Raw genomic sequence first — 140128 nt, forward strand, 5'->3', positions numbered from 1 at the left:
TATTCACTGGGAAATATATTGTTTTCCAGGTGTTGTGGAGAACACATAATTTTTGTTATCAAAAGTTCACTGTATAATTACATGAAGGCCAATGGAGAAATTAATCTTAATTCTATCAGGCTTTCCTTGAAGAATGGACATTTTCTCCCCATCCAAATACAGTGTAAGCAAATGAGCACCTCACATCACCTGAATGGTCACTTTGCATCTCTACCTGAATAACCATATGGCGTACCGCAATTTGTCATGATATTGATCTTCTAGGCAACTTCTCCTTTCTCTAATGCTGATTTGTATTGTTTTCAGTTTTCTATTTTATCATATCTTGTAAGCTGCCTTGAGTCACTTTTGAAACATAATAGTTAAAATAAAGTAGGTGACTATTGTCCAGGATGGCAGCCAGAAAAAATATCTTCTTATTTTTTATTGTGATCCTAGTTTTCCGTTTCTGTGGAGTTACAGGTCCTTCAGGATTGAAATGAAAGACTATAGGCAGATATGAAGATGATATCTATTAGCATTTATTGAGCACTTATTATGTCAGGCACTGTTTTCATCACTTTATGTGAATAAACCCACCTACTCCTTAAAACAGGCTCATGAAGTGGAAAGCTAAGAGGCCAACATCCTAGGAGCTCTGAAGGAGAGCCAGTCCCAAGGCTTAATGTACATAATTAAAGATCAAACAAAAATGACCAAAAGATTCATGAGGTTATCTCACCATTCAAAAGATTAAAGCAAATGCACCATTAAACTAAACCCTATCAATTTAAGTTAAAACTAGAATCCATTAGTTGGGTAGATGGGGCTTCTAAGAGATTTAAGACAATTTCTAACTTCAAAAAGTTCATGGATTAAAAGCACTTGACAGAACCAGAGAACAGAATAAGAAAGTATGTAATACAGCAGAATGATGCAAACCATCACTGTAAAAGACTTCTAAGAAGGTAGGCAATTGAAAGTATCACAGTGAAGGCAGGAGGTGAGCAGATCTTTTATAAAAGATTTCTGGAGATGTTAATACAAGGAAGAAAATAGGACATGTAAAAGAATGCCATGGAATAATCTGAAAGGAAGCCAAGTGTGAAGAGAAAGGGTGTGGCAGAGACAAAGGGTAGGGCTGCCAGTTGTACTGGGGAGTAATGGAAAATAAATAAATAGATCCAACTGTGGACGGTCTTCAAGTTAAAGCAGTTTGAACTTTTTCCTGGGGACAATGGGAAACTAGATTCTTTCTGAGCTAAGTGATAGTTTAGTAAGACAGCTAGATAAAGACACAGAGATAAGAGTGGCAACAGTGTGTTCACTCTGGTAATCTAGGTCCAAACTACCAAGGAGTTGGCAGCAGCAGTAGGAACACAGAGAAAGAAATCAACTATTAGGCCATTTCAAGTAAACCCTAGCAGGCTGATTACCCATGATAGAGAGGAATCGGTAAGCAATAATTATGGGGCATTTAGTGACCACTCAGCACTGCGGGATATTTTGAAGGGAACTAAAATAAGATTTCTGTCTTTAAGAAGCTTACAATCTAATTGAATAACCATAAGTATTATAAGCCAATAAAATGAAATTATTTTGGTTCAACTCTTGCCCCAAAGTCACAGAGCTAATCATTGTTAACCAGAGAAGTGCTGGGAGGTAGAAAAATTCGTGGATCAGCACAGAATCATGGGTCCCAGAGGTTCACATTTTAAGGCATAAGAGTAGCCAAAAGTGCCAATTCTGCAAATATCAAGTAGGAAAAGAACTGAGAGGTAGGCACTGCATTTGTCCTCGATAGATCAGCTTTACAAGATTGGTGAGAGTCAGAACCAGAGAGTATACATACATTTCATGAAGTCTGTAAACAAAAAATGTTTTTAATATAGGGCAGCATTAAAAAAAAAAGATAATGTAGGAACTAAATATAAGATTTTTTGATCAGGATAAGATAAAATAATACTAGGATTAATTAGGCACGTTAGTAGAAATATGGGTTATACTTTGAGGAAAATATGGTGTAGCCAAAAAGGTGAGGGATGAAGGAAGAGAAAAACTGTCCTTTAAGTCCAGAGACTGAATTTGCGTTATTTTTGTTATCCCCAAACTAATGGGTAGATTTTTGTTCTGAAGCCAACTTCTCTTCTGCTACTAGAGCCAGCAAGCCTGAAAACATCCACACACAGGATTTCCTCTTTTAAGTAAAGGGGCTGATGTGGTTGGGAAGGAAAAGGGTTCACTGTTTGTTCAGGGACCAAAGCTCCATGGAAGAGATAACGTAAAGGACTGAAAGGTGTAAGGTAGTAAGGTATATTCTAAGACTGGAGCCCTCCAAAATATTAGATTGAATATCTTAAGGTTTTTAAAGTTCATCCCCCCTTGTTGAAATGATCACTTATCTGACCACTTAGTTTCCATAAAGGAAGAAAGGTTAACTTGAAACTGGCTTATAGCTAGTGGGAAAGGAAAATTCAAACAAGTATGTTTCTCTTCAGCTATAGGAGGTTATGCTATGTGCTCTTATGCCAAGATTAGTGAAAGCTCAGATATTACTCTTTAGTGTGAAGTTGCTGGTGTCTAATAAGAGTTGAACTCTGACTGAAGGCTTTCTCACAGCTATTACACTTGAAAGGCTTCTCTCCGGTATGAGTTCTCTGGTGAATTATAAGGGAGGAGCTCCGAGTAAAGCCCTTGCCACACACTCTACACTCATGGGGCTTTTCTCCAGTGTGGATTCTCTGATGTTCAGCAAGGGATGAGCTTCGACTGAATACTTTTCCACAGTCATTGCATTCATAGGGGTTCTCTCCAGTGTGTGTTCTCTGATGTTCAATAAGAGATGAGATCCAACTATAAGCTTTTCCACATTCGCTGCATTCATAGGGATTCTCTCCAGTGTGTATTCGTTGATGCTGAATTATAGTTGAACGGTCACTGAAGGCTTTCCCACATTCATTACACTTGTAAGGTTTTTCTTGAGTATGAGTTCGCTGATGTTGACTAAGGTTAGTGCTTCGGCTAAAGGCTTTTCCACATTCACTACATTCATATGGTTTTTCTCCAGTATGGATCCTCTGATGTAGACTAAGGTGTGTACTCCGGCTAAAAGCTTTTCCACATTCAGGGCATTCGTAAGGTTTCTCTCCAGTGTGAGTTCTTTGATGTTCAATAAGGTGTGTACTTCGGCTAAAAGTTTTCCCACATTCATTGCATTCAAAAGGCTTTTCTCTGCCATGAATTCTCCTGTGGACAATGAGGTCTGATTCATAAGTAAAGGCTTTACCACATTCATTGCATTTACAAGGCTTCCTTTGTAGAAAGAATTTTTGGTGTCTAATTAAGTCTGAATTATCTTTGGAGTTTTTCCTAGATTTGGGGGACCTAGCTCCCTTTGGAATTCTCTGCTGTGTGTTAAATTTTGAGCTTAGATTAAATTTACTGGATTCAGGGCCTCTCTCCTCAGTGAAAATCTCCTTGAGAGACACTGACACTTTTCTGATTGCTGTTTTCTCAAAAGAAGATTTCTTTTGTACAGGACATTTTGTCTGCTTTGATAATTGGCCCTCATTTTTACAGGCTTCTTCATCCATAGGATGCTGGGCAGTATTCCCTCGAAGACTTTCCATTGTTGACCCTGAAAACTAGTTCTTCCAAGACAGCCTGATTGGTAGTGATGCTTCGGTTCAGTTCAAATCTTCCCTATCTGAAAGACATTTAAAGTGCAAATGTCACCTGTCTCTAGTGTGGAGAACAAGGAAAATAAACCACCAGAAATAAGAGACAACTAATTAATGTACACTAGCAACTTTATATAGGGAGAAAGTTAAAACAGATAATGAAAGAGAAGTGAACGAGGCCAGAAGAGATAACAGAGTTCTCATAGTGGATGCAAGGAGACATCAAGAAATACAAGTAGAGGACTGGGTAATATGTTCAGTCACCCAAAATGAAAATGAGCAGACATACCAATTGATGAGTAGAGAATAAGGGATTAGAAATTAAAATGAGCTATTAGCTATTTAGCCAGTTACTTATGGTAAATGAAAGAAAGGAAAGGGATGAGAAGAGTAAAGACTCTCAAATGTAGAAAGATAACCACCCTCCTAAAAGCAAAAAGTGAGAAGACTGTCAAGGTTGGAAGCAACCATTTCCTTGGCAATGGGAGAGAACAAAATTTCAGAAAATCTAATGATTACACCACTATCCCCTCTGAATCCACCAACCCTTCTTCCAACTAGTTTAGGTACTCTTCTAAACAAGTCTACGACCCCAGATTTCAGAGGTTTAACAAAACTTGCCAAGGATCTCATCTTAACAGATCTTAACTTAGAGTTCATTGAGGCCAACTTGCTCATTGGACAGGAAACAGATTCAGTAACTTAAGTCACCCAGCAAATTATAAGAGCTTAGACTAGAACTCATGTCTCCTAAATGTCAAATTGGTGGTCTTTTCGTAACACTACTCACCTAAACAGATATTTTTGGTCAGTCCCCTTTTCAGTTCCCTGAAGATCCAGTAGTATAGTTGTTCTTCTTCCAACTGGGTGATCATTTCCAGTTCACATGCTGGGATTCTGCTGATTAGAAGTGATTTAACACAAGGCTATTGGTGCTGGAAACACAGGGCTATTGAGAGCTCAACATTAATGCTTTGATTTATAGAAAAGATAGTGTGAAATTTCACAAGGCTGTGGCAGGAAGCACTAGAGAAAATGGGTATCTGAAAATTCTGGGCTAAAATTGGTTCCCAAAGAAAGGCTATACACACACCCATCAGAATCACTTATGGAACTTGTTATTCTAGATACTGGGTATTACCTCAGACCTAGGGAGTATGATGAGGCCCAGGCATTTGTATTTAGTAAGTTCACATGACTTGACAAGTTGTATTATCCAACATGAACCTTAAACACTCTAGGTTACCTGAAAAATGTGCTCACTGGGACCAGGCTTCCTACAAACGTTCTTCTCAGAGCTAGAGGATCTAAAACATAAACTCAGTCTCCCGTAAGACAGGTGGTTTCTTTCTTCTGCTGGAAGGTCCAACACATGCCAAGGATCTTGTTTCCAATTATTAGGTAACTGCCTTAGGTAACTGTATTAGGTAACTCACAACTCCTTTAAAAAGCTGGCACCCCACATTCAGACGGTACCAAGCAGTCTGTTTATCTTCCCACTTCCAAGGTTGTTCTTACACTTTCCTTATAAGAAGGAAGAACTGCAAAGCCTTCTCCGAGAATACTGACCTACACTGAATATCTGGCAGAGCATCCTGGCTCTAGCAGTAAAATGGGGAAGATATGGGAATCTGTGCCTATTCTTCTGAAAGCCCTTCTCTGAATTCTTGAGTTTCCCCCATTGAAGATTTTTCCTTAACTCGTTCTCTTGTAAATTTACCAGAGCCCTTGGATATGACAGTAGGCAACAAACTGCATAATAGTTGCCCTAATGGTTCTGCTCACAGCACAATTTGAGATCCACTAGGTTAGAAGCATATCTAGTTTCACAAGTCTTGCCTTTCTCAGAGGCCGAGAACCTTCTAGATGTCTAGGTGAACCTTGGAAAATGTTCATCAAGAAGCCATCCATGGAGAACCTCAAGAGCAACATGATGCTGCTGCTGTCTGTGTCCAGCTTTGCCAAGAACATTCCTTTCCTCTGGAAACAGGGAATGCAAGACCCTACCATTGAGTTGATTGGTAAATCAGAATTTCTAATTTATTTAGAACCTTGGAATAAAATCCAGTTGCATACTTTATGGTGCTAATGTTTCTTAGTAGGAATTTGCCTAACTGCTTAGGTTGGCTGGCCTACATTCTTGCAGCCCAGATCCGTAAGCTACTCTGCCATTATTCTGTTGGCAGTTTTGAGAATTTGTGAGGGTTTTTTGTTTGTTTTTGTCGGAACGTTGATTTCATGGTGTTATTAGAATTTAGAGGGGGCCAATGATGATGGCTATTTCTGCAAAAACAAAGAATGTTCCTTATCCTGCCAGACTTAAAAAAAAATTTGTTAATGGTTACGTGAGGCTGGAATGCACCACTACTTTTCATGTAAATACAAAGTATTTTGTAGAAATTTGCTATGTAGTGCAAAATCAAGGAAATACACTTCTTTCTCTTTGAATGATACTAGGAATTGTTCACCATTTTAGGAAAATGAAACTACTTATGGTATTAGATTCATAACTACGACATTCACATATCAGCCTGCATTCATAGCTGCTGATCCTATGTATAGGTACAATAGTCTGTTTTATCCAATCATTTACATGCTGAAATAGATATTACTCTAAATTACTTTCCTTTTTTCTCCTTTTTATTACAATTAAGGTAATATAGTGATATTATATCTGTAGATAGTTAATATTACCTATGAATTTTATTTCAAGATAGTACAAGGGATGGTAGGTCTTAAAGGTAGAGAATTACTTCTCCAGTACAGTGGAACTAAAGTATTAACAGTTACACGGTTAATAAATAGTGAATCTCTCAGGTGGTAAAGTGCAAAGTCTCTAAATCCTCTAAAGCAAAGTCCTCATCCCCAACAGAAGTCCTTGAAGATCTGAGAACATTCACACTCCATAAAGGTGACATAGGTACAATGGGAATTTTGTATATAGTGGGATATTATTATATTTTCACGTGTTACAGTCCACCTTGGAGAAGGGTTATTTTTGATAAAATGTTCAGGTTTTTGGAGACAAAGGGAAACCAGGAAGATCTGAAATTTGAAGACAGTTATAAACTGACTCACTGGAACTCTTAAAACGTAGAATATCTAAAAATAGGCAGAATCTCCTGAACAGGGAAAGAACTAGAACAGAGTTCAAAGGAGAGAGCCAATTTTGAGGGTTTACTTTCATGCTTATTAATACTTGATGACTGGTAAAATATGCCAGTTTGATATAACATTATCTCTAATTTAACTAATGTGTATATAGTGTGCAGTACAAGAGTCTCCCCCCACCCCGCCCGCCATACAGTTGTTTTGGCATTTCAAATAAGCTCATGACATGTATAACTGTTATTATATATTGTTTGTGTATGTGACACCTATGACAGACACATAGAAACCACACTGAAGAAAATTTCTACATTAAAAAAAAATTTTTTTTTTTAATAGCTCTTCTCATGGTGCTTAGCTTTCTGGTACGGGGTTGACTACTTCCTCGAGCCTTTGCCAATGCACCGAAGAGTTAACTTCAGCAGCCTCCATTCAACTCAGAGATGGTCAAGTCTCCAGGCCTATCAAAAGATGCTCTTCAGACAACAGTGTCCATAAATATTGGCTCAAAGTCACAACAGATTCACAGAATTTTATATACAGAATTTGTCAGTACTTCTAACAAATAACACCTGTTATGTTCAAGCATCAACCCTCATCATCGGAATCATTGAAAAATACTACTGCTCTCAAGTTCGGTAATTTCAAGTAAGGTACTTCGTCTCTATGTGCCTCGATTTTCTTGTCTGTAACTGAGGATAATAATAGTACATCTCAAGGGGTTAAAGTGAGGATTAAATGAGTTAATTCTGCTAAAAACTCTTAGTGCCTAGCACTCGCTAAACATCTGGGCAACACCCCCAATACAGAAGCCCTTCCTCGCCCAGCTAGAACGGAGCAGAACGCAACTCTGATCTTTTCCATCTCCCAGGGGCTCACCCGGAGAACATCACCCGCTGTCACTGCAGCCGAAGGACTAGGCTGTGCCCACCCAGGAGGCGAAAAACCATGCCGGGTCCCAACCGCGGAGGCACCTCTCGGCCGGATCTGCGGACAGGCCACCTCCAGCCCACTCGCTGGTGTTCCCCGCGAGGCCTGTTTCGGCACGATCACTTCACAGAATCTCCAGGCCCACCCGTCCAGGCCCCAGGACCCTGCGTGCCCCACTCACCGGCCGTCTCTGGCCGAGCGCCGGGACACACCCTGGCCCGGACCCTGGCTTGGACGGAACCTGAGTGCGCGGAGCTAGAGGAAGCCGGAAGGATTAATGGGAAACCCTTGAGTCGAACTCCGGGTCTCACCAAGTTTCCCGAGGTCACTGATGCTCTTCCACTCAGACTCGTGTGCTGCTCAGTACGGAGAGCTAGTCATTGCCTGATTAACCGCCCAGCCCTAGTTCTCCTGGAGCAGATGACCTGTTAGAGGACAGAGACGCCAAGGAGAATAGGAAGCATACCAACGGCCGTGGCTCCGCGCCTGCGCCGCAAGGTCCTCGACCGCTAAACTATGCTCAGACTTTGTTGGAGATTATTGCAGAGCACCTTCCCTAGTGTGACACTGAGATTGAGAACTTGACACTAAAGGCCTGGAAAGCGGGTCTTCGAAAGATCCTGAAGGTCTTAATTCATTCTACAAAGTATAACCTGGTTTATATTTTTAAACAACATACCTGCAGAACTGATTAAAATACAGATTCACATGCTTCCCACTCGTTGGCTTGAGGAAAGTCTGAGAAACACTGCATGTTCAGCAGGCATCCCAGATAATTCTAATACAGATCCGTCTCTGTGAGAAACAGGCTCCCCACCCACCCACCCTCCACACACACACATTCTAGATGCTTAAATGCAATTAAAGGCAGGACAGGTCCCCAAAATTCCACCAAGAGATGTAAAGGTTAAAAAAATTAGGAAGCCACTCTGGTCATGAAGATTTTTTACGTCTGTTTTATTCTAAGAGTTTGATAGTCTTGCTCATAAAGTTAGATCTTTGAAGCATGCTAAATTATTTTTTATATTTTAGATTTAAGGGACTAGATTTGACAGAGTGCCTGATCAACTAAGGATGGAGGTTCGTGACATTAGACAGGAATTAAGACCATTCCCAAGAAAAAGAAATGCAAAAAAGCAAAATGGCTGTCTGAGGAGGCCATATAAATAGCTGTGAAAAGAAGGGAAGCGAAAAGCAAAGGAGAAAAGGAAAGATATACCCATTTCTTTTTTTTTTTTTGAAATGCAACTTTATTCTGAATCTAAACGAAAAGGAATGGGAATGACAGTAACAAACAAGATTCCACCTCTCATATTGTCATGTGACTATAGCAGTCTTATATTTGAAACTCAAGGAGGAAACAACTGTGTTCCAAAACACCTAAATATGCAGGTCCAAAAAATGAAGGTTTTGTTTTAAACTGCTACATTGACTCTAAAGCCCATCCATCTCCTTCAGCATCCAAAGATTAAGCACATAATCTGCTTAGCTATATAATAAAGTGGCAAACACGCTGCACCACTGACATCACAGGACAGTTGCCTATAAAACTAGACTTCTGACGCTGGGCCCCAGCTTCACTTTCTCACAGGTCATCATCTTCATCCGGGAGAGCAGTTGTCTGAGCAACCTCTAAATCATGCTGGTACTGTGCTGCCAAGGCTGGGTCCATGACCACCTCTGGCGGGGCAAGAGCAGGCATGGCAACAAACTCCAAGTTAGGGTCTCCAATCAGTTTTCTAGCAAGCCAGAGGAAGGGCTTTTCAAAGTTGTAGTTACTTTTGGCAGAAATGTCATAGTACTGAAGATTCTTCTTTCGGTGGAAGACAATTGACTTTGCCTTAACCTTTCTGTCCTTAATATCCACTTGTTGCCACACAACACAATTGGGATGTTCTCACACACTGGTACCAGATCTCTATGCCAGTTAGGCACATTCTTGTAAGTAACTCTTGATGTTATGTCAAACATTATAATGGCACACTGAGCTTGTATATAATAACCATCTCTCAGTCCACCAAATTTCTCCTGACCAGCTGTATCCCATACATTGAACTTAATAGGTCCTCTGTTGGTATGGAACACAAGAAGATGGACCTCAACACCCAAGGTAGCTACATACTTCTTCTCAAATTCACCAGTCAGATGACACTTCACAAACGTAGTTTTTCCAGTACCACCATCACCAACCAAAACAAGTTTGAACTGAACTTGGGGTTCTCCTTGGGCAGCCATCGCGATGTTACTTCCAGAAGTGTCTCCGTGCCCGTCTGACTCAGATATACCCATTTCAATGCAGAGTACCAAAGAATAGCAAGGAGAGAAAAGAAAGCCTTCCTCAGTGATCAGTGCAAAGAAATAGAGGAAAACAATAGAATGGGAAAGACTAGAGATCTCTTCAAGAAAATTAAAGATACCAAGGGAATATTTCATGCAAAGATGGGCTCAATAAAGGACAGAAACGGTATGGACCTAACAGAAGCAGAAGATATTAAGAAGAGGTGGCAAGAATACACAGAAGAACTGTACAAAAAAGATCTTCAGGATCCAGATAATCACCATGGTGTGATCACTCACCTAGAGCCAGACATCCTGGAATGTGAAGTCAAGTGGGCCTTAGGAAGCATCACTATGAACAAAACTAGTGGAGGTGATGGAATTCTAATTGAGCTGGAATATTTGAAATATCAAATCCTGAAAGATGATGCTGTGAAAGTGCTGCACTCAATATGTCAGCAAATTTGGAACACTCAGCGGTGGCCACCAGACTGAACTGAAAAGGTCAGTTTTCATTCCAATCCCAAAGAAAGGCAATGTCAAAGAATGCTCAAACTACCACACAATTGCACTCATCTCACACATCAGTAAAGTAATGCTTAAAATTCTCCAAGCCAGCCTTCAGCAATACGTGAATCGTGAACTTCCAGATGTTCAAGCTGGTTTTAGAAAAGGCAGAGGAATCAGATATCAAATTGCCAATATCTGCTGGATCATTGAAAAAGCAAGAGAGTTCCATAAAAATATCTATTTCTGCTTTATTGACTATGCCAAAGCATTTGACTGTGTGGATCACAATAAACTGTGGGAAATTCTTAAAGAGATGGGGATACCAGACCACCTGACCTGCCTCTTGAGAAAAACCTGTCTGCAGGTCAGGAAGCAACAGTTAGAACTGGACATGGAACAACAGACTGGTTCCAAATAGGAAAAGGAGTACGTCAAGGCTGTATATTGTCACCCTGCTTATTTAACTTATATGCAGAATACATCATGAGAAACGCTGGGCTGGAAAAAGCACAAGCTGGAATCAGGATTGCCAGGAGAAATATCAATAACCTCAGATATGCAGATGACACCACCCTTATGGCAGAAAGTGAAGAAGAACTGAAGAGCCTCTTGATGAAAGTGAAAGGAGAGTGAAAAAGTTGACTTAAAGCTCAACATTCAGAAAACTAAGATCATGGCATCTGGTCCCATCACTTCATGGCAAATGGATGGGGAAACAGTAGAAATAGTGGCTGACTTCATTTTCTGGGCTCCAAAATCACTGCAGATGGTGATTGCAGCCACGAAATTAAAAGACTCTTGCTCCTGGGAAGGAAAGTTATGACCAACCTAGACAGCATATTAAAAAGCAGAGACATTACTTTGCCAACAGAGGTCTGTCTAGTCAAGGCTATGGTTTTTCCAGTGGTCATGTATGGATGTGAGAGTTGGACTATAAAGAAAGCTGAGCGCAGAAGAATTGATACTTTTGAACTGTGGTGTTGAAGAAGACTCTTGAGAGTCTCTTGGACTGCAAGGAGATCCAACCAGTCCATCCTAAAGGACATCAGTCCTGGGTGTTCATTGGAAGGACTGATGTTGAAGCTGAAACTCCAGTAATTTGGCTACCTGATGAGAAGAGCTGACTCATTTGAAAAGACCCTAATGCTGGGAAAGATTGAGGGCAGGAGGAGAAGGGGACGACAAAGGATGAGATGGTTGGATGGCATCACCGACTAGATGGACATGGGTTTGGGTGGATTCTGGGAGTTGGTGATGGACAGGGAGGCCTAGCGTGCTGTGATTCATGAGATCGCAAAGAGTCGGACACGACTGAGTGACTGAACTGAACTGAACTGAACTGAAAGCGCCTGCCTACAATGCAGGAGACCTGGGTTCGACCCCTGGGTCGGGAGGATCCCCTGGAGAAGGAAATGGCAACCCACTCCAGTCCTCTTGCCTGGAAAATCCCATGGATGGAGGATCCTGGTAGGCTACAGACCATGGGGTTGCAAAGAGTCGGACACAACTGAGCAACTTCACTTTCTTTCAAGGGTACAACTTCATTATTCTGTATGTAGATACCCAGTTTCTCCAGTACCATTTGTTGAAAAAAGACTGTCCTCTCCCAATTATATAGTGTTAACACTGGTTGAAAATTCAACTGATATATATATGAGAAGGTTTTTTGGTTTTTCCTGGGCCTTCTTTTGAGATTACACTGTGTAACTCTGTGGTAAAATTTGAAATTAGGAAGTATGATTCTTCCAATATGTTCTTTTTCAAGAACTGTTTTGGTTTGGAGGGTCCCTTGAGATTCAGTATGTATTTTAGGAAGGTTTTTTCTATTTCTGTAGAAAAACATTGTTGGTATTTTGACAGGGACTACATTGAACCTGCTTTGAGTAGTGTTGCCAACTTAACAATCAGTTCAGTTCAGTTGCTCAGTCGTGTCCGACTCTGCAACCCGATGGACCACAGCACGCCAGGCCTCCCTGTCCATCACCAACTCCTGGAGTTTACTCAAACTCATGTCCATTGAGTTGGTGATGCCATCCAACCATCTCATCATCTGTTGTCACCTTCTCCTCTTGCCTTCGATCTTTCCCAGTGTCAGGGTCTTTTCCAATGAGCCAGTTCTTTGCATCAGGTGGCCAAAGCATTGGAGTTTCAGTTTCAGCATCAGTCCTTCCAATGAACACCCAGGACTGATCTCCTTCAGGATGGACTGGTTGGGTCTCCTTGCAGTCCAAGGGATTCTCAAGAGTCTTCTCCAACACCACAGTTCAAAAGCATCAATTCTTCTGTGCTCAGCTTTCTTTATAGTCCAACTCTCACATCCATACATGACTACTGGAAAAACCATAGCCTTGACTAGACGGACCTTTGTTGGCAAAGTAATGTCTCTGCTTTTTAATACTGTCTTCTAATCTATAAAGATGGTATGTCTTTTCATTTACTTAGATCTTCTTTCATTGCTTTCAGCAAGGTTTTATAGTTTTTGATGTATAAATCTTTTTCTTCCTTGGCTAAATTGATTCTTATGTATTTTATTATTTTTGATGCTATTGCAAATCGAATTCTTTAATGAATAAAGTAATCAGATAGAAAATTAGTTTTTTAAAAATGGAGAATTTGAGCAACAATATGAACCAATTAGACCTAACAATATATATATAGAACATTTCACTCAACAGCAGAATACACGTTTTTCTGAAGTGAACAAGCAACATTCTCCAGGATAGAACATATGTTCTGTTCAGTTCAGTTCAGTCACTCAGTCGTGTCTGACTCTCTGCGACCCCATGAATCACAGCACACCAGGCCTCCCTGTCCATCACCAACTCCCGGAGTTCACTCAAACTCATGTCCATAGAGTTGGTGATGCCATCCAGCCATCTCATTCTCTGTCGCCCCCTTCTCCTTCTGCCCCCAACCTTTCCCAGCATCAGAGTCTTTTCCAGTGAGTCAATTCGTTGCATGAGGTTAGACCACAGTAAAAATGTTAATAATTTTTAAGAGAGTAATATCATACACAGTATCTTTTCTATAATAAAACTAAAATCAAAAGCAGAAGGAAAGCTAGAAAATTCACAACTATGTGGAAAGTAAATAGAACAAGGAAAAGTGGAAGCAGTGGCAGACTTTATTTTCATGGCCTGCAAAATCACTGTGGATGGTGGCTACAGCCATGAAATTAAAAGACTCTTTCTCCTTGGAAGGAAAGCTATGGCAAACCTAGACAGCATATTAACAAGCAGAGACATCACTCTGCCAACAAAAGTCTGTATAGTCAAAACTATGGTTTTTCCAGAATTTATGTGTGTATGTGACAGTTGGACCATAAAGAAGGCTGAAGAATTGATGCTTTTGAATTACGGTGCTGGAGAAGACTCTTGTGAGCCCTGTGGACAGCAAGGAGATCAAGCCAGTCAATCCTAAAGGAATTCAACCTTGAATATTCATTGGAAGGACTCATGCTGAAGCTGAAGCTCCAATGCTTTGGCCACCTGATGCGAAGATCAGACTCACTGGAATAGACCCTGAGACCAGGAAAGATTGAAGGCAAAATGAGAAAGGGGCAGCAGAGGATGAGTTGGTTGGATGGCATCACCAACTCAGTGGACGTGAATTTGGGTAAATTCTGGGAAACAGCGGATGACGGAGAAGCCTGGCATGCTGCAGTCCAGGGGGTTGCAAAGAGTTGGACATGACTTAGCAACTGAACAACAAGAACAAAAATGGAAACGAACATAGTCTTAAACAACCAATGGATCATTAAAGAAATCACAAAGGAAATTAGAAAATAACTTGAGAAGAATGAGAATGAAACACAATACTTCTGGAGTGATGTATTATTTTCCCAGATCCCCTAGGGGTTGAGAAGCCCTTTCAGCCCTTTGGAGTTAAAACTGTGACTGACTTCTGTGCTGGCTCCTCAGCAATCAAAAACAGTGATCAGCAATCAAAACATAAAATCTCAAGTTTCAGAGAGCAAGATCTTTATTGCCCACCACTGCACCAGCAACCTGCACCAGGCGCAAGGCCCATAGTTCCCACTGGCTGCCTGCCATATTGCTAGGAATGTGGGATGGTAGCTGCTACATGGGGAGAAGGCAATGGCAAGCCACTCCAGTACTCTTGCCTAGAAAATCCCATGGACGGAGGAACCTGGTAGGCTGCAGTCAGTGGGGTCGCTAAGGGTCGGACACAACTGAGCGACTTCACTTTCACTTTTCACTTTCCACTTTCACACATTGGAGAAGGAAATGGCAACCCACTCCAGTGTTCTTGCCTGGAGAATCCCAGGGATGGGGGAGCCTGGTGGGCTTCCGTCTATGGGATCACACAGAGTCGGACACGACTGAAGTGACTTAGCAGCAGCAGCAGCAGCTGCTACATGAAGCAGTGATCATCGTCAAAATTTAACAATCTTTTCATCAGTTTCTCCTCTGGACTTTGCAAGTGTTTGACTAGACTCCAGAATTCCAAAAGAGTTATTTCACAGGGTCATGAGAGCTCAGTGGTTATTTCTATGGATGGATGATTCCTGGGTATTCCTATTCATCCCTGTTTCATGACATAGCTATCATTTCCTTTTACAAAGGATAGAAGGAAGATGGAATGACACAGAAACAGTATTAGAATGAAATCTTATGTTCTTTAAGGGGGAAAAAGCCTCTTGTACAGCGGAGAGATTTTAAAACATTGTCCTCTCTGGGTGTTAAACTTGCCTTTGTGAGGGTATGAAGGTTATGTTCCTAAGCAACATAAATGGAACCTGAGACTCTTCAGTCTTATACAGGCATTATTCTCTGTGGAGAAGTTAAAGGCATGGGAGGATAAACAAGACCTGATCCACTGCAGAAAAACAGGTGGACACAGAGCACCAAACTTGACCTTTTATCCCTCAGTTCAGTTCAGTTCAGTTGCTCAGTCGTGTCCAACTCTTTGTGACCCCATCGACTGCCACTCACCAGGCCTCCCTGTCCATCACCAACTCCCAGAGTTTACACAAACTCAGGTCCATTGAATCAGTGATGCCATCCAACCATCTCATCTTCTGTTGGTCCCCTTCTCCTCCTGCCTTCAATCTTTCCCAGCTTCAGGGTCTTTTCCAATGAGTCAGTTCTTCGGATCAGGTGGCTAAATAATTGGAGTTTCAGCTTGAGCATCAGTCCTTCCAATGAATATTCAGGACTGATTTCCTTTAGGATGGACTTGTTGGATCTCCTTACAGTCCAAGGAACCCTCAAGTGTCTTCTCCAACACCACCGTTCAAAAACATCCATTCTTCGGCGTTGGTTCCTAGGTTCAGATCAAAAGCTACTGCCTGGAGCGCAGGGACCAATCTGGCCGTTGTCTTGGAGACAGCGAGAGAGATGAGTTGCCCAGGATTCTCAGCGCCTCTGTTGCGTCATTTCCCGTCGCCAGTCCTTGGCTCGGTCGCGTTAGCCCGTGTTTTTTGGTAGGGTGCCTAGTTCCATACGTAGAAGCATTTATGCTATTGCATCAGGAGAAAAAGGAGTCAGAGGACTGCCACCTTATCGTGCAGAGGTCTGAGAGAAAACCCAACGGGGTACTTAGACAAAAGAGCTTAAACAAAATTCGAGAGATAAAACAAAAGCCAACTGAGGATCCATCACAGTTTCTGGAAAGGATTTATCAAGTTTGCAGATGTTACACAGATACAGACCCCGAGGCCCCTGAGAATGTAAGGATGATAAACATGACCTTCATCAGGCAAAGTGCTCCAGAGATTAAAAAATTATAGAAATTAGATAGTGTGTTTGAAATGAACCCTTCTCAGTTAGTAGATGTTGTTCTTGAAAGTGTTCAACAGCAGGGAACAACGACAGAAGCAAGGAGATGCGACACGGAATACAGGTTTTCTGGTAGCAGCACTAAAAATGAGTAACCCAAGGAGGGCTCCCCGGAGAAGGCGATGGCAGCCCACTCCAGTACTCTTGCCTGGAAAAGCCCATGGACAGAAGAGTCTGGTGGGCTGCAGTCCATGGGGTCGCTAAGAGTCGGACTGGACTGAGCGACTTCACTTTCACTTTTCACTTTCATGCATTGGAGCAGGAAATGGCAACCCACTCCAGTGTTCTTGCTGGAGAATCCCAGGGACGGGGGAGCCTGGTGGGCTGCCGTCTATGGGGCCACACAGAGTCGGACACGACTGAAGCGACTTAGCTGCAGCAGCAGCAGCAGCAGTGACAGTCTGAATAGTGTTTTGTAGGTTACTGGTTGACAGTACGCCTTGCTGTTTCAAAAAGCCTTCTATGGAGAGGACCCACTCTCAGTTGCGAGATTGCAACACAGCAATGCTCCGGATGGACTCGTGGGAGTGTCTGGATAGGTCTCTAGGTATCCTGGCAACCGCCTGGCCTCCAAGTGAAGTTTCAGGTCCTGTCGCCAATGTTGGGGATGATCCCAGGCAGGTGGGCACGTCAAGCACTTGTCTGCCTTTTCCATTTACCTAGGTTTCCCAATTGTGAAATCTGTGTTGTCCCCTGTTCAAAAGATCGTTTGAGACGCGCTCAAGATAACTGGTTTGTTCCAGAGTGGTTTTGGTGATAGATGCTTTTTCTTTTTTAATGGTTCCACTAGGTATTACAATTTTTTTTTAAAGATAAATTAAGATTTTTAGTTGGAGTTTTAATGTCAAACTCTCAAAAATTAACAAAATAGCTATACAGAGAAGTAGAAGGATATGGACTTGAAAAGCTCTGTGAACTAATTTTCAGACAACAGTAGGATACAAATTCTATTTATTATTTACTTGGGGCACGTGTGAGCTTTGATCTTCATTAGGTATGCAGGATCTCTTCGTTGTGGCATGAGAACTTAGTTGCAGTATGTGGGATCTAGTTCCCTGATACTGGAAGCGTGAGTCTTAGCCATTGGACCACCAGGCAAGTCCTGAGTTGCTTTCTTATTGCTGAGTTCTCAGTTCTTTGTATATTTTGGTGAACAATCTTTTGTCAGATGTACCTTTTGCAGTTATTTTCTTCCAGTCTATGACTTGTCTTCTACTTCTCTTGATAATTATTCTTTGCAGAGCAACAGTTTTTAATTTTAATGAAGTCCAGCTTATCCATTATTTCTTTCATGGATCACTTTGAATCTAAAAAGGTATCATCATATCCAATGTTATCTAGGTTTTCTCCGATATTATTTTTTGACAGCTTTATAGTTTTCTATTTTACATTTGTCTATGATCTATTCTGAGTTTTTGTGAAGGATGTAAGGTCCGTCTAGGTTGGGTTTTTTGTCTCTCTCTTTTTTTTTTTTTTTTTTTGCATGTGGCTATTCAGTTGTTCCTGTGCCTTTGTTGAGAGTACTATCTCTGCTCCATTGTGTTGGCCCAGGTTCAATCCCTGGTTGGGGACCTAAGATTCCAAAAGACACCCAGTGCAAAAAGACTTTATGCTCAAAGAAAGTAAGACAAAACATTTTTTTTAGGATTATAATTGTTCAAGTTTACTTTTTAAAATATCTGATGCATTCATATGATTCAAAAATAAGTTAAAAAGATATGCAGTGAAAGACTTACCTTAGATTTTTTTTCTACATCTGCCCAGTTCCTGCTTCCGACTCTCTTTACATAACCCCTATACTTATCTGACCAGAGTTTATAACAAATACAGATTCATATCTCTCCTTTTTGTTAAAAAAATTATGTACACTAGTTAGCCTCTTGCTTTCTTCACTGTATCTTGGGGAATCTTTCCATATCGGTATGTAGATCCGTTAGGGGAAATACAGTGCCTGAAACTGCCTACCCTTGCCAGGCACCATAGTAATCATTTGCATGATTATTTTACAACAGAAGGTTCTACGAAGGAACACAGAACTAATAAGCCACCACCAACCTGAAGAGTTTGGGAAAGGTCAAAAAGTGACACCACATGTCTGGTCATCTCCTAGAATCCATCTCGCTGACATCCTGAGCTGCACAATGCGTGTGCCACCAGGAAGAACTCTGAGTTAGAATGATTGTCCAAAGAGTTTGGGAAAGGTCAAAAAGTGACACCACATATCTGATCATCTCTCAGAATCCATCTCGCTGACATCCTGAGCTGAGCAATGCGTGTGCCACCAGGAAGAACTCTGAGTTAGAATGATTGTCCAAAGACAACCCAGAAACTAATTCCATCACCCTAAAACCTGAGGCTGTGAGCCACATGACAGAGCAGTTCTCCTGGGTTCCCTTACCCTGCTGCTCTCTGCCCAGGTCCCTTTCCCAAAGAAGTCTCTTGCTTTGTCAGCACATGTGTTTCCTCAGACAATTCATTTCTGAGTGTTAGACAAGAGTCCACTCTTGGGCCTTGGAATGGTTCCCCATTCCTACAACAGTTTTAAGCTTGATAAAGTATTAGTCACTCAGTTGTGTCCAACTCTGTGACCCCATGGACTGGGGCCCACTAGGGTCCTCTGTCCATGGAATTCTCCAGGGAAGAATACCAGAGTGGGTTGCCATTCCCTTCCCCAGGAGATCTTTCAAACCCAAGGATCGAACCTGGGTCTTCTGCATTAACAGGCAGATTCTTTGCAGTCTGAGCCACCAGGGAAGCCCACTTCAGGTTGGTGGTGGTTCAGTCACTAAGCTGTGTCTGACTCTTGTGATCCCATGGACTGTAGCATTATAAACACTCATTAAATGTTAGCTATTATCATTTTTAAGAATAATTGTTTTATTATTATAGAGAATATGAGAATACAGATAAGGAGCCGAGAACAGGTAATGTTAGAATTGAATCCTGAAGAATTAACAGGATTAGCAATTAGTTTAGCAAATAGTAGGTGGTGGGAAGGAAGTTCTAAATTAAAGATCAGCATGAGGAGGGAGACATGAGAAATGTGATGAACTCTAGGAAGTAAAAAGAGTATGGTTAGAATATAAGGCATATTAAAGTGACAAATAATGATGCTGGATTTGTAGGTGGGTCAAAACATTAAGGACTTTTATCTCAAAAGTATAGGAGAAATTTAAGTGTTTGTTTAGAATTTTTATATTTGAAAGGTCATGGTATCAGTGGAATTAAGGATTAGAAAGGGGACAGATGAGAAGGCCTTACCTGATACCGCACAAGTAGTCTGTAGAAAGCTGGGATTAAAACTAAGTCTTTAGCCTTTATCATCTATATTACATCATACTGCTTCCTAGGGCAGTAGAGATAAAGAGCTTGGACTCTGGAATTCTGGCTTAATGTGTGACTTTAAGCAAATGACTCAGTACTCTGAACCTCCCTTAAAGTAGAGATTCTATTATTCACTTCATAGGCTCTTTAGGAGAATTAGCTGTGTTATATTATGAATCAGCTTGGCATAAACTCAATGAATATTATCTATAAAACCAAAAAAGTAATGAGTTTCCTTTCTTCCAAAACATGAAACAATAACTCAAGAGACAGCATATGTAAAAATAAGATAATAGATAAACACTAGGCTTATCTATCATCTATACCATTTTTCTGAATTCCATTTATATGCATTAATGTGTGATAGTTGTTTTTCTCTTTCTGATTTACTTCACTCTGCATGACAGTCTCCCCCAAAAAGAGGGATATATCTATATGTATAGCCGATTCATTTTGCTGTACAGCAGAAAATAGCACAACATTGAAAAGCACTATACTCCAATAGAATTTTTTTAATAGATAAATATAAGGCACTGCTTTTCAGTGCTAAAATTAGAAGTTAAAACAGTACAGTAAATACTGTGGGAGATTAGGAAAACTAGGGAGTTAGGAATGTCATGAGACTAGTATAATTTGAGTGAGACTCTAAAGTATGGTCAAGAATTAGGTAAAACAAACAAAGAAGGACTTTTTGGACAGAAGGAGCAATAATAAACTAGTTACAATGAATAATGTTGAATATTAGGAATACAGTTAATGAAATCATTAATTTCTCATGTTTAATGCTTGTTTTTTATATTCCTGGATCTAGGGGTCACATTGAAAATAGACACTTCAGTGAAAATCTACATACTGAATAGGGAGACCCTCACTCCACAAATTCTTCTTTTCACTTGATTCAGAACATGGGCCATCAGACTTCTACCTCCCACCCCCTTATAACCTAGCAGGATGCTATGGGGTCTTCCCCAAACAGACCCTTCCCACTTCATATCCTTTGTCTGACTCTTGTTTGTAGAAAAACTTTATTTTCTTAGCCTTCTCCATGTTCTAGAAAGTAAATTTCATCAAAATGAATAAGTAGAAAGAAAGGAAAACAGTCAAGCAAGATAAAATAATAATAGTTTAGCCACTAAAAAAAAAGTCAAGGACCTTTACTTTCTCCTCAAGGGCTGTAGATAATATTCTGAAATGTGTCCTTTGAGCTGTTTTGTAGAAACTGAAACTCCCCAGGTGGAAGAAGTTAACTGTATTCTGCCCACAAGCACATAGACCCCAGACCATTTGGAACCAGAAGGTTGATGATGTTAACCTCCCGGTTACCTCACCACCAACAAATCAGAAGCGTGTCCAAGCTGATCATGAAGAGGGAATTCATAAGGCCTGGACTCCATCTTAGGCCTATTCATGCTGATCATGCTCGGCCACCTCTCCAATGGACCCTGAACTCTGTGCTTAGTGCCTATGGAAACGACAACAGAAGGATAAGACCCCCTCCAGACAGGGGAACCTTGAAGATTGTATCCAGGTTACTCATTGCCTAAGAGAAAACATACACTGATCACCCCTGCCTCTGGACAGGTCATAAATTTTTCTTTACTTATCGGAATGTAACCTCGGGCTTATTGATTATTGGCCAATTGTTTAACTGTTTGAGCACATAACACATGAATGATGGGGTTATTGGGATTCTATTTACCCTTCCTTTGTTTATATAAGTCTCAAGGAATTTGGAGTGGTGGGTTTGGACATGTACACATGGGGTATAAAATATTTTCACAAATGCTGGTCGGAGTCCTTGGCTAAGATGAGACTCTGCCTTGGGCCCGCCGGTGTAATAAACTGCCCTCCACTATCTGCATTGTCCTTCTGAGTGAGTTTGTTTCCCGGAACGCCTGGCTACAACAATCACACACCCCACAACCCTCCTCCCTCACCTTCTCACCTTGTCTTTATTTTTTTATGTTTTTTTTTAATTGGAGGCTAATTATTTTACAATATTATATTGGTTGGTTTTGCCATACATTGACATGAATCGGCCCTGAGTGTACATGAGTTCCCCCTCCTGAACCCCCCTCCCACCTTCCTCCTCCCTTTATCCTCCCTCTGGGTCATCCCCTCACACCAGCCCCGAGCATCCTGTAACATGCATCGACCCTGAACTGGTGATTCGTTTCACATATGACAACATACATGTTTCAATGCCATTCTCCCAAATCATCCCACCTTCACCCTCTCCCACAGAGTCCCAAAGACTGTTCTATACATCTGTGTCTCTTTTGCTGTCTCGTATACAGGGTTATCATTCGCATCTTTCTAAATTCCATATATATGCGTTAGTATCACCTTGTCTTTAAAAACCTTCCCTGAAAGCCAAGTCATCTGGAAATCCAGACCTTTTGAGCACTAGCTACTTGTATTCCTTGCTTGGAACCCTTCAATAAATGCACTTTCCCTTCACTACAGCCCGATGTCAGTAAATTGGCTTTACTGAGCACAGGCAGGTAGACTCAAGTTTGGTTGATAACACCTTATCCAAGTAGAAGGTTGAAGTATTTCATTATGGGGAAACTGATCAGTCCAAAATAAAAGACTATAGGTTCCAACATTTGGGGGATCCACTAAGGGAACAGCTACCCAGTCCAGTATTCTGACCTGGAGAATTCCATGGACTACAGAGTCCAGGGGGTCACAAAGAGTTTGACACAACTGAGCAACTTTCACTTCATAATAAAACAGCCAGATCCCTGCCCAGTAATCCTGCAGTGAAACCTATTATTCATCACAAAACCAGTTAGCTTTCACTCAACATATTAGTACTCACTCCGAAGTATGAACCTATAGTGAAGAACCACTAGATATCCTGATATATAACCCTCCTTTATTCTCTGAGCTTAATGTTTCTTGCTTTTCTATCCTTGACTGAGAATTTGAAAAAAACAAAACAACAACAAAAATGCAGGTTTGTCATTGGAAAACCCCAAGAATTATTTTTCGTGTCAAAGGAATAAACTTCCCCCTTTTTCAGTCTTTTTCCTTTTAGACCTAGTTTCTGCTCTTCTTACATCAAAGGTAAAGCAATATTGGCAGTCATTCATAAAGAGAGATTAGGTAAAACTCTTCCTTTGTGCAATTCAAAATTCCAAATCTGATGGGAAAGTTTATTTGAAATACATTTAAATACCTCCTAGTAGCCTTTGAAATAATAGTTTAAATGTTGCTTAAATAGTTTTGTCTTCCTTCAGGAAGAGATGGAAAGGCTACTGGTGTGAAAGAGCATCATTCAAGAATAATGTAATCAAAGAAAAAGGAGTAATCAGCCTGTCAGATGGGATGATTTGATAAAAGGCTAACCTATAGAACTTAGAGGAGAAAAATATGCAAATGAGCACAGATTAAGAAAAGAAAAACTCTTATCAAAAGAGAGATGGTCTTTCAGGAAATCTGTGACAAAACTATTTAAGCAACATTTAAACTATTATTTCAAAGGCTACTAGAAGGTCCTTATTTATATTCCATATGAAATATTCTGAGTATTTTCAGTTTCATTATCTTGTTTCCAATATAGTAGCTTTTTTTTTCCCCTCCTAGCACTGGACTCATAGTGAATTTGTATTTTTATGTCTAATATATGGGAAGCCTAGACCTAGAGCCAAGAAATCAACACTAGAGCAGCAGGACATTTTCAAAGAAGATTCCTCTGAAGGAATAAAAGTGGAAGAAATTGCAAAGAGAAAGATTATATTGGGAGAAACCTGGAGGCCAGTTTAAGAACCAGCACCTAAACAAAGAGAAATATCTGGGAAAAGATTAGTCACCTTCATGAAAATTTCTGCCAAAGAAAGTGATACAGAAGGTAATGAATTTGGGGAAAATTTCAATGAAACATCAATACTTGTTTCAGAGTGGAGTGATACTATTGAAGAGCATTGCCATGAATGTGGTACACATGGAAATATGTTCAAACAAAACTCAGATTTAATTATACAAAGTAAATGTGATTTAAAGAAAACAAATGTAGTGGGAAAACCTTCAGAGAGGTTTCATTCATTCATACTTTCATTCAACATCATACTGGAGAACGACCTTATAAACGTGATGAATATGGAAAGAGATTTAACCAGAGTTCCCATTTAACAAATCACAAGAGAATCATGCTGAAGAAGAAATGTGATGAATGTGGGAAGGTTTTCAGTTATTGTGCAGTCCTTATTCAACATCAGAGAATTTATAGAGGGGAAAGCGCTGAATGCCTTGCAAGTCTGACTACCATGGAAACCTTTCCCAGGGAACCAGGAGGACTATGAACACTATCAACGTCCTAGAATGACCACATAGTTTAGTGGAAAGAGCACATGTCTGGGTTTGGCAAGTCTTGGATGGCTCAGAGGTTAAAGCGTCTGCCCCCAATGCGAAACACCTGGGTTCGATCCCTGGGTCGGGAATCTCCCCTGGAGAAGGAAACGGTAACCCACTCCAGTATTCTTGCCTGGAGAAACCCATGGACGGAGAAGCCTGGTAGGCTACAGTCCGCAACGGGACAGATTCTAGTTTAGTTCCATTACTAACAAGGTCTGTTCGTTATTTTGGGGTAACAAGTTATTTTGCTTGACTTCTTTAGACCTTCATTTACTCACCTGAGAAACTGGAAGACCTGATTAATTGGTATTTAATATCCACATTTATTGTTTTTATTACAAATGCAGGCTTCTGTAGATGTGGTTCTTAAATTGTGACTTATTTACATCAAGTGTGATGCAATGAAAATATAGGCCACATGCCGTATGATTTTGTATACAACTTCATGGAGAAGGGAGAATGACAAAATTCCACATTTACTTCTATTACCTCCTCCATTAAAGGGTTTTTCAAATTATTATCTGTTTATCATGCCTTGGTTATGTGCAAATAGATGCAGATTATCACAATCCACAGGAAGTATTTTTAATATTCAAAAGAAATAACATCAAATTTCAATATTTATACCTGTATTTGGTACAGAGAAGCATGGTAAGAAGATCAAGAAAAGACTAGATGAAAAATGTTGTTGTTTTGGGATAAAGTTCTGTGAGAGACATGGATTAGAAATAATAAATTGAAGGAAATAGGAGATTTCTTTTCTTTCTCAATAGATGTTGTGCATGTGCTGTCACTTAAGTCCTGTCTGACTCTTTGTGATCCTATGGACTGTAGCCTGCCAGGCTCCTCTGTCCATGGGATTTTCCAAACAAGAATCCTGGAATCGGTTGCCAGGCCCTTCTCTACCCAGGGATCGAACCCATGTCTCTTTACATCTCCTGTAAAGAGAGATGTACCAATAGATGTTGGTAGGTGTTAAGTTATTATAGTTTTAAAATTCCTTTGATACAAGTCATTATATCCTTCAGCAAAAATAGAAATTTATGAAGAAAAATGTTAAGTGTCCACTGGAAAAAATGTGAGGGGAAATAAATTTGTCAGAATTATCTTGTGTGTGTGTGGGTGAGTTTGGTCATGCTCAACTTTTTGCAACACTGTGGACTGTAACCCTCCAGGCTTTTGAGAATATTGGAATTGGTTGCCTCCAAGAATATTGGAATGGGTTGCCATTTCCTTACCTTAGGGGATTAAGAATGGCCCCAAAGTTGAGTTGTACAAGGGAAACAAAGTAGTCCAAGTATTGTGAGAGCCTGGGTAGCTCAGTTGGTAGAGCATCAGACTTTTAATCTGAGGGTCCAGGGTTCAAGTCCCTGTCCAGGTGGGAGGTTTAAGTGCTTAGAGAATACTGGTTTTTTTATCTCAAGGAAAATTTGGCTTAAACTTTGACCACTTTCACCTGCTCAGAGTGAGGAAACACCAAGAAGTCAGTTACCTTCAACCTTAACCAGTAGCTGAGATTTGATATTGTGTTTTAAGCAGAAGGAGATCTTAACAGTTCTTAATAATGGAGACTTCCTGAGGAACACAGTATAAAATGCTTAAGTGAAGTGAAGTGAAGTCACTCAGTCTTGTCTGACTCTTTGCGATGCCATGGACTGTAACCTTCCAGATTCCTCTGTTCATGGGATCCTCCAGGCAAGAGTACTGGAGTGGGTTGCCATTTCCTTCTCCAATAAAATGCTTACAGCACATGAAATATAAGAAAGCTATCCCTTTAGACTAGGGTGTATTAGAAAAGGAACTGGAAAGTATATTTGTTGAGTAAAGTATTCACTGGGTCTGGCTAGATTTTCAGTTATTCTCTCTCACAACTGAACTGCTTAGTAGATGGGAAAGCCCTGCACTAAGCCATGGTAATGTCACATTCTAATGATAAACAGAAATGGTAGGAAATTATTTCACAAACACTGCAATTTAATCTTTAGGTGAAACGCTCACCCTACCCAAAAATATTGGCATATTTTACCATCCATTTCTGCATCCATTGTATCAACAATTTTGTGTTGATACAATTTCTTACTCAGTGGATTGTATTTTTCTTTAGAAATATATATTTCCTCCCTCCATCTCTGTGAAAGGATTGTACTTCCCATTTGAAGATTATATGATGGTTTACATAGAAAATCTTAAGGAGCTAAAAGCAAACAAAAATCCTCCTAGAACTAATAAGTATGTTTAGCAAAGTCACAGAATACAAGATCAAAATAGAAAAATCAATTGTATTTCTATATACTAGCAATAAAAAATGGATACCAAAATTAAAATACCGTGTTTTTTTTTTTTTAAGTAAAGAAGCACTTAGATAAAAATCTACCCAAACATGTGAACATGTGCCTGCTGGGAACAGCAAAACTACAGAATTCTGATGAAAACAAAGACTTAAATAAATGGAGAGAGATTCTGTGTTTATTGATCATAAAACTAAACATAGCAAAGAATTCAACTCTCCTGAAAATGATGTACAAGTTTAACATAATTTAACATAATTCCTATCAAAATCCAAGAAAAACTTTTTTGTAGTTATAGACATGACTATTCTAAAATTTATGTGGAAAATCAAATGAGTTAGAATAACTAGAATGATTTTGAAAAACAGGAATAAAGTGGAAGAAATCATTCTTATGATTTCAAGACTTATTGTATAGCTACAGTAATAAAGAGTGTACATTAATTGGAAGAGGGATAGATAGAAACAGTGTAGAGAATACAGAAAGCACCACATGTAACTACATCTAAATCATTTTTTACAAAAATGCAAAAGCAATTCAGTAGAGGAAGAAAAGTCTTACTCTTTTCTCATGATTGTGGGAGAGCAATTGGATACCCATTTTATCCAAATTAAAAGATGCTTGCTCCTTGGAAGAAAAACTATGATAAACCTAGATGGCATATTAAAAAGCAGAGATGTAACTTTGCCAACAAAGATCTGTCTTGTCAAAGCTATGGTTTTTCTAGCAGTCATGTTTGGATGTGAGAGCTGGATCACAAAGAAGTCTAAATGCTAAAGAACTGATGCTTTCGAACTGTGGTGCTGGAGAAGACTCTTGAGAGTCCTGTGAACAGCAAGAAGATCAAACCAGTCAATCGTAAAGGAAATCAACCCTGAATATTCATTGGAAGGACAGATGCTGAAGCTGAAGCTCCAATACTTCAGCTGATGTGAAGAGCTGACTCACTGGAAAAGACCCTGATGCTGGGAAAGATTGAGGGCTTGAGGTGAAGGGAGTGACAGAGGATGAGATGGTTGGCTGGCATCATCAACTCAATGGACATGAGTTTGAGCAAACTCCCAGAGATAGTGAAGGACAGGGAAGTCTGGTGAGCTGCCATCCAAGAAGTCACAAAGAGTCAGATACAAATGAGTGACTGAACAAGAATTGGATATCTATAGGCAAGAGAAGCAAACCTCAGCTTATATTTCATATTTTATTTAAAAATTAACTGAAAATGCTTTATAGATTTAAAATAAAATATAAAACCATAAAACTTTTGGAAAAAAATGTGAGAATATTTGGGGGACCTGGTGCTTGATGGAGAGATCATAGGCATAACACCAAACACACAGTCCATAAAAGACAAACTTGATTAACTGGATTTCATCAAAATGAAAAACTTTCACTCTGCAATAGACTCTGCTGAGAAAATTAAAAAAGAGTTATAGATTGGAAGAAAATATTTGCAAATAACATATCTGACAAAGACATATCTAGAATACACAAAGACCTCTCAAAACTCCTTTTTAAAACAATAAGCAATCCAATTAGAAAATGGGCAAAAAACATGAAAGGACATTTTACCAAAGAGGATATACAAATGGGAAATAAGCACATGAAAAGATGTTCAATATCACTAGTCATTTAGGAAATATAAATAAAGACCATGATGAGATATCACTACACACCTATTATAAGAGATAAAATAACAAATGGTAACAACTGCTAAAGGTTGGCAAGAATGCAGAGAAATTGGAGAATGCAGAGAAACTGGATTTGTCATACATTGCTTATGGGAACGTAGAATGGTAAAGCCACTCTGAAAAACAGTTTGTCAGTTTCTTAAAGATCTAAACACACACCATAAAGTGGGTGAAGTCGCTCAGTCGTGTCCGACTCTTTGCGACCCCATGAACTGTAGCCCACCAGGCTCCTCCCTCCATGGGATTCTCCAAGCAAGAGTACTGGAGTGGGTTGCCTCAGCAATTCCACTCCTAGGCATTTATCCCAGAACAATGAAAACTTATATCCATACAAACCTGTGTACATTATTATTTATAGAAGCTTTATTTGTAATAGTTCAAAACCTGAAAACAACCAAAATGTTCCTTAATAGGTGAATAAGTTAAAAACTGGTATATAGCTATACTATGGAACACTATTCAACAGTAAAAAAAAAACAAAACTATCGATACACAAAACCTCAATACATTATCTTTGCAACTTCATGTGAATTTATAAGTATTTATAATAATTTCATATGAATTTATAATTATTATTTCATTGGAATAATGTATATATTGTATAACATACACACTTTCTCTTCCTTATGGACTTGGCCATGTGGCTTAGTTTGACTAATGAAATGCGGTGGAAATGTCCAGTCTACTAGAACAGAGAAGTCTTCAGCTTACAGTACTACAGATAAAAGTCTTTTTACCTTCCAGATGGGCCCTCTCTAGAGTCGTCACAAAGGCAGCTGCAAGCAAGAGCTGTGTTCAGGAACTTTCCAAAAGTTCTGCTCTCTAACATGGGAAAAAGAAGGGCCTATCTTTAAAAAAAGAAAGAAAAAAAAATCATTTTTTTAAAGTCGAAACGACCCCAAAAGAGATGCAATCGAAATTGTGACGCCCGTGTAATAATTTGAGCAACAAATTGAGTTAACTTTATTGCAGGAGCACCGTCCTTGGGAAAATCTTGCCCCCTTGCAAGCGAATAAAGCATCTTTTATTCAAAGGATTGTCTGTGAGATTTTAAACAAACAACACGTGTTTAACATGATTCCTGTCTGATGGCACCAGAGTTGGCTACACGACTTTCGAGATTCTCCCCGAGAAGGGTCCATCCTGAGGTTTGCTCCGCGGGCGCTTCCTCTGCTCTTTCTGAGCCGCTAGAGGCTCCAGGCAAAGAACCCGCCTACCGATGCAGAAGACTCAAGACATGTGAATTCGATCTCTAGGTCGGGAAGATTCTCCTGGAGAAGGAAATGGCAACCCACTCCAATATTCTTGCCTGGGAAATCTCATGAACAGAGGAACCAGGTGGGCTACAGTCCGTGAGGTCGCAAAGAGTTGGACACGATTGAGCTCGCGTGCATGCATACATACATAGCGGCTTCGGGGAGGGGGAAAGGTACTGGGGAGGGGGTACATTGATAAGCTTGGTCACTCTTTGGCAGATTGGAAAATTGCAGATGTGGAGGTGATGATCCGAGGTCATCTGATTATGGAAGAGCCGATCTTCCATGTGTATGGGACAGAGCGGGGAGGCGGAAACCAGGATGAAAGGAAATATATTTAGCACAAACGGTGATATAATCATTGAAAGGAAAAACAGTGACAGTTCTTAAAATGTGAGCAGAGTGGCGCAGCGGAAGCGTGCTGGGCCCATAACCCAGAGGTCGATGGATCGAAACCATCCTCTGCTAAGGCGGTTTTTTGCTGCTGCTGCTAAGTCACTTCAGTCGTGTCCGACTCTGTGTGACCCCATAGACGGAAGCCCACCAGGCTCCCCCTTCCCTGGGATTCTCCAGGCAAGAACACTGGAGTGGGTTGCCATTTCCTTCTCCAATGTATGAAAGTGAAAGTGAAGTCGCTCAGTCATGTCCGACTCATAGCAATCCCATGGACTGTAGCCTTCCAGGCTCCTCCATCCATGGGATTTTCTAGGCAAGAGTACTGGAGTGGCTTGCCATTGCCTTCTCCGATTCTCCCACTAGGCAATTCCAAAACTCTTCTTATCTGAAGTGGCACACTACTCCGAATTGTAATATTCCTTCCGTCCCTGGTGTCCAACAGAAGAGCAATTGAAAATATTCTTTCTGTCTAGGTGGTCTTATATATTGTATGTGACGTCATGGAGGAAGAAGTGATAAATTCCATATTTGTTTCTGTTACATCTTCTAGTGGGAAGATCTCCTGGAGAAGGAAATGGCAACCCGCTCCAGTATTCTTGCCTGGAAAATCCCATGGACAGAGGAGCCTGGTAGGCTACAGTCCATGGGGTCGCAAAGAGTCGAACATGACTGAGGTTTTTCAACTTACTATCTACTTAAGATGTTTTGATTGATTGCATTCTATTAGTAAATGCAAATATAAATTAAACCCCAAATTTACTTATAACAGATTTGTGGTATCACTAAATATTAAAATTTCAGATTTCGATGTTCGTATTTGTTTAGTACAGACTAGTATAGTAGGATGATCGAATAAAGACTTTAAGCGTAAACATACATTATATTGGCATAAGATTCTGTAGAAATGCAAGTTCAAGGAGAAAGAGATCGATGAAGTGGGAAATGTCTGGACCCATTTTTGGACGGCGTAGATTTTGAAGGGAACCCTTTGTCCGAGTTCCTTAACTTAGCCTTGAAATGATCTTTCTTCAAAGTGTTGTCTTCAATCCATGCCAATTTTATTGTTAGAAGTTGTTCTAGAAATTTTAAAACGTTGTTTTTTAATTTCTCAGAATGTTAGTCCCTTAGTTCACCCTGGCTTAGTCTGAATATTTAGCCTCAAATTAAATCTCCCACTCCTTTAGAGTGAGGTCGCTCAGTCGTCCCACTCCTTTGCTCCCCTCCAAAAGCCTCGACCGCACTGGGCTAGGTGAGAATCGCGAATGAAGAGCTAGTCTGGGTGGCTGAGCTAGCGACTGAGCCAGGTGCCTGCGGAGCCGCTCAGGTTCGCGGTTGGCAGACAGGTAATCCCTTTGGCTCTGTCCGAAGCCTCGAGACCCCTCCAGATTGCTGCAGCGCCTGTAGAAGCAGTACGAACAATCGGAGGGTAAGCCGGATTCAGTCTCTGGGAGGCGACCCTGGATGGTTGGGCTGCGTTGGGAGTTTGTCATCCAGGAGGCAATTACTGACCCCTACTGGCTGCAGGAACGAAAAGGCAAAGGAAAGAAGTGCGGGAATCCCCACCCAGCACATCCCTCTAGAGTTGCTCCCGGCTGCTGGCGCCAAGAATGCAGTCTGGTCCTCGCGTCCGAGTCTCCAGTCTTGCGCTCCCGCGAGCTCCCTCACCCCGACTCACCCTGCCGGGCTCGGACTGCACTCATTACTCCGACTCCAGGGAACAGGAGGGCGCATGGATTGGGCCCTCCGGCCGCTGCGGGAATCTGGAGACTCCGCGCCTGCCCAGCTCTAGCTCTGCGTGCCTGGGTGAACTCCGGCCGCGCGCTTCCTCTCCAATCCCTTTCCGCCTGCCGCGCGGCAGAGGAGAAAACAGAGGCCCGAGCGTCCAGCTTCTGCCTCAAAATAGCCGAGCAGGCCACCCCGACCGCCAACGTCCCGCGTGCCCTCTGTTTTCACCGGCTGCTGACTCTCGGATTCCGTACCTGGAGGATGTGGATCTCCCCGAGACCCTTGCTCTTTCCTCGTGCCGGGATGCCAACCGTCATCCGAACACTGCGCACTTCGACCGCGGCTGGGTCGTCGGAAACCTCGGAAGCGGAAACCCTAAATCCAAGTCACCGACTCCGCTTCATTGATCCGCATGGGCAGTTACCTGGACAAGCTGGGGCTTTCACCATCATCCCCAGCCGAAGGGTGCACAGACTGGTCGGAGAGGCTAGTGAACCGCCGGCCAACTCAGCCCCTTCATCAAGTCTACCGGATTCAGCACGTCCATCGTGCCCACCCTGCCCCTCGACACAGACCTGCGAGGAGGCCGCCGGACTGGGATCCTACCAACCCCACCGTGTGGATGGTCAATGAGGCTTGGAGGCGCTTTCCCATGAAGAGGTGCCAGAATTCCATCATGGGGCCTTTTCCCTCAGACTGGTGGGAAGGTTACTTCAAGCGGAGTATCTGGTCTCTGCGGCACCCCAGGGCAATATGGAGCCCGGTGACCATCAAGATCGGTCCTCCTAAGCGGACAGTGCCCCGCTCCGCTTCCCCAGCAGAGGTAATCAACTCTGCAGGGTCCTCGCCCTCTGAGAGGCTGCCAGACCCCTGTGCAAAGGAAACAGTGCTGAGAGCCCTCAAAGAGTGCAAGAAGGGGAAAATGAGGTTGGAAGAACCACTGTTTCATGAGAGCTTTGACTGTAAGAGAAGTATTCCAGAGACCAGACCATCTGCATTTAAACCTCTGGTGAAAGAGGGAGTCCTCACTTCTTTTGTGCCCAGGCCTGGACCTCTGAAGAGACGCCTCAACCCTTGGAGCTCAGATCACAGCTTGAGTAAGAGGCCCAGTTGTTCCTCCATGGACTCCTTGACCAGCACACACACAGGCGACTCCCTTAACTCCAAAAGAAATGCTATCACAAGCTCTTACAGCTCTTCTCTAGATTTCTCGGAACCTTGGAAGAAAAGTATTCCCAGTGCATCACTCCAGATACAAGAGTGGCCAGTAAAAAAGAAAGAAAAAGGTCATCAATCTCACTCTCCAGTCCCACTGGTATCAGACGAGTCCCCAGAAACATCTGGCAGCTCTGGACAGCAAAATCAGATTCCACTGCTTCCATCTAGCCCTGAAAACCTGCTATCTCTCACTCCACCTCCCCATCTTGGTCATCCAGTCCCTGAAGACCTGGCCTTAGGGAAGAAAGATGGACTCCAATCGAGCAACCAAATCAGAGAGAATACAACTGAGATCACCACAGACTCTGTCCCTGAGACTAGGTCTGCTATTCAGCCTTCTCTGTCTCTCACCCTGCCTTCTGCAGGCACAGCTCCAACCCAGGGCACTGATCCTCAGTTGGAAAGCTCAAATAAGTTACAGAAGTCTCCAGGTCCACCGGCCTTTCCACAACCCACTGGAGAGGTAATCAGTGCGGCCCACTCACCTCTGACAACAGCAAGCCTGCCAGCCCCACTTGGATGCTCACAGTCAGAGACCCTTTCAGGCATCTCTTTGGACTCAAAACCCCCAGCTACTTGCATCCACCTGACCCCTATTTCTCCCACATCACCAGTCACTGGCACCACACAGCTACCTTCGACTTCTCAGGCTGCTGCTCACCTAGACTCATCTGCTGTTATTCCTACAGCCACCGCTACACAAAGTACTTCGTTTAGACTGATGAGCAGCCCACCTCTCCATCCTCCTGCATCTGTGCCTCCTGTTGCAGGTTCTGCTGACCACATGTCAAAACCCATTTTGGGGCTCCCACCCAATAGTGAGACTGGGACCTCCTTATACTCTAGAATTTCAGTCACAGCTGCTCCATCTTCAGCTCCAGGTACCTTAACTCCCACTTTCAGGCCTATCTTTGGTAGTGTAAGACCACTTAAAACTATGCCCATGATAGCTCCTTTCTCTTTCAAGCAGGCCTCTCCTCCACCTACCCCTGCTTCTACCCATCTCTTCCATGGCCTGGTCAAGGCTACCTCTGTAGTCATGTCCACTACACCAGCCAGCACATCCAAAGACTCTTTTAAGCCACCTTCAGATTTTGGTGTAGTGAATGTTACCAGTACCATGGGCAACACTTACTCCATCCCTTCCACTTGCCACACTTTCCTTCTTGGGGCTGCCTGTGCCTTCAAGGCCAGTTTCTCCCCAGCTGCAGGCTTCATTTTGCCACCAGGCCAATGTCTTACCATTCCTACTGTACACACAGTCACTATCTTTAGCCAGGTTCTTCCCAGTGCTGTCCAAATATCCTCTACCAGGAGCACTGCCAATTTTAGGGCTAGCTCTCTGTCTGCTTCAGCCCTAGGAAACACCAACCAGCCTGCATTGTCATCCAGGATCTCCAGTTCAACCTCAGCATTCACAATTCCCTTGGGGTCAGGCCCAAGGCCACTTTTCCCACTATCCCTGGGAGCAACTCCCCAGCCTGCATTTGGGATTGCATATGGGCAGAAGCAAGGAGCCCCCCAACCTGCCGTTGGCCCAAGTTTCAGTAGCTCTCTCATTTTTGGAAATTCAACAGTGGCATCCTCAACCCCAGTGCAAACTCTGACTCAACCATCCTTCAACAGTCCCACTCAGTCAGCCTTTGGAGGTTTGGCACCATCAGCCTCCACCTTTCGCATCCCTTCCAACCTCCAGCCAGATGTTAACAACACTCCAATAGCTTTTCCCTTAGGTCAGGCTAATACAAATGGTTTTGGAGTTGTTACCCAAACCCACCGGACTGGGGCTTGTGGCTCAGTGTTTGGTAGCACAGCCCCAAGACCTTTTGACTTTGGGGGATTAGTAACCCCTATGGACTGTGGGGAGACTGGGGTCAGTGTGACTGCTCCAGATATGAGTTCCAACTCCAGAGCATTCAGCACTGGAGCAGTGCCAAGTGCGACAACTAGCACCATCACACCCTTGGGTAAAGGCTGGGGCCCAAAAAACCAGGGCCTGACCAGCCAGGGCACACCTTTTGCCTTGGGGAGGGCCAACATTTCTGCAAGAAAAACTATGTTTAGGGGCCCTTCCATAGTTCCCTTTTCTCAGAGCACTCCTGTCCTTGGACCAGTTAAGGCAGGCAGCAGTTTTGGCTTTGGGATGCATTCTTTACCTCCCCAGGGCTCTGTTGGAAAAGGATCTTTCAGATCACCGACCCCATCATTTTCCATTGGCACAAAATCAAAAACCTCAAGGAATAAGGAGCAAGGGCATTCTCGAAGGCATCATTCCCATAAGAAATAACCTGTGTTCCTTGCCACTCATACTGTGATATGGACCTCAGTGTAGTGAATTGCCTCAGCATCTTCTAAGTCTCTACAGCAAAAATATCTGAGATCTAAGGTGAGAGCTTTGCACATTCACCTTGTGGTCCTAATCTACATTCTAGAAGATGATGAAAGACTAAAGTATCAGTGATAATAGCAGAATGGAACTGAGTGGAACTAAATCTTCGGAACTGAACAGAGCCTTGCCTTCCCCTCCCTGCCCATTCCTTTCTGTGTCAAGGATGAGCTCAATCAGGACACTGCCTCTTGCTTTTTTTCTGGGAACAGACATGACAGGGAGGCAACAAGTACAGCCCTCTTGCAACTCTGGGAGGAGAAATAGATTCTTTCTAAATCTCAGACTTCTTTTATTTGGCCCAAAGAAGTGGTTCCTTTATCTGATTCCCTAGGATGACCGAGTCCTCACTGCTCTCATATTTGTTCCTCAATTTGTTTTTGTAGAAGCTTTTATTTTTTTAATTTTTATATATTTTTGGGGAAGCTTTTTAATGCAGTTTGACCTTGAATCCAACTTTTCCTTGAGGATCAGTGGTTAACCCATGAGAGTACCCACAGGAGGGTTGGGGAGAAAAAGACACAGTGATGCATTCTTGCTTCTGCTCTTTACACCATAGGTCATAATTCCTCCAGTATGAGCCAGAAATGCTCAGTTAGGGAACCAAAGCTTACACTTCATTTTTCTTTTAATTTGTATAATACCTTATATAGTCACCCTTTACATTCACATCTCTCCTAGCTGGGGTAGGTAGGGCAGTAAAACTCTTGGACCTGAGAAAAAAAGAGAAAAAGTACATAACCAGTGTGAGGTCTATGAGTAAGCCTCAACATATTCCTTAGCACTTATCATCCTAATGAAAAAAAAAAAGGCAAGAATGACTCCCTGAATACATCTATCTCCTGCTTTATGGATACCTTGAAAGAGACATAATTGGAAAAAGTCTTAAATTGGTTGATACAATAATAGTAAATTGTTGAAATGAGTTTATGGTATAGGAATTGCTATCCAACTCATGTCTATTCTGAGGCAGAGAGATACTAAGAAACTTGCCCAATCTCAACCAGTTAGTAAAGGTTAGATATGAGATTTAAACCCTCTTGGCTCCAAAGTCTGTGCTCACTTATCCCTCCCTATAGCAAATCACCAAAGTTAGAACTCTAACCCGGGTGTATATGACTCTAAATATTCATGCTATTTCACCTTTTAAAGACATTCCACAATCCAAGACTGCTGTCTTACGGAGCGGGGCAGGATAAGAGGAAAAGTATGAGACCTTTTCTACTGCTCTTTACTTGATAATTTAACATTTATATAGTGAATGTCTATGTGCCCTGTTTCGTGCTTTGCACCAGACATTCAGAGGAGATGGAAACTCCTGCTATGGAAATAATAATTTAGCGGGTTGATTGGTCAGTGAGTCAGTGATTTCAAAACAAATGACAAAGGCTAGGGGAATGTAAGCAGAAGACAGAAGTTCATCTTACCAAAGAAATCTTTGAACTCGATTTCTGTTTTAAGGTGTGTGTTCTGGGAATAAACTGGGGAAGGGTATCACAGACCAAAGACAAAACACCTGCACAGGATCATTCAGAAAACAGAGCGGATCTGTTGGTATAACTGTTTAAGGAGCCTGACATGCTTTGGGAGAAGCAGGGGCAGATCACAGATATGCTATAAACCATGTCCAGCGATGTGGATAGGGTTCCAAATACAGTGGAGAATCCTGGAAAGATTTTAAGTTCGGAAAAACGCAAGTTTGGGTTTATATTGCTCTAGTTGCCCTGTGAGGAAGGAATCAAATGGGGACAGACTGGAGGCTGGAAATGTGTGGTAGACTGTGGAGACACCAACAAACAAGACAGGTACACCTTCTGTCGAGGTAATTGCCTGGTTAACAATCACAATCAGAATAGTTTGAGCTAGGCCCCAAAGAAGTACGGTTCACAGAGGCCAAATGTTTTTCTTTTTTTCTCTTTTTCATTCGTAACTCCGAGATGGGGGAAGAGTGAAATAGGAACAATGTGAAGATTTTTTAAATTAATGGTAGTTTTTGGTTGTTTCGGGTTTTTGTCTTCGTTTTTTTCCCGGCATTCCCAGCCTCCCGCCTCCAATAATTTGAAGAAATCATTTCGTTTCACTTTTCTTTAACTGGATGAAGAGGAACGGCATAAACATCAGGTGGCCGGTTAGCTCAGTTGGTTAGAGCGTGGTGCTAATAACGCCAAGGTCGCGGGTTCGATCCCCGTACGGGCCAACTGGTATGAAGTGGTGATTTTGCTACACTTACACACAGATGAAAACTCTGGTCTCATATCCACTAGGGAGTCACAATATCTGTCTGAGAGATAAAGCTGGTTGAAATTCTTGGTTTCCCCGAAAGTATAAGTCCTGTAAAGAATCTGCCTGCAATGCGGAAGACCCGGTTTCCATCCCTGGAGCGGGAAGATCTCCTAGAGTAAGGGAATGGCAACCCACTCCAGTGTTTTTTCCTGGACAGTCCCAAGGACAGAGGAGCCTGGCGGGCTACAGTCCATGGGTCGTGAAGAGTCAGACACGACTGAGCAACGAAGAGCAGCACATTGAACCCCATCTACAGGGCGAAAGTGAGTGACCAGCAAGGAAAGTAGAGCGTCTTTGGGCATGTTTTTCCACTGGATAACTGATTCTGCAAAGAAACTGAACTTCTTGTATTGTATTCATCTATAAACAAACTGTGAAACCATCGATGCTTTCTACACTTCCACACTTAGGTTTTAACTAGTTCAGAAAAGGATGAAACAAGGTTTTTAAAATGACAGGTGAAAAAATTTATTAATATCAACACAGCAGTAAAGAAAAATGAACAGTAGCCAACAGTAGTTGGACAGTAGCCGGCCAGGCTCTACTCTCTATCGAATTATCCAGGTAGAGTGGGAAGCCATTCCCTTCTCCAGGATATCTTCCCCACCCAGGGATCGAACGGCGGCTTCTGACAAGACATTGCAGTCAGATCTTTACCATCTCAGTGAAAGTGAAGTCGCTCAGTCGTGTCCGACTCTTTACACCCCATGGACTGTAGCCTACCAGACTTCTCCGTCCATGGGATTTTCCAGGCACGTGTACTAGAGTGGGTTGCCATTTCCTTCTCCAGGGATCTTCCCGTCCCAGGTATCAAAGCCAGGTCTCCCGCATTGTAGCAGACACTTTACCCTCGGAGCCAGCAGGGAAGCCCTTTACCATCTGAACCACCAGGTAAAAACAGCTTTTTTAATCGTCTCTTTAGCAAACAGTCAAAGGTCCGTCTAGTCAAAGCTATGGTTTTCCCAGTAGTCATGTTTGGGTGTGAGAGTTGGACTACAAAGAAAGCTGAGCACCGAAGAATTGATGCTTTTGAACTGTGGTGTTGGAGAAGACTCTTGAGAGTCCCTTGGACTGCAAGGAGATCCAACCAGTCCTTTCTAAAGGAGATCAGTCCTGGGTGTTCATTGGAAGGACTGATGCTAAAGCTGAAGCTCCAATACTTTGGCCACATCTTGCGACGAGTTGACTCACTGCAAAAGACCCTGATGCTGGGAGGAATTGGGGGCAGGAGGAGAAGGGAACGACAGAGAATGAGATGGCTGGATGGCATCACCGACTCGATGGACATGAGTTTGAGTAAGCTCTGGGAGTTGGTGAAGGACAAGGAGGCCTGGCGTGCTGCAGTCGATGGGGTCGCAAAGAGTTGGACACGACTGAGTGACTAAACTGAACTGAATTGTCTCTTTACAAGAGGGAAACAGCTGTCAATGGCCAAACCTGGAACACTTAAAACTACAAATATTATGGTTTGGGATTATAATCCAAACTGCAGTGAAAAATACATATTCATAAATCCATATTGATACAAATAAATGATTGAAAATAAGTCAGTGAATACAACAGAAGGGATACTTTTCCTTTAAGAAAGAATTCCAGCTAAAGTAAGTGAATAATCCCCTGACCCACCCAAGACCCACCCCTGGAGCTTAATTCCCTCCCTTCTGGAATATGGGCCATACTCAGTGACTAGCTTCTAAATAGTCCAGTGTTAGTGTTAGTTGCACAGTCGTGTCTGACTTTTTGCGACCCCATGGACTGTAGCCTGCCAAGCTCTTCTGTCCAAGAGATTCTCTAGGCAAGAATACTGGAGTGGGTTGCCGTTTCCTTCTCCAATAGTCCAGTACGAAGTAGGAAAACATAGGAACTTCAAAACGGAGAAAAATGGCAAATACTACCTTAAAAATGATCAAAGGTGACATCACCAATGGTAAGTCACGCTCCTATCATGTAACATCTGATATAAAGTGATGGGACAAGTGCTTTATCTCTTTGTTCTCTTCCCAAAACCTATAACCTCAGGCTGTCGCATGAAAAATATCAGACAGACATAGACTGGAAGATAGTCAAGTATTCTATTAAAATACTTCATCCGCACCAAGAAACCAGTCACAGACCAGGAGAGGCTGAATACAATGTGGGATCTTGGCGGGGGGAAAGGACATTAGTGAAAGAACAGGTGTGACATAGACAAAGTCAAGACTTTCAGTTCAGTTCAGTTCAGTCGCTCAGTCGTGTCCGACTCTCCGCGACCCCATGAATCACAGCACGCCAGGCCTCCCTGTCCATCACCAACTCCAGGAGTTCACTCAAACTCATGTCCACAGAGTCGGTGATGCCATCCAGCCATCTCATTCTCTGTCGTCCCCGTCTCCTCCCACCCCCAATCCCTCCCAGCATCAGACTCTTTTCCAGTGAGTCAACTTGTCGCATGAGGTGGCCAAAGTATTGGCGTTTCAGCTTTAGCATCAGTCCTTCCAATGAACACCCAGGACTGATCTCCTTTAGAATGGACTGGTTGGATCTCCTTGCAGTCCAAGGGACTCTCAAGAGTCTTCTCCAACACCACAGTTCAAAAGCATCAATTCTTCGGTGATCAGCTTTCTTCACAGTCCAACTCTCACATCCATACATGACCACGGGAAAAACCATAGCCTTGACTAGACCGACCTTGGCTGGCAAAGTAATGTCTCTGCTTTTCCATATATTATCAAGGTTGGTCATAACTTTCCTTCCAAGGAGCAAGCGTCTTTTAATTTCATGGCTGCAATCAGCATCTGCAGTGATTTTGGAGCCCCAAAAAAGTGGGTTACCGTTTCCTTCTCCAGGGGATCTTCTTGACTCAGGGATCGAGCCCGGGTCTCCCACATTGGGGGCAGACGCCTTAACCTCTGAGCCACCAGGGAAGGTCCCTGTCTGTTTAGTTATTAGTAGAATATCAACACTGGTTTCTTAGTTTTAACAAAGGTACAAATGGTAATGTAAGAAGCTAATATTAAAAGAAACTAGGTAATGGGTATAAGGAAATTCTGTTGTCTTTGCAACTTTTCGAAAATCACTTCAAAACAAAAATTTAATTTTCAAAATTCTCATAGAAAGCATGTCTTTTTGCCACCACTTAAATCAGCATCAACACAAATGCCTCGTTGAGAGTAGGTCTATGATAGGTAGTTGGTAAAAGCTGAAGGAATGTGATTGATGTCTTCTTTTGATGAGGGACATGCAGAGATGTTTACGTGGTAATATGTGCAAGATGGTGTATTCTTGTCCTGCAGAATATTCTCCCAGAGTCCATTCCCATACTGAAATGCAAACCAGACCAATAACATTCATCTTCAACCTATAAAATACATCTGAAATGGAGCTTTATGGTTTATGTTGAACTTGAAGCTCAGTGGGCTTTTCTCACAAAGTTTCAAACCACACCTGAAACGTTTTCTTTCCTGGCTTGACCCTAAAATACTTCCATTTGTGTTAATAAACATCTTAAACACTTCTCTTTGTTATACCTTGCCTAGTAAAACTGAGGTTATCTATCACACAGTGGTCCCTTTATAAAATCCAAGTTTTTCAGACAGAACAATGGCCGGTACAATGTTTTCCTGTGGAGTCTTCACAGAGCTCATACTTTTCTCAGGCAATATTAATCACTCCTTTTTTTCTCAGGCAATATTAATCACTCCTTCTTTTTTGAACTTGAATAATTCAGATTATATTAATGCTGGGTGGATTTTTCCCTTTTATTTTTTAGTATTTTAACAAAGCTTTTAAAAGGATGGAAAGCAAAGCACTGTGAGTAAAAATATTCTACAAGAGAAATATTCAAAATTATTAGATTGGGGGGGTTGCAACCAAGGAAACTAGAGTACCATTTTATTAGACTTGAACACCTAAGCTTAGGGTGGTGTTTCTGTGGTGTAGTGGTCAGCACATTTGCTTTACACGCGAAAGATCCCTGGATCAAAACTGGGCAGGAACAGCTCACTCTTCTGGTTTTTGTCACCTTACTGACAAGTACAAAACTTTCCTTTGTAGTCTATTGCCCTCATGAAGGTTCACGACTTCAAAACAAAGATTTTCCGATGTATGCTCACAACTACAGCCTTTTAAAGTACTTACTGCATTTTAACATTTCTTTAGCTTCCTCTGACTCCAACTCCAACAAATGCACATGTGTGAATTTTATCTGGAGTATCTCTTTCCAGTCTGTGGCTAGTATTTTTCTCTCTTAGTGGACTTCTGAGGAAAAAGGGGTTCCGTTTTTGTAAGGTACAGTGTAGCTTAGTCCTGCCTAACATATAGTTGCTCATCTCAAAGGCATGGAAGTATTTTGCTACATTTTCTTCAACAGGCTTTATTGTTTTCACTTTCACTCTTGGCCTATTGGCAATGACTTGAAATGCAAGCAACTGGCCTGTAAGCAATTGAGGTATGCCTATCACAATTACAAATGAATTATTGAATGAATGCAATCAAACAAGAAGCTAAAACCAACAAATGAAAAGCAAAAGGGGATGTTTCCATAGGTCTTCCATTTCTTTTCCTACCCAGAAATAATTTCAAAAACCTTCAATATAAAATTTGTATGTGGAGAAGGTGGAAAGGAATGGAGGAGGAGATGGAAGCAGTGAATCAGAAGTTTCCTGTTCCCAGAAACTACATGGAGATCTTGTGTCTGGTGGAGATCATTGTTTGACCTCACAGTCTTTTTATTTCTCCTAGATTCCCCTTGTCAGAGTTTGTACCCCCATCAGTACTCTCAGGGAATTATTCTGCAGTCTGCCTGGATCAAAGTCTCTCTGCTTTGCAATCTTTGGATATTTTGGCCTTAATTTATAATGTTACCATTTGAGAGTTTGCAATGAGTGCTCCAGCAGTTACTGGAAACCACTGTTGTTCTTTGTATAATCCCCACAACCAGTCTTAATTCTTTTTTGCATCCTGGAATATTTACCACACATGATGGTCAATAAATTTTTGTGAATGGATCAATGAACACTCAATATCTTTTTTCTACTATTGTGAAAGTCAAAAGAATGGAGTTGGACACCAAAGATGCTGATGGCTGCAGGAACTCCTAGAACCAGAAAGCAAAACTTTTATTCCTACTGTGTCTCTCCTGAACCCTCTGCCGACAATAAAATAAATATTTAAAAATATTTAAATATTTATTTAGACTGCTTTTCAAAAAACAGTCTAAAAGGCTGAATTTGGAGCTGAGAAGTGAATTAGAAAAAAAACAAAACAAAACTGTTTTTCCTCCTGTATGTCTTCTTCACTACTTACACAGAACACTTTACTTCAGATACATATGGCCAGTAAATATGTGGAAGTACCCCACCACCACCAAGTAATTCTGCAACACTAGCTGAGTGTTCTACAGTTTAATTCAATGCTGACATTATTTTTCTGGAGATAGCATCAGATCCCACACGTTACAAGATTAGTCCCTTTAGACTACTCCCTTTTCAGATGCCAATGGAACATAGTAGGTCCTTTTGTTATCCCAACACAGAAAAAGATGGTACATTTCAATAGATGGTTGGAAACTAAAAGTCAAATAAATATGCTAAATTCAAACACAGACACATAGTAAGAGACATAGGATGCCTTCAATAGACTAATTAGTAGACTCCATAGAACTGAGATCAAATTGCCAACATCAGCTGGATCATCGAGAAAGCAAAAGAGTTCCAGAAAAACATCTATTTCTGTTTTATTGACTACGCCAAAGCCTTTGACTGTGTGGATCACAATAAACTGTGGAAATTCTTAAAGAGATGGGAATACCAGACCACCTGACCTACCTCTTGAGAAATCTGTATGCAGGTCAGGAAGCAACAGTGAGAACTGGACATGGAACAACAGACTGGTTCCAAATAGGAAAAGGAATACGTCAAGGCTGCATATTGTCACACCCTGCTTATTTAACTTATATGTAGAGTACATCATGAGAAATGCTGGGCTGAGGGAAGCACAAGCTGGAATCAAGATTGCCAGGAAAAATATCAATAACCTCAGATATGCAGAAGACACCACCCTTATGGCAGAAAATGAAGAACTAAGGAGCCTCGTGATGAAAGAGGAGAGTAAAAATGTTGGCTTAAAGCTCAACATTCAGAAAACTAAGATCATGACATCCGGTCCCATCACTTCATGGCAAATAGATGGGAAAACAGTGGAAACCGTGTCAGACTTTATTTTTCTGGGCTCCAAAATCACTGCAGATGGTGATTTCAGCCATGAAATTAAAAGATGCTTACTCCTGGGAAGGAAAGTTATGACCAACCTAGACAGCATATTAAAAAGCAGAGACATTACTTTGCCAACAGAGGTCTGTCTAGTCAAGGCTATGGTTTTTCCCGTGGTCATGTATAGATGTGAGAGTTGGACTGTGAAGAAAGCTGATCACCGAAGAATTGATGCTTTTGAACTGTGGTGTTGGAGAAGACTCTTGAGAGTCCCTTGGACTGCAAGGAGATCCAACCAGTCCATCCTAAAGGAGATCAGTCCTGGGTGTTCATTGGAAGGGCTAATGATGAAGCTGAAACTCCAGTACTTTGGCCACCTGATGTGAAGAGCTGACTCACTGGAAAAGACCTTGATGCTGGGAAAGATTGAGGGCAGGAGGAGAAGGGGACGACAGAGGATGAGATGGTTGGATGGTATCACCGACTCAATGGACATGGGTTTAGGTGGACTCTTGGAGCTGGTGATGGACAGGGAGGCCTGGCGTGCTGCGGTTCATGGGGTCGCAAAGAGTCGGACATGACTGAGCGACTGAACTGAACTGAACTGATAGAAACTGAAAAAAGAAATGATAAACTTGAAGGAAGGCCTAGAAACTACCCAAGTTGAAACATCAAGGGGAAAAAAAGAGCACTTAAGAGTTATTGATTAATATATTTGTAATCAGAATCTCAGAAGGCGAAAAGAAAGAGAAAAAAGAGCAGAAAAAATATTGGGAGGGTTAATGACTAAGTATTTTCCCAAGATAATGAAATACAGGTATTCCTCGCTTTTCAAAAGTTCACTTTGCTGCCACTTCATTTTTAGGAAAGACCTGCATTAGTACCTGTTTTACAGGGAGCCATTGTAGAGGCTGAGCTCATCAGGAGCAGCAAAGGTGGAACTGCCAAGCTCCTCCCCCAGAACTACAATTCAGCATCTCGGCGTCAAGGCACCACAGCTTTAAACTGTGTCTATAAGCATCTGTGCTTTATTTCCACTTATTTTGTGCATCTGTATGCAAGAGGGGTGCTAAGGTAATCACTTCTTCACGCCAATTCAACTTGTGAAATGTTTCATAGGAACATTTCCACTCTGTTTTTGGATGGCATCACCAACTCGATAGACATGAGTTTGAGCAACCTCTGGGAGTTGGTGAAGGACAGGGAAGCCTGGCGTGCTGCAGTCCATGGGGTCGCAAAGAGTCGGACACGACTGAACAGCTGAACTGAACTGAACTACTTTCTGACAGTGGAGGAAACCTGTACATCAAATCTCAGTTCCAAGGTCAGAGAATTCCACGCTATATCTAGCTAGTTAGCTATGTATCCAAAACAGTAGACTTTTCATCAGATTAGGTATGCCAGAAGATAATAGGATAACATTTGAAAGTGATCAGAGGCTAATTTTGTAAAATCTGTAAACCCGGAATTCTCTACCGAGCAAAAAATATTTTCCAGAACTGAATAAGAAATAAAAGTCTTTCCTGACAAACAAAAACTGTAGTGCGTTTCTATCAGACCTGTAAAATAGGAAATGTTATAAGCTGGGCTCAGAAAGAGGAAATACAAAGTAATGAATATCCACAGAAATGGATACAATAGAGGTACATACAAGGAATATTTTTCCCAATTTTAATCACTCTCAAAATGACTGACTATATTAAACAAAATTAGTAGTGACATACTGTACAGCTATAGCATACATGAAAGCAAAATCTGTGGCAGCAATGATACACAATATAGGAAAAAGTATATTATTGCAAGCTTCTTACAATGGCAACCCACTCCAGTACTCTTGCGTGGAGAATCCCACGGACGGAGGAGCCTGGTTGGCTACAGTTCACAGGGTCGCAAAGAGTCGGACACGACTGAGCGACTTCACTTTCACTTTACATGGTACAGTAAATCGCATAATATAATTTGAAGGTAGATTTTGATTAGTTGTACCTGTATATAGAAAATCCTAGGGAAACCACTAATGATTTGTTAAGACATACAAACAATAAGGCAATGCTCTACATATAATCAAATCATGTAAAATGCTCACATATTTCAAAGACAGGAAGAAAGAGATAAAAGAAAGGAACAAAGGGGGAAAAATACATAGAAAACAATAAGATAGTGGATTTTTGAAATACAAATATATCATTTACATCATATCTAAATTAGCTAAATTCACCCATTATAGACAAAGCTTGTCAGATTGGATAAAGAGTTCAGAGGCAACTATATGCTGGACTGTTGTCCAATTTTGCACAAAAACTGTCATTTCCGGGTAAGATACATGCTAAAGTAATTTGATCCCTGGGTGAGAAAGATACCATGGAAAAGGAAATGGCAACCCACTCCAGAATTCTTACTTGGGCAAGTCCAGTGGACAGAGGAGCCTGGAGGGCTACAGTCCATGTGGTCGCAAAAGCGTGGGACATGAGTTAGCAACAAAAGTAGTTCTACCGGGAGTGGGGTTCGAACCCACGCAGACACATGTCCATTGGATCTTAAGTCCAACGCCTTAACCACTCGGCCATCCCGGTGGTGGGCCCCAGTAACTACCTAAGCGATATTCAGTTCAGTTCAGTTCAGTTCAGTTCAGTTCAGTTCAGTTCAGTTCAGTTGCTCAGTCGTGTCCGACTCTCCGCGACCCCATGAATCACAGCACGCCAGGCCTCCCTGTCCATCACCAACTCCTAGAATTCACTCAAACTCCTGTCCATAGAGTCGGTGATGCCATCCAGCCATCTCATTCTCTGTCGTCCCCTTCTCCTCCCACTAATTAGACTTGCTAGTCCCTGGACGACTATGAATAATTTTACAGGAGATTAGAGACCAAGTTTAAAAAAGAAAAACCCTTTTAATGTTTCTTGGAAAAAACCAACGAAACACAGTAAGTCTAGTTAATATCTATCACCACATATGTTACAATTTTTTTTCTTGTGATGAAAACTTTTAGGACTTCCAAATATTCAATATAATATTGTTATTAATAACTATACTACCACAGTGTACCTTGGATCTCCATAATTTTTTTTATTACTAGAAATGTGTGCCTTTTGACCCCTTTCATTTCTTTAATACCTTTTGCTTCCCTGATAGCTCAGTTGGTGAGGAATCTGCCTGTAATGTGGGAGACCTGGGTTTGATCCCTGGTTGGGAAGATCCCCTGGAGAAGGGAAAGACTACCTACTCCAGTATTCTGGTCTGGATAATTTCATAGAATCACAAAGAGTCAGATATGACTAGGCAACTTTCACTATCATCTATTTCCTAACACTGGCAAACATGTTTATTATACGTTACTTGTATATTTAAACAAATAATGTTTGCTTTATGCCAAAGTAAAATGTTGAGAACACATACTAATCACAAACTTAAGACTGTTCTGTAGCAGTGGCAACAAGTAGCCACCAGACCTGAATGTAAACCAGTTGATCTATCCATGATAATCATTTTGTGAACATTTGCACAACCAATCACTGTCAACCCTGCTTTCTGAAATGAGCCAGCCAGGGTGCACTCACTTCAGTAAACATCCCTTTGAGTGCCAACCAAACAACAAGAGTCTCTCCAGAAGAACCATGCTTCCACAGAATATGTCAATCCACTGACCCTCTGAAAGTTTGCCCTTAAGCCCCTTCCCAGAAAACATCAGTCCTCAGCTCTTTCAAAGGGATGGTGCCCTACCAGCACTACTCCCTCCTTAAATGAACGTAGGCTTTGTATTTCAAGCAGTGAGTGGTGAAAATGCCCCTCTGTCAAATCTGAAATGATTAAATTTCATTTTTTTCTGGGACTGTGTTTGCTGAGGGCAGGGGAGGGGAAGGAAGGTATTGTCACTGCTGAAGAACAAATGAAGTCAACATTTATTCCCAATTTGGTGTCTGTGAGGTTATCTCCAATTTCTTAGATGACTGCAACAAAATTATTCAGTAAGTAAGTAACAAAAGGCTTGCAGTGGCCCATATGGGGACTGAACCCACATCCTTGGTGTTGTTACCACTGTGCTCTAACCAACTAAGCTGACTGGCAAACTGGCAAAGAAACCTTTCACACAAAGTTAATACAAAGATTCAGATTGCTCTACCTGCTTTAAACTAAATAATACATCAACAAATTGGACAACAGAGAAAATACATTCTCAGAAACATACAATCTACCAGGACTGACTCATAATGAAAGAGAAAATCTGAAAAGCCCTATCACTAGGAAAGAGATTGATCAGTAGTCAGAAACCTCTCAACTAACAAATGTGTAGGACCAGATAGCTTCACTAGTGAATTCCACCAAACATTCAAAGAAGAATTAAGACCCATCCCTCTCAGACTCGCCCAAAAAGTCAGAGAGGGAGAATTCTTCCAAACCCAGACAAGCATTGTCCTGATACCTAACAAAGAAAACGATGTCACCTCACAAATTGAGGGATGGGGAATTCAGGTAAGAAAGAAAAAGCTCTGGGTGATTTGCCTTATCATTTGCATACTAATTTGCATATCCCTCCTATCTACTAGTGCTGGAGTCTGAACTTGCCAAATTCTCCCCACTTCTCCACAGAAAATCTCTCAGCAGCTGCAGACCTGGCTTGGGCTGGCAAAGGAGAGGCAGGTTAGATGGTGCCACGCCCTCACCAACTCCTGTATGACCACCTCAGTCCTGCATGTTTACATTTATTGAACAAGAGAAAGCAGTTTGTTTTGAAAGAGGAAATTCCCAGGAATTCACATTTAGCAACTGTCCTGCATAAAACTATCTTGTGTCTGAAAATATCCTCACTCCTGACTAAAAGTGCTTTCTTACAGAGGAAGAGTTATCTAAATATAAGTGATTACTCTCAGTGTGCTATTGTTGTTCAGTCACAAAGCTGTGTCTGACTCTTAGAGACCCCATGGACTGTAGCTGGCCAGGCTCCTTGGCCATGGAATTCTCCAGACAAGAAAGTGGAGTGGCTTTAAACCTCTGTCACCTGGGACAGCCTCACTTCTCTCGCAGTTCCTCTCTCTTCCCCTGGCGGATTCTTGGCTTTTTTTTTTCCCAGCATGGCCCCCAAACACAAGTCTTCTCTTCCACCCCAGGCGAAGAAACTGAAGAAAGCCAGGCCGACTTCTGCCTCCAGGCCAGACGAGGCATCTGCTTCTTCAAACTTGCCGAAGGAGGAAAAAGAACAGCAAGAAGCAATTGAACATATTGATAAAGTACAAAATGAAATAGACAGACTTAATGAACAAGCCAGTGAGGAGATTTTGAAAGTAGAACAGAAATATAACAAACTCTGCCAACCATTTTTTCAGAAGAGGTCAGAATTGATCGCCAAAATCCCAAATTTTTGGGTAACAACATTTGTTAACCATCCACAAGTGTCTGCACTGCTTGGGGAGGAGGATGAAGAGGTGCTGCATTATTTGACAAGAGTTGAAGTGACACAATTTGAAGACATTAAATCAGGTTACAGAATAGATTTTTATTTTGATGAAAACCCTTACTTCAAAAATAAAATTCTCTCCAAAGAATTTCATCTGAATGAGAGTGGTGATCCATCTTCAAAGTCCACTGAAATCAAATGGAAGTCTGGAAAGGATTTGACGAAACAATCAAGTCAAACACAGAATAAAGCCAACAGGAAGAGACAGCCTGAGGAACCAGAAAGCTTCTTCACCTGGTTTACTGATCATTCTGATGCAGGTGCAGATGAGTTAGGAGAGGTCATCAAAGATGATATTTGGCCAAATCCATTACAGTAATACTTGGTTCCTGACATGGATGATGAGGAAGGGGAAGGAGAAGAGTAAGATGATGATGATGAAGAAGAAGAAGGATTGGAAGATATTGATGAAGAAGGGGATGAGGATGAAGATGAAGATGATGACAAGGGGGAGGAAGGAGAGGAAGATGAAGAAGAAGATGACTAATGGAACACTGATGGATTCCAACCTTTTTTAATTTTCTCCAGTCGCTGGGAGCAAGTTGCAGTCTTTTTTTTTTTCCTCCTCTTGTGCTCAGTTGCCCTGTTTTTGAGGTCTCTTTTCTCCTTTATACCATGGTTCACAACTTATTTGTGGGGGGAAATACCTTGAGCAGAATTCAGTGGGAAAAGAAGCTCTACCCCTTTCTGTCCCAAATTCATTTTTATCCCTTCCTATCTCAACAAAAACTATGAAATCAACACCACCATGCTCTGTGGGAAAAAAAAGAAAAACCTTCTGCTCCCTTAGCTCTGCTGGAAGCTGGAGGGTGCTAGGCCCCTGTGTAGTAGTGCATAGAATTCTAGGTTTTTTCCTCCTTTCTCTGTATATTGGGCTCAGAGATTACACTGTGTATCCATTTACCAGCATATATCTGTCTACTTTCTCTCGTTTAAAAAAAGGAAAAAAAATGGGGTTATAGAAGGTCAGCAAAGGGAGAGTTTGAGATGTTTGGGTGGGTTAAATGGGCATTTTGACAACATGGCTTCTCCTTTGGCATGTTTAATTGTGATGTTTAATGGATATCCTTGCAGTTTAAGATGACACTTTTAAAATAAAATTCTCTCCTAATGATGACTTGAGCCCTGCCACTCGATGGGAGAATCAGCAGAACCTGTAGGATCTTATTTGCAATTGACATTCTCTATTGTAATTTTGTTCCTGTTTATTTTTAAATTTTTCTTTTTGTTTCACTGGAAAGGAAAGATGATGCTCAGTTTTAAATGTTAAAAGTGTACAAGTTGCTTTGTTACAATAAAACTAAATGTGTACACATACACACACACAAAAAAAGAATACTGGAGTGGGTAGCTGTTCCCTTCTGACACCTCATTGTGAGTATCATTATTTTAAACATCAAATGTCAAATAAACATGGCTCTTTATGCTCATCTCCTCTCCCTGCAAATCAGCCTCAGCCTCAAATTCTGTTCAGCTCCCGGCCTGGCTGCCTTGCTGCATGACTGTCTCTGGACTTCAGACGCTGACCTGCCTCTGCTTCTCACTGTTGCTCTCACTGGACCCTCGTGCAGCGTAGACTGTCTCTGTCTCTGCTTGTCTCTCGATCTGCTCCTGCTTCTCCGAGTATCTTCATTTCCGTCTCTCCGTGTCTAGTCTGGTTCTCTTTCTTTCTCCGCGTCTCTGTCTCTGCCCTCGTCTCCCATTCAGTGTCTTTCCACTTTCCTCCCCTCTTGCTTGCTCTCTCCTTCCTTACTCCATCGCTCTATTTCTCTCTCTCATTTCCGGTCTCTGCGGCCCTTTAGTCGCTTTCTTTCTCTCTCTCTGCCTCTGTTCTCGCTCTTCAGACTTTCCCTGTCCTTCGCTATCTTCTCAGTCGTGCTCTCTCCCTGAGGCTCAGTTTCTGTCTCTTAGGCTCTTCCTCACTGTCTCTACTGCTCTTCTTGTCCCTTCATCCTTGTCTTTCTCTGTCGGTCTTTTAGTTTTCCCTCTTTTTCACTCACCATCTTATTCCATCATCAAACGTCCCTCTTGGGCATTATCAGCTTCCAGCCCTAGGGATTTAGGGTTCTGATCAAGCCTTCCTGCTGAGGACACCTCCAAGTTCTGAGAGATTGGACCCACTCTCACGGGGGCCCACTTAGCCTGCCTTAGCACTGCCAACAGTCCCATGGTCACTGGTAGGTTCAACCCGCGCCAGGACCAGAAATTTGCAAGTCAAGTGACCCGAGTGCCTCTGGGAAGCTGGGCCGGGGAGGGAAAGTGAAGACGAGTGGGGTGAGGGGAGGGATGGGCAGGAGTGTGGAAACAGAGGCATAAAGCCCATCCTGTGAGGGGGCACTCCCTGCCTTTCTTGACTCCAAACCCCGGGGAGTAACACTGTTATCTCTTCCGAGGATCAGTCCTAGCGCAGATCACAGGTGCTGCCCTGTAACAAACGCTGCTCTTGAACCGCAGCCACTCATGCCGAGGTCTCGCCTCAGGGTCTCCCATCCTTGTTTAACGTGCGCACCGCGGTCTGACCGTCATGGGTGCTCGATTCCTGTCGAGAGACGAAAGAATGAGTCCACTCTGCAATCATACATACTCTTCCTGTTCCTCCTACTTTGCTGGATACTTATTTGCAAACTTCTCCATCTATTCTTTAATGGCTTTGGTTTGGTGCTGGGCTACCTGGTCTCCTCGAGTATTCAAAGAGCCTCCCTATCAATGTGCCTGTGGTGCCAGGCCTAGCTCTCAGGTAGGTAGTCCAGAATATTGGTTACCTCAGTCCTCAGGAAATAGAGCTCATTCACGCCAAATACTAAGAATTCCTCTTTGTTTCCCCCTAATTCCACGGTGGGGGAGAGGAAGAATGCGATTTTTTCTTTCTTTGAATATTAGTTTGTGGTCGTTTGGGTTCATTGTGTTCCTTTTCCAGCTCCTGGAGCGGCCCTATTGATTCCTTTTCTTTTAATAGCACAACAGGACCCAGCAGTCCGCCGTCTGGCCGGTTAGCTCAGTTGGTTAGAGCGTGGTGCTAATAACGCCAAGGTCGCGGGTTCGATCCCCGTACGGGCCAGGCTTCGTGGAGGCCTTCGTTTTCTACACTTACACGCAGAAGGTGACGGTTCACCCCTTTTAGGGTCACCAGTATATTCCAATTCATGGCTGGGACACGAAACTCTCGCTGAGAACTTTAACTGGAACCCTACATCTTTCCTCATGGGTGGAAAGGATAGCAGTCACTGACCATGCAAGACACAGAGCGTCGCTTTGGCACATTTTGATCCACAGGGTAACTGAGTCCAGCAAAGAAACTGACCGTACTGGATTATTTTCCTCCAAAAATAGACTATGAAACCATCTACACTTTCTACATTTCCACATCTGGGTCTTAACTAGGTCAGCAAAAGATGAAACAAGATTTTTCAAATGCTCTGTGAAAAAACTCTATTGATACAAACACAGCAGGAAAGAAACAGTTTTGTCAGCTGTCTCTTTATGCGATGGAAAGAGCCATCAATGGCCAAACCTGAAACTCTTTGAACAACGAATACTATAGTTTGAGATAAAGATCCAAACTAAGTATAAAATACGTATTCATGAGTCCATACTGTTATAAATCGGTGATTAAATAAGTAAATCAATGAATACAGGAGACGGGATGTATTTTTCTTCCTGATGCATTCCAACTAAGGTAAGAAACTATTCCCCACCCACCCACCAGGAGATGGAGCTTTAATCTCTCCCTTCTGGAACATGGGCCATCCTGACTGACTAGCTTCTAAATAGCCAGGAAGAAGTGGGAAAACATAGGAAGAAACTTCACAAGGGAGAAAAATGGCACACACTACCTTAAAAATGATCAAGGTTGGCATCACTAATGGTAAGCTATCCTCCTATCACGTAACATCTGATAGGAAGTGATGGGACAAGTACTTCATCTCTGTGGTCTCATCCAGAAACCTGTGGCCCCAGGTCTTCATGTGAAAACTATCAGACAAACCTAGACGGGAAGATAGTCATAAAAATACCAGATAAAAATAATTCATCCACACCAAGAAACAATCACAGACCAGAGGAGGTCGAATGCAATGTGGGATCCCGGGGGTGGGGGGGAAGACACTAGCGTAAGAACAGATGTGACACACACAAACACATGAGTTTAGTTATTATTAAAGTATCAGTGTTGGTTTCTCCGCTTTAATAAAGGTTACCGTGGTAACCTAAGAAGCGAATTAAAGGAAACTCTGAAATGGGTACAAAGAAACGCTACTGTTTTGGCAACTTTTCTAAATACACTCCAAAGTAAAAATTTAGTTTTCAAAAGTCCCATAGGAAACCTGTCTGTTTCCCACCACTTAAATCAGAGTTGAGACAAATGCCCAGTGGGCAGTAGGTCCATGACAGGCAGTTCTTAAAAGCTGAAGGAATGTGATTGGTGTCTTCTTTGATGAAGGACATGCAGAGATATTTACATGGTGATCTGTGCAAGATGGTACATGCTACAGATTATTCTCCCAGAGTCCCATTCCCACACTGAAATGCAAACCAGACCAATGACATCCGTCTTCAGCCTATAAAAGACATCTGAAATGGAGCTGTATGGTGTATGTTGAACTTGAAGCTTGGTGAGTTTCTCTCACAAAGTTTCAAGTAACACATGAAATGTTTTCTTTCCTAGCTTGGCCCTAAAATAATTCCATTTGTGTCAATAAACATCTTAACCACTGCTCTTTGTGACATCTTGCCCATTATAAAGGGCAAGACCATCTTGCCCTGTGTTCCCATGACAAAATCCAAGATTTTCAGACAGAACAATGGCCAGTTCACTGTTCTTTCGTGGGGTCATCACAGAGATCATCCTTTGCCCAGACAATATTACTCACCCCTTCTTTTTTGAACTGGGAGACCAAAGGTTACTTTAATGTTGGGTGGGTTTGTTTTTTTGTGGTTTTTATTTTACTTCTTACTTGTGTGTGTGCACTCAAGTGCCTTTGATGTGCTTAACAGCAGGTGGTTCCTAACTTAACTTAGTTTTCCCATTGATTCACAAAATACTCGATCAAGTACAATAGGAGAGGTGAATCACATTGGGCAGAAAAATTTAAATCCTATAGCAGTATGCAGATGTGATTGCAATGAAGGAGGTCTTCAAATAGAAGTAAATGGAAAATGTGACCTACCTTTACAGAAGTACTGGAGAAGCTACAGTTGTTGGGAAAAAAAAAAAAAAAAGGACACAAAACAAAAGTCTGTTATTGCAAGAGATACTGGCAGCTTCCTGACACTATTCACTAGCACCTGTGGAAGCAATATTGTTTATGCGGCCTAGATTTAGAACACTTGTAGCAGTCTTATAGATTGAGGCTAGAAATAATCTACACTACCTGCCAGCACTCTTCAAAGAGTTTGAGTAAATAAAAATGATAAATTGAGGTTTTACATTTTCTCAAAGTCACAAGGATAATGACAGATTTGTAACAAAGAATCAATGGAGTCTGACATCAGAGTTTGAGCTCTGAAGCATCACTGCATACTGCCTCGTGCTCAGAGGAGAGGACTATTCTCTGATATTTATGCATTAAATGTCTATTTCAGGAACTCAGAGAAGTCAAGAACTTGATGACAGTTTTAATGTAAGACATGTCTACCAAAGTTTTAATTGTCTGTATTTCTGTGTCAAAAACATCATTCTTACATGCTTACATTTGCTGAATTCTTACCTTCCTTTTCCCTTTTGCTTGCCTTTACTGTCCACATTGCTCTCAAATAAATATGAACAGGCACACTCCTCTCTTGTCAGATACTGCCCTTTGACAGTGAGCGTAGCAAAAGATACGGTGAAGTCCTTTCAAGCGCTCCATTTCATGTTATTGTTTCAAGACTGATAAGCACCACTGTTTTCCTTTTACAGATTCGAAAGGGAGAAGTATTAGTATCTCCCATAGGAAGGATCCCTGAGTTGGGAAGAAACCCTGGAGGAGGAAACGGCCACCCACTCCAGTACTCTTGCCTGGAAAATCCCATGGAGGGACAAGCCTGGTAGGCTACAGTCCATGGGGTCCCAAAGAGTCCACGACTGAGTGGCTTCACATAGGAAGGTGCAAAAGTCAAACGATTTGGCTATCGTTCGAGGGTTCAGAGGTTCCGAAGGTTTTTCTTGTCTTGGCTCAGCACGTAAACGTCTGTGCATATTGCGGACGAGAGAAGGTAAAAGACTTGATGGAAATCTTGAGAAATAGGAAATAGTCCTGAGACTGTAGTGTTGATCTAAAGTTCTTGAGAAATGCATTGGTGAGCCGGGAAAGTGAAAACTCCTTCAAATAATATTAGGAATGAACGGTCTACTGTAGCTGGCTCCGTGGCTTAGTTGGTGAAAGCGCCTGTCTAGTAAACAGGAGATCCTGGGTTCAAATCCCAGCGGGGCCTCAGGCAGCACTGTTTTAAATAGAGCGAAACAAGTTAAAAAACGGAATTTGTTTACCTCCCATCAAGCCCCGGACTACTTCGGAGTACTACCAATGCTCTCCCGATAGCCGTGAAAAGGCGGTTCTCAGACATCTTGAGATGAGAATTACAGCTGCCCCTTGGTCTTTCCTTCGCATTTTAGATCAGGTCTCAGAAGTTGCCAGTTTGGTTTTGTGGGATCTCTTCACTTATGTTCGCCTCCTAGAACTTGTACCGCAATGGAGACATTTGTTTTTCTTCATGGAATCATTGAATTGTCATGCCCCCCTTCAGAGCCACCCCCTTCCCCGCCAACTCCCACCACCCCGATTTGGCACCAACTTTTGTAGTGCTTACAGTCGCGCTTCTCAAAATTTTATGAGCATATGAATGACATTCAGAAAACAAAGATCATGGCATCTGGTCCCATCACTTCATGGGAAATAGATGGAAAAACAGTGGAAACAGTGTCAGACTTTATTTTTTTGGGCTCCAAAATCACTGCAGATGCTGATTGCAGCCAGGAAACTAAAAGACGCTTACTCCTTGGAAGGAAAGTTATGACCAACCTCGATAAGATATTAAAAATCAGAGACATTACTTTGCCAACCAAGGTCCGTCTAGTCAAGGCTATGGTTTATTCCCGTGGTCATGTATGGATGTGAGAGTTGGACTGTGAAGAAAGCTGATCGCCGAAGAATTGATGCTTTTGAACTGTGGTGTTGGAGAAGACTCTTGAGAGTCCCTTGTACCGCAAGGAGATCCAACCAGTCCATTCTAAGGGAGATCGATCCTGGGTGTTCATTGGAAGGACTGATGCTAAAGCTGAAACTGCAATACTCTGGCCACCTCATGCGACGAGTTGACTCACCGGAAAAGACTCTGATGCTGGGAAGGGTTGGGGGCGGGAGGAGAAGGGGACGACCGAGAATGAGATGGCTGGATGGCATCACCGACTCTGCGGACAGGAGTTTGAGTGAAGTCCGGGAGTTGGTGATGGACAGGGAGGCCTGGCGTGCTGTGATTCACGGGGTCGCGGAGAGTCGGACACGACTGAGCGACTGAACCGAAACTGAACTGAACTGATGAATGACCTGGTGTGATCCATTATAATGAAGGTTTTAAATGACTGCGTCTGCATCAGGGGCCTGAAAGTCAGCATTTCTGCAATCTCAGACTCTACACTACTGTTCCATGGATATTTCACGAAGCAAGGCTGGAGACTTACTGGTCTAGTCCAGTGGGTCTCTTTTCAAGTTCTGCGTTTTCATATGTTACAGCTGTCTTCCTGAATCACTAGGTAATCCAGCATTGTTTTTACTCATTTGTCCTTAGTGAATGAAATGAAATCAAAAGAACTAAAAGAAGAGGAAAGACATTCTAATATGAATTACGGCAGTGTAAATCAAGTTGTGTTATAACTGTTTCCTCTTTTCGATGTGAAATGGACCCTTGATGATACTGGAAATTTTGGAAGGAGAACTAAGGTTATATCTAAAAGAGGATAAAAAATAGTCAATGACAAAATACACCAAAATTCTTTTTTATTTTTTTAAGGTGCGGGCAACTGACTTTTTAAAGCATTCTTTGTTTATGAACTTCAACTGTTTAAAAAGTACATTTTGATCTGAACAGCCTTTGTGCGTTCACTAGTCACATAACTCAAAGGACCGTTTGCAACCAGTTGCTTGCATAATTTTTCGGGACATCTGGTAGGGCCTGGATTGGGTACATTGTGGGGCTACTCCTTACTGGCTTAAAAATAAACTTCTACTCAAATTATGGGAACCTAAATCCCAGACTTGATGGTTGGGAAATATTGTCTCTCCGCAGGAGCTTTCAGCGCTGCTATTTGTGAAAGATGCCAAGGCAGAGCTGATGCAGAGAAATCAGGAATTTCTCACATGGAATTTAATGAAAGACGACAGTTTCGCTGCTGAGCGCCTTCCTGGTCCTCGAGGGGAAGTGCTGGGAAGAGGGAAAATACAATGAGGCAGGTCCGGTAAAATGAAGAGAAAAACAAAGGAGAGGCAAGGTGGGCATCTGTTGAACAGATTCAGATCGCTCAAAGCACAGTCGTTCCAGGGCAGTGTGAGTGACGCTGGATGATAAGTTGACCGATGACTCCCACCTCGACTTATTCCGGCGCAAAGTCCAGGCCCATGAATTGCCAAACACTACTCCTTTGGGCACTCCTTTCTGAGAGTCAAGAGGGCACAGGCCATCCCAACCCCGCTCGGCAGTCTCCTCCAGACGAGCTTGGCCCTCTCGGAAGTTCGGTGGTCTTCAGGACTCTGTGCGTTGTGTTCTGGCTCCAACGACGAGGACGAGAGCTGGGAATCAAAGGCACGGGACAGTATCGGCTTGTTGCCCGTAATCAAATGCCCTTGGAACCTGAGGACACCCTGCCTGATGTTTGGCAAGGTGTTTGGACTCTGCTCCCTTCTAGCTCAGGCGGTAAAGAATCTGCCTGTGATGCGGGAAACCCAGCTTTGATCCCTGGGTCGGGAACATCCCTACTCCAGTGGGTTGTTTCCAGATGTCCGGCCTGGAGAATCCCATGGACAGAGGAGCCTGGCAGGCTACAGTCCATGCGGTGGCAAGAGTCGGACACGACTTAGCGACTAAACCACCCCCACCACTGAGTTAGGTGTGGTTATGAGCCATCCAGTTTCGATATTATTCTTTTAGCAAAAGTTTTTGAGACGACGGAAAGCAAGGCACCGCGAGTGAAAACATCCTGCCAGAGAGAAACATTCACAATTACTACATTGGGAGCGTGGCGGGGTGGGAAGTGGGGAGCAACCAAGAAACCGAGTCTGCGGTTTTACGGGACTTGTAATGCCCCCCACGGGCGTGGCGTTTCCGTGGTGTAGCGGTTAGCACGTTCGCCTTACACGCGAAAGGTCCCCGGTTCGAAACCGGGCGGAAACAGCCTGACCCACCGGCTTTTGCTATCTTACAGACAAGGGCAAAGATTTCCTTCGGATTTTGCTGCCCTGTCCGAGGTTCCCGATTCCAACGTACCTCAGAGCACCCGTGCTCTCACCTACGGCCTTTTAAACTACTTCCTCCATTTTAACATTTCTGAACGTTCCTCTGACTCCAGCAGCTTTACAATGTGTCAATTATAATGTTCTCTCCTAGTGCAATTTTGAGGAAAAAGGGGTTCGTTTTTGTGAGCTACCGGGGTAGCTTAGTGCTTATTATGTCCTGAACGCTTACTGCTCCTTCTGTCCTGTCTAACATACAGTCGCTCATCTCAAATGCATGCAAGTATTTCGCTACATTTTCTTCACCAAGCTTTATGGTTTTCGCTTTCACTGGTAGCCTATGGGCAAATGATTTGAAATGCAAGCAACTGGCCCGAAGCAACTGAGGTAGGCCTACAGCAGTACAAGTGAATCAATGAAAGAATGCAATCAGTCAAACAAGAAGCTAAAACCAAGAGACGGGAAAAAGGGGAGGTTTCCAGATGTCTTCCATCTCTGGCAATTTTTCCCCCCCTTACCAGAAATATTTTCAAAAACCTCCGACATAAAATCTGTGTGTGCAGAAGGTGGAAAGGAATGGAGGAGGGGATGGAAGCAATGAATCAGAAGTTTCCTGTCCCCAGAAACTACACGGAGATCTTGAGTCGGGTGGAGACCGTTGCTTAATCTCACTGTCCTTCCCTTTTTCTCCTAATTCCCCGGGTCCGCGTGCGGATCCCCACCGGTACCCTCAGGGAATTATTCCGTAGTCCGCCTGGATCCGAATCTCTGCTCAAATGTTTCCACCACGCGGTCGACGCCGACTCGCCCCTTTTCTGGGAGCGCAGGCAGCACGCGGTCATCTGCAGCGGGACCCAATTACCCACCCACCTAGGCTTGCCTGGGCGGGCTGGTCACATTCTGCCACGGGTTGTCCTTCCGTCGCACAGACCCGTCGCTTCCCCGGGTTCAAAAGAAGTTCCATTTAGGCACAGAACAGTCCCGGCTGAGACAGGAATGGAGTTGAGGTGCGTTTGTCTGCGTGTGTGCTTCGAGGCAAGGCTGTGGGACAGACATACACGGAACGGGGCCTGGGGACCCTCGCAGGCAGGGTATCTAGACCAGCAGCGGCTCTTCTCGGACGGTTCGGGGACTCGGCATCCAGATCAAACGGAGCGCACGACCGGCAGGCGGAGAAGGTCCGCGTCGCCCCCGGGAAACCAGAACTATTCCTGGAGTCAGGACCATGAACAGCGCACTCCGGATTTGCCGGGCCGTGTGAGGGATTTCTCAGAAGTGAGAGAGGATGCTGCTGGTGCTAAGTCACTTCAGTCGTGTCCGACTCTGTGCGACCCCATAGACGGCAGCCTACCAGGCTCCCCTGTCCCTGGGATTCTCCAGGCAAGAACACTGGAGTGGGTTGCCATTTCCTTCTCCAATGTGTGAAAGTGAGGTCGCTCAGTCATGTCCGACTCATAGCGATCCCATGGACTGCAGCCTACCAGGCGCCTCCATCCATGGGATTTTCTAGGCAAGAGTACTGGAGTGGCTTGCCATTGCCTTCTCCGGAGAGAGGATGGGGGAAATGTTTTAATGGTATATTGAGTGGGTGGCGCGTGTGTTTTAGGCACAGATTTTTTTTTCTTTTTTTTTTTTTTCAACTTAAAAAACACATAAAGTACCGCAGACGGTATTTCCGTTGTTGCTGCTGTTCAGTCGCTGTCGTGTCCCACTCTTTGGGACCCCACGGATTGCGGCACGCCAGGTTTCCCTATCCTTCACTATCTCCCAGAGTTTGCTCAGATGCATGTCCGCTGTGTCGATGATGCCATCCAACCAGATCATCTTCTGTCTCCCCTTTCTCCTCCTGCCCGCAGTCTTTCCCAGCGTCAGGTTCTTTTCCAGTGAGTCAGCTCTTCACATCAGGTGGCCAAACATTTGAGCTTGCTTCAGGATCAGTCCTTCCAAAGAATATTCAAGGTTGATTTCCTTTAGCATTGATTGGTTTGATCTCCTTGCAGTCCAAGGGACCTTCAAGAGGCTTCTCCAGCACCACAGTTCCAAAGCATCGACAGTTCCACGCTCAGCCCTCTTTATGGTCCAACTCTCTCATCCCTAAAAGGCTGCTGGAAAAACCATAGCGTTGACCAGAGAGAGGGATCTTCGTTGGCCAAATGCTGTCTCTGCCTTTTAATCCGCTGTCTAGGTATCTCATAGCTTTTCTTCCATGGAGCAAGTGTCTTTTAGTTTTGTGGCTGCAGTCATCATCCACAGTGATTTTGGAACCCAAGAAAATAAAATTTGTATTTCTGCTTGATGGTTCTGAAAGAAATGGTCACATGTTGAGGTATGGGAAAGTCATCCTGGCTTACATATGTTCGTGCCTAATAAAAGGTTAAAAAGTCTGTTTTAAAGGTAAAACTTAAATGCCATTCTCCCTGAGAGGTGAACGCTAGTAGTATTTCCCAGGTGCCCGGACCAGACTGATCCGATGTGTATTGGCTGATCTGCCCTTTTTCTTTTTTTGAAACCTTTAAGGAATGTGCCATTTCACTTTTGATGTTTTTTGTTCTGACAAGGAATCAGTTCAGTTCACTTGCTCAGTCGAGTCCAACTCTTTGCCACCCCATGAACTGCAGCACGCCAGGCTTCTCTGTCCATCACCAACTCCTGGAGCTTGCCCAAAGTCATGTCCATCGAGTCGCTGATGCCATCCAACCACCTCATCCTCTGTCATCATCCCCTTCGCCTCCTGCCTTCAGTCTTACCCAGCATCAGGTTCTTTTTCCAATGAGCCAGTTCTTCACATCAGGTGGCCAAAATATTGGAGCTTCAGCATCAGTCCTTCCAATGAGTGTTCAGGACTGATTTCCTTTAGGATAGACTGGCTGGAACTTCTTGCGGCCCAGGGGACTCTCTCTCTCAAGAGTCTTCTCCAACACCACAGTTCCCAAGCATCAGTTCTTTGGTGCCCAGCTTTCTTTATGGTCCACCTCTCACATCCATACATGACTATTGGAAACACTGTAGCTTTGACTAGACGGACCTTTGTCAGCAAAGTAATGTCTCTGCTTTTAAATATGCTGTCTACGCTGGTCATTGCTTTTCTTCCAAGGAGCAAGCATCTTTTCATTTCATGGCTGCAGTCAACAACCCACCTGCAGTGATTTTGGAGACCCCCAAAACAGTGAGAGTGAGCCCCTTCTCACTGTTTCCATTGTTTCCCATCTATTTGCCATGAAGTGATGGGACCAGATGCCATGATCTTACTTTTTTGAATATTGAGCTTTAAGCCAACGTTTTCACTCTCCTCTTTCACTTTCATCAAGAGGCTCTTTAGTTCTTCTTCGCTTTCTGCCATGAGGGTGGTGTCATCTGCATATCTGAGGTTATTGATATTTCCTCCCGCAATCTTGATTCCAGCTTGTGCTTCATCCAGCCCAGCATTTCGCATGATGTACTCTGTGTATATCTTAAATAAGCAGGGTGACAATATACAGCCTTGACAGTACTCTTTTCCCAATTTGGAACCACTCTGTTGTCCCATGTCCAGTTCTAACTGTTGCTTCTTGACCTGCATACAGTTTCTCAGGGGGCAGGTGAGGTGGTCTGGTATTCCCACCTCTTGAAGAATTTTCCACAGTTTCTTGTGATCCACACAGTCCAAGGCTTTGGCGTAGTCAACAAAGCAGAAGTAGATGTTTTTCTAGAATTATCTTGCTTTTTTGATGATCCAACAGATGTTGACAATTTGATCTCTGGTTCCTCTGCCTTTTCTAAATCCAGCTTGAACATCTGGAAGTTCACAGTTCACGTCCTGTTGAAGCCTGGCTTGGAGAATTTTGAGCATTACGTTGCTAACATGTGAGATGAGTGCAATTGTGTGGTAGTTTGAATATTCTTTGGCATTGCCTTTCATTGGGACGGGAATGAAAACTGACCTTTTCCAGTCCTGGGGCCTCTGCTGAGATTTCCACATTTGCTGGCCTATTGGGTGCAGCACTTTCACAGCATCATCTTTCAGGATTTGAAATAGCTCAACTGGAATTCCATCGCCTCCACTAGCTTTGTCCATAGTGATGCTTCCTAAGCCCCACTTGACTTCCCATTCCGGGATGTCTGGTTCTAGGTGAGTGATCACACCATTGTGGTTATCTGGCTCCTGAAGATCTTTTTTTGTATAGTTCTTCTGTGTAGTCTTGCCACCTCTTCTTAATATCGTCTGCTTCTGTTAGGTCCATACCATTTCTGTCCTTTATTGTGCCCATCTTTGCATGAAATGTTCCCTTGGTATCTCTAATTTTCTTGATGTGATCTCTAGTCTTTCCCATTCTATTGTTTCCCTCTATTTCTTTGCACTGATCACTGAGGAAGGCTTTTTTACCTCTCCTTGCTATTCTTTGGAGCTCTGCATTCAAGTGGGTATATCTTTCCTTTCCTCCTTCGCCTTTCACTTCTCTTCTTTTCTCAGCTATTTGTAAGGCCTCCTCAGACAACCATTCTGCCTTTCTGCAGTTCTTTTTCAAGTCTGAAAATTGCAATAAGGAGTTCATGATCTGAGCCACAGTCAGCTCCCGATCTTGTTTTCGCTGGCTGTGTAGAGCTTCTCCATCTTTGGCTGCAAAGCCTATAATCAACCTATATAAATATATATAATCAATCTATATAAACAGACAAGGTATAAAACTGCTGAAAACCATATTCTCCGGAGCCGTTCTTCAGAATTAGTGAGAGACACTCACACGGGACTATCGTCCTTAGTTTGGCTTGATTCACACTTCTTCTTCAGTTCTGGGTATAGACTGCTTGTTGGTTATTTCCCTTGACACCTGAGTACAGACTGCAAAACTTCAGGGAAGTGATCCCTCGATGTCTGAACTCCCATTGCCTCTGCGCTGGTGGAGCTCAGCACCCGGGGGTGGCAGATCCCTGAAATTCCAACTGAGGGAGTCGGCCGGGCTGTCTACGGGGACCACCGCTGTTGCCCGTCGCGGTCTAAAGGGGGCTGCGTGGTTTGAATGCCTGGGAGTTTTCTCCAATATTTGGGGGAATTTTAGCTGACTTTTGCTCAGACTAGATCTCAGATTCTGTGAACTTTGAGAGGACAAATGGATGAAAGGCAGGAAGCGGTGTTTCTGAAAGGGTCGCCTACCACCTGAACATCTGAGACCTATTTTATGACATGACCCTTAAGCTTATGGCCTCAAATCCTCTCCATGGCCTCTCCTATGTCTCCAGCTTCATTTCTCACTTCACTGCCCCCCTCTCCCCCACCACCCTGTCCTCTTATTTCCCAGAGATTTGTGAATATATTATTTGTTTCACCTCTGTTCCTAGTTACTATCTCCCCAACCTCGCAACTTGCCCTCCATCATCACTCCTTCAGATAAAACTTCCCCAAAGCTTTCTGCACGAATCTTCACATTTCTGTTAGCTTCTGTACACCTGGTCTTTTATGGCAAAGGCCAGTTAGGCAGCAGATGGCAATGCTGGGGGTGAGAAAGCGTTGCATTCTGGATTCCAAGTTTGTGCCATCAAGAACACTACTCTGTCGTGTCTCTCTCAACATCCAAAATCCTTCTCTCAAGGCAGTTGTATATTTTGAGGTGTTCCTTATGCCCAACTTGAAAACGAAAAGAAACATATAACCACAGTGTCTAAAGAGAGCATGTCTGTCTGTTTAAATTGTATGTGGTATTAAATCATTTCCTGAATTCCAGCAGTCTCTGCCTGATGTGATTTTTGCACCTTTGAGTATACCTTTCCTGCCTTCTTGCCTCTTTTTGCCTTTACCATTGACTTCTGCATGCTTTTATCTGATGCATGATTTATCATAGAATTTGGCCATGATTCTCCCTCTTGAGTTCAGTTCAGTTCAGTCGCTCGGTCGTGTCCGACTCTTTGCGACCCCATGAATCACAGCACGGCCAGGCCTCCCTGTCCATCACCAACTCCCGGACTTCACTCAAACTCATGTCCATCGAGTCGGTGATGCCATCCAGCCATCTCATTCTCTGTCGTCCCCTTCTCCTCCCGCCCCCAATCCTTCCCAGCATCAGAGTCTTTTCCAGTGAGTCAACTCGTCGCATGAGGTGGCCAAGGTATTGGAGTTTCAGCTTTAGCATCAGTCCTTCCAGTGAACACCCAGGACTGATCTCCTTTAGAATGGACTGGTTGGATCTCCTTGCAGTCCAAGGGACTCTCAAGAGTCTTCTCCAGCACCACAGTTCAAAAGCATCAGTATTAATTACTCTTAACGGTAAGAGGAGAAGAATGTGATTCTTACGGCCAAATGCACTTTCAAACCAAAGAAATGTACTTTATTTTACAACACTGAGTTAAAGAGAATACAGGGCAGTCAGTAACCATCCGCAGACACATCATCAGGGCCCCAGAGAAGTACAGAATAGATGAGGGAGGTGGAAGCACGCCAGATTAACAGATAACAGAAATTAACCAAGAGCACTCACAGCAGAAAACTTGCTTTCAAGGAGTGACTTCTTTCTATCATGTATGGAATGTCCTAAGGGTTAGATTGGCCTGTAATCCAAAATGTAGACATGGAAAACACCGTTGTAGTACGTACACCGACCCTAAATGAAGTGAATCGGTGGGAGTCATCAGTTTCGGGGTTATTTCTATCTTCATAGCAGAACCGGCGACTTCGGAGGCCTCATTGAAATAGACAGGCTTAAGCCTCCTGGCCGCAGGGGGCCAGTGGCGCAATGGATAACGCGTCTGACTACGGATCAGAAGATTCTAGGTTCGACTCCTGGCTGGCTCGAAACCTTTTTGACGACTGATCTTCCGGCACTTGAACCACACCCAAACTCTTCAGGCTTTGGCGGCTCACAAGCGCTAGGAAAAGCTCCCTCAGCCTTGCTGCTTCTTACCCCGTGGGGCCAGCCGACCTCTTGTGGGAGTCCGAAGGACCCTTCAAAGGCGATCACTGGAACATCCACAATCAAGCATTTTCTGGTTTCGATCTCCCACGGCAAAAACGGAGAAAAGACCACATAGGGACACCTGTACTGCGTTTCACATCAAAGAGGCTTTAGGAAAAGAGGAGAGGAGCACGAGGAACAAGAAAGAAAAAGAAAGTAGGAAGGAAAAAGGCTCGGCAAGTGTCTTCACCACTTATTCCCACTGGGTTACCCTTCACCACCCGCTCCCCGCTTCCTAATAGAAAGAAGAGTGGCTTTGACTGAGGAAATGTTAAATCCAAGAAAGTCCAGGGTGTAGCGCACCGGACATCGGAGCTGGCCCTGCCCCCCGACTTCCAGAAGAGCGCTGGAAGGACAGTTCCAAAAGGGAGGAGTAACAGGCTGTGTGTTTTTTTGTTTGTTTGTTTTTAAGTAACCCCAGTTACATACAAGTCTAGGGTTCAAACGTGTAACACCTTGAGCGGTAAGGAGCAAAAGCCCCCTTGGCCCGTACGGGGATCGAACCCGCGACCTTGGCGTTATTAGCACCACGCTCTAACCTACTGAGCTAACCGGCCACGACGAGCTTCGCTCTTCTACTTAGGACCTCTACTTGCCGCGGTGACACTTCGTCGTCCTCGTCCTCAGAGAGCTGTTCCACGCGTAACCCAACAAACATCTGCTGTGACTTCTGCACACAAAGCCAAACTCGGACAGCAGCCCTTTGGACCGCAGGGCGCCAAGCGAGGGAGCAGGAGACGAGCCTCACGTCCACTCCCTGTTGGTCTTTCAGTTAGCGGTGCTTTGTTGTTGTTGCCTGTCTGTCTGTCTGTCTGTCTGTTTGTTTGTTTTAAGCGCAGGACCAAAGAATCTGGGGTTGATCACCGACTCTTGACATTTCAGGATTCAGGATGCTTCCGGTTTACCACTCGCTGCCCGGGTAGTCCATGGCTCGGAGATTCGTTAAATCCAGCTTGCTCCGGAGAAACAAACTGACTTTGGGTGTTACTGACCATATCTGCAACAGCAGTGTTAGTGCCTTGAGGATGTTCCCGACCACAGCAGTTCCAGTCTGACTCTGGTTGATTTGTGCTCACCTGGCACAGAATTGAGGTCAGAGGGGACAAGTAAGGACTGCCTGGCAGACCAGTGGGCATTTGCCCCTCTCCGCCCCTCGGTTCCTATCAGCCAAACACCGCCCGTCACAGAGCGGGCAGCTGCTAGAGAGAGTTCAAGGGCACCGAATCGCGCTTGCTTTTCAACCAGGATCATTGACTCATCTTCAGTCATTGCAATCCTTTTCTGGCACGCAAGAGATGGTGATCACAGAACTTCCTAAGGTCACACAAACCCACGTAAGACAAAACCGAGCACTTTCCCGACATCTACTGTACCCGGACGCTGCCTAAAACGTCTGCTCTGCCTTTGGCGAGGAATTCTTCGCTTAGAGGTAGTATTTGCGTAGTGCGACTCATTGACTGTGGCATTGTTGGCCGTGATAGGAGGGCGCACTAACGTCGACCATTTCCTGAAAGAGAAAACCGATTCGGTGTGGCCAGCTTGAGCTGGCTGGGAGACTCCTTTCTCGCTTGGACACCATCAGGAGCGGGGAAAATAACGATCAAGGAGCAGAGGAAGCAAGTTTCCGTAGTGTAGTGGTTATCACGTTCGCCTCACACGCGAAAGGTCCCCGGTTCGAAACCGGGCGGAAACAGCGTTTCTCTTCGGCGTTTGCATTTTGACCGGTTCTCCGGAACCTCTCAGGAACCTTCCGAGAAACTCGGTAGATGAGCAGGCTTCCGAACTCCCACCGAGCCTCACCCGTAAACCTGGGGGAACTACCGACGATCCGACCCATCGGAATATTCTTTAGGCACCGTATTCCACCTCGTACGGCAGAGCCTGCACTCAGCCCAGCTTAAGGCGCTTTCTGCGAGCCTTTTACACCAACAGCAAATTCTCCCATGGATTCCCCGGGCCGTAGGCCGCAGCTTCCTCCGGAAAACTTCGGTTTCCTCGTTCACGTCCAGGAATACGACCGAAAACCAAGTGTGCCTTCTTTACCTTTGGTTTTCTTCTCCGAGAAAGCATCTCAGCCTCTCATTCTTTTGACTAAGGATGGAAGGCAACGACAATGACGAACCTCTCTTAAGAGAAGCAACAGTAAGAGTCAGTTGGAACTTGACATTTTGGAGGGGGAGACGGGGGGCCGTAAGAGGAAAGGGAGAAGGGAAGAGCCCTTTCTCAGTCAGGGGCCGGTTAGCTCAGTTGGTTAGAGCGTGGTGCTAATAACGCCAAGGTCGCGGGTTCGATCCCCGTACGGGCCACTGTCCTCTTTGGTCACCGCCTCCAGGAGGCTGCCAACTCTTTTCCGAGGGAACTTGCCTCTTAACCTACACAGTCCGCCGAATAGTGCGTAGAGTCCCCTTGCGGTTGTGCCTGTTGCGTCGGGACGCCAGGCTCATCAGTCCTCCAACTGTCTCCTGGAGGATGCTGTCTAACCACGTCGTCCTCTGCCGACGCCTTCTCCTTTTGCCTTCCATCTTTCCCAGGATCAGGGTCTTTTCCAGTGAGTTGGCTCTTCGCATCGGGTGGTCAAAGTGTTGCAGCTCCAGCTTCAGCGACAGTCCTTCCAATGAATACTCGGGGTGGGTTTCCTTTAGCACTGACTGCTTTGATCTCCTTGAAGTCCAAGGGACTCTCGAAAGCATGAATTCTTTCCCGCTCAGCCTTCTTTATGGTCCAGTTTTCACATCCGTACATGACTACTGGAAAAACCATAGCTTTGACTGTACGGACCTTTGTCGGCAAAGTTACCCCTCCGCTTTTTAATACGCCGTCTAGCTTGCTCATAGCTTTTCTTCCAAGGAGCAAGCGTCTTTTAATCTCGTGGCTGCAGTCACCGTCCGCATTGATTTTGGAGTTTTCCCCTTCTGTTTGCCATGAAGTGATGGAACCGGATGCCATGATCTTAGTTTTCTGAGTGTTGAGCTTTAAGCCAGCTTTTTCACTCTCCTCTTTCACCCTCATCAAGAGGCTCTTCAGTTCCTCTTCGCCTTCTGCCATCAGAGTGGTATCATCTGCGTATCTGAGGTTGTTGATAGTTCTCCTGGCAATCTTGATTCCAGCTTGTGATTCATCCAGCCCGGCCTTTCACATGATGTACCTTGCATAGAAATTTAATAAGCAGGGTGCCAGTATACATACAGCTTTGTCCTATGCCTTTCCCAATCTTGAACCAGTCCGTTGTTCCACGTCCAGTTCTAACTGTTGCTGCTTGACCCACATACGGGTTTCCCAGGAGACAGTGTAGGGAGACAGTTAGAGTCCTCTAACGTGTTCCAAGGGCTTCCCTGGTGGCTCAGAGGTTAAAGCGTCTGCCTCCAATGCGGGAGACCCGGGTTCGACCCCTGGGTTGGGAAGATCCCCTGGAGAAGGAAATGGTAACCCGCTCCAGTATTCTTGCCTGGAGAATCCCGTGGACGGAGAAGCAGAGAATCGGACACGACTGACCGACGGAACGGAACGTGTTCCAAACCCACCACCCTCACATACCTTTTATCCACTCCTTACCCAGTTTAGCTCTCCACTTCCCACAAGCCCGACATTTTTCCAGGCAGGCAGGGTTCTCTTTCCTCCGGGACCAATGGATGAGGACAGAGAGCTGGGCTGGGTCAGAGGGTGGCCGAACAGGAAACTTTGGTGGGAGGCGGGGGCGGGGCAGTGGAAAAGATTCCTGGCAACCTTTTGTCAAAAGCCTACTCGATTTTAAATTGTCCTTCCAAAGTAGTTGCTCAATCAACGCCCTATCTCAAATCCTCAAGAGATACAAAGCAAGGAGACGTTCTTAAAAGGCTGTTCTTTCCATGTCTCTGAAGACCCTTTAAGATGAACTGACAGCCAAGATTGCCTTGTGAGGAGAGACCGGGCAAGGTGGTGGACTGATTCAGGATACTTCCTCTCCCTACATGTCTGCAGCACTTTGACCACTATGATCTGGACTCTTGTCATCAGTTGACAGCCGTGCATCTCCCATGATTGCTTCTGACTTCAAAGGACAATTCAGTATCATGGTCACTTCTCTGACCACTGTGGGGATTCTTTCCCCAGCCTTGTATAGTTTCCCCACCTGTGTGCACTGACCAGCCTTAAGGTCTACGTGGAGAGCGTCCTGGAGTTTCCTCTTCTCCCGGCTCTTTCTTTCCGGTGGTCTGTCCCGCCGTCTCCAGCTGTCTTGGTCTCCTGGACTTTATCTGCCCCGACACTTCAACTCAGAAAATTCACCAGCCTCTGCCTGCACTGGGGCCTGGAAACTCTCTCAAGGCAGTAAAAACTCGGATGCAATCCTAGATCTCACGTCAGTTCCCAGCAAAAGCGCTCATTCATTTCTTTTCTGTCAGGGATTGTCGTCCTTCTTTGCCTGATGTTTGGAGTCTGGAAAAGTGTTTCTGATCTGTTTTGGTTCTTTCAGGCAGGAGGGTGCGTCTGATCCTTGTGATTTTGTCGTGGCTGGAAACAGGCCTTTCCACTCTTTGGAAGAGGAAGAGGGGGAAGCTGAGGCCTCTTCACTCTGTGGGTTTCTGCTCTGGGGTTGCAGGCTGCGGGGGAGCAGAGAGGGGCAGGTTGGTTCGTGCAGCGGCCTGTCCTAGGGGCAGTTGGCATCGCCTTTCCGGGAAACATGGGGCCTCCTGCTGCTTGTGGCGAGCAGTGTGTGCAGATATTGGGCCCGGGCTCCAGGTTCCAGCTGGGTCAACCCATCTGGAGGGTTCGGGCTACAGGCCCCAGCGCCGGTCACATGGTCTTCTCCGGTGTACCAGTGTGAGTGTGTGTCAGTGTGTGTGTGCCAGGGCTGGTCGTGGGAGAGGAGGGCTCTGGTGGGAGAGCAGGGCCTGAGTCCAGGAGTGCCGAGGGGCTGACGTCACCAAAAGGGGCATTCGGATCTCTGGCGGGCAGGCAGGCTGAAGGTGGGCGCTTTCTGATGAGGGGGCGGGAGCCTTGGAAGATGGGCGATCCGCCTGGCTGTCACCCGCGGGACATCGGAACACCTACCTGCTGCACCTGTGCCTCCCCCCGGGTCAATTCCGGTCGTCCTCCTTGGTGGCCGGGTGATGACTGCCACTTGGCAGAGCCTCAGAGGCTGGGACTGGATGAACCAGTGGGACCCGCCCAGCACCTGAGTCCACCGGAGCCACCCCTCTCAGTCCCTTGATGCCTCTAGTCCCCTTTCTTTTTTTTCTTTCTCTCTCTCTCTCTCCCTCGTTCTCCTTTCCTTTAGGTTATTACATCTCCGTGGGACCCTTTCCCCAACACTTTATTAAAGGATATTTTAAAATGTAAAGCGCTTACGTGTAAATTGAGCTGGATGAACTTAACCGAGGTATACTACTCCCACATGACCACCGCCCAGTTCGAGGTTCAGGACATGCCGACTAGTCCAGAAAATCGCCTTATGCCCCCTCGCCAGTCAACATTGCCTCCAGCAAGCTCATCGCTGTCTGATTTCTAGCGCCAAGGTAATGTGCCTGCTCTTAAATTTCGTAGAAGCGGAGTCATATAGCATATCCTATGGTAAGACATTTTTCCCCTTGCCTAGGACAATAGTTCTGAAAGTGATTTGAGTCTTTACACGTACAATAAGTCGTAGAAGTTTGATCTTATTGCTGGGAGGTTTATTCTTCCTGTTTTATAAACAACCCAAAATGTATCTGTACAAGGAAATGGGACGTTGTTCATGATACTCACAGTAGGGAAAAAGCAGCCCCGCTAGGCCAGCTGTCAGCAGAGTGGCGCAGCGGGAGCGTGCTGGGCCCATAACCCAGAGGTCGATGGATCGAAACCATCCTCTGCTAGGCTTTCTTTTCGTGACACCCATCCAGTTCCTTTCCCGAGCATCACAGGCACAACACAGTCCATCAGCTTACAGATGCACCTTCTCCTTTCACCACTTCTAGAACCGTTGCCACCGCCTTCCTAATCTTTATAAACCAGGAAGCGTTTTCCTTTCCCGTCCTTTTTCTTTTCTTTCTTTCTTTCTTTTTTTTTTCCTATTGTCCTGGGCCGGGGCCCTGGGGCCGGGGTGGGGGGAGGCGGGGAGGGTGTAATAGCAAAATCGGCCCTCCTCACTCATTTCCAAAGAGAGGCACACCTCTGGCCCTTCTTACTTCGGAATAGTTCACAAGTTTACCGTCCATTTCCAATGGAATCAGCACGACTTCTTCCAGGGAATAAAATACACACTTGACTCCAGTTAGGGTTTTACATCTTCTTTACACTCGGAACAAAAAACTTGTCTTGTGGGTTTTTTTTTTTCTTCTTGATTTCTGCCTGAGGACTGGTCCGCGAGTCTCCTACTGTCTGTCCCTTGTCTTTTCACAACTATACACGTGCTGTGCGACGAGGTGGCCGAGTGGTTAAGGCGATGGACTGCTAATCCATTGTGCTCTGCACGCGTGGGTTCGAATCCCATCCTCGTCGTCTGGTTGAGTTTATGGCCTCCTGTTGTGGCTCAGCTGGTAACGAAACCACCACCCACTTGGTTCGATCCCTGTGTGGGGAAGATATCCACGCCTCTCTTTTTCACTCATATAGGTCAAGTTGACGGGAATGTTTTGTACGCGACGCGAGAGACGCCGGCCCCGGCGGCGCAGACGCGACGCGAGAGACGCCGGCCCCGGCGGCGCAGACGCGACGCGAGAGACGCCGGCCCCGGCGGCGCAGACGCGACGCGAGAGACGCCGGCCCCGGCGGCGCAGACGCGACGCGAGAGACGCCGGCCCCGGCGCAACGAGCCACGCAAAGAGGTGCGGCCGTGAGGAGCTACCCCACGCCTGAGGCCAGGGCCGGCGGCCGAGAGGAGCTACCCCACGTCCAACAGGCGGTGGCTGCGCGGGCGCAGGAGGGCCGAGAGGAGCTACTCCGCGTTCAAGGTCAGGAGGGGGGGCCTTGAGGAGATACCCCTCGTCCAAGGTAAGGTACAGCAGCTGCACTTTGCTGGAGCGGCTGTGAAGAGATTTTCCACGACCAAGGTAAGAGAAACCGAAATAAGACGGTAGGTATTGCTAGGGGGCACCAGAGGGCAGACAAACTGAAATCATAATCACAGGAAACTAGCTGATCTAATCACATGGACCACAGCCGAATGTGGTCCCCTGGAGAAGGGAATGGCAAACCACTTCAGTATACTTGCCTTGAGAACCCCGTGAACAGTAACAAAGGGCAAAATGATAGGATACTGAATGAGGAATTCCCCAGGTCGGTAGGTGCCCAGTATGCTACTGGAGCTCAGTGGAGAAATAACTATAGAAGGAATAAAGGGATGGAGCAAAAGCAAAACCAATACCCAGTTGTGGATGTGACCAATGATAGAAACAAGGTCCGGTGCTGTAAAGAGCAATATTGCATAGGAACCTGGAATGTTAGGTCCATGAATCAAGGCAAATTGGAAGTGGTCAAACAGGAGATGGCAAGAGTGAATGTCGACATTCTAGGAATCAGTGAACTAAAATGGACTGGAATGGGTGAATTTAACTCGGATGACCATTATATCTACTACTGTGGGCAGGAATCCCTTAGAAGAAATGGAGTAGCCATCATGGTCAACAAAAGAGTCCGAAATGCAGTACTTGGATGCAATCTTAAAAATGACAGGATGATTTCTGTTCGTTTCCAAGGCAAACCATTCAATATTACAGTAATCCAGGCCTATGCCCCAACCAGTAATGCTGAAGAAGCCGAAGTTAATCGGTTCTATGAAGACCTACAAGACCTTTTAGAACTAACACCCAAAAAAGATGTCCTTTTCATTATAGGGGACTGGAATGCAAAAGTAGGAAGTCAAGAAACACCTGGAGTAACTGGCAAATTTGGCCTTGGAGCACGGAATGAAGCAGGGCAAAGGCTAATAGAGTTTTGTCAAGAGAATGCACTGGTCATAGCAAACACCCTCTTCCAACAACACAAGAGAAGACTCTACACATGGACATCACCAGATGGTCAACACCGAAATCAGATTGATTATATTCTTTGCAACCAAAGATGGAGAAGCTGTATACAGTTAGCGAAAACAAGACCAGGAGCTGACTGTGGCTCAGATCATGAACTCCTTATTGCGAAGTTCAGACTTAAATTGAAGAAAGTAGGGAAAACCACTAGACCATTCAGATATGACCTCAATCAAATCCCTTATGATTATGCAGTGGAAGTGAGAAATAGATTTAAGGGACTAGATCTGATTGATAGAGTGCCTGATGAACTCTGGACGGAGGTTCGTGACATTGTACAGGAGACAGGGACCAAGACCATCCCCATGGAAAAGAAATGCAAAAGAGCGAAATGGCTGTCTGAGGAGGCCTTACAAATAGCTGTAAAAAGAAGAGAGGCGAAAAGCAAAGGAGAAAAGGAAAGATATAAGCATCTGAATGCAGAGTTCCAAAGAATAGCAAGGAGAGATAAGAAAGCCTTCCTCAGTGATCAATGCAAAGAAATAGAGGAAAACAACAGAATAGGAAAAACAAGAGACCTCTTCAAGAAAATTAGAGATTCCAAGGGAACTTTTCTTGCAAAGATGGGCTCGATAAAGGACAGAAATGGTATGGACCTAACAGAAGCAGAAGATATTAAGAAGAGGTGGCAGGAATACACAGAAGAACTGTACAAAAAAGATCTTCACGACCAAGATAGTCACGATAATGTGATCACTGACCTAGAGCCAGACATCTTGGAATGTGAAGTCAAGTGGGCCTTAGAAAGCATCACTACGAACAAAGCTAGTGGTGGTGATGGAATTCCAGTTGAGCAATTTCAAGTCTTGAAAGATGATGCTGTGAAAGTGCTGCACTCAATATGCCAGCAGATTTGGAAAACTCAGCAGTGGCCACAGGACTGGAAGAGGTCAGTCTTCATTCCAATCCCAAAGAAAGGCAATGCCAAAGAATGCTCAAACTACCGCACAATTGCACTCATCTCACACGCTAGTAAAGTCATGCTCAAAATTCTCCAAGCCAGGCTTCAGCAGTATGTAAACCGTGAACTCCCAGATGTTCAAGCAGGTTTTAGAAAAGGCAGAGGCACCAGAGATCAAATTGCCAACATCCGCTGGATCATGGAGAAAGCCAGAGAGTTTCAGAAAAACATCTATTTCTGCTTCATTGACTATGCCAAAGCCTTTGACTGTGTGGATCACAATAAACTGTGGAACATTCTGAAAGAGATGGGAATCCCAGACCACCTGACCTGCCTCTTGAGAAACCTGTATGCAGGTCAGGAAGCAACAGTTAGAACCGGTCATGGAACAACAGACTGGTTCCAAATAGGAAAAGGAGTGCGTCAAGGTTGTATATTGTCACCTTGCTTATTTAACTTATATGCAGAGTACATCATGAGGAACGCTGGGCTGGAAGAAGCACAAGCTGGAATCAAGATTGCTGGGAGAAATATCAATAACCTCAGATATGCAGATGACACTACCCTTATGGCAGAAAGTGAAGAGGAACTCAAAAGCCTCTTGATGAAAGTGAAAGAGGAGAGTGAAAAGGTTGGCTTGAAGCTCAACATTCAGAAAACAAAGATCATGGCATCTGGTCCCATCACTTCATGGGAAATAGATGGAAAAACAGTGGAAACAGTGTCAGACTTTGTTTTTTTGGGCTCCAAAATCACTGCAGATGCTGATTGCAGCCATGAAATTAAAAGACGCTTGCTCCTTGGAAGGAAAGTTATGACCAACCTTGATAGTATATTAAAAAGCAGAGACATTACTTTGCCGACCAAGGTCCGTCTAGTCAAGGCAATGGTTTTTCCCGTGGTCATGTATGGATGTGAGAGTTGGACTGTGAAGAAAGCTGATCGCCGAAGAATCGATGCTTTTGAACTGTGGTGTTGGAGAAGACTCTTGAGAGTCCCTTATACTGCAAGGAGATCCAACCAGTCCATTCTAAAGGAGATCAATCCTGGATGTTCATTGGAGGGACTGATGCTAAAGCTGAAACTCCAATACTTTGGCCACCTCATGAGACGAGTTGACTCACTGGAAAAGACTCTGATGCTGGGAAAGGTTGGGGGCGGGAGGAGAAGGGGACGACGGAGAATGAGATGGCTGGATGGCATCACCGACTCTGTGGACATGAGTTTGAGTGTACTCCGGGAGTTGGTGATGGACAGGGAGGCCTGGCGTGCTGTGATTCATGGGGTCGCGGAGAGTCGGACACGACTGAGCGACTGAACTGAACTGAACTGAACTGACGGGAATGTTTTGTAAATCCTTCTTGAAGGCAATACACGTTGCTATTACTTATGAAGACCCCAATCGCATGTGCTGTGTCGGAAAAACAGAAGGAAAGGAGTTAAGTTCGAAAACGCAGGAGAATCAGGTTACAGAAAATAGAGAAAACTTCACCGTGACTGTGAGGCAATGTGAGTACTGAAGAAGAATGAGAATTAAAGCTGGAGACACAGCAGATTAAAAGACTATCAAAGTGTGAAAGGTTCCCCACGGAAGGAGGAAAGAGCCAGTTCTTTGTGTAAATTCTCTGAAAAAGACTGCAGTTTGAAGAATGATACTGGGCACAAACATGGAATTATAAGCGTTTCCAAACAGTAATATTTTTTAAAATTTCAGAAGTTTCACTCTCCTGTGAGACGAGGTGGCCGAGTGGTTAAGGCGATGGACTGCTAATCCATTGTGCTCTGCACGCGTGGGTTCGAATCCCATCCTCGTCGTCTGGTTGAGTTTATGGCCTCCTGTTGTGCCTCAACTGGTAAACAAACCACCACCCACTTGGATTTGATCCTTGTGTGGGGACGATACCCAGTCCACTATTTTGGACTATAGTCCACCGGGTCAGAAAGAGTGGGACACGACAGAGCGGCTTTCACTTCTTCATGAGTTACTAAATTTAGATCAAGTTAGCTTGAATATTTTGTAAATCCATCTTGAATACAATGCATGTTGCTATTACTTATAAAGACACCAGGTGCATGCACTTAATGGGAAAAATGAGCAAAGGAATTAAGTTTGAAAGGCAGGAGAAAATGAAATGAATACGGAAAAGTAAAAAGGTTTCTGCATCACAATTCAACTGCAAATTCAAGGAGGAAAACACACACGGAAATCTTAGGAAAGATTTTCTTTTTTTTTTTTTTTGTAGAGTAATGTTTAATGAGTCCTTACACTGTGACAAGAAAATAAAAATTCTTGAAATAGGAAGCACAGTAAATAATGAGAAAATTTTTTTTAAATCAAATGGAAATATAAAAATCTGATGAAGTTGGGACTGGAAGGATGGTGGAGGGGTGGGGGGATTGGGAGGATGAGGTGAGGTATGGAGGGACCTGCTCTCCTTTACTCTGCTTTGAAGATGTTCTTATTGGAAGCCCACTAAATTAACATACTTCACCTTATTTTGCCTGGTTACCCTACGTGGATCATAACAAACTGTGGAAAATTCTTCAAGAGGTGGGAATACCAGCCCACCTACCTGCCTCCTGAGAAATCTGTATGCAGGTCAAGAAGCAACAGTTAGAACTGGACAAGGAATAATAAGGTGGTTCCAAATCAGGAAAGGGGTAAGGCAAGGCTGTATATTGTCACCCTGCTTATTTAACTTATACGCAGAGTACATCATGCCAAATGTTGGGCTGGATGAAGCACAATCTGGAATCAAGATTGCTCAGGGAAAATATCAATAACCTCAGATATGCAGATGACACCACCCTTATGGCAGAAAGCGAAGAAGAGCCCCTTGATGAAAGTGAAAGAGGAGAGTGAAAAAGTTGTCTTAAAGCTCAACATTCAGAAAACTAAGAACCCTTATGGCAGAAAGCGAAGAAGAGCCTCTTGATGAAAGTGAAAGAGGAGAGTGAAAAAGTTGGCTTAAAGCTCAACATTCAGGAAATTAAGATCATGGCATCTGGTCCCATCACTTCATGGCAACAGTGGAAACAGTAAGACTTTTCTTTTGCAGGGGGGGGGGCACCATCTCTGCAGATGGTGACTGCAGCCATGAAATGAAAAGATGCTTGCTCCTTGGAAGAAAAGTTATGACTAACCTAGACAGCATATTAAAAAGCAGAGACATTACTTAGCCAACAAAGGTCTGTCTACTCAAAGCTATGGTTTTTCCAGTAGTCAGGTATGGATGTGAGAGTTGGACTATAAATAAAGCTGAGTGCCAAAGAATTCATGCTTTTGAACTGTGGTGTTAGAGAAGACTCTTGAGAGTCACTTGGACAGCAAGGAGGTCCAACCAGTCTATTTAAAGGAAATCAATCCTGAATATTCATTGGAAGGATTTATGCTGAAGCTGAAACTCCAATATTTTGGCCATTTGATGTGAATAACTGACTCCTTGGAAAAGACCCTCATGCTGGGAAAGATTGAAGGCAGGAGGAGAAGGGGTCGACAGAGGATGAGATGGATAGATGGCATCACTGATTCAGTGGATATGACTGACTCCAGGAGTTGGTGATGGACAGGGAGGACTGGCATGCTACAGTCCATGGGGTCGCAAACAGTCAGGCGACTGGACTGAACTGAACTGAGCCTCTAAATTGTTCAGAGGAGAGAATAGCTGGGTTCTGACCAAAACTTTGGATCCCTTGACTCTGCAATTTGCGCCACAACATGATAGATATAAGCCTTATATCATGCCCTAAGAACAGAGAGCAATAGCACTCAGTCAGGCATGGAAGAGCACTAAATTAAGATCTAGAATGAGTGGAGAATGAAAAGATGTGAAACGAGGGCAGAGGTTGAGAACTAGGGTGTCACCAAGAGGAATGAGATTATAGAAAACAGCGTGAATATGGGAGTATCTGGGATGGAAGTGAAACTGCAAGAACAAAGAAAGTGAGAGGTAGAATGAAGTGAAGCAGAAAATTATATACAGCTTTTTTGTCAAGATAAAGAGCAAAAATTTGCATTTCCCCTCCACCAGAAGGTCCGACGAGGATGGGATTCGAACCCACGCGTGCAGAGCACAATGGATTAGCAGTCCATCGCCTTAACCACTCGGCCACCTCGTCTCACAGGAGAGTGAAACTTCTGAAATTTTAAAAAATATTACTGTTTGGAAACGCTTATAATTCCATGTTTGTGCCCAGTATCATTCTTCAAACTGCAGTCTTTTTCAGAGAATTTACACAAAGAACTGGCTCTTTCCTCCTTCCGTGGGGAACCTTTCACACTTTGATAGTCTTTTAATCTGCTGTGTCTCCAGCTTTAATTCTCATTCTTCTTCAGTACTCACATTGCCTCACAGTCACGGTGAAGTTTTCTCTATTTTCTGTAACCTGATTCTCCTGCGTTTTCGAACTTAACTCCTTTCCTTCTGTTTTTCCGACACAGCACATGCGATTGGGGTCTTCATAAGTAATAGCAACGTGTATTGCCTTCAAGAAGGATTTACAAAACATTCCCGTCAACTTGACCTATATGAGTGAAAAAGAGAGGCGTGGATATCTTCCCCACACAGGGATCGAACCAAGTGGGTGGTGGTTTCGTTACCAGCTGAGCCACAACAGGAGGCCATAAACTCAACCAGACGACGAGGATGGGATTCGAACCCACGCGTGCAGAGCACAATGGATTAGCAGTCCATCGCCTTAACCACTCGGCCACCTCGTCGCACAGCACGTGTATAGTTGTGAAAAGACAAGGGACAGACAGTAGGAGACTCGCGGACCAGTCCTCAGGCAGAAATCAAGAAGAAAAAAAAAAACCCACAAGACAAGTTTTTTGTTCCGAGTGTAAAGAAGATGTAAAACCCTAACTGGAGTCAAGTGTGTATTTTATTCCCTGGAAGAAGTCGTGCTGATTCCATTGGAAATGGACGGTAAACTTGTGAACTATTCCGAAGTAAGAAGGGCCAGAGGTGTGCCTCTCTTTGGAAATGAGTGAGGAGGGCCGATTTTGCTATTACACCCTCCCCGCCTCCCCCCACCCCGGCCCCAGGGCCCCGGCCCAGGACAATAGGAAAAAAAAAAGAAAGAAAGAAAGAAAAGAAAAAGGACGGGAAAGGAAAACGCTTCCTGGTTTATAAAGATTAGGAAGGCGGTGGCAACGGTTCTAGAAGTGGTGAAAGGAGAAGGTGCATCTGTAAGCTGATGGACTGTGTTGTGCCTGTGATGCTCGGGAAAGGAACTGGATGGGTGTCACGAAAAGAAAGCCTAGCAGAGGATGGTTTCGATCCATCGACCTCTGGGTTATGGGCCCAGCACGCTCCCGCTGCGCCACTCTGCTGACAGCTGGCCTAGCGGGGCTGCTTTTTCCCTACTGTGAGTATCATGAACAACGTCCCATTTCCTTGTACAGATACATTTTGGGTTGTTTATAAAACAGGAAGAATAAACCTCCCAGCAATAAGATCAAACTTCTACGACTTATTGTACGTGTAAAGACTCAAATCACTTTCAGAACTATTGTCCTAGGCAAGGGGAAAAATGTCTTACCATAGGATATGCTATATGACTCCGCTTCTACGAAATTTAAGAGCAGGCACATTACCTTGGCGCTAGAAATCAGACAGCGATGAGCTTGCTGGAGGCAATGTTGACTGGCGAGGGGGCATAAGGCGATTTTCTGGACTAGTCGGCATGTCCTGAACCTCGAACTGGGCGGTGGTCATGTGGGAGTAGTATACCTCGGTTAAGTTCATCCAGCTCAATTTACACGTAAGCGCTTTACATTTTAAAATATCCTTTAATAAAGTGTTGGGGAAAGGGTCCCACGGAGATGTAATAACCTAAAGGAAAGGAGAACGAGGGAGAGAGAGAGAGAGAAAGAAAAAAAAGAAAGGGGACTAGAGGCATCAAGGGACTGAGAGGGGTGGCTCCGGTGGACTCAGGTGCTGGGCGGGTCCCACTGGTTCATCCAGTCCCAGCCTCTGAGGCTCTGCCAAGTGGCAGTCATCACCCGGCCACCAAGGAGGACGACCGGAATTGACCCGGGGGGAGGCACAGGTGCAGCAGGTAGGTGTTCCGATGTCCCGCGGGTGACAGCCAGGCGGATCGCCCATCTTCCAAGGCTCCCGCCCCCTCATCAGAAAGCGCCCACCTTCAGCCTGCCTGCCCGCCAGAGATCCGAATGCCCCTTTTGGTGACGTCAGCCCCTCGGCACTCCTGGACTCAGGCCCTGCTCTCCCACCAGAGCCCTCCTCTCCCACGACCAGCCCTGGCACACACACACTGACACACACTCACACTGGTACACCGGAGAAGACCATGTGACCGGCGCTGGGGCCTGTAGCCCGAACCCTCCAGATGGGTTGACCCAGCTGGAACCTGGAGCCCGGGCCCAATATCTGCACACACTGCTCGCCACAAGCAGCAGGAGGCCCCATGTTTCCCGGAAAGGCGATGCCAACTGCCCCTAGGACAGGCCGCTGCACGAACCAACCTGCCCCTCTCTGCTCCCCCGCAGCCTGCAACCCCAGAGCAGAAACCCACAGAGTGAAGAGGCCTCAGCTTCCCCCTCTTCCTCTTCCAAAGAGTGGAAAGGCCTGTTTCCAGCCACGACAAAATCACAAGGATCAGACGCACCCTCCTGCCTGAAAGAACCAAAACAGATCAGAAACACTTTTCCAGACTCCAAACATCAGGCAAAGAAGGACGACAATCCCTGACAGAAAAGAAATGAATGAGCGCTTTTGCTGGGAACTGACGTGAGATCTAGGATTGCATCCGAGTTTTTACTGCCTTGAGAGAGTTTCCAGGCCCCAGTGCAGGCAGAGGCTGGTGAATTTTCTGAGTTGAAGTGTCGGGGCAGATAAAGTCCAGGAGACCAAGACAGCTGGAGACGGCGGGACAGACCACCGGAAAGAAAGAGCCGGGAGAAGAGGAAACTCCAGGACGCTCTCCACGTAGACCTTAAGGCTGGTCAGTGCACACAGGTGGGGAAACTATACAAGGCTGGGGAAAGAATCCCCACAGTGGTCAGAGAAGTGACCATGATACTGAATTGTCCTTTGAAGTCAGAAGCAATCATGGGAGATGCACGGCTGTCAACTGATGACAAGAGTCCAGATCATAGTGGTCAAAGTGCTGCAGACATGTAGGGAGAGGAAGTATCCTGAATCAGTCCACCACCTTGCCCGGTCTCTCCTCACAAGGCAATCTTGGCTGTCAGTTCATCTTAAAGGGTCTTCAGAGACATGGAAAGAACAGCCTTTTAAGAACGTCTCCTTGCTTTGTATCTCTTGAGGATTTGAGATAGGGCGTTGATTGAGCAACTACTTTGGAAGGACAATTTAAAATCGAGTAGGCTTTTGACAAAAGGTTGCCAGGAATCTTTTCCACTGCCCCGCCCCCGCCTCCCACCAAAGTTTCCTGTTCGGCCACCCTCTGACCCAGCCCAGCTCTCTGTCCTCATCCATTGGTCCCGGAGGAAAGAGAACCCTGCCTGCCTGGAAAAATGTCGGGCTTGTGGGAAGTGGAGAGCTAAACTGGGTAAGGAGTGGATAAAAGGTATGTGAGGGTGGTGGGTTTGGAACACGTTCCGTTCCGTCGGTCAGTCGTGTCCGATTCTCTGCTTCTCCGTCCACGGGATTCTCCAGGCAAGAATACTGGAGCGGGTTACCATTTCCTTCTCCAGGGGATCTTCCCAACCCAGGGGTCGAACCCGGGTCTCCCGCATTGGAGGCAGACGCTTTAACCTCTGAGCCACCAGGGAAGCCCTTGGAACACGTTAGAGGACTCTAACTGTCTCCCTACACTGTCTCCTGGGAAACCCGTATGTGGGTCAAGCAGCAACAGTTAGAACTGGACGTGGAACAACGGACTGGTTCAAGATTGGGAAAGGCATAGGACAAAGCTGTATGTATACTGGCACCCTGCTTATTAAATTTCTATGCAAGGTACATCATGTGAAAGGCCGGGCTGGATGAATCACAAGCTGGAATCAAGATTGCCAGGAGAACTATCAACAACCTCAGATACGCAGATGATACCACTCTGATGGCAGAAGGCGAAGAGGAACTGAAGAGCCTCTTGATGAGGGTGAAAGAGGAGAGTGAAAAAGCTGGCTTAAAGCTCAACACTCAGAAAACTAAGATCATGGCATCCGGTTCCATCACTTCATGGCAAACAGAAGGGGAAAACTCCAAAATCAATGCGGACGGTGACTGCAGCCACGAGATTAAAAGACGCTTGCTCCTTGGAAGAAAAGCTATGAGCAAGCTAGACGGCGTATTAAAAAGCGGAGGGGTAACTTTGCCGACAAAGGTCCGTACAGTCAAAGCTATGGTTTTTCCAGTAGTCATGTACGGATGTGAAAACTGGACCATAAAGAAGGCTGAGCGGGAAAGAATTCATGCTTTCGAGAGTCCCTTGGACTTCAAGGAGATCAAAGCAGTCAGTGCTAAAGGAAACCCACCCCGAGTATTCATTGGAAGGACTGTCGCTGAAGCTGGAGCTGCAACACTTTGACCACCCGATGCGAAGAGCCAACTCACTGGAAAAGACCCTGATCCTGGGAAAGATGGAAGGCAAAAGGAGAAGGCGTCGGCAGAGGACGACGTGGTTAGACAGCATCCTCCAGGAGACAGTTGGAGGACTGATGAGCCTGGCGTCCCGACGCAACAGGCACAACCGCAAGGGGACTCTACGCACTATTCGGCGGACTGTGTAGGTTAAGAGGCAAGTTCCCTCGGAAAAGAGTTGGCAGCCTCCTGGAGGCGGTGACCAAAGAGGACAGTGGCCCGTACGGGGATCGAACCCGCGACCTTGGCGTTATTAGCACCACGCTCTAACCAACTGAGCTAACCGGCCCCTGACTGAGAAAGGGCTCTTCCCTTCTCCCTTTCCTCTTACGGCCCCCCGTCTCCCCCTCCAAAATGTCAAGTTCCAACTGACTCTTACTGTTGCTTCTCTTAAGAGAGGTTCGTCATTGTCGTTGCCTTCCATCCTTAGTCAAAAGAATGAGAGGCTGAGATGCTTTCTCGGAGAAGAAAACCAAAGGTAAAGAAGGCACACTTGGTTTTCGGTCGTATTCCTGGACGTGAACGAGGAAACCGAAGTTTTCCGGAGGAAGCTGCGGCCTACGGCCCGGGGAATCCATGGGAGAATTTGCTGTTGGTGTAAAAGGCTCGCAGAAAGCGCCTTAAGCTGGGCTGAGTGCAGGCTCTGCCGTACGAGGTGGAATACGGTGCCTAAAGAATATTCCGATGGGTCGGATCGTCGGTAGTTCCCCCAGGTTTACGGGTGAGGCTCGGTGGGAGTTCGGAAGCCTGCTCATCTACCGAGTTTCTCGGAAGGTTCCTGAGAGGTTCCGGAGAACCGGTCAAAATGCAAACGCCGAAGAGAAACGCTGTTTCCGCCCGGTTTCGAACCGGGGACCTTTCGCGTGTGAGGCGAACGTGATAACCACTACACTACGGAAACTTGCTTCCTCTGCTCCTTGATCGTTATTTTCCCCGCTCCTGATGGTGTCCAAGCGAGAAAGGAGTCTCCCAGCCAGCTCAAGCTGGCCACACCGAATCGGTTTTCTCTTTCAGGAAATGGTCGACGTTAGTGCGCCCTCCTATCACGGCCAACAATGCCACAGTCAATGAGTCGCACTACGCAAATACTACCTCTAAGCGAAGAATTCCTCGCCAAAGGCAGAGCAGACGTTTTAGGCAGCGTCCGGGTACAGTAGATGTCGGGAAAGTGCTCGGTTTTGTCTTACGTGGGTTTGTGTGACCTTAGGAAGTTCTGTGATCACCATCTCTTGCGTGCCAGAAAAGGATTGCAATGACTGAAGATGAGTCAATGATCCTGGTTGAAAAGCAAGCGCGATTCGGTGCCCTTGAACTCTCTCTAGCAGCTGCCCGCTCTGTGACGGGCGGTGTTTGGCTGATAGGAACCGAGGGGCGGAGAGGGGCAAATGCCCACTGGTCTGCCAGGCAGTCCTTACTTGTCCCCTCTGACCTCAATTCTGTGCCAGGTGAGCACAAATCAACCAGAGTCAGACTGGAACTGCTGTGGTCGGGAACATCCTCAAGGCACTAACACTGCTGTTGCAGATATGGTCAGTAACACCCAAAGTCAGTTTGTTTCTCCGGAGCAAGCTGGATTTAACGAATCTCCGAGCCATGGACTACCCGGGCAGCGAGTGGTAAACCGGAAGCATCCTGAATCCTGAAATGTCAAGAGTCGGTGATCAACCCCAGATTCTTTGGTCCTGCGCTTAAAACAAACAAACAGACAGACAGACAGACAGACAGGCAACAACAACAAAGCACCGCTAACTGAAAGACCAACAGGGAGTGGACGTGAGGCTCGTCTCCTGCTCCCTCGCTTGGCGCCCTGCGGTCCAAAGGGCTGCTGTCCGAGTTTGGCTTTGTGTGCAGAAGTCACAGCAGATGTTTGTTGGGTTACGCGTGGAACAGCTCTCTGAGGACGAGGACGACGAAGTGTCACCGCGGCAAGTAGAGGTCCTAAGTAGAAGAGCGAAGCTCGTCGTGGCCGGTTAGCTCAGTAGGTTAGAGCGTGGTGCTAATAACGCCAAGGTCGCGGGTTCGATCCCCGTACGGGCCAAGGGGGCTTTTGCTCCTTACCGCTCAAGGTGTTACACGTTTGAACCCTAGACTTGTATGTAACTGGGGTTACTTAAAAACAAACAAACAAAAAAACACACAGCCTGTTACTCCTCCCTTTTGGAACTGTCCTTCCAGCGCTCTTCTGGAAGTCGGGGGGCAGGGCCAGCTCCGATGTCCGGTGCGCTACACCCTGGACTTTCTTGGATTTAACATTTCCTCAGTCAAAGCCACTCTTCTTTCTATTAGGAAGCGGGGAGCGGGTGGTGAAGGGTAACCCAGTGGGAATAAGTGGTGAAGACACTTGCCGAGCCTTTTTCCTTCCTACTTTCTTTTTCTTTCTTGTTCCTCGTGCTCCTCTCCTCTTTTCCTAAAGCCTCTTTGATGTGAAACGCAGTACAGGTGTCCCTATGTGGTCTTTTCTCCGTTTTTGCCGTGGGAGATCGAAACCAGAAAATGCTTGATTGTGGATGTTCCAGTGATCGCCTTTGAAGGGTCCTTCGGACTCCCACAAGAGGTCGGCTGGCCCCACGGGGTAAGAAGCAGCAAGGCTGAGGGAGCTTTTCCTAGCGCTTGTGAGCCGCCAAAGCCTGAAGAGTTTGGGTGTGGTTCAAGTGCCGGAAGATCAGTCGTCAAAAAGGTTTCGAGCCAGCCAGGAGTCGAACCTAGAATCTTCTGATCCGTAGTCAGACGCGTTATCCATTGCGCCACTGGCCCCCTGCGGCCAGGAGGCTTAAGCCTGTCTATTTCAATGAGGCCTCCGAAGTCGCCGGTTCTGCTATGAAGATAGAAATAACCCCGAAACTGATGACTCCCACCGATTCACTTCATTTAGGGTCGGTGTACGTACTACAACGGTGTTTTCCATGTCTACATTTTGGATTACAGGCCAATCTAACCCTTAGGACATTCCATACATGATAGAAAGAAGTCACTCCTTGAAAGCAAGTTTTCTGCTGTGAGTGCTCTTGGTTAATTTCTGTTATCTGTTAATCTGGCGTGCTTCCACCTCCCTCATCTATTCTGTACTTCTCTGGGGCCCTGATGATGTGTCTGCGGATGGTTACTGACTGCCCTGTATTCTCTTTAACTCAGTGTTGTAAAATAAAGTACATTTCTTTGGTTTGAAAGTGCATTTGGCCGTAAGAATCACATTCTTCTCCTCTTACCGTTAAGAGTAATTAATACTGATGCTTTTGAACTGTGGTGCTGGAGAAGACTCTTGAGAGTCCCTTGGACTGCAAGGAGATCCAACCAGTCCATTCTAAAGGAGATCAGTCCTGGGTGTTCACTGGAAGGACTGATGCTAAAGCTGAAACTCCAATACCTTGGCCACCTCATGCGACGAGTTGACTCACTGGAAAAGACTCTGATGCTGGGAAGGATTGGGGGCGGGAGGAGAAGGGGACGACAGAGAATGAGATGGCTGGATGGCATCACCGACTCGATGGACATGAGTTTGAGTGAAGTCCGGGAGTTGGTGATGGACAGGGAGGCCTGGCCGTGCTGTGATTCATGGGGTCGCAAAGAGTCGGACACGACCGAGCGACTGAACTGAACTGAACTCAAGAGGGAGAATCATGGCCAAATTCTATGATAAATCATGCATCAGATAAAAGCATGCAGAAGTCAATGGTAAAGGCAAAAAGAGGCAAGAAGGCAGGAAAGGTATACTCAAAGGTGCAAAAATCACATCAGGCAGAGACTGCTGGAATTCAGGAAATGATTTAATACCACATACAATTTAAACAGACAGACATGCTCTCTTTAGACACTGTGGTTATATGTTTCTTTTCGTTTTCAAGTTGGGCATAAGGAACACCTCAAAATATACAACTGCCTTGAGAGAAGGATTTTGGATGTTGAGAGAGACACGACAGAGTAGTGTTCTTGATGGCACAAACTTGGAATCCAGAATGCAACGCTTTCTCACCCCCAGCATTGCCATCTGCTGCCTAACTGGCCTTTGCCATAAAAGACCAGGTGTACAGAAGCTAACAGAAATGTGAAGATTCGTGCAGAAAGCTTTGGGGAAGTTTTATCTGAAGGAGTGATGATGGAGGGCAAGTTGCGAGGTTGGGGAGATAGTAACTAGGAACAGAGGTGAAACAAATAATATATTCACAAATCTCTGGGAAATAAGAGGACAGGGTGGTGGGGGAGAGGGGGGCAGTGAAGTGAGAAATGAAGCTGGAGACATAGGAGAGGCCATGGAGAGGATTTGAGGCCATAAGCTTAAGGGTCATGTCATAAAATAGGTCTCAGATGTTCAGGTGGTAGGCGACCCTTTCAGAAACACCGCTTCCTGCCTTTCATCCATTTGTCCTCTCAAAGTTCACAGAATCTGAGATCTAGTCTGAGCAAAAGTCAGCTAAAATTCCCCCAAATATTGGAGAAAACTCCCAGGCATTCAAACCACGCAGCCCCCTTTAGACCGCGACGGGCAACAGCGGTGGTCCCCGTAGACAGCCCGGCCGACTCCCTCAGTTGGAATTTCAGGGATCTGCCACCCCCGGGTGCTGAGCTCCACCAGCGCAGAGGCAATGGGAGTTCAGACATCGAGGGATCACTTCCCTGAAGTTTTGCAGTCTGTACTCAGGTGTCAAGGGAAATAACCAACAAGCAGTCTATACCCAGAACTGAAGAAGAAGTGTGAATCAAGCCAAACTAAGGACGATAGTCCCGTGTGAGTGTCTCTCACTAATTCTGAAGAACGGCTCCGGAGAATATGGTTTTCAGCAGTTTTATACCTTGTCTGTTTATATAGATTGATTATATATATTTATATAGGTTGATTATAGGCTTTGCAGCCAAAGATGGAGAAGCTCTACACAGCCAGCGAAAACAAGATCGGGAGCTGACTGTGGCTCAGATCATGAACTCCTTATTGCAATTTTCAGACTTGAAAAAGAACTGCAGAAAGGCAGAATGGTTGTCTGAGGAGGCCTTACAAATAGCTGAGAAAAGAAGAGAAGTGAAAGGCGAAGGAGGAAAGGAAAGATATACCCACTTGAATGCAGAGCTCCAAAGAATAGCAAGGAGAGGTAAAAAAGCCTTCCTCAGTGATCAGTGCAAAGAAATAGAGGGAAACAATAGAATGGGAAAGACTAGAGATCACATCAAGAAAATTAGAGATACCAAGGGAACATTTCATGCAAAGATGGGCACAATAAAGGACAGAAATGGTATGGACCTAACAGAAGCAGACGATATTAAGAAGAGGTGGCAAGACTACACAGAAGAACTATACAAAAAAAGATCTTCAGGAGCCAGATAACCACAATGGTGTGATCACTCACCTAGAACCAGACATCCCGGAATGGGAAGTCAAGTGGGGCTTAGGAAGCATCACTATGGACAAAGCTAGTGGAGGCGATGGAATTCCAGTTGAGCTATTTCAAATCCTGAAAGATGATGCTGTGAAAGTGCTGCACCCAATAGGCCAGCAAATGTGGAAATCTCAGCAGAGGCCCCAGGACTGGAAAAGGTCAGTTTTCATTCCCGTCCCAATGAAAGGCAATGCCAAAGAATATTCAAACTACCACACAATTGCACTCATCTCACATGTTAGCAACGTAATGCTCAAAATTCTCCAAGCCAGGCTTCAACAGGACGTGAACTGTGAACTTCCAGATGTTCAAGCTGGATTTAGAAAAGGCAGAGGAACCAGAGATCAAATTGTCAACATCTGTTGGATCATCAAAAAAGCAAGATAATTCTAGAAAAACATCTACTTCTGCTTTGTTGACTACGCCAAAGCCTTGGACTGTGTGGATCACAAGAAACTGTGGAAAATTCTTCAAGAGGTGGGAATACCAGACCACCTCACCTGCCCCCTGAGAAACTGTATGCAGGTCAAGAAGCAACAGTTAGAACTGGACATGGGACAACAGAGTGGTTCCAAATTGGGAAAAGAGTACTGTCAAGGCTGTATATTGTCACCCTGCTTATTTAAGATATACACAGAGTACATCATGCGAAATGCTGGGCTGGATGAAGCACAAGCTGGAATCAAGATTGCGGGAGGAAATATCAATAACCTCAGATATGCAGATGACACCACCCTCATGGCAGAAAGCGAAGAAGAACTAAAGAGCCTCTTGATGAAAGTGAAAGAGGAGAGTGAAAACGTTGGCTTAAAGCTCAATATTCAAAAAAGTAAGATCATGGCATCTGGTCCCATCACTTCATGGCAAATAGATGGGAAACAATGGAAACAGTGAGAAGGGGCTCACTCTCACTGTTTTGGGGGTCTCCAAAATCACTGCAGGTGGGTTGTTGACTGCAGCCATGAAATGAAAAGATGCTTGCTCCTTGGAAGAAAAGCAATGACCAGCGTAGACAGCATATTTAAAAGCAGAGACATTACTTTGCTGACAAAGGTCCGTCTAGTCAAAGCTACAGTGTTTCCAATAGTCATGTATGGATGTGAGAGGTGGACCATAAAGAAAGCTGGGCACCAAAGAACTGATGCTTGGGAACTGTGGTGTTGGAGAAGACTCTTGAGAGAGAGAGTCCCCTGGGCCGCAAGAAGTTCCAGCCAGTCTATCCTAAAGGAAATCAGTCCTGAACACTCATTGGAAGGACTGATGCTGAAGCTCCAATATTTTGGCCACCTGATGTGAAGAACTGGCTCATTGGAAAAAGAACCTGATGCTGGGTAAGACTGAAGGCAGGAGGCGAAGGGGATGATGACAGAGGATGAGGTGGTTGGATGGCATCAGCGACTCGATGGACATGACTTTGGGCAAGCTCCAGGAGTTGGTGATGGACAGAGAAGCCTGGCGTGCTGCAGTTCATGGGGTGGCAAAGAGTTGGACTCGACTGAGCAAGTGAACTGAACTGATTCCTTGTCAGAACAAAAAACATCAAAAGTGAAATGGCACATTCCTTAAAGGTTTCAAAAAAAGAAAAAGGGCAGATCAGCCAATACACATCGGATCAGTCTGGTCCGGGCACCTGGGAAATACTACTAGCGTTCACCTCTCAGGGAGAATGGCATTTAAGTTTTACCTTTAAAACAGACTTTTTAACCTTTTATTAGGCACGAACATATGTAAGCCAGGATGACTTTCCCATACCTCAACATGTGACCATTTCTTTCAGAACCATCAAGCAGAAATACAAATTTTATTTTCTTGGGTTCCAAAATCACTGTGGATGATGACTGCAGCCACAAAACTAAAAGACACTTGCTCCATGGAAGAAAAGCTATGAGATACCTAGACAGCGGATTAAAAGGCAGAGACAGCATTTGGCCAACGAAGATCCCTCTCTCTGGTCAACGCTATGGTTTTTCCAGCAGCCTTTTAGGGATGAGAGAGTTGGACCATAAAGAGGGCTGAGCGTGGAACTGTCGATGCTTTGGAACTGTGGTGCTGGAGAAGCCTCTTGAAGGTCCCTTGGACTGCAAGGAGATCAAACCAATCAATGCTAAAGGAAATCAACCTTGAATATTCTTTGGAAGGACTGATCCTGAAGCAAGCTCAAATGTTTGGCCACCTGATGTGAAGAGCTGACTCACTGGAAAAGAACCTGACGCTGGGAAAGACTGCGGGCAGGAGGAGAAAGGGGAGACAGAAGATGATCTGGTTGGATGGCATCATCGACACAGCGGACATGCATCTGAGCAAACTCTGGGAGATAGTGAAGGATAGGGAAACCTGGCGTGCCGCAATCCGTGGGGTCCCAAAGAGTGGGACACGACAGCGACTGAACAGCAGCAACAACGGAAATACCGTCTGCGGTACTTTATGTGTTTTTTAAGTTGAAAAAAAAAAAAAAGAAAAAAAAATCTGTGCCTAAAACACACGCGCCACCCACTCAATATACCATTAAAACATTTCCCCCATCCTCTCTCCGGAGAAGGCAATGGCAAGCCACTCCAGTACTCTTGCCTAGAAAATCCCATGGATGGAGGCGCCTGGTAGGCTGCAGTCCATGGGATCGCTATGAGTCGGACATGACTGAGCGACCTCACTTTCACACATTGGAGAAGGAAATGGCAACCCACTCCAGTGTTCTTGCCTGGAGAATCCCAGGGACAGGGGAGCCTGGTAGGCTGCCGTCTATGGGGTCGCACAGAGTCGGACACGACTGAAGTGACTTAGCACCAGCAGCATCCTCTCTCACTTCTGAGAAATCCCTCACACGGCCCGGCAAATCCGGAGTGCGCTGTTCATGGTCCTGACTCCAGGAATAGTTCTGGTTTCCCGGGGGCGACGCGGACCTTCTCCGCCTGCCGGTCGTGCGCTCCGTTTGATCTGGATGCCGAGTCCCCGAACCGTCCGAGAAGAGCCGCTGCTGGTCTAGATACCCTGCCTGCGAGGGTCCCCAGGCCCCGTTCCGTGTATGTCTGTCCCACAGCCTTGCCTCGAAGCACACACGCAGACAAACGCACCTCAACTCCATTCCTGTCTCAGCCGGGACTGTTCTGTGCCTAAATGGAACTTCTTTTGAACCCGGGGAAGCGACGGGTCTGTGCGACGGAAGGACAACCCGTGGCAGAATGTGACCAGCCCGCCCAGGCAAGCCTAGGTGGGTGGGTAATTGGGTCCCGCTGCAGATGACCGCGTGCTGCCTGCGCTCCCAGAAAAGGGGCGAGTCGGCGTCGACCGCGTGGTGGAAACATTTGAGCAGAGATTCGGATCCAGGCGGACTACGGAATAATTCCCTGAGGGTACCGGTGGGGATCCGCACGCGGACCCGGGGAATTAGGAGAAAAAGGGAAGGACAGTGAGATTAAGCAACGGTCTCCACCCGACTCAAGATCTCCGTGTAGTTTCTGGGGACAGGAAACTTCTGATTCATTGCTTCCATCCCCTCCTCCATTCCTTTCCACCTTCTGCACACACAGATTTTATGTCGGAGGTTTTTGAAAATATTTCTGGTAAGGGGGGGAAAAATTGCCAGAGATGGAAGACATCTGGAAACCTCCCCTTTTTCCCGTCTCTTGGTTTTAGCTTCTTGTTTGACTGATTGCATTCTTTCATTGATTCACTTGTACTGCTGTAGGCCTACCTCAGTTGCTTCGGGCCAGTTGCTTGCATTTCAAATCATTTGCCCATAGGCTACCAGTGAAAGCGAAAACCATAAAGCTTGGTGAAGAAAATGTAGCGAAATACTTGCATGCATTTGAGATGAGCGACTGTATGTTAGACAGGACAGAAGGAGCAGTAAGCGTTCAGGACATAATAAGCACTAAGCTACCCCGGTAGCTCACAAAAACGAACCCCTTTTTCCTCAAAATTGCACTAGGAGAGAACATTATAATTGACACATTGTAAAGCTGCTGGAGTCAGAGGAACGTTCAGAAATGTTAAAATGGAGGAAGTAGTTTAAAAGGCCGTAGGTGAGAGCACGGGTGCTCTGAGGTACGTTGGAATCGGGAACCTCGGACAGGGCAGCAAAATCCGAAGGAAATCTTTGCCCTTGTCTGTAAGATAGCAAAAGCCGGTGGGTCAGGCTGTTTCCGCCCGGTTTCGAACCGGGGACCTTTCGCGTGTAAGGCGAACGTGCTAACCGCTACACCACGGAAACGCCACGCCCGTGGGGGGCATTACAAGTCCCGTAAAACCGCAGACTCGGTTTCTTGGTTGCTCCCCACTTCCCACCCCGCCACGCTCCCAATGTAGTAATTGTGAATGTTTCTCTCTGGCAGGATGTTTTCACTCGCGGTGCCTTGCTTTCCGTCGTCTCAAAAACTTTTGCTAAAAGAATAATATCGAAACTGGATGGCTCATAACCACACCTAACTCAGTGGTGGGGGTGGTTTAGTCGCTAAGTCGTGTCCGACTCTTGCCACCGCATGGACTGTAGCCTGCCAGGCTCCTCTGTCCATGGGATTCTCCAGGCCGGACATCTGGAAACAACCCACTGGAGTAGGGATGTTCCCGACCCAGGGATCAAAGCTGGGTTTCCCGCATCACAGGCAGATTCTTTACCGCCTGAGCTAGAAGGGAGCAGAGTCCAAACACCTTGCCAAACATCAGGCAGGGTGTCCTCAGGTTCCAAGGGCATTTGATTACGGGCAACAAGCCGATACTGTCCCGTGCCTTTGATTCCCAGCTCTCGTCCTCGTCGTTGGAGCCAGAACACAACGCACAGAGTCCTGAAGACCACCGAACTTCCGAGAGGGCCAAGCTCGTCTGGAGGAGACTGCCGAGCGGGGTTGGGATGGCCTGTGCCCTCTTGACTCTCAGAAAGGAGTGCCCAAAGGAGTAGTGTTTGGCAATTCATGGGCCTGGACTTTGCGCCGGAATAAGTCGAGGTGGGAGTCATCGGTCAACTTATCATCCAGCGTCACTCACACTGCCCTGGAACGACTGTGCTTTGAGCGATCTGAATCTGTTCAACAGATGCCCACCTTGCCTCTCCTTTGTTTTTCTCTTCATTTTACCGGACCTGCCTCATTGTATTTTCCCTCTTCCCAGCACTTCCCCTCGAGGACCAGGAAGGCGCTCAGCAGCGAAACTGTCGTCTTTCATTAAATTCCATGTGAGAAATTCCTGATTTCTCTGCATCAGCTCTGCCTTGGCATCTTTCACAAATAGCAGCGCTGAAAGCTCCTGCGGAGAGACAATATTTCCCAACCATCAAGTCTGGGATTTAGGTTCCCATAATTTGAGTAGAAGTTTATTTTTAAGCCAGTAAGGAGTAGCCCCACAATGTACCCAATCCAGGCCCTACCAGATGTCCCGAAAAATTATGCAAGCAACTGGTTGCAAACGGTCCTTTGAGTTATGTGACTAGTGAACGCACAAAGGCTGTTCAGATCAAAATGTACTTTTTAAACAGTTGAAGTTCATAAACAAAGAATGCTTTAAAAAGTCAGTTGCCCGCACCTTAAAAAAATAAAAAAGAATTTTGGTGTATTTTGTCATTGACTATTTTTTATCCTCTTTTAGATATAACCTTAGTTCTCCTTCCAAAATTTCCAGTATCATCAAGGGTCCATTTCACATCGAAAAGAGGAAACAGTTATAACACAACTTGATTTACACTGCCGTAATTCATATTAGAATGTCTTTCCTCTTCTTTTAGTTCTTTTGATTTCATTTCATTCACTAAGGACAAATGAGTAAAAACAATGCTGGATTACCTAGTGATTCAGGAAGACAGCTGTAACATATGAAAACGCAGAACTTGAAAAGAGACCCACTGGACTAGACCAGTAAGTCTCCAGCCTTGCTTCGTGAAATATCCATGGAACAGTAGTGTAGAGTCTGAGATTGCAGAAATGCTGACTTTCAGGCCCCTGATGCAGACGCAGTCATTTAAAACCTTCATTATAATGGATCACACCAGGTCATTCATCAGTTCAGTTCAGTTTCGGTTCAGTCGCTCAGTCGTGTCCGACTCTCCGCGACCCCGTGAATCACAGCACGCCAGGCCTCCCTGTCCATCACCAACTCCCGGACTTCACTCAAACTCCTGTCCGCAGAGTCGGTGATGCCATCCAGCCATCTCATTCTCGGTCGTCCCCTTCTCCTCCCGCCCCCAACCCTTCCCAGCATCAGAGTCTTTTCCGGTGAGTCAACTCGTCGCATGAGGTGGCCAGAGTATTGCAGTTTCAGCTTTAGCATCAGTCCTTCCAATGAACACCCAGGATCGATCTCCCTTAGAATGGACTGGTTGGATCTCCTTGCGGTACAAGGGACTCTCAAGAGTCTTCTCCAACACCACAGTTCAAAAGCATCAATTCTTCGGCGATCAGCTTTCTTCACAGTCCAACTCTCACATCCATACATGACCACGGGAATAAACCATAGCCTTGACTAGACGGACCTTGGTTGGCAAAGTAATGTCTCTGATTTTTAATATCTTATCGAGGTTGGTCATAACTTTCCTTCCAAGGAGTAAGCGTCTTTTAGTTTCCTGGCTGCAATCAGCATCTGCAGTGATTTTGGAGCCCAAAAAAATAAAGTCTGACACTGTTTCCACTGTTTTTCCATCTATTTCCCATGAAGTGATGGGACCAGATGCCATGATCTTTGTTTTCTGAATGTCATTCATATGCTCATAAAATTTTGAGAAGCGCGACTGTAAGCACTACAAAAGTTGGTGCCAAATCGGGGTGGTGGGAGTTGGCGGGGAAGGGGGTGGCTCTGAAGGGGGGCATGACAATTCAATGATTCCATGAAGAAAAACAAATGTCTCCATTGCGGTACAAGTTCTAGGAGGCGAACATAAGTGAAGAGATCCCACAAAACCAAACTGGCAACTTCTGAGACCTGATCTAAAATGCGAAGGAAAGACCAAGGGGCAGCTGTAATTCTCATCTCAAGATGTCTGAGAACCGCCTTTTCACGGCTATCGGGAGAGCATTGGTAGTACTCCGAAGTAGTCCGGGGCTTGATGGGAGGTAAACAAATTCCGTTTTTTAACTTGTTTCGCTCTATTTAAAACAGTGCTGCCTGAGGCCCCGCTGGGATTTGAACCCAGGATCTCCTGTTTACTAGACAGGCGCTTTCACCAACTAAGCCACGGAGCCAGCTACAGTAGACTGTTCATTCCTAATATTATTTGAAGGAGTTTTCACTTTCCCGGCTCACCAATGCATTTCTCAAGAACTTTAGATCAACACTACAGTCTCAGGACTATTTCCTATTTCTCAAGATTTCCATCAAGTCTTTTACCTTCTCTCGTCCGCAATATGCACAGACGTTTACGTGCTGAGCCAAGACAAGAAAAACCTTCGGAACCTCTGAACCCTCGAACGATAGCCAAATCGTTTGACTTTTGCACCTTCCTATGTGAAGCCACTCAGTCGTGGACTCTTTGGGACCCCATGGACTGTAGCCTACCAGGCTTGTCCCTCCATGGGATTTTCCAGGCAAGAGTACTGGAGTGGGTGGCCGTTTCCTCCTCCAGGGTTTCTTCCCAACTCAGGGATCCTTCCTATGGGAGATACTAATACTTCTCCCTTTCGAATCTGTAAAAGGAAAACAGTGGTGCTTATCAGTCTTGAAACAATAACATGAAATGGAGCGCTTGAAAGGACTTCACCGTATCTTTTGCTACGCTCACTGTCAAAGGGCAGTATCTGACAAGAGAGGAGTGTGCCTGTTCATATTTATTTGAGAGCAATGTGGACAGTAAAGGCAAGCAAAAGGGAAAAGGAAGGTAAGAATTCAGCAAATGTAAGCATGTAAGAATGATGTTTTTGACACAGAAATACAGACAATTAAAACTTTGGTAGACATGTCTTACATTAAAACTGTCATCAAGTTCTTGACTTCTCTGAGTTCCTGAAATAGACATTTAATGCATAAATATCAGAGAATAGTCCTCTCCTCTGAGCACGAGGCAGTATGCAGTGATGCTTCAGAGCTCAAACTCTGATGTCAGACTCCATTGATTCTTTGTTACAAATCTGTCATTATCCTTGTGACTTTGAGAAAATGTAAAACCTCAATTTATCATTTTTATTTACTCAAACTCTTTGAAGAGTGCTGGCAGGTAGTGTAGATTATTTCTAGCCTCAATCTATAAGACTGCTACAAGTGTTCTAAATCTAGGCCGCATAAACAATATTGCTTCCACAGGTGCTAGTGAATAGTGTCAGGAAGCTGCCAGTATCTCTTGCAATAACAGACTTTTGTTTTGTGTCCTTTTTTTTTTTTTTTTCCCAACAACTGTAGCTTCTCCAGTACTTCTGTAAAGGTAGGTCACATTTTCCATTTACTTCTATTTGAAGACCTCCTTCATTGCAATCACATCTGCATACTGCTATAGGATTTAAATTTTTCTGCCCAATGTGATTCACCTCTCCTATTGTACTTGATCGAGTATTTTGTGAATCAATGGGAAAACTAAGTTAAGTTAGGAACCACCTGCTGTTAAGCACATCAAAGGCACTTGAGTGCACACACACAAGTAAGAAGTAAAATAAAAACCACAAAAAAACAAACCCACCCAACATTAAAGTAACCTTTGGTCTCCCAGTTCAAAAAAGAAGGGGTGAGTAATATTGTCTGGGCAAAGGATGATCTCTGTGATGACCCCACGAAAGAACAGTGAACTGGCCATTGTTCTGTCTGAAAATCTTGGATTTTGTCATGGGAACACAGGGCAAGATGGTCTTGCCCTTTATAATGGGCAAGATGTCACAAAGAGCAGTGGTTAAGATGTTTATTGACACAAATGGAATTATTTTAGGGCCAAGCTAGGAAAGAAAACATTTCATGTGTTACTTGAAACTTTGTGAGAGAAACTCACCAAGCTTCAAGTTCAACATACACCATACAGCTCCATTTCAGATGTCTTTTATAGGCTGAAGACGGATGTCATTGGTCTGGTTTGCATTTCAGTGTGGGAATGGGACTCTGGGAGAATAATCTGTAGCATGTACCATCTTGCACAGATCACCATGTAAATATCTCTGCATGTCCTTCATCAAAGAAGACACCAATCACATTCCTTCAGCTTTTAAGAACTGCCTGTCATGGACCTACTGCCCACTGGGCATTTGTCTCAACTCTGATTTAAGTGGTGGGAAACAGACAGGTTTCCTATGGGACTTTTGAAAACTAAATTTTTACTTTGGAGTGTATTTAGAAAAGTTGCCAAAACAGTAGCGTTTCTTTGTACCCATTTCAGAGTTTCCTTTAATTCGCTTCTTAGGTTACCACGGTAACCTTTATTAAAGCGGAGAAACCAACACTGATACTTTAATAATAACTAAACTCATGTGTTTGTGTGTGTCACATCTGTTCTTACGCTAGTGTCTTCCCCCCCACCCCCGGGATCCCACATTGCATTCGACCTCCTCTGGTCTGTGATTGTTTCTTGGTGTGGATGAATTATTTTTATCTGGTATTTTTATGACTATCTTCCCGTCTAGGTTTGTCTGATAGTTTTCACATGAAGACCTGGGGCCACAGGTTTCTGGATGAGACCACAGAGATGAAGTACTTGTCCCATCACTTCCTATCAGATGTTACGTGATAGGAGGATAGCTTACCATTAGTGATGCCAACCTTGATCATTTTTAAGGTAGTGTGTGCCATTTTTCTCCCTTGTGAAGTTTCTTCCTATGTTTTCCCACTTCTTCCTGGCTATTTAGAAGCTAGTCAGTCAGGATGGCCCATGTTCCAGAAGGGAGAGATTAAAGCTCCATCTCCTGGTGGGTGGGTGGGGAATAGTTTCTTACCTTAGTTGGAATGCATCAGGAAGAAAAATACATCCCGTCTCCTGTATTCATTGATTTACTTATTTAATCACCGATTTATAACAGTATGGACTCATGAATACGTATTTTATACTTAGTTTGGATCTTTATCTCAAACTATAGTATTCGTTGTTCAAAGAGTTTCAGGTTTGGCCATTGATGGCTCTTTCCATCGCATAAAGAGACAGCTGACAAAACTGTTTCTTTCCTGCTGTGTTTGTATCAATAGAGTTTTTTCACAGAGCATTTGAAAAATCTTGTTTCATCTTTTGCTGACCTAGTTAAGACCCAGATGTGGAAATGTAGAAAGTGTAGATGGTTTCATAGTCTATTTTTGGAGGAAAATAATCCAGTACGGTCAGTTTCTTTGCTGGACTCAGTTACCCTGTGGATCAAAATGTGCCAAAGCGACGCTCTGTGTCTTGCATGGTCAGTGACTGCTATCCTTTCCACCCATGAGGAAAGATGTAGGGTTCCAGTTAAAGTTCTCAGCGAGAGTTTCGTGTCCCAGCCATGAATTGGAATATACTGGTGACCCTAAAAGGGGTGAACCGTCACCTTCTGCGTGTAAGTGTAGAAAACGAAGGCCTCCACGAAGCCTGGCCCGTACGGGGATCGAACCCGCGACCTTGGCGTTATTAGCACCACGCTCTAACCAACTGAGCTAACCGGCCAGACGGCGGACTGCTGGGTCCTGTTGTGCTATTAAAAGAAAAGGAATCAATAGGGCCGCTCCAGGAGCTGGAAAAGGAACACAATGAACCCAAACGACCACAAACTAATATTCAAAGAAAGAAAAAATCGCATTCTTCCTCTCCCCCACCGTGGAATTAGGGGGAAACAAAGAGGAATTCTTAGTATTTGGCGTGAATGAGCTCTATTTCCTGAGGACTGAGGTAACCAATATTCTGGACTACCTACCTGAGAGCTAGGCCTGGCACCACAGGCACATTGATAGGGAGGCTCTTTGAATACTCGAGGAGACCAGGTAGCCCAGCACCAAACCAAAGCCATTAAAGAATAGATGGAGAAGTTTGCAAATAAGTATCCAGCAAAGTAGGAGGAACAGGAAGAGTATGTATGATTGCAGAGTGGACTCATTCTTTCGTCTCTCGACAGGAATCGAGCACCCATGACGGTCAGACCGCGGTGCGCACGTTAAACAAGGATGGGAGACCCTGAGGCGAGACCTCGGCATGAGTGGCTGCGGTTCAAGAGCAGCGTTTGTTACAGGGCAGCACCTGTGATCTGCGCTAGGACTGATCCTCGGAAGAGATAACAGTGTTACTCCCCGGGGTTTGGAGTCAAGAAAGGCAGGGAGTGCCCCCTCACAGGATGGGCTTTATGCCTCTGTTTCCACACTCCTGCCCATCCCTCCCCTCACCCCACTCGTCTTCACTTTCCCTCCCCGGCCCAGCTTCCCAGAGGCACTCGGGTCACTTGACTTGCAAATTTCTGGTCCTGGCGCGGGTTGAACCTACCAGTGACCATGGGACTGTTGGCAGTGCTAAGGCAGGCTAAGTGGGCCCCCGTGAGAGTGGGTCCAATCTCTCAGAACTTGGAGGTGTCCTCAGCAGGAAGGCTTGATCAGAACCCTAAATCCCTAGGGCTGGAAGCTGATAATGCCCAAGAGGGACGTTTGATGATGGAATAAGATGGTGAGTGAAAAAGAGGGAAAACTAAAAGACCGACAGAGAAAGACAAGGATGAAGGGACAAGAAGAGCAGTAGAGACAGTGAGGAAGAGCCTAAGAGACAGAAACTGAGCCTCAGGGAGAGAGCACGACTGAGAAGATAGCGAAGGACAGGGAAAGTCTGAAGAGCGAGAACAGAGGCAGAGAGAGAGAAAGAAAGCGACTAAAGGGCCGCAGAGACCGGAAATGAGAGAGAGAAATAGAGCGATGGAGTAAGGAAGGAGAGAGCAAGCAAGAGGGGAGGAAAGTGGAAAGACACTGAATGGGAGACGAGGGCAGAGACAGAGACGCGGAGAAAGAAAGAGAACCAGACTAGACACGGAGAGACGGAAATGAAGATACTCGGAGAAGCAGGAGCAGATCGAGAGACAAGCAGAGACAGAGACAGTCTACGCTGCACGAGGGTCCAGTGAGAGCAACAGTGAGAAGCAGAGGCAGGTCAGCGTCTGAAGTCCAGAGACAGTCATGCAGCAAGGCAGCCAGGCCGGGAGCTGAACAGAATTTGAGGCTGAGGCTGATTTGCAGGGGGAGGAGATGAGCATAAAGAGCCATGTTTATTTGACATTTGATGTAAATAATGATATTCACATTGAGGTGTGGAGAAGGGAATGTTAACCACTCCAGTATTCTTGTCTGGAGAATTCCACAGAAAGAGGAGCCTGGCAGGCTACAGTCCACAGGATCCCAAAGAGTCGGACATGGCTTTGTGAGTGAACAAAATGGACAGAACATTTAGGGTAATCACTTAATTTATATAACTCTTTATAACAAAGCACTTTTAGTCAGGAGTGAGGATATTTGTAGACACAGGATGGTTTTATGCAGGACAGGTCCTAAATGTGAATTCCTGGAAATTTCCTCTTTCAGAACAAGCTGCTTTTTCTTGTCCAATCAATGGATACATCCAGGACTGAGGTGGCCCTTCTGGAGTTGGTGAGGGTGTAGGATTCAGACAGCACCCCTAATCTGGCTCTCCTTTGCAAGCCCAAGCCAGGTCTGCAGCTGCTGGGAGATTTTCTGTAGAGAGGTGGGGAGAATTTGGAAAGTTCAGACTCCAGCACTAGTAGAGAGCAGGAACATGCATATTAGCATGCAAATGATAATGCAAATCACTCAGGTTTTTCTCTCTTACCTGTCGAGCAAGGTGGAGGCTAGGGGAATCTGAGGGTCTCTCAGGTGCCATGTCCAAGCAATGAGAGGCACTAGGGATGAGAAGGGCTGGCTCAGACGGTCCCAAAGTCTGTGTTACACTTAGCACATGCCAGGGGTCTGCATCCCCTGGAAAGAAAGGACAGGATGGTGTGTTGAGCCACAGCCAGGTAAGCACTAAGGAGTCAAGTTCTGACGGCACACTCACCATTAACAAACAGCACTTGTGTGGCCCCTGGGGTCTGGCCACCATAATAGGAGTTGGTCTGGGCCACAGCCTGGGCTACAGATGAGGTTGAAAGCCCAAACACCTGTTCACATAGCTCAAGCTCGGAGGGCAGAGCTGGGAGCTGGGAGAAAGGGCACCCAGGGACCTCACAGGTGACGTCTGTGGAGAGAGGGATTCATCAATGTGGAGTGTATAGCCAGCTCCCTACCTCTTTAATAATTATGTACAGAGCTCTCCCCAGTGATAACTGAGACAGTTCCAGAGCCTCCCCTCAGTGAGTTCACAGTCCTGTCAGAGTTGCACTCAGCCCAAGACACTGATGGCCTAGAATGATCAGGGCTGTGATGGACTAATGTCTGGAGTGAGGTTGGGGGTGTCTCAGAGGGAGCATAATGAGCCTGGACCACCTTGAGATGGTTTGTCTGGGCACAGCAGAAACTGTATGTTTTGGAGGTGAGAGTTGGGCCAGTCACTCACAGTAGCCGAACTCTGTACAAGTTTGGTACAACCACTGCCGGTCACCCACGCTGGACACTTGGATTTCTGTAACTCTCAGCTGTGCCACGGTCTCTGCTCGAGAAATGCTTAAACACTTCTGACCCAAGCTGTGTGTGACAACCTAAAGGACAATACGCATACATATATGTAGACATACATTCCTTGCCCACCCCCCGCCAAGGCAGGGCCTGGAGCCCTGGAGCCATTGGTCAAAGGTCAGAAGAGTGTGTTTCTGAGTTTTCCTGGGGTCACTGGTCAGAGTTGCTGGGGACCTAGGTCCCTGTGGGTTAGAAATTAAGGTGCTAGATGACTAGGAACTCATCACCTGTAAAGTTGATCTTGGGCAAGTGAGAATATCTTAGATCTCAGTTTCCTCAGTTGTGTGTGGGGACAATAGTAGTGTTTACTTCCTAGAACTATTTTAAGAATTCAATGAGATAGTATATGTGAAGCACACTGCACAGCATTTGGTGCAGACATCGATGGAAAAGTGACATCTGCATTGTAGAGGCTGGGAGTCCGAGGGATTGTGAGGCTAGGCGCCCCGGTCTCTAGGAGAACTGTGTCCCGAGGACAACTGTGTCCCCTGGACTAAAGTTTTTCCTTCATTCTACAAATACTATTTGAGAGTTTGCTGGGTGCCAGATGCTCTTGCAGGCCCCAGAAAGAGGACAAAACAACGTAGGCAAAATAGTAAGCACAGACGCTAACATTTACCTGCTGTGCTCCAGGCTCCCTGTTCCCTAGGGCATACTGCTCTTACCTCATTTCACCTCAGAGGTCCTTTTGAGATGTAATACCCATTTTACAGATGAGGAAACTAAGGTGCAGAAGGGTTTACGCTTGCCCAAGTTCACACAGCAGAGGTGCAGCAGGAATCCTCGCTCTGCTCACTCTTGGCAGTGCCCGGGGTTCTCACCTGCACTGCCCGACGAATCCCGCGGTAGGGTGCAGGGCCGCTGCAGTTGCCCCGATCCTCGAGGAGGAGTCTGCAGAGCTGTCGCACACTCAGCGGCGCTCCAGCTTGCCCATCGTACTGCACCGTACCTCCCACGAGTGCCTGCAGCGCCCCCAGAAGCTCTGCCTGGTCCTCAGCGCGCTCCAGGCTCCCGCACGCTCCCAGCTCCGAGCTCAGCGCTGCCCGAGCCCTCCCGCTCGCGCGCAGCCGCCGCTCCACCTCCGCAAAGGCTGCGGACGCCGCTGCCCGGCACTGCGGAGAGCGAGAGGCAGCGTTGGTGAAGACTTGGGCCCGGGGTTCGGCCTTTCCCTTTCCGCGACCCTCATCCTCCCTGGTCTCCCCACTTTTCCACATTCAGATTCATCCTGGGGCCAGTCGAAAGTCTCTTCTGCTCGAGGCCCCGCCCTCCTCCGGCTCCTCCTCCGGGCCGTCCCACCCAGGCCCCGCCCACACGAATACAGCCTCCTGATAGGGTCGTCCGTCCTCCAGCCCCGCCCCCGTATCAGCCTCGCCCCTGTTGGGTCCTCCCTTCTTGGTACCCAGACCCATCTTCAGCTCTCGCCTTCTTCCCAAATTCACCCACCTCTCGGGGCTCCCAAGTCTCTGAGACCCCAACACCTTGCAAGCTTCAGCCGTTTTCTCTGGCCCCCATCCTCAAGGCCTTTTCTCTTTCCCTATCCCCCTCCGACTGGGCCCCAACTCATACCTCCAGGGATCCGCCAATGGCAGTGTTCATTAGGCTTCTAGACACCACCTAAAGTCCGGCCGCGGGAGAATATTAGGTGACCCGTACCACTGAGACCCTCCTCCCCCCGGGCCCACCGCCCGCCATCCTTACGTCATTATACTTGGAGAAATCCAGTATGGCCCGCACCGGAGCGGAAGAGGCGATGGAGGCAAAAAAGAGATGGGGAAACTGAGGGAGGACAAGTTATCAGTCTGGGGGTTGAAGGACTGGGATCCCATATCTGCCCGCCCCTGTGTCACTCGTTGTGTGATCTCAGGCAAGTTCCTACCTTCTACACAACGAACTCTTATGAAGGAAGATTGGGATGGGGGGATGGGGGAAGGAGGGTATGGAAGGAGGTTTTCCTATTATCTGAGTTAGGGACCTCGCAGTCCAAGTTCCTTTCCCCCAGTCCACCCAGAGGGGTCCCAGGACCTTCAACCGGGCCCAGGCAGCCAGGGAGCCAGCATAGGAGCCTCCGAAGCAGATCCAGGGGCTGGTGGAGGAGACATTGAAGAGGCGGGAGAGTGTGAGGCGAGCAGAAGCCGCATCCGCCAGCCTAGGGTCAGAGAAGAGGCTGAGTCGGTTCCCATGGGTAGGAATCCCTGAAGATTCCCTGATTTACAGGCGGGGATCCAGAGAAAAGAATGGAGAGAGCCTGGACAGAAGCTGGGGTTTTTTCTCATGAGGTACTTCTGAGGATTCCCCATACCTACACACTCATTTCCACACAAGTGCCTAGATCAGGGGAGACTCATTTGGAAAGCTTCCACTCTTCTCTTCCAGACTAGGTGGGAGAAGAAAAATCTTCAAGACAGTTTAGGTGAAAATCTAAATTACAGGAGGCTTTGGAGACTGTCAAAGAGAGCTATTCAGGAAAAGGAGGGGGCCTAGGCTGGATAGCTTAGGAGGTATTGGTGGAGAGGGAGACACGATTAGAAAAAGAGACAGAGATATTTGAATATATCTAATATCCTTTCTTTTTTTCTTTCCCTTAGGCAGTACCACAAGGCTTCTGGGATTTTTAGTTCCCCAATTAGCAGTGATCGAACCTATGACTCCTTCAGTGAAATCGTGAAGCCCTAATCACCAGGGAATACCCTAACATTTTTTTTTAACCCCAAATGCTTTCTCTCCTCCTAACCTTTCTGAAACAGTTTGCAGTTAGTGTCATCCTACGGCAGTTAGAAACTAGTTTAGCTTGTGAAAAGATTAAGAGACAGAGAGGAATATTCAGGCAGTGTGATACAGATGGAGACACACATAGATGGAGACAAGAGTGAGGCAGAGAAAGTCAGACTGATTACAGACAGATACAGAGAGATAGAAAGCAGAAAAGGGAGAGACAAGTCCTGGGGGGGCGGGACAAAAAGTAGATGAGGGGGGAAAGAAAGAGAAGGGATTTGGTAACAGGAGTAGGGTGCACTGAAGGAAGTGAGAGAGGGAACTAGACAAATATCTGGGGGAAGCCCACTCTTTGAAGAAGGCAGAGTTCAAAGGCTCAAGGAAGCAATGTGCCTGCAAGTCTGGAGAACAGCAAGAACTTCAGTGTACCTGGAACCCAGTAAAAGGGAGAGAGAGGCCAGAGAGCTAACTGGGAAGCCTCCAAAGCCAGCATGGGAGCTTCCAAAGCAGATCCAGGGACTGGTAGAGGAGATGTTGTAAAGGTTTTGTCTTTGCTCTGAGTGCGATTAGAGACATGTGAGGGATTTGAGCCAGGAGAGAGGTGATCTGGATTGTGGTCTAATGATCACTCTGGCTTCATCTGGAGAATAGACTGATGGGCTCAAGGACAGAAACAAGGAGACCAGTGAGGACAGGAAGCTGTGTCATCCATGTAAGGGATTCTGGTAGTCTGGACCAGCAGGTCATAGTGTGATAACAAAAGATAAGAATACATTGGAAGAGGTGGGGAAATAAAGGATAGGGAAAGAGAGAGACGCAGAGACAGGAAAAGAAAGAATAAAACACTGAAAGAGAAGAAAACATGGGACCAGGGACTCAGAGGTCAACTTTGGGCAGTGGAAGAAGAGACAAAGATGCAGAGAAGCCAAAATACAGACATCCTCAGTCCTGTGACCCCAAACATTCCCTATCCCCCACTCACGCATGGCGGCTGGACAAGAAGTGGAGCTGGGCCATGTCCAGCCCCTCAGCAGGTATACTCAGGCCATAAAATCTATGTTCCAGACTTATCACCAGGGCCCCCCAGATTGGGGCCAGACTTGCAGGGTGCCCTGGGAAGAGTCCAAAGGGGATGTGTGTGAGGTGGGTGTCAATTCTTGCAAACCTCAGGCTTCACAGCACTTCACAGTATGCAACTCCCCTTCCTCACCTCCACCAGCTTCTCCCTGTCTGTCCTCACCCTTGCTTCTTACCTCTCATCACTGAGCCAGGTCCAAGGCTGCCTTCACCCCCCAGATGCAGGAATACGGGTCCATCCTGGCTGGTCCAATGTTGGTCATTTACCCAGTACCGCTAAGAGGTGAGATGGGGAAGAAGAAATGGAATCATGAGAGTTCTGACCTACTCTTTATTCCCTGTTCATTGTGGTCTCTTTCCCTAATGGATCTTTTTTATCTGACATTGACTTGTTTATTTACATGTTCATTTCTCTCCTGTTTGTCTCCTCATCTAGAATGTAATATCTACAAGGGCAGATATTTTTGTCAGCTCTTTCAGTCTGATAACCCCAGGGTCAAGAATAGTGGCTAGCAAGTGGTAGGCACTTGCTCTCTATTGAGATAATTATTGTAGAATAATTAATGAATGCAGGTGGATTTAGGAATAAAGCCTATGTGAGATGACCTTTGGAAACTGTGGGGACAGCAAGTGTAAAAGAGTAGGTCTAAAAGTGGTAAATCTGTTCATTCATTCAATACATATCTTCAAGTGCCTATTGGGAGCCAGGTCTGGTTCCAAAGCTGGTCCAGATTTTTGCTCCATACTGAGACTTGGTGGTGCGTTTGGTGATTAATCTGAAGGACAGGGAGAATGGGAGTGGTAGTTGAGGGGCAATGAGGGAGTGAGAGTGAATGACAGGGAAAAGGAAAGACTGAAGGATAGGACCCAAGGAACGAAAAAAGTGGGAGGCTAGAGAAAGGAAGGGGAGACTAGGGGAGAGAGGGGATATCTAAGAAACAGAGGGGCTAGACTAAAGGGCCATAGGGGTACTGACAGCAGATATCAGGTAAGATTGATGGGGAGAGGGGTGAGGTGACAGAGGGGTAGAGATGGAATAGAAAGCAGAGACTGAGGGGCGGAGTAGTGGGACTGAGGAGGGAGTAGGGTGAGCAGGGGACCTCCGCTCTCCATGCCTTACCTGCAGGAAGGAGCGTCTGTCAGAAGCATTGAAGGGGTCCAGTGGCTGCTCCAACCACCCCTCTTTTGGGAGGGTCACAGAATCTGGGCCCAGCCCCAGGCCCAAGGCTGAGCTTTCCTGAAACCTCAGGATGTGCTCACCAAGGCGCCGAAGAAGGGAAGCTGTGGAATGTGGAGGGGAAAGAGTCAGGCCAGGCCCCCTTGGGAAGCCCCTGCCTGACTCTCAGGATCCTCCTACCTGGAGCTGAGGATGCCCAGAGGGAAACCAGGAGCAGAGGGCCCAGCCATGGCACAGGCTCGATGGCCATGTTGTCCTGTCCTTTGTGGGAGGGCTCTAGGGGCTGTGTTCCCTCCACTCACTCAAGACTTCCTCTATTGTCCTAGGGGCTGGCCTTTCAATTTACAGTCTTTGATCAGGAGCTCAGGTATGTTTGCAGACTCCTGTCCTGGAACAGGTCAAGCTTCTGTTGGAACCATTCAAGCAAGGCAGGGACGCCAGAGTCTGTATATACAGACCTGCAGCTGTGGCCCCTGGATCTCCAATTCTCTCTCTGCGCTTGATTTTCTCCTCTCTTGTCCCTTGATCTCCCTTCCCGCTGGCCCTCAGTCTCCATGCCTGTGCTTCACTCTCCCCTCGCCTTCAGGGGCCACCTTTTTCTACCTCAGGAGCCCCTCCTTCCCCTCCCTCTCTCTGCCCTCCAGCATGCTTTCAGTCCCCCGCATTTGCCCCAATACTCAGTCTGCTTGTCTCTTTGTTCCTCGATTCTCTTTCCATCTTCTCTCCAAGTCTCTCTCCTCTCTCTCTCTTCCAGTCTCGGCATGTCTATTTTCTAATCTCCCCTTTTTTTCCTGCTCCCCATCAATCTCACCCCCATCCTCTGACCCACAATCTTACCATTTTCCTTAGACCTCTTATAGCACTTTGAATATTTCTGCAGCAGCAGAATGTTACTCCTGCCTCAGAATGCTTGCCCCTGCTCCTCTAACTCTGTGGATTCCTGCTGCTGCTGCTGCTGCTAAGTCACTCACTTCAGTTGTGTCCGACTCTGCGCGACCCCATCGACGGCAGCCCACCAGGCTCCCCCGTCCCTGGGATTCTCCAGGCAAGAGTACCGGAGTGGGGTGCCATTGCCTTCTCCGCTGTAGATTCCTATTTCTCCACAAACCTTCATGACTTCCTCCCTCACCTCAGTCAGATCACTATTCAGAGTCCAGAAAGGGTCTTCCATGGTCATCTCTTTAAAAATTGTCAAACTTGAGCTCGCCAGCCCCAAGGAACATCACAGTTACCTAGGGCAGATTCCTGGCCCTACCCCAGAAATTCTGATCCAGTGCGCTTGGGTAGGAGCGGAGGACGCTGCATGCCTACGAAGTTAACTTGTAGCAGTTTTCTGGCAAAGACCAGGAATCGGGCAGGGAGCCCAGGGTAACAGTAGGGTCCCCCTGAGAAAATAGAGGTGAGGATGAAACAGCCATCTTTGGCAATAACGAGGAAGCATCCTCCTCCCAGCATCTTGACCAATAAGAGACAGAAAAAGAAGTGGGAGGCATTTGGTTGAAGCATCTACATCCACAGAAGCCAGAGCAAGGAGGCAGGACAGTTTTGAGCTCCGAAGTCAGCAGAAGGCCCTGGGGAAGCATCCTGGACCTGCTGCTTTCTAGTTCAGTGACCCTAAGGAGGGTTTGTCACCTTTTAAAGGCTGTTTCTACATGGTGTCAACCACCATTCTCTGCCTCTTCCTACTCATGTCTTTGGTTCAAAGCACTGCCCTAATCCAAAACTGAAATGTAGAAAACACTTCCATTTACATGAGTATGGAAAAGAAAAAAATACTCAAGAATAAATTAACCAAGGACGTTTAGGACATGTACCCCGAAAAAAACAGAACATTGAAATTAAAGAAGATCTAAGTAAATGGAAAGTTATCCTGTGTTCATGAGTTGAAATATTTTAAAATGTTAAGAAGGTATTAATAAAACGGTCCAAATGGGGGGAAAAAGGTCAAACCACTAAATCTCCTCTATTTTTTACTCTTATTCATAGCAACATATCATTATCAGAAGTATAAATATTTTATTTATTTAGTTCATCATCTGTCTCCCAGATGAGAATAGTAAGCTCCACAGGGCCATGGATTTTTCATCTCCTTTGTCCATTGCTCAATGCCTGGTTCTTATACGAGTGTACACAGTGGGCAATCAATAAATGTTAAGTGAATGAAAAATCCATCAACCGTTGTTGATGGGGTTCTACTCTAAAAGTTTATCTACAATCTGACAACTTCTCTCCACCTCCAGTGCTATCACCTTCTTCTAGCCACCAGCATCTCTGACTTGGACTATTACAGAAATTGCTTAGCTTTACCTCTATTTTCAAAGCAGACATATTTTACTTCTGGACAATGCACTCTTTTCTTTAATGATTAAAGCAAAGTATACCAGATATTTTTGATATCTAGACAGGCTGTTCTAGGTAACATAAAGCTCACGCAAAGTCGTGTGTAAGTCAGCATACCATTCCTCAGTGTGTGAGGTGACATCCTTTTCCTTGTTAGGTATCAGGGCAATGCTTGTCTTGTAAAATGTGTTTGGAAGAGTTTCCCCCTCTCTGATTTTTTGGATGAATCTGAGAAGGATTGGTTTTAACTCTTTGAATATTTGGTAGGATTTATTAGTGAAGCTACTGGTCCTAGAGTAGCTAGGGAGGTTTTAGGGAGGTTTTTGGGAGGTTTTTGATTACCGATTCAACTCCTTGCTAGTAATAGGGCTGTTCAGATTTTCTGTTTCATCAGTATTCAGTCCCAGTAGATTGTATGTTTCTGGGAATATATTTCTATCTTGTCCAATTTGTTGATGTATTATTTTTAAGCTGGTTCCAGAATCTGAATCTTTGTATTGCTTTTGTATGAAAAGGTTTCTTTGCCAGCTGACTATACTGCTTAGTTGGTTAGAGCATGGTGGTAGTAACACCAAGGATGTGGGTTCAGTCCCCATTTGGGCTACTGCAAGCCTTTTGTTACTTACTAACTGAATGATTTTGCTGCAGTCACCTAACAAATTGAAGATAACCTCACAGATATCAAATTGGGAATGAATGTTGACTTCATTCGTTCTTCAGCAGTGACAATACCTTCCTTCCCCTCCACCCCTGCCCCCAGCAAACACAGTCCCAGCAAAAAATGAAATTTCGGCATTTCAGATTTGGCAAATGGGCATTTTCACCACTTACTGCTTGAAGTCCAAAGCCTATGTTCATTTAAGGAGGGAGCAGTGCTGGTAAGGCACCATCCCTATGAAAGAGCTGAGGACTGATATTTTCTGGGAAGGGGCTTAAGGGTAGACTTTCAGAGGGTCAGTGGATTGACATATTCTGTGGAAGCATGGTTCTTCTGGAGAGACTCTTGTTGTTTGGTTGGCACTCAAAGGGATGTTTACTGAAGTGAGTGCATCCCTGGCTGGCTCATTTCAGAAAGCAGGGGTTGACAGTGATTGGCTGTGCAAATGTTCACAAAATGATTATCATGGATCGATCAATTGGTTTAAATTCAGGTCTGGTGGCTACTTGTTACCGCTGCTACAGAACAGTCTTTTCCTAAGTTTGTGATTAGTATGTGTTCTCAACATTTTACTTTGGCATAAAGCAAACATTATTTGTTTGTTTAAATGTCCACATAATGTATAATAAAAATACTGATTTTATTATTGATGATCTTTCATTGATTTAGGCCTTGAGGGGATTATACTAAGTGAAATAAGTGAGACAGAAAAAGACAAATCCTGTATGCTCTTACTTACATTTGGAATCCAAAAAACAAAATAAATCAAAATTGAGTTCATAGACACAGAGAACAGATCGGTGATTGAGAGGGGAATGGAGGATGGTTAAAGGAATGAAAGGAGTCAGAAGGTACAAATTTCCAGTTATAAAAGAAATGGAGCTGTAAGGTACACCATGGTAGTATAGTTATTAATAATAATACTGTATTGAATATTTGGAAGTTGTTAAGAGGGTAGACAGACCCTAAAAGTTTTCATCACAAGAAAAAATATATATAAGATGTATATAAGACTGATGTTAACTAGACTTACTGTGTTTCATTAGTTTTTTCCAAGAAGCAGTATAAGGATTTGCTTTTTCTCTTTAAAGCTTGGTCTCCGATCTCAAGGGTGTAAAATTATTCATAATGCTCCAGGGACTAGCAAGTCTAATTAATTTCCAGGTCTCCTACATTGCAGGAGGATTCTTTACCATCTGAGCCAGCAGGGAAGCCTAATCAATTTTTAAAATTAATTAATTTATTTTAATTGGAGGCTAAATACAATATTGTAGTTTTTTTCTTGCCATACATTGACATGAATCAGCCACGGGTGTACATGTGTCCCCCATCCTGAACTTCCCTCCCACCTCCCTCCCCATCCCATCCCTCAGCGCTGTCCCAGTGCCCTGGTTCATGCTTTGAACTTGTACTGATGATCTATTTCACATATGGTAATATACATGCTTCAATGCTATTCTCTCAAATCATCCCACCTTTGCCTTCTCCCAGAGAGTCTAAAAGTCTGTTCTTTTTATCTGTGTCTCTTTTGCTGTCTCACATATAGGGTCATCGTTACCATCTTTCTAAATTCCATATATACTGCTGGGCATAAACACCGAGGAAATCAGAACTGAAAGAGACACATGTACCCCAATGTTCATCACAGCACTGTTTACAATAGCTAGGACACAGAAGCAACCTAAATGCCCATCGGCAGACGAATGGATAAGAAAGCTGCGGTACGCAATGAAATACTCAGTTCAGTTCAGTTCAGTCGCTCAGTCGTGTCCGACTCTCCGCGACCCCATGAATCACAGCACGCCAGGCCTCCCTGTCCATCACCAACTCCCGGAGTTCACTCAAACTCATGTCCACAGAGTCGGTGATGCCATCCAGCCATCTCATTCTCTGTCGTCCCCTTCTCCTCCCGCCCCCAACCTTTCCCAGCATCAGAGTCTGAAATATTACTCAGCTAATAAAAAGAATGCGTTTGAATCAGTTCTAATGATGTGGATGAAACTGGAGCCTATTATATACAGTGAAGTAAGTCAGAAAGAAAAACACCAATACAGTATGCTTACGCATATATATGGAATTTAGAAAGCCTAATTAATTTTAACCCAGTAATATTTGACTTGTAGGTAGTAGGGCTCACCATCGTGGTGGCCGAGTGGTTAAGGCATTGGGCTTAAGATCCAATAGACATCCGTCTGCATGGGTTCGAACCTCACTCCCAGTAGAATTGGTTTTCTTGATGCCGAGCCATGTTTTTGTCGATACCAAATCATGTCCAACTCTTTTGCGACTCAGGGGACTGTTGCCTGCCAGGCTCCTCTGTCTATGGGATTTTCTGGCGTGAGTAGCCATTCCTTCTGTAGGGGATCTTCCTGACTCAGGGATCCAGTTACTTTAGCAAGTATCTTATCTGGAAATGATAGTTTCTTGTGCAAAGTTGGATAATAGTCCAGCATATAGTTGACTCTGAACTCTTTTTATCCAATCTGATGGGCTCTGTCTATAATTGGTGGATTTAAGGAATTTAGATATAATGTAAATGATATACTTGTATTAAAAAAAATCCACTGTCTTATTAGTTACTTTTTATGTTCTCCTTTCTTTTATCTCTTTCTTACTGTCTTTGAAATATGTGAAAATCTTATATGATTTGATTACATCTAGAATGTTGCCTTATCGTTTGTGTCTTAAAAAAATAGTGTTTTCCCTAGTGTTTTCTATATACAGCTACAATCATTCAAAATCTACCTTCAAATTGTACTATGATGCTTCCTTTACAATGTAAGAAGCTTGCAATACTATACTTCCTCCTATATTGTGAATCATTGCTGCCACAGATTTTGTTTTCATGTGTGCTATAATTGTACAATATGCCATTACTATTTTTGCTTAATGTAGTCAGTCATTTTTAGAGTGATTAAAATTGGGGAAAATATTCCTTATATGTACCTCTGTTGTACTCATTTCTGTGTATATTCATTGCTTTGTATTCTCTCTTCCTGAGACCAGCTTATAACATTTCCTGTTTTGCAGGTCTGATAGTAATGCACTTCAGTTTTGGTTTGTCAGGAAGGACTTTTATTTCCTATTCAGCTTTGGGAAATATTTTTCCTTGGTAGAGAATTCTGGGTTTACAGATTTTTTTTTTTTAAGTAACCTCTCATCTGGAGAATCCCAGGGACGGGGGAGCCTGGTGGGCTTCCGTCTATGGGGTCACACAGAGGCGGACACGACTGAAGTGACTTAGCAGCAGCAGCAGCATCACTTTCAAATGCTATTCCATTATCTTCTGGCATACCTAATTTCTGATGAAAAGTCTACCGTTTCAGATAGATGGAGAATTAGATAGCTTGGAATTCTCTGACCTTGGAGCTGAGGTTTGATGTACAGGTTTCTTCCACTATCAGAAAGCAGAGCATTCCTATAAAACATTTCACAGGCTGAATTGGCATGAAGTGAAGAAACAATTATCTTAGGACACTTCTTACATATGAATGCACAAAGTTAGTGGAGATAAAGCACAGATGCTCATAGACAGAGTCCAAAGCTGTGGCGGACTGACGCTGACATGCAGAGTATAGCTCCTGGGGAAGGAGCTTGGCGGCCCCATCCTTCCTGCTCCTGATGCACTCGGCCTCTACAGTGGCTCCCTGCAAAACTTGATCAGCGACTGTTCAGTCGCTCAGTAGTGTCCGACTCTTTGCGACCCCATGGACTGCAGCACACTAGGCTTCCCTGCCCTTTACCATCTCCAGGAGCTTGCTCAAACTCATGTCCATTGAGTAGGTGAAGCCATCCAACCATCTCATCCTCTGTCATCCCCGTCTCTTCCCACCTTCAATCTTTTCCAGCATCAGGGTCTTTTCTAATGAGTCAACTCTTCTCATCAGATGGCCAAAGTATTGGAGCTTCAGCTTCAGCATCCGTCCTTTCAATGAATATTCTGGACTGATTTCCTTTAGGATGGACTGGTTGGATCTCCTTGCAGTCCAAGGAACTCTCAAGAGTATTCTTCAACACCACAGTTCAAAAGCATCAATTCTTCAGTGCTCAGCTTTTTTTAGAGTCCAACTCTCACATCTGTACATGACTACTGGAAAAATGATAGCTTTGACTATAACGACTTTTGTGGGAAAAATAGTGTCTCTGTTTTTTAATAAGCTGTCTAACAAAACAAGTACTAAAGAAGGTCCTTCCTAAAACTGAAGTGGCAGCAAAGTGAACTTTTGAAAAGTGAGAGATACCTGTATTTCATTATCTTAGGAAAACACTCGATCCTTAACTCTCCCAATATTTATTCTGCTCTTTCTTCTCACCTTCTGGGATTCTCATTACAAATGTATTAATCAGTAACTCTTAAGTGTTTCTTATTTTTATTTTTTTTCCTTGACGTTTCAGCTTGGGTAGTTTTTAGGCCTTCAAGTTAATCATTTCTTTTCTCATCCCTATGGAGTCTACTAGTTAGTCTATCAAAGACATCCTATGTCTCTTGGTCTCTGTGTGTGTATGTGTTTGAATTTAGCATATTTATTTGACTCTTAGTTTCCAAAAATCTACTGAAATATGCCACCTGTTTATGTGTTGAGATAATGTGGGGACCTACTGTGTTCCTTTGGCATCTGAAATGGGAGCGGTCTCAAGGGACTAATCTCGTAATCTTTGGGATCTGATGCTATTTCCAGAAAAGTAATGTCAGCATTGAGTTAAACTGTAGGACACTCTTTGTTGAAAAATTGCTTGGCTGGGGAGGAACTTCCACATATTTACTGGCCAGAAGTGTCTGAAGTACAGTGTTCTGTGTGAGTAGTGAAGAAAATACACAGGAGGAAAAACGGTGCTGTTTGTTTTTCTAATGTACTTGTCAGTTCCAAATTCACCCTTTTAGATTTTCTTTTTTTGCAAAGGGATCTGGGCCTTTTAAACATTTATTTTCTTGTGCCAGGTGGCACTGAAATTTTGTCAGTAGAGAGTGCAGGAGAGACATATTAGGAGGAAAGAGTTTAGCTTTCTGGTTCTAGGAGTTCCTGCAGCCATCAGCACCTTCAGTGTACAGCTCCATTCCACTGACCTCCACAGTTGTAGAGAAAAGAAATTAGGTATTCACTGATCCATTCACAAATATTTATTGACCATCATGTGTGGTAAATATCCTAGGATGCCAGAAAGAATTCAGAGTGGTTGTGGGGATTATACACACACAAAAAAAGAAAAAGAAAAAGCAGTGGTTTCTAGTAACTGCTGGCACTCTCATTGTAAACTCTCACATGGTAACCTCATAGATGAAAGCCAAAATATCTGAAGATTGCAAAGCAAATCACTGATAATCTCATTGCATATGAGAGGGGCATTGTCATCCAGTGAGAATCTGAATTGTTTGGTGTCCAAATAGTGATTTATAGTGCTTATATGACTATACCTTGTGTGGAACAATTTTTCATGCAACTTTTTACATAGTTCACTCAGTCTTTACTTCTCTTCTTATAAAACTTCCAGTGCCTGCCATCTTCAGAAACCACATCAATGAAGTAAACATTAGATTCTTAGTTTCCCCACATCATTCAGCAATTGGGCAACATAGGCTTGATCAAAGTTAATTCCCCAAACTGTGTTCAACAAAATGAAGGCTAACACTTTTCAGAAGGATAAAGCCTACGAAGAGAGCTCTGCCAAATTTCAATTCAGAATCTTTTATTTATGAAACAGGCTCTTTAACTAGCCAACCTACACAGCCCTCTTCGAGAGAAAAAGAAAAACAGATAAAGAAATATATTGTGAGAAAGTTTTCATTTTCACACACTAGGAATTGCTTTTAGAGAATAATACACTTTTTTTTTTTAGTGAAAATCAAATGGAAATTCTTTTAAGTATGACACTGCTGTGGAGCCTGCTCAAAAGAACCACTTCCCTGGCAAGTTGATCAAACTTTACTGATGTTACTACATCAATAACCACAGGAAGATGTGAGAGGTAACAAATAATGTCACATAATAAGTAAGTTTAATTTTTCTAGTAGTCATATTTTAAGAAGTAGAAATAAACAAGTGAAATTAACTTTAATGTTTTAACTCCAAATATTATCATTTTGACATGCAATCAAAAATTACTGAGATATTGCACGTTGTTTCTTTTAAAAAAAAAAAAACTAAATTTAGAAGCATGTGTTAATGTCTATTGTTTTTGACAGGGCATCTTAACCCTAACCCAACATTCTGGGGAAAAAGAAATAATACTCACTTCACAGTGTTATCTCTGTAGTTTTTTTTTTTTGAGGAGGGGAAGAATTTCCCAGCAATTTTTGAAAAAAAAAAACCTGTTACCTGTTATCTCCTTTAGGTCCAAGAGTGATTTGATGAATATATCAAATGTGTTCGTATTTATTTGAAAGGAAAGTTAAAACGGACTTCCTTTTAGAACCAGCCTCTATCACAACCAAAAAAAATACCAGTCCAAAAATCTTGAGAATAGAAAAGTTGGTTACCTTGGTTGGTTAAAGCCTCGTGGAATAATATTAAGATTGGAAGTGTCTCCATATAGACGCTCTATTTTTCCCTTCTACCGTGGAAGTTCCCTGTCGTTGCTAGTTGGAAAAAGAGGGTAATAAAATACAATATCAGTTTGCTAAAAATTCATGAGCTGCATCCTAGAATCACTATAGAATCTCCGAGGGTTGAAATCTAGAAAACTGGACTTAATACTCCTCCTTCCTAGCGATTCTCCGCGCCAAGTTTTGAGAAGCATTTACATCAGGAAGTTCCGGATCCTCTGGGCCATTCTATCCTCCCCATTCTGCCCCAACTCCAGCCTTTTAATTGGGTAACAGCCCAACAGATCATGTATCAAACGAAGGCTAGACGCGTGGCAGGTTCATTCTTTTAATTGCCAGCACCGCTTAGAACGCACATCGTACTGAGCCAATCAACTTCCGTAAGACAAATATGTGAAGAAAAGTGTTAGTCGCTCAGTTGTATCCGATCCTTTGTAGCCCCATGGAATGTATCCAGCCAGGCTCCTCTGTCCATGGAATTTCCCAGGCAAGAATACTGGAGTGGGCAGCCTTTGCCTTCATCCAGGGCATCTTCTTGACCCAGGGATTAAACGTGGATCTCTCACATTGCAGGCAGATTCTTTACCGTCTGAGCCAAAATGCATAAATACTACCAAATGAAAGTCTCCTTTGCATGTTTTTGTTCCTTTCCATCTTCACCTTGTTTTCTTTCCCAGACACCTCCACTTTGCCCCAAGCGTCTGAAGTCACGCCCAGGAACACCTGGAAAGGAGATCAAGCTGTTGAAAGAGACAACCCCCCCCCCCCCCCCAAACTGCTGCTTTCCTTGACTCGTGTCACATCCTTGCCCTCTTCCTGTCGGTTTAATTTCTGCCTTGGATTCCTTACAACTCTGAATAGTCTCTCAGTTTGGTGGTGAGGCTGCGGCGCTCTTCTCTTGAGCTCCAGGGCTGGGCGGGGAGATAAGAGTCTGAATAGTTTTCTCAGGTGTCAGGGCGGATTTTTGCCAAGATCGCTGAACTGAGGGGGACGCTATGATTTCATCTGTCTACAGAAGCATCTTTCCAGATTCAATTTCTCCAGTCGATGTCCTTTATTTTCCCTCTACGACCCATGCTCCGAGGCAGAAATTGTGCAGGGAAGAGCTTAAAGAGGGAGAACTCTGCCCAGTGGGGGAAAATTAATGAAGAAAATGTTGGTCATATTTTTCTTTTCTTTCTTGTTTCTTTGATTTTTAAAAGTTAAGATACACTTTTAAGATTCACACAAAAGTGCACAATTCAGTGTTTTTGAGTATATTCCTAGAGTTGTGCAACCTTCACCATTATCGAGTTTCAAAACATTTCCATCACACAAAAATCAACTCTGTACCCTTTCCCCAGTTCTTGTTAACTAATATCTCTGGATTTGCCTATTCTGGACATCTCATATAAATGGAATCATACAACATATGGCTTTTTGTGTCTGGCTTCTTTCACTTAGCATGTATCTTCAAGGTTCGTTCATGTGTAGCATGTATCAGAAATTCATTTCTTTTCATGGTCGAGTAATATTCCATATTTAATTTTTGAAGTTGTCTTTCCAAAGACCTTTCTGTCAACTCCCCTTCTTAGTATCATTGAAAGAAACGAGATAAAGGGGACATTTTAGAAGACAGATACTTTAAGCATCCATTCAGACTTAAAGAAAATCCGAAGTTGCTCAGTGTGGCAGGTACCACGGATGGTTAAAAACCAGATCAGAAGATTTACTTCGAATAATTTTAAGAACTTAAAAATATTTTTTTTGTTGTTATCAATTTGAAAAATGTACAAAGAAAGTTTTTTTCTTCCGCCTAAAAAGAAAGGGGTATCGAGCCAGCCAGGAGTTGAACCTAGAATCTTCTGATCCGTAGTCAGACGCGTTATCCATTGCGCCACTGGCCCCCGTCGGTTTGAGGATTTCTATTAGTCTTTGTTCACTGGAATGGTTGAGAAAATAGTTGTTTGACGATGAAGACGGAAATCAGTTAGACGGGAAGGAGCTGTGGATTCTGGTGAAGCTGATGGGTTATCTTCGGGGTCATTTTGCATGTTACATTCATTTAAAATATTTATAATTATGAAAGAATTATTTTCTTCCTTGGAGAATCATGTATGTAACAAAACAACTATGGTTAGCTCCCCCGCCCGCCCCCATTTACGTGCATGCTTGTTTATATTGTTTCTGCTTGTGAACGCTTCATTAATTTCTGCAGTCCTTCATCTGTTCATTCATCAAATCATTTCATTTTTCTTTAGCACTTAGATACTGATGCTGTGTATGGATCAATTATTAATGACCCGTTTAATTTTCAATTTTGATATAGTGAAAGTGGAATAAAACACATTCTTGAGGTATTAATCATATGTTTTCAATCTCACTCTCCAAATAGCCAAAACTCTTTCCAGAGGAAATAATTCAGACACTGTATCAAAGAAGACATTCTGAAATACCCACCTTCTCAAATTAGGCGAAATGAAGGTAATAATTCAATAAAGGTAAATTCTTTAAGAACTAAGTTCACATAGGAACTTAGACGTTCAAAGTTAATATAATTATAAAAATTTAAAATACCAGTCATCATTACATAAATTGGCTAGCAATGTTTAAGGGCTCAAAGTAGGCGAAACAGGCACGTGGAAATACAGAAGTGTTTATTTATAAGCGAGGGCAGTCCTTTGAGCAAGAAGTGCAACAGTTGGGTCTGAGTGCAGCCACGGTGCCCACAACTTTTATCCGTACTCTTCCTTGGTTAGATTTATTGCCTTGGCCCAAGCTGTGTATCTTCTCTTTGCCTCAGCTTCCTCATTTCTATAGTTTTAAAGAACGCGCGTGCACACACACCCCACATGGATATTTATGATCCTCGATCTTTATAGTTCCTGCCACCCCTTTCCATGGTTGGCTGGTTGCTTTTAAATACCAGAGAACTCTTTGAGGAAGCTACCTGCATTTCTGTTATCAGAGAGTGGAATTTTATTACAGGTTTTTAAAAACAAAATTTGAAGTAGAGATTCACAGCGAGAAACGAATCGCCTCGCGACTTGAACAGGAGGCTATTGAGTAGCGCTGTGAGCAGGATTTGAACCTGCGCGGGGAGACCCCATTGGATTTCGAGTCCAACGCCTTAACCACTCGGCCATCACAGCTCCGCTTTCATTGTTTATTTGAACATTAAAAAACACATCGTTATAGGGCCCTGATTTACAATCCTGCCTACAAATTTTGGCTGCTCCTGCTTATTTGGTATGTTTACTTTAAGTATTCATCAGATCTGTCTGCTCAGCGTCATCCAACTTGTCCCCATCCTGCCAGGCTCAATGGTGGGAAATCTCACCTCTGAGAGAAGTCAATATTCCAGTACCACAAAAATCCTTGATTTTCTAAAATTTTCTACGGTTTTCATGGATTGCCTGGTTTTGCTTCATACTTGGCACGAAATGAAGTAAGTCGTATTAAGGGTGCCTACGATCCTATTCATTTCTGTTTTCCACAGACAAATACACTATGCTTTGAGGCTACAAGGACAATTGGGCAGGATCTACCAATATTTCAAATGCATATACTCTTTGATATAGCATTTCCACAAATGTAAGAGATAGACTTGAACACATGAGAGTTATATTGTGTTCAAACTTCCCCTCTGAAGCATTCATTGAAATAGTAGGATTGAAAAAAACCTAATTAGTCAGAATTATTTAATTAGATAGAATTATTTAATTAGATAAACAATGGCACAACTACACAGGGGAATGCAATGCATATTTAAGACAGAATGATAAAGACTACTATATACATACATATATTATAAAATAAAAGAAAGGTTCAGAGTAATCTGTAGAATTCTACTATTGGAGGTATAATCATGTTAGGTTGAATACACATTTTACAAAAAAAAAAAAAAGCTCTCAAGGATAATCAATAAACTCATGGCAACAGTTCCCAGTTGAAGGGCTGGAGACTAAGGAGGTAGAACTCTTTGAAAGCAGGAGGGAGAAATTTACTGCATGTCTCTTTAGACTTTAGATGTTATCTATTAAAATATCAAATAAAAGTTCAAGAAAACATTATAAATGAGGAAGTAGGGGAGAAAATTTTTTCTAACCAGAATTCTCCTCTGGAATGATGAATAGAGCTTCCTTTCTGGAACTCAGCAATAGTCAGCACTCTGAAGGAGGCCTCACTTGGAGCCTCAGAAGAAGCAAATCACACAGATGAGATTTGAAGTCACTCAGGAAGCCTGAGGCAGAAAAGCAAAAAGGTTTTGGAATGCTGTCCAAGCTCAGACCTGGACACACAGACCATGGGAGACATGGGAGTCTCTGGGAGAATCACCTGATCCAAGATCAGATGGTTCTGGAATGTTCTTCAGACACTAAATTGAATCTTCTGTTTGTGAGCAACTAGGACCAGCTCAGAGTCGGACACGACTGAAGCGACTTAGCAGCAGCAGCAGCAGGACCAGCTCAGTAGGTCAGATTCACCCTGACTTCAAGGTCCTTGATTTGTTCTAGGATGTTCTCTCCACAGTGTAATCTCAGTGGACTATATTGTCCAAAATTGCAGAATTTAAATAGCTAAAACTTCCTCCTTTGGGTTTAGGAATACAATTTTTAACAGTTGTCTTTGTTGTTTGTTTTTGCTTTGTTTTTGCAGAGCAAGTAGCATATCTTTCTTTTTATTATCTGTCTTGGCCAGAGTGTAGTTCTGTTTACAGTGGACAGTTTCCCAGGAGTTGTTTTCATGAGAAATCCTTTCCAGTTTCCTGTCCCCGGTTTTGCTACTTAGCCAGTACACAGTTCTGGTGGTTTCATAGAACTTCCAACAGAGCGCTTTGGAGAACTGAATAACCTTGGGATGAAGATGTAAAATCCACTCATAAGTTAAGAAGTTCTTTTGAAATGTGTTTTTTTTTTTTTCCCCTCACCTAGATTTTGATCTTCTTCCTAGTACTTCTACTCTACTAATGAATTAGGGAGACCCAAAAAGGGAGGGAGAACAGGAAAAGGAAGCTGTTTAAAATAACCCCATCCCAAAGCAATCACACAGGCAGGTCTGGCTGTCTCTTGTGGGGGGTCACTGCTCCTTTCCCTGGGTCCTGGTGCACACAAGGTTTTGCTTGTGCGTCTCTGGCAGGTATGAGGTTTGATTTTAAACATCACTGCTCCCCTCCTACCATCTTGCTGCAGCTTCTCTTTTGCCCTTGGATGTGGAGTAACTTTATTTGGTGGGTTCCAACATTCAGAGGATGAGATGGTTGCTTGGCATCACCGATTCAATGGATATGAGTTTGAGCAAACTCTGGGAGTTAGGGAAGGACAGGGAAGCCTGATATGCTGCAGTCCATGGGGTCGCAAAGAGTTGGACACAACTGAGCAACTGAACAAGAACAAAAGCAGTCACTGTTCATCCCTTCCTCCCTGTCTCCTCCTTGGGAGTTTAACTTTCATCCGAGTTCTAAATGGTTTCTCAGTCTCTCTATGCCACTGTGAGGCTTCCATACTCTTCTGTACATCAACATTTCCCCAGAAGAGGTTCTTTTTCTTTCCTTCTGGATGGACTTCTGTGGGTTTGGAGCTGTAAAAAGCCAAATGAGTGTGGATGGATACTATCCAGTGGGAAAAAAAAATTGGTGGAGAAAATGCTGGTAACTTATTATCATGTTTTAAAGTTTCTTTGATTTTAAAATATGTCCAATCTTCTTTCTCATTCAACTTTCTCAATTTCAGGAAGAAGTGGGAGGTAAAAAATCTTAGAAAATGACTCCTTTGATGGCTCTGAAGACTCAGACTCAACTGACAGGACTGTATGATGGGGCATCTCTTCCAGATGTAAAAAATCAGTTCAGGATAACTTTCATTCAAAATATCTTAACAACTGGTTTCAGCATCACCTGTTGGCCACTGGCCTCCTCCCACAGATGGTCAATATTATCCTTGACTAAACATAGTTGAGGGTAGAAAAGGAAATGGATATTTTGGGGATTGCTGTAGACTGAATGTGCTTCCCCCCACTGCCCCTGATATGTTGAAACCTAATCCCCAATGTGATGGTTTTGGGACACAGGTGCTTTAGGTCCTTAAGTCAATCATGAGTAGAATTAGGTCCTTGAGAATGAGATGGCTGGATGGCATCACCGACTCGATGGACATGACTTTGAGTGAACTCTGGGAGTTGGTGATGGACAGGGAGGCCTGGCGTGCTGTGATTCATGGGGTCACAAAGAGTTGGACATGACTGAGTGACTGAATAAACTGAAAAGAGATGGTAGAGAACTTCTTCACCCTTTCCTACATCTGAGGATATAGTGAGAAGACAGCTATCTGTGAGACAGGCAGCCAGGAAGAAAAGTTTCATGAGAGTGAGAATCAATGCTGGCTTCCATAACTGTGAGAAATAAATGCTTGTCTTTTAAGCCACTTGGTCTGTGGTATTTTTGTTATATAATCCATATGGACTAAAACTGGGATAAAGACACAAGTGAGGCTCACAAGACTGAGCTAGTTCTGGAAAGGTAAACCCATTCACTTGTGATCAGTTTGCACACTATAAATTTGCCTAAAATATTCATGTAAAACAACAATAATCAGCTTTCAACTTTAGAACACATGGTAAGGTGGTGACGGTCTCTGTAGACGAATTTATAACATATGATTGAAGAGTTGTTATACCCCTGAGGTAGGGCAGGTAAGCTGTACAGTTAACTCAACCAGCTGAAAGCTCAGTTGCTTCTGATGGTCTTTCTGACTGAATATAGAGAAAATGGCACTAAACATATCAATAGCTGCATACCAGGTGCCAGGGTATGTGTACATTTTCTCCGCTAGTGAAAGGACATGCAACTGACATAACCAGATTTACAGTAACTGTCATTCTCCATAACAGATTTATCTTCTACACTTGAGTAAATTAATTGAATAGAAGTTTGGTGAATCTGTGACCCTATACCTTTCAAGCTCTTGATGTTGGCACTAATCTCAGCTATCCCTCCAGGAATATCAGTTTTGTGTTTGGTTTAATTATTTTCATAGAGAAAATTCTGGTGGCGTCTTTTGGCCTTTTATGCCATAATAGCCTTCACTCCATCAGTCATGGAAATGACATAGAGATTCTGTCTGGAATTGGGGAAATAATCACAGTGTGGACTCAGAGACCCACTGTGCCCACAGTGAAATGGATCGGAGGCAAAAAAAAAAAAAAAACCTTCATAGGTTGTCTGATCTTCATGAATACGTACTTTGCCCAATGGACAGCAGTGATAGTTTGTATCTCTAGCAATTGATGCCAGTTCAGAGCCAATGTCTAGTACTCCTGAAAAGTCTATTTCCCTTACCCTAATGCACATAGTCAAGGCAATGGTTTTTCCCGTGGTCATGTATGGATGTGAGAGTTGGACTGTGAAGAAAGCTGATCGCCGAAGAATCGATGCTTTTGAACTGTGGTGTTGGAGAAGACTCTTGAGAGTCCCTTATACTGCAAGGAGATCCAACCAGTCCATTCTAAAGGAGATCAATCCTGGATGTTCATTGGAGGGACTGATGCTAAAGCTGAAACTCCAATACTTGGGCCACCTCATGCGACGAGTTGATTCACTGGAAAAGTCTCTGATGCTGGGAAGGGTTGGGGGCGGGAGGAGAAGGGGACGACGGAGAATGAGATGGCTGGATGGCATCACCGACTCTGTGGACATGAGTTTGAGTGAACTCCGGGAGTTGGTGATGGACAGGGAGGCCTGCCGTGCCGTGATTCATGGGGTCGCGGAGAGTCGGACACGACTGAGCGACTGAACTGAACTGAACTGAATGCACAATCGGTTTGGTATACGAGTACAGATCCCCTTAGGAAACGCTGGGAGGAAGAATAACAATATAAACATTTGGCAGTGTGCCAATGGTCTTTATCAAGGGAAACCGGATTTCTCTTCAGTTAGAACTGGTTTAACTTGGGAGACTTTGCTGCTACGGATCAGGTCCAAGAACAAGGTGCCTTCAGAGTAATTTCCTGGTGAAGCCTCTTTTCGTAGCAATCCCAATTCCAAAGAGGGCAACTGTTTCCGTGGCGCGGGCTCATCTCCGTCCTCTGATTTTGTCTCAGGGAGGCGAGCTCGCAGGCCAGGTGGGAACCCAGCCGAAGAGAGAAGGGGGGACGCTACAGCGTGTGCACAGCGAAACCAGGCATCACCGCGGGACTCTTAGGATAATTTCTTTCAATCAAACAGCAAGTGCGAAGACTTGTGGGCTGTTATTTTTTACCCATAAGGAAGTTGAAATCTCTTAAATCAAGTAGCGGTGTCTAACAGTTTAGGAAAATGTGTTTCCGCCCGGTTTCGAACCGGGGACCTTTCGCGTGTGAGGCGAATGTGATAACCACTACACTACGGAAACATTCGCCTGTCATCTCTCCAGCCCTTATATAATTGAGTAGGCTGCCTGTAGAGTCCAGGTTTGTTCATGCCTGTGAAGTAATGTTTACAGTTGCAGGGCATTTCTCTCCTTTTTTCCCTCTGTTTATGAAAACAAACAAACAAACAAAACCCTACTCCTTTCATGCCCCCAATTCTTAAATAAATTCCAGGAGTGGAAAGCTAAGGCAACATCCTGCAGATTTTTTTTCTTTTATGTGTGTATTGAGGATATCCGTTCAAACTTCCGCACAGTTGCACTCATTTCACATGCTAGTAAAGGAATGCTCAAAATTCTCCAAGCCAGGCTTCAACACTACGTGAATCGAGAACTTCCACATGTTCAAGCTGGATTTAGAAAAGGCAGAGGAACCAGAGATCAAATTGCCAACATCCACTTGATCATCGAGAAAGCAAGAGAGTTCCAGAAAAATATCTACTTCTGCTTTATGGACTACGCCAACGCCTATGACTGTGTGGATCACAATAAACTGTGGAAAATTCTTCAAGAGATGGGAATACCAGATCAGCTGACCTGCCTTTTGAGAAATCTGTATGCAGGTCAAGAGGCAGCAGTTAGAACTGGGCGTGGAACAACAGACTGGTTCCAAATCAGGAAAGGAATATGTCAAGGCTGCATATTGTCACCCTGCTTATTTAGCTTATATGCAGAGTACATCATTTGGAATGCCGGGCTGGATGAAGCACAAGCTGAAATCAAGATTGCCAGGAGAAATATCAATAACCTCAGATATGCAGATAGCACCACCTTTATGGCAGAAAGTGAAGAAGAACTAAAAAGCCTCTTGATGAAAGTGAAAGAGGAGAGTGAAAAAGTTGGCTTAAAACTCAACATTCAAAAAATGAAGATCATGGCATTTGGTCCCATCACTTCATGGCAAATAGATGGGGAAACAGTGGAAACAGTGATAAACTTTATTTTTTGGGGCCCCAAAATCACTGCAGATGGGTTGGTGACTGCAGCCGTGAAATTAAAAGATTCTTGCTCCTTGGAAGAAAAGCTATGACCAACCAAGACAGCATATTGAAAAGCATAGACATTACTTTGCCAAGAAAGGTCCATGTAGTCAAAGCTATGGTTTTCTAGCAGTCATGTATGGATGTGATAGTTGAACTATAAAGAAAGCTGGGTTTGGAAGAATTGGTGCTTTTGAACTGTGGTGTTGGAGAAGACTCTTGAGAGTCCCTTGGACTGCAGGGAGATCCAACCAGTCATTCCTAAAGGAAATCCATCCGGAATATTCATTGGAAGAACTGATGCTGAAGCTGAAACTCCAATACTTTGGCCACTTGATGTGAAGAACTGACTCATTGGAAAAGACCCTGATGCTGGGCAAGATTGAAGGCAGGAGGAGAAGCGGATGACAGAGGATGAGATGGTTGGATGGTATCACTGACTCGATGCACATGAGTTTGAGTAGGCTCCAGGAGTCGGAGATGGACAGGGAAGCCTGGTGTGCTGTAGTCCATGGGGTCGCAAGAAGCCGGACACGACTCAGCGGCTGAACTGAACTGAAGGATATAATTTTGTTGCTGTTGTTTGTTTTTTAAAGCTCTGATGCTTGGATTCAGATCCCACTGGTCTCCATAATTTATTGGTGTTGCGGAATGAGAATTCTGCATGCTACAGTTTCCAAGACAGAATTTAAGTTACTCTTTTGAGGCCCCAATGGGAGTGATTTTTCATGTAGTCTTTGGTATAAATGAAGTCTTCCACCTCAGCATTTCTATACAAAATACCACACTGTCATCTCCTGACCTCAAAATTCTCATTTCCTAGGTGACAACAAGGTTCACAATTTCCTTCACTATTTAACTTCTAAAAATTTTTGGTGATATTATTCCCCAAAATTGCAAAAAGCAAGAGATAAGGATTCCAAATGGATATTATGTTTAAGTAGATATGCCAAGATAATGGAAGCTATGTACCCATATACAGAAGTTTTCCATGGCACATAGTATAAGTGCTTTCATTGGATAATGTTGCTCATCTGTCTTGATCATTTGTGCAGAAAATACACCAGTATCAGACGCAAGAGACTGAAGAAAAGATCTTTTTAAAGGTAAAATGAAAATAATGCCTATGTGGAGAAAACCATGTCCACTGTTTGACAGTTAGTCAGAAGTCATGGTGGCATTGGATTTTAAGTTCTGGAAGGGAGTGGGAAGGACCATGTGTGACTTTGGGACCATCATGTTAGTAATGAAAACTAGACTTGATCATGGTAAGTTCTCAATAAACATTTGTCAAATCAGGGGACAATATTAGAGGTAACTTTCTGAAATGTATCCAAATTTCATGTGACATTCTTTCACCATGCAAATGCCCAGCAGTCTCACTTGGAAGTCTAAGTAAAATCTGGCAACACACCTTCACGTGGCCAGCCATTTCCTTCTTGAAGTTTTCATGATGTCATGTGGATATTATATCTCACTTCTAATTTAGTAAAAGAACAAAGCTGGCTATTTTAAAATATCAGTTGAATAAACAATATGTGATAGAAGGATAACCTGAAACAATATGCAAAGCACTTGGCAACATTAGGCCCTTGAACAGTTAATTTCCTTACTGGGAGAGGCTAGTCTGTTCCATATATTCTAAAGGAAATAGTTTCAAGGAATTACACAAGCAGTTTTGGCACAGAAATCTGGAAATATTTTAAAAATATAAAGCACTGAGTTCCATTTTTGGTTAAGTTGTAGGAAGTTGCAAGAGTGCTGTCCTCTCAGCCTAATAACTAGGTTGTCCTCTCAACCTAATAAATAACTAACCATAAGCCTAAAAGGAGTAGATTCTCTGAACCCATCAGGAGTTGAGGATACAAAAGAATCAAAGTAAACTAAATTCTAGAAAGAGGCGCTCATTGAAGAAAAGAAGTCTCTGGCTGTCTTTATCTCTGGCAGATGGGCAGTCACAAAGGAGAAAAAGTCTGTGAAGACCAGATTAAGAGAAACCAGAAGAAACTAAGAAATTTTAAAGGTATGCTGTGGGCTTGCTTGACCCAAACAGAATTCCAAGTAGCCAAACCAGTTCTGGTTATTTCTGCTAGGGGTGAGTAGGTCAAAAGTGGGTGAGGCAAAAGACCAGCCAGTGGAAATACCCACTGAGGCACTCTCTAGTTCCAAATCTTCTGAAGCTGGGGAGCAGGGCAGAAAAACAAAGAGCAACTAGTACAAGGTACTTTGTAGTTTAGCTGCCAACAGCCAAGACTAGAGAGCTGAAAGAAACCTCTCCAAGACTTAATGAGTGGAGAGAGCTCCCAGCCAAAAACAGCCTGGGAGAGGGAAGGAGAGCAAGAGATTGTCCAGTCACCCAAACAGCTGACATTCTGGCCTTTAATAAAAGGGAGGTTTCTCAGGGTTTGGAAATCTGGGACAGTGGCAGTAAAGCTCAAAGAGAGGAAAAAAGACTACAGATCAAGGACTGTAGTAAAAATTTTTAATGAAAATAAATAAACACATACAATTTAAATTAAAAAATTGGTTTTCCCCACTCACCTTCCAGCAAATTTTTACTAGAGGACGAAGAAAATGAAGACAGCTACTAGTTCATAGGGTGGATGCTGATACAAAGTTAAAGATATATATTTCTTTATCAGTGTATCAATACTAAAGAAATATCTTACAGTTTTTAAACAATTAAAAAGAAAATTTAGAAATTGCATATATAAAACAAGTAAATGAATAGTTAACTTGTCTCATTAAAAGAAATAGCTCTCTTTAGAAATAGTCTTTCAGATCTTACTCAATATATTATATATATACATAAAATGAGTCAATTAACTTCAGATGCAAAAAAGGAGGGGAAAAAAAAAGAGAGAGAGGGTTGTAGGGTCCAACAGAAAAAAGAAAGCAAGTAGAAATTTGCTGCAACGCTGTTCCCTGCCAGAGTTGACACGGCTTGCAGTGGATCAGGCCAGGCTCAAAAGGGCAAAGATTTCCTAACTCCTTCCTGTGTGTTGCCTGATCTTGGCTTTAGTTCCCTTGCTCCTTTCAGGTTCCGTTGTTTCTCCATGGTCCGGATCACCGGACCTAACCCGGACTCGCCCTGGTCTCGACTTCTCAAGTCAAAGACTTGGAGGTTTTAGGGTGAAGTCAGTCCTTTTGCCTCGGGAGACCTCAACCCTGCCCTCTTTCGCCAAGTGTCCGACGGTTGGTACTGCAGCGTCAGGTCCAGGTCTTATTCCGCTCGGGATCAACAGACTTAGCTTTAGAGCAACCAGGCAACCCACCCGGAGGCCAAGTGGCTAGAGGCCTCTGGGAAGAGGTGATCCGCCCGGAATGGTCTCCCGGAGCAGAGAATCCGTACCCCACGCGCAGAAGTCGGGTCCTCTTGAGCCCTGCCCTGCTGGGGTTCTGTGATGAGTTCTGTGATCCGACCGCCGCCATCTCAGGCGTGTAGGAGTTTTGCGTTTACCCGAGGCCTTCTGAGAATAGTTGCAAGGAAGTAGTTGTTTCCGGACATTGATCTGCGTCTTTCTTGGTCGATTTGAGAAATAATCTGTTTTCCTGGGGAGAAGCAAGGTTTATCTGTGCCGGCATCTGGGATTTATCTTTTCCTTTTATGGTAGAAGAAAAGAGCATTTTTAAACCTTTCGGAAAGACGGTCTACTTTAATTCCATCAGACTTTAAAGGAGGTAAGTAAAGCTCTCGCGTACAGGTGGCCGGTTAGCTCAGTTGGTTAGAGCGTGGTGCTAATAACGCCAAGGTCGCGGGTTCGATCCCCGTACGGGCCACAGTAAGAGTGTTTTTTTTTTCCCCCCTTGTTTTTTATCCATAGACCACATCTCAGGTGGAAAGTGCTGGCCATGTATCTCCAGTTACAGATAGTCCTAATAGCACCAACACTGAACGATTTGATTTTGTATCTGTATTTTTTCTTTATAAGAAATAACGTACCAGAGCCAGGATGAAGAGCTTTCAACGAAGCTTGAATGAGGTAAGGTGGCTGTATTTAGGAAAGAGGAGATAGGGAGAATTAGAGAATTTCTTGTATTTAGGAAAGAGGAGATAGGGAGAATTAGAGAATTTCTTGCATCATCCTGGAAAAAACTTAAGGCAATAATGTTTTGATATAGTTTATTTATATTTCTGAAATGTAAAAACATCATTCCTCTGCATGCTGCTCAGTTGCTAAGGGTATTGTTTTTATAGTGTTAAGGTCGCTGATTCGATCGGGGATATTTGCCTGGTGTTATTTCGGTTTCCTTTTTCTCAATGTGGGAATATCTCAGGCTTGTTCGCGTAGCCTCAGACCAGCAACCGCGAATGTTCTGTGGTAAAATGGTGCAATGGTCAGCCTTTGGGTGACCGTTACTTTCTGTGCTGCCAGTTACCAAGTCATTTAAAACTCGTCTAAAATTTTTTGTTTTGAACATTTATCATAAAATCTCTGGACTTAAGATGTGAATGACGAAAACGGGATGGGCAGTGGGGAAGAAGAGGGCAAGAGCCCCTGGGGCCGCTCTCAGTCGAAGCTCCTTACTCTTCCTGTCGGTCCCTTTTCTTGAAATCTGGCTCCCGACTCTCTGTGTGCCCAGCACGAGCCTCCTTTTTCTCCCCTCGACCTTGCACTGTCCCTCAGACTCCCAACATATTTTTACTTTTTCTCTTGTTTAAAAGTACGGAGTTACTATGAAAACATGAATGATATTGATTAAGTAATGACCTAAGTAATGTCTCAAGCACAGTTCCAGGGACAGAGTGGGTGCTTAACAAGCCCAAGATGGCAAGGCCTTCCTCTGTTTCAGTCAGTATTGCATCCTTGGTATCAAAGCCAGCACCTGAAAAACAATTTTTTTTTTTAAGTAATAAAGGATATCTATTACTCCATTGCATATTAAATAATATACTTACAGATTTGAAGTACAAGAAGGACTCAACAGGTCATTGCTATCTTTGGAGATGAAGGAGGCCACAGGTCACGAAATGTGGACATTCACTAGAAACAGAATAACTGTTAGCTGACAGCCTTCAAGGAATGAGAAATTCCTAGAGATTTATCAGTGCCCACTGTTCATAATATGCTTGGAGTTCTGGTGTCGTTTTGCATGATTTTAGACAACAGCAGCAGAGTACAGTGAGACATAATTTCAGCTACTTTTCGAAATGTTAACTTAGTTGCACTTTGAATCTAACATCTAGGCAATTGGCTTTCAACTGAGGATTTACATTACTTACATATCAAGTCTTATGAATATATAAATGTGTAGGACCTACTCCAGACTTACTGGGATGGCATAATTTGCTACTCCTCATGACTACCATTTTTGCTCACATTCCTTGGGAAGTACATGAGTAAGAACTGCTATGGATAAACTAATGAAAATGAAACAGGTTTCCAATGAAGTATAAATAGGATTTCAGGCATAATGCAGAACTACTTCTATGAAAGTGAAAAGACAATGACTCTGGTAAAACTCCAATTATAATGTTTGAAAAACTTTTTTAATAAAAGGGAAAAACCCAATGTGTAGGCTAGTGCTATGCAGTGACATTTTAGCTAATAAACTCTGATATCATTTAACCTTCAAGAAATTGATAATCTATTTATAATCTATTTCCTCAAAATATCATTAAGCTCCCAATTTCCACTCCCAGAAGGTTCCACTAATGCACAAACAAATACAGTTTTGAAGGCTGTACAAAACCAAAATGATGAGGGTCTAAACTTGACATTCCTCTCTTACTTGTTCTCAGAAATAAAAATGAGTCTGATTCTAAAAATGTCTTATTTGGATTCAGTGCGGCTGTGGTGCTGTTATCCCTCTAATAGGAACTCTAATAGTGTAAAGCCCTAAAGATCTGTTACTTATTTTTATTTTATATTGTACTATATTTTATTTACAGTGTTGTGTTTGTTTCAGGTGTATAGCAAAGTGATACAGTTATATATATATATATATATGAATTCATATATATATATATGAATTAACAAAAGCAGTTCCCGTCTTTTGATGGGGAGCTCGTGGTTTATAATATAAATGGCATTATTTTGAGAGAGGGATAACTTAGGTAAGGCATTGGGTTTTTTTTTTTTCTTTTTGCAGCTTGAGGCAGTTGTAAAATAACTTAATGTAGCTTTTTGCAACTGTGTATTCTATAGTATTTTTTTCATTTGGTGAAATTTTAACTGTTAATGTTTATGGCATTTAAAAATTTTTTTAAATGTCTTATTAATTCTTTACCTGATACTGATAACCAGACTCCATTGTTTAGCTGAAAATGTTGGATGTCACAGGTTAAGAGAGCTGAAAGTGAACTTCCAAGACAGAATTTGAAATTTTGCTCTCTATCAGGTACTGCAAGATAATTTGTGCTCAATCCACACACCAATCATTAGCAAATCCATCACTTTCTATCCTTTACAGGAAACTTACTTTTCCCTTCACCATAGCTCTTCATATTGTGATGCTGGAAAAAGACTCTCCACATTGGGATAAGAATTTAATACAGGATTTACCAGTAATATAAATTGTTCAGTGCATCTCCAAGATGTTTGGTGACAACAACTCTGTTGAAATATAAAAACCAATCGAGGAAGGCCCCGCTGGGATTCGAACCCAGGATCTCCTGTTTACTAGACAGGCGCTTTGACCAGCTAAGCCACAGGGCCGCTTTTCTAACCATGATTCAGTTATATCATATTTGTAATATTTTCTGTGAAATGCAGCATTTTGACAGAAATGTACATGATTTTGTGACAAAGAGAACGAATCTATATTTCCAAACCATATTTCTATACAAAAGCAGAAACTTCAACATATAAAAAATAATGCATTCTTCAGTGCGAGGTTTTAAAAATTATTTTACATTGGAGCGAAATCCCTATTTCACGGTGACTTTCGCCCTCTAGAGGAAATATTGGATATTGCCACACATTAAAAAATTTTATCCATTAATTCATTTTGTTCACAAATGTGGTCACTATTGTACTTTAGGTAATTTACTGGGTACTGAAGATAGAACAGCGAACAAAACAAACAGAAACTGCTTCATCTTTAAGATTATTCTAGAAACAAATAAATAGAGTTTTAAAAACTTCTCCCTCCAAACAAATGAGAGACATAAGCACCAGTTCCCCAATCTCCAGGTTACAGACCCATGATGCTACTTTCTGAGCTAATTCACTGCACAAGAGCAAGACTACCATGCTTCCTTCTATTTTATCTGACCTGGCACAAGAAAGCAAGCAAAGATAAGGACACACTGATGCAGAGGAGATTCTGCTCATTGCACCAGTGAGTTAAAACTGACTTGATCTTTGTCTTCATTGACTATAAAAGTGAGTGAAGTATTCAGAGAAGTAATGAAAATTAGGGTGCAATGTAGTAAATACCTCCCGCAGGAAGCAGGAGGCAGGAGGCAAGGTGCAGGGTGTCTTAGCAGAGTCACATGACCTCTCTTCCCAGTTTCCGTGTCAGGTTATTGATTGCAGAAGGGTCTGTGGCATGTTGGCCAAATACAGCTTAAGGTGGGGAAGGAATAGATGAGGCCATCTTTTGGAAATGTTTAAATAACTTCCTTGTGTTTCATGGTTTATGGGGAAGCATTGAAGGCTTATGTATTCACTGAGCACCCACAAAATGAAAGACCCTGGAGAACAGAGAAATCACTGAGATCCTGTGACAAATCTACCTGATTTCCTCTGGGCACCCACCAGCTCTTCTCTGCCAGTGTAGCCTGTACCTAAACTACTCACCCTTTCTTACAACAAGATTTATTCATTTCCTTTGTCCTTATGTCCTGCTGCCATTCCTCTCCTTACATAAACAAGTTTTCTAATTTGTTCATTGCGTATTATTTTGATCATGTATATATATATATATATATATATACACACACATATAGCAAAATTGACATTTTTTTACACATATAAATTTATATGAATGATATATTATATGCTTGTGCCTTTAAAAAGCATTTTGACTTTAAGATCCATTAAAGTTGCCCTGTGTACACTTAAATCATTGCTTCTCATTTCTGTGTAAAATTCCATAATGGGTATGGTATTTCCTATCTTCTGTCCATTTTTCCCCTAACGGTTTGTACTTTTGAGGTTATGCTTAAAGGATTTTTCTCACTACTAGGTTAAAAAATATTCTCTCTTTAAAAAGTATAGATTTTCTTCTTTTAAATTTGAGACATGATCTGTCTAGCCATATAGGGAAATCTACTGGATTTTTATATGACAGTCTGTTGGAGGTGTGTCTTCTAGTGCTTGAAGTTTTGGCTTAGTAAGGGTCTTCAGAATGTGTTGGTGGTCATGTAGCATCCTATACGTCCTTTAACTTAGCCTCCTTGTATTTTCATGAAATTAGGCATTTAGTAAAATTATGTGTTTTTCTTATTATATATCTGCAAGGTCAGGGAGAGTTCTAACAACCCATCACAAGTCATAGCACATAAATAGTAAATTTTATGAAAATAATTGTTTGAATTATATTTTATGATTTTACCATCAAAGAGCCTTCCAAAGATTTGTTTTTCGTTTATATTCTTGTAAGCTTGGGCCAATGTTTCATGAGCCTATGAAGTCAGTCCTGGACTTTCCAAACTGTAAACAAATACTTTTTGGTTTCTTATCAGAAAAGATATGAGAACAAAATCCTATTGCTGTCATTGGTGAGTGGGAAAGTTTTGAAATTAGTTTGTAAGTTGTGTGTCTACTTGGGTTCAATCCTTGCTCTGGTGCGTGAGCTTGTTTTTTTAATTGATCCTTTTCACTAAGAACTGGAAACTCCTTATGTTTCTTCCAGAAGCCATATGAGTTTCTATCTTGCACTCAGGCTCTTTGGTTATTTTTTGCTCTCCTATAATTCTATACCTTACCTCCAAAGCCTAGAAAACAAAAATCCTAGTAGGCAGTGTTTAATAGGTACATCTTTCCACCACGGTCCTTGCCCACCATCAATTTGGTATAACCAGCCCGAGCCCATCAGTTTCTATGCCCACTGTAAATTAATTGTAAAGAGAAATGAAAACTGAGAAGACCTTGAACAACTAGGATTATGTGACCCCCAAACAATCTTTTCACCAGTGACTTAACTTCTAAAAGGCTCCCAACTTTTCACTAAGGCTCTGGAAATCAGGCCCCAGAATTTGAAGATTTGTTAGATCACTAATATATTACAAGGAAGGAGGGAGAGGAGAGAAAGATCGTGTAGGAGAGGTAAAATTTCTCCTCTACTCTTAGGGTTTCTGATTGGGCCTAAGAATTACACTAGCATAAAACAGATTTCTAGGAGAAACCCATACAAATGTTATTAAGCAAGTTGTACATGGGAGCCCTCACAAGCAAAATGAAGACTTAAAGGAGCAATTAGAGTCCAACATTTATGTATTAGTTTGGACAAACATGAAAATGTGACAAGACAGAAGGGTTTGGACTAGGGCAGGTAACTGTGGAAAAGTGACTTGGAAGATAAGGGTTAGTTTAAGGAAGTTTTTCTTTCTTGGAAAGATTTATCTCTGCTTGGACTCCCCAGTCTCTGGTAATAAGAATGCTTCCTTCTTCCTGGTATAGGGAGGGCATATTGTATTTCATCTCCTGCTTTCAGAATCAAAAGGAAGGTAAGAGTGTCCTTTTTGCATTTGCTGTTTTTCAAGTGTGGTTAACTTTTAAAAAATCAACATATCAGAGGAGAATATTTTGAAATGGCATGCTCTGAACCCCTACAATTGAAAACATTTTTTTTGCCTTCCATCTGCATTAATGCACAGATATCCTCAGTTTAACTTAGTGAGCAGTCCCCTAATTGTCTAGCTGTAACTCAGCTGCAAAAAAGAGAGGTCATGAGAGTGCTGCTAATTTTGTTTATAATTTGTTTGAAATAGATACATTTATTCAGCACCTGTTATTTGCTAGGAACTACAGTATGGTAAGATAAGGGGATGAGGTGTGTATACACAGGGGTTTTGATTATTGCACTGCTCTATCCTCAGCACTTTAACAAGTACTTGGCCCACATGTTCAACCTTCATACTCTTCGAGTGAATGGATAAATATAGATTAGTCTAGAAGTGTTCAAAGGGGCACGAATCAAGAATAGTGTGTTCACAAATGATGCAACTTGAAGATATTTTAAGCTTTTGTGAGAGTGAAATGCACTAGAGATGTAATTAAGCACCAAAAGTTTCTGTGTTCAAAGCTATCTTTGAATCAATAATTTGCTGATATATTTTGCATGAAACTTTTGTGTCTGGGGACAGGAGATCTGCTAGCTCATGGTTCCATAGTGTAGTGGTTAGCACATCTGCTTTACACGCAGAAGGTCCTGGGTTCGATCCCCAGTGGAACCAGTAGAGGAAACATCTTTTTTTCTTTTCTCCAACTCCAAAGCAAACAGAGTGAGGTTTCGGTGTTTTGTAGATTAGGCTTCTAATAGCTATTTATGAAACAGAATATATGATTTTCCCCTGACTTCTCTTTGAGAGATCCACTTTCATATACTGCGTAGCTCTGTGAGGCAGTGTGGAGAATCAGGTTGTCACCTATTTCTCCTTGACTATTATAATGACTAGAGGTAAATCTGGAAGAAAATGAAATCCACCGTAGAATCCTATATGAAACCTAAGAATCCATAAAGTATGAGTGTAAAAGAGAGCCATTATTGGCCAGTGTGGGCAGGATGCAGAACATTTGTCTTCTATCTCACAAAGGCATTTCTGAGGCTGTCTCCATGGCAATGTTGCAAAAACAGTGAGGTGCTTATGAACAGTGCAACTCTTGCCGTGAGTCGGATTCAAATGGAGGTTACTGCGGCCACAACGCAGAGTACTAACCACTATACGATCACAGCAAGCCATGAAGAAACACCTGCCTCTGGGCTGTACCTCTGCTCTTTTCTCAGGAACACCCATTCCTGTCATCCATAGAAACAGGCACTTTGTTGCCCATCCTTATTTAGAAATGCCTTCTCAGTTAATTGCCTTATTCTCTCCTCCACTTTCCAACATCTTGCTCCTGGCAAACAAACCAAAAGGAACAAAAATCATTTCACTCTGTGCAATTTTTCAAACATGATGGCTCCTCTCTGGGTTGCTAACACTTGTGGAATCACTACTCTCACTTCCACTTCTAATCCATGCACGTTTCTTGCTTTGTTTTACAAAGCATGGGCCTCAGACCTCCAGCTATGAAACAGGGAGGGTGGTTGCTTCGAAGTGAATCTTACGGATTCCCATTTTTGGCCAAAAATCTTTGGTGCTTGGCATGAATTGGTCAGAATCTTTGGGTGCTTGGCATGTAATCTGGCCTCATGGCAGGTGCCAGAAGTCAGTTCAAGGCAACAAATATGGATTGATTCTGCCCATATATCTGCGAGTTCAGCCCCACCAGGACTCATCCTGCCCAACTGAAACTGTCAGAAAGTGTGGTGTCTAGGGTGCTCACATCTCATTGAAACTACTTTCTCCATTTACCTAGGTTTAGGTTGCCAGAGGGAGAAGTGCTTCTTGTGTGGCCTGGAAGCTCTATGGTCCACCCCCACCCCCTCACAGATGGCTCTGCGAACACTGATTCTAGAGTCAGAGTCCTGGAGTGTTCCTTCCTTGGTAGGAAATGATTTCCCTTCTTCTCTATACCTGGTTAAATTTCATTCCTGCTTCATTCAGCTTTACACTAAATTCACTGGAGAAGCTTTTCCTGACCTCCTGTCTCCATACAACATATTCCTCTCAGTCTAAGTCAAATTTTTATTTTCTCTGTTCCACGATCCTTTTTTTTTTTTTCTTTTCCATCAATGTCCCTATATCGGTTTCTTATGAATAACTGGAGTTATTCTAAATGAATGTCCGTCTCCTCCCGTCTTCCCTCCCTGCCTTCACTGTATTCCAAGAGGAGATAACTGTCTTGTTCAATAGTTTATCACCAGGGCTCCACGTCAAGTTCTTTATGAATATTGTTTGGCCCCACAATGAATAAATGAATATCCAGAGATTTCAATCCAATGCTTTATGAAAGCAGTCTCCCAACAGTATGTGGCCAAGCTCATGACTTTATTGTGTGTGGAGGATGTTATCAGGTAGGGCTGTGAGGAGGAAAGGATCAATAGAAAATGAAAGCAAAGGGTTCGTATAACAGCAGCTGTCCATAAAAAGTTTCTAAGCAGAGCCAAAATGATGTCCTTAATTTTCTGAGATTTTCTTTATCTCTTTCCTTCCTTCTAGATCACACAAAGCCATCCTAATTACTGGCAGGTTTGCTGAAGAATTCCCAGTATTAATTTGATCTGGGAAGAGAGCTGGGGATTTTTCTCAGTCTCAAGGAAATGAGCTCAGTTAAGTTGAAGGAAAGAAAATGCTGCTCTACAGGGAATGCAGGCTGCTTCTGTCTCAGGCTTGTGTGAGTTGGACCTCTCCTTCCTTTCTTTCCCTCAGGGACTTTCTCTCACCCTGTTTAGAAACCACCCTATTTATGGTCACAAGCGCTTTCCATATTTTTCGCTGTGGTGTTTTTAGCAATGGGATTGATTTGCATATGGTTCCCTATACAGAGAGAGAAAAGCTAATATTGCTAGTCTATGGTGTGGCACAAAGCCTAGAAAATGGCCTCTTTCCTTGTGCTTTTTATTTCTGGAAGCCTTTCTGAGGGTTCTGTCTGACACATTTACTACAGTGATTCTGAGTAGGATAAAGAGGTTGGCCTATGCAACTTCCTAGCTCTATGCTTATCAATGCCATGGACTTTTCTACTTCTGATTTTCATAAGTTTTCTATAAAAAAGTAAACTTAAAACTTTCTCTCTTACTCAGGGGCATAGCTCCAGGAACCCTACCATCTCCCTTTCCTATATTAAAAAAATCTCTGTAGGGGGTGTTTCCTGGTGATCCAGTATTTCGGTTCCTCTGCGCTTTCTAAATCTAGCTTGTACATCTGGAAGTTCTTGGTTCTCGTACTGTTGAAGCCTAGCTTGAAGGATTTTGAATGGGATTTGATTACAGAACTTCCACAGGATTGGGAAACAAAGACTCCAGAAGGGCACAAGCAAAACCCTGTGTGAACCAGGACCCAGGAGAAAGAAACAGTGACGCCACAAGAGACTGAGCCAGACTTGCCTGTGAGTGTCTGGGAGTCTCCAGCGGAGGTGTGGGTTGACAGTGGCCTGTCACAGGGTCAGGGGCACTGGAAGCAGCAGTCCTGGGAGGCGGTTGCCGTTACCTGTACCACACAGCGTGTAGTCTACTATAGTGACTGCAAAGTCTAAGACGGCCTCCTCAGGCCAAACTACAGGGAGGCAGCACAGTCCCAGCCATCAGGGGAAAATTGGATTGAAGATTTACTGAGTATGGCCCTGCCCACCAGAGCAAGAGCCAGTTTTCCCCACAGCCACTCTCTCCCATCAGGAAGCTTGCATGAACTTCTCATCCTCACCCATCAGAGGGCAGATAGAGTGAAAACCACAATGGGAGAAAGCTAACCAAAATGATCACATGGATCACAGCTCTATATAACTCAGTAAGAAAACCGTTGCTGCCTCTTCTTCAACCAATTCTTTTTTCATAACCTCTTGGTAAACTCCCTATGACCAATTAACAAAGGGTTAACAATCCTGGGCCTGTTTTGTTTGACTTTGTAGAGCATTTTGGCACTAGTAGAACTGGATGGCTGTGTAAGGCAACTTATACCTCCAACTTACAGATGGGAAGCCTTGGGGGAGAGGGAGAGAGGGACAGTGAGCCCGTAAATATGGCATGGTGAGTTTATGGGCAGGGTAATTTCGTCGCCTAATGAGTGGATTATTCCAATTATTTTGGGAAAAGGGCGGAGATTTCCAGGAATTGGGCCACCACCTACTTTTTGACCTTTTTGGAAGATCCCCTGGGGAAGGGAAAGGTTACCTACTCCAGTATTCTGGCCTGGAGAATTCCATGGACTGTATAGTCCATAGGGTCACAAAGAGTCGGACATGACTGAGTGACTTTCACTTCAGAACTGTCATGGTGCTAGTGGGTATGTCATTTAACTGTTAAAATATTAAGATGAGCATATTAGGCTCAAAGTCTACTGGAAGTTGAATCTTCTGCCATCTTTGGATCCCGTTGGTTCTAACCAGACTTTGTCATGTCCTATGGCTATGTCATTCTTTTAAAAGCTGTGCCCTACCCTCTTCCTTCCAAGGATCTGGCGAAGGGAGAGAAGCCCAGTGGAAGATCCTCTCATCAGTTCAGTCGCTCAGACGAGTCCAACTCTTTGCAACCCCATGGCCTGCAGCATGCTAGGGTTCCCTGTCCATCACTAACTCCTGGAGCTTACTCAAACTCATGTCCATCAAGTCAGTGATGCCATCCAACCATCCATCTCATCCTTTGTTATCCCCTTCTTCTTTTGCCTTCAATCTTTCCCAGCATCAGGGTCTTTTCCAATAACGTTCTCATATTCCTTATAATTGTTCTATATCACCTTCCATTTGCAATGATTGAGGCATCTAAAATCTTATTGGAGCACATGGAATTAGTAAAGATTTATAGAAAGTCTTCTCATTTTTCTCAAAAGAAAACACATCTCTTTTAAATTCCCTCAATGAAAACAAAGAAACAATACTAGCTATGCATGCTAAAGTCAGTTTTACAAATACCATCATAGACATGACTCACTGATATTTATATTCATGTTAATGTATGTCACAGACAAGCAAATGCAGTAGCTTGATCCCCAGCAAGGAAAGACTTGCTGCCCAACTGCAGAGTGCACTTAGTAG

At 44.0% G+C, this 140128-nt stretch overlaps 3 protein-coding genes, 30 non-coding genes and 2 pseudogenes across 34 annotated transcripts; 17 read left to right on the forward strand and 18 right to left on the reverse strand.

The window, feature by feature from the left end:
- Window positions 1-1796: 1796 nt before the first annotated feature.
- ZNF391 (zinc finger protein 391) lies at window positions 1797-8085 on the reverse strand. Its single transcript, XM_055406968.2, has 3 exons — window positions 7879-8085; window positions 4450-4559; window positions 1797-3685 (listed from the first exon to the last, which is right to left on the reverse strand). Exon 3 carries the CDS (start codon window positions 3606-3608, stop codon window positions 2532-2534), a length of 1077 nt encoding a protein of 358 aa, XP_055262943.2. The 5' UTR covers window positions 3609-3685; window positions 4450-4559; window positions 7879-8085; the 3' UTR covers window positions 1797-2531.
- A 1097-nt stretch (window positions 8086-9182) lies between these two features.
- On the reverse strand, window positions 9183-9938 carry LOC129543709 (GTP-binding nuclear protein Ran-like; annotated as a pseudogene).
- A 15338-nt stretch (window positions 9939-25276) lies between these two features.
- On the forward strand, window positions 25277-25349 carry TRNAK-UUU (transfer RNA lysine (anticodon UUU)). The gene has a single exon. It is a non-coding gene; the product is annotated as a tRNA-Lys (tRNA).
- Window positions 25350-29596: 4247 nt separating this feature from the next.
- On the forward strand, window positions 29597-29668 carry TRNAM-CAU (transfer RNA methionine (anticodon CAU)). Its single transcript has one exon. It is a non-coding gene; the product is annotated as a tRNA-Met (tRNA).
- Window positions 29669-31733: 2065 nt separating this feature from the next.
- Window positions 31734-34826, forward strand: POM121L2 (POM121 transmembrane nucleoporin like 2). The gene has a single exon (XM_055406938.2). The coding sequence runs from the start codon at window positions 31734-31736 to the stop codon at window positions 34824-34826; it is 3093 nt and encodes a 1030-aa protein (XP_055262913.2).
- Window positions 34827-37048: 2222 nt separating this feature from the next.
- Window positions 37049-37122, forward strand: TRNAI-AAU (transfer RNA isoleucine (anticodon AAU)). Its single transcript has one exon. It is a non-coding gene; the product is annotated as a tRNA-Ile (tRNA).
- An 8764-nt stretch (window positions 37123-45886) lies between these two features.
- TRNAL-UAA (transfer RNA leucine (anticodon UAA)) lies at window positions 45887-45969 on the reverse strand. Its single transcript has one exon. It is a non-coding gene; the product is annotated as a tRNA-Leu (tRNA).
- Window positions 45970-48465: 2496 nt separating this feature from the next.
- LOC129543703 (protein SET-like) lies at window positions 48466-49739 on the forward strand (annotated as a pseudogene).
- Window positions 49740-51832: 2093 nt separating this feature from the next.
- TRNAI-AAU (transfer RNA isoleucine (anticodon AAU)) lies at window positions 51833-51906 on the forward strand. The gene has a single exon. It is a non-coding gene; the product is annotated as a tRNA-Ile (tRNA).
- Window positions 51907-55185: 3279 nt separating this feature from the next.
- TRNAT-AGU (transfer RNA threonine (anticodon AGU)) lies at window positions 55186-55259 on the forward strand. The gene has a single exon. It is a non-coding gene; the product is annotated as a tRNA-Thr (tRNA).
- A 2879-nt stretch (window positions 55260-58138) lies between these two features.
- TRNAV-UAC (transfer RNA valine (anticodon UAC)) lies at window positions 58139-58211 on the forward strand. The gene has a single exon. It is a non-coding gene; the product is annotated as a tRNA-Val (tRNA).
- Window positions 58212-64960: 6749 nt separating this feature from the next.
- On the forward strand, window positions 64961-65033 carry TRNAR-ACG (transfer RNA arginine (anticodon ACG)). Its single transcript has one exon. It is a non-coding gene; the product is annotated as a tRNA-Arg (tRNA).
- Window positions 65034-65676: 643 nt separating this feature from the next.
- On the reverse strand, window positions 65677-65750 carry TRNAI-AAU (transfer RNA isoleucine (anticodon AAU)). Its single transcript has one exon. It is a non-coding gene; the product is annotated as a tRNA-Ile (tRNA).
- A 1063-nt stretch (window positions 65751-66813) lies between these two features.
- TRNAV-CAC (transfer RNA valine (anticodon CAC)) lies at window positions 66814-66886 on the forward strand. The gene has a single exon. It is a non-coding gene; the product is annotated as a tRNA-Val (tRNA).
- A 539-nt stretch (window positions 66887-67425) lies between these two features.
- Window positions 67426-67499, forward strand: TRNAI-AAU (transfer RNA isoleucine (anticodon AAU)). Its single transcript has one exon. It is a non-coding gene; the product is annotated as a tRNA-Ile (tRNA).
- A 3450-nt stretch (window positions 67500-70949) lies between these two features.
- TRNAM-CAU (transfer RNA methionine (anticodon CAU)) lies at window positions 70950-71021 on the forward strand. Its single transcript has one exon. It is a non-coding gene; the product is annotated as a tRNA-Met (tRNA).
- A 543-nt stretch (window positions 71022-71564) lies between these two features.
- TRNAS-GCU (transfer RNA serine (anticodon GCU)) lies at window positions 71565-71646 on the forward strand. The gene has a single exon. It is a non-coding gene; the product is annotated as a tRNA-Ser (tRNA).
- Window positions 71647-75806: 4160 nt separating this feature from the next.
- On the forward strand, window positions 75807-75888 carry TRNAS-GCU (transfer RNA serine (anticodon GCU)). The gene has a single exon. It is a non-coding gene; the product is annotated as a tRNA-Ser (tRNA).
- Window positions 75889-78110: 2222 nt separating this feature from the next.
- TRNAS-GCU (transfer RNA serine (anticodon GCU)) lies at window positions 78111-78192 on the reverse strand. The gene has a single exon. It is a non-coding gene; the product is annotated as a tRNA-Ser (tRNA).
- A 519-nt stretch (window positions 78193-78711) lies between these two features.
- TRNAS-GCU (transfer RNA serine (anticodon GCU)) lies at window positions 78712-78793 on the reverse strand. The gene has a single exon. It is a non-coding gene; the product is annotated as a tRNA-Ser (tRNA).
- Window positions 78794-79336: 543 nt separating this feature from the next.
- Window positions 79337-79408, reverse strand: TRNAM-CAU (transfer RNA methionine (anticodon CAU)). Its single transcript has one exon. It is a non-coding gene; the product is annotated as a tRNA-Met (tRNA).
- A 3450-nt stretch (window positions 79409-82858) lies between these two features.
- On the reverse strand, window positions 82859-82932 carry TRNAI-AAU (transfer RNA isoleucine (anticodon AAU)). The gene has a single exon. It is a non-coding gene; the product is annotated as a tRNA-Ile (tRNA).
- Window positions 82933-83471: 539 nt separating this feature from the next.
- On the reverse strand, window positions 83472-83544 carry TRNAV-CAC (transfer RNA valine (anticodon CAC)). The gene has a single exon. It is a non-coding gene; the product is annotated as a tRNA-Val (tRNA).
- Window positions 83545-84607: 1063 nt separating this feature from the next.
- TRNAI-AAU (transfer RNA isoleucine (anticodon AAU)) lies at window positions 84608-84681 on the forward strand. Its single transcript has one exon. It is a non-coding gene; the product is annotated as a tRNA-Ile (tRNA).
- Window positions 84682-85324: 643 nt separating this feature from the next.
- Window positions 85325-85397, reverse strand: TRNAR-ACG (transfer RNA arginine (anticodon ACG)). The gene has a single exon. It is a non-coding gene; the product is annotated as a tRNA-Arg (tRNA).
- A 6749-nt stretch (window positions 85398-92146) lies between these two features.
- On the reverse strand, window positions 92147-92219 carry TRNAV-UAC (transfer RNA valine (anticodon UAC)). Its single transcript has one exon. It is a non-coding gene; the product is annotated as a tRNA-Val (tRNA).
- Window positions 92220-95098: 2879 nt separating this feature from the next.
- On the reverse strand, window positions 95099-95172 carry TRNAT-AGU (transfer RNA threonine (anticodon AGU)). Its single transcript has one exon. It is a non-coding gene; the product is annotated as a tRNA-Thr (tRNA).
- Window positions 95173-98451: 3279 nt separating this feature from the next.
- TRNAI-AAU (transfer RNA isoleucine (anticodon AAU)) lies at window positions 98452-98525 on the reverse strand. The gene has a single exon. It is a non-coding gene; the product is annotated as a tRNA-Ile (tRNA).
- A 1967-nt stretch (window positions 98526-100492) lies between these two features.
- Window positions 100493-106734, reverse strand: PRSS16 (serine protease 16). 2 transcript variants are annotated; one of them, XM_055406962.1, is made up of 12 exons: window positions 106665-106734; window positions 106428-106588; window positions 105484-105583; window positions 105213-105342; window positions 103541-103664; window positions 103217-103294; window positions 103085-103132; window positions 102340-102630; window positions 101400-101541; window positions 100902-101081; window positions 100677-100822; window positions 100493-100561 (listed from the first exon to the last, which is right to left on the reverse strand). In XM_055406962.1, exons 1-12 carry the CDS (start codon window positions 106732-106734, stop codon window positions 100493-100495), a joined length of 1539 nt encoding a protein of 512 aa, XP_055262937.1. The 2 variants fall into 2 exon arrangements, with proteins under 2 accessions (XP_055262937.1, XP_088687582.1); XM_088831456.1 differs by lacking the exons at window positions 102340-102630; window positions 103085-103132; window positions 103217-103294; ... (1 more) ...; window positions 105213-105342; window positions 105484-105583.
- Window positions 106735-117836: 11102 nt separating this feature from the next.
- On the reverse strand, window positions 117837-117909 carry TRNAR-ACG (transfer RNA arginine (anticodon ACG)). Its single transcript has one exon. It is a non-coding gene; the product is annotated as a tRNA-Arg (tRNA).
- Window positions 117910-119072: 1163 nt separating this feature from the next.
- On the reverse strand, window positions 119073-119154 carry TRNAS-CGA (transfer RNA serine (anticodon CGA)). The gene has a single exon. It is a non-coding gene; the product is annotated as a tRNA-Ser (tRNA).
- A 5162-nt stretch (window positions 119155-124316) lies between these two features.
- On the reverse strand, window positions 124317-124389 carry TRNAV-CAC (transfer RNA valine (anticodon CAC)). Its single transcript has one exon. It is a non-coding gene; the product is annotated as a tRNA-Val (tRNA).
- A 4701-nt stretch (window positions 124390-129090) lies between these two features.
- Window positions 129091-129164, forward strand: TRNAI-AAU (transfer RNA isoleucine (anticodon AAU)). The gene has a single exon. It is a non-coding gene; the product is annotated as a tRNA-Ile (tRNA).
- A 2805-nt stretch (window positions 129165-131969) lies between these two features.
- On the reverse strand, window positions 131970-132043 carry TRNAT-AGU (transfer RNA threonine (anticodon AGU)). Its single transcript has one exon. It is a non-coding gene; the product is annotated as a tRNA-Thr (tRNA).
- Window positions 132044-135656: 3613 nt separating this feature from the next.
- Window positions 135657-135729, forward strand: TRNAV-UAC (transfer RNA valine (anticodon UAC)). Its single transcript has one exon. It is a non-coding gene; the product is annotated as a tRNA-Val (tRNA).
- The last annotated feature ends 4399 nt before the right edge of the window (window positions 135730-140128 follow it).

Source organism: Moschus berezovskii, chromosome 23 (genome assembly GCF_049115385.1).
Source record: "Moschus berezovskii isolate FMDL1 chromosome 23, NW_MosBer_1.0, whole genome shotgun sequence".
Taxonomy (NCBI): Eukaryota; Metazoa; Chordata; class Mammalia; order Artiodactyla; family Moschidae; genus Moschus; species Moschus berezovskii.

Bases quoted from the DNA above. Each gene is read 5' to 3' on its own strand.
- ZNF391 (XM_055406968.2), bottom strand. From the start codon at position 3,608: ATGGAAAGTCTTCGAGGGAATACTGCCCAGCATCCTATGGATGAAGAA.
- PRSS16 (XM_055406962.1), bottom strand. From the start codon at position 106,734: ATGGCCATCGAGCCTGTGCCATGGCTGGGCCCTCTGCTCCTGGTTTCC. The intron at 105,343-105,483 runs GTAAGAAGCAAG...GACTCTTCCCAG, and splicing joins ACCTGGCTCAGTGATGAGAG to GGCACCCTGCAAGTCTGGCC. The intron at 101,542-102,339 runs GTGAGAACCCCG...ATTGTCCTTTAG, and splicing joins GGATTCGTCGGGCAGTGCAG to GTTGTCACACACAGCTTGGG.
- POM121L2 (XM_055406938.2), top strand. From the start codon at position 31,734: ATGGGCAGTTACCTGGACAAGCTGGGGCTTTCACCATCATCCCCAGCC.